The following is a 144179-nucleotide window of genomic DNA, read 5'->3' as shown; positions in this document are numbered from 1 at the left end:
GGAGGAGCTTTGGTATTGCAATCCGACTTCATCCGCAAAAAAAAACCACACACATATAACCTACCAATAATACTGTAAAGGCCCCTAATGTCGGCCCAGTGTCTTTTAAGAAGCAAACACTTGCAGTTATGGAAAGTTCACTAACTCTGTTTGTGTTTATGTTTTCTATTTACGTCCCTGATCTATTGTAAATAGCGCCACATTTATCAACAGAACTGTCAATCCTGTTATGCCCCTGATTTATAGCATCAAGTAACATTTAAACAATTAGCATTATTAAAACGAGCTTAGCAGGAATTTTCGATAACGCTGTAAGGAGTAACCATAGCTGCTCCGTTGACCTCCAGTCATTGCCACAGTACGCTTTTAACCATCTCGGACTTAAAACAGCAGAATCAGTTTAAACACACCTTCAGCAGAAAGAGCTGCTGTAATGGAGATACTAATCCATGCTGTGGTCAGCTAAAGAGACACAGAGCCAAACTGTTTCAGCAGATAGCCCATCATCGTAAACACTGACACTCGTGAACAAACACAGGACCAGAAATCAATTAATGTTGTTTTCTGTCACAAATCACTCTGTTAGCCTACGTTACTTTTGTTTACCTGCCACTGTATATTTTGTCCCCGAATACTTCATTACTTCAGAAATCCTTCTTCAGACATATTTAAATAACGTTTACAGTTTCTAATCATTTTACATTCAGAGGAAGATAGTGTAGTGTTCTTCAGAATAAAACAGATTTTTACAGTATCATACAGTTTCTATTAGATGGATGGTCACTCTGGCCCTCATTGTTGTTCAGACATACTCGCCTTGCAATGAGAAATCTTACCATAATAAGAACCTATTAACCTCTTCTTAAATTGGCCAATCTGAGCTTCGTCAAGCCTGAAATTGTCGTGATTAAAAGCAAAAACTCAATCATGGCAATGCATAATTAATTTTCCTTGCATGCTAATTCTATTATGGACAGACAAGAATGATTTTAATCAATTCTTTTGAGAAGATCTAGCTTGAAGAAGAATTAATCAGGGCATCTCAGATGATAGACTTTGACCATGGTAATTTTCATGACATCATAAACTTTATTGTACATAAGCTATCTGAGCCTGATGGATTTCTATCATGGAAGTCAAGGTGGGCTGAGAGTGCTTTTTTTTTGTCATTTACAACATGAAGAGTTCAGTTGATACCATTTTTAGACACTGTATGCAGCTTAATACTTATCCTATCCCTTTTATATTTTCTGTCTGCTTCTCCTTTTCTCCTCCTGGCTTCGATTAAATATGTTATGTCTGACTCTAAACTTAACGGTTCAACTTTTTCCATCTATTCATTTTTTTCTGTAAATTTACAGATACATCAAGGCTGCATTTCTATTGAATCCAGAGAAAAAAAACATGACTTTTGAAAGCTAAAGCATACAGAATTCTTCCACATTAAAATAGTATAGTGCCAAAAACAATCTCAAAACAATATTTTCAGTTGGATGAAGAAAAATGTTAACTGTCATTAATATACATATTAATCATAATATATAATATAAAGGGTTTTATCATGTTTGACACAGAGGTTCACATACTGACACATTTCAAGATTAGGTTGTTCCTGACCTTTATATGTAAATGGTAAATGGACTTGTAAACCATTCTTTAGACTTCTGACTACTCAAAGCGCTTTTACACACACAGGTCACACCTTCCCATTCACACACTGATGTGCAGAGATTTTATGTAAAGTAGCCATCAGAAGTAACTAATTCCATTCATACACATTCATACACCACCGACGAAGCAGCTGGAGCAATTCAGGGTTATGTGTCTTGTCCAAGATCACATCAGACACGTTGCTGCAGGAACTGGGAATCGAACCCTCAACCTTCCGACTGAGCCACAGCCCCCTCCGCCCTTTATGTGTTGATACCGTGTACTCCAAAAACTGCAAGAATCTCATGTGCAGTGTATTCACAGCAGGCTGAAAAGTTGAGAATGTTTTCCTCTCCTGGGGAGGGTCATCATTTCTTCCCCTTCCCACTTCCCCTAGTTTAACTTTTCTGTTTCTCTCATATTCATGAGCAAATTTTTCCCTTAACTGATTATAGACGCATTACAGAAATCTTCCGCCTCTGTTCTTCTCTGCAGTGCCTCGCATCAGTAACACACTGAGCTAAAAGTGGAAGAAAGACACTGGTTAAGACTAAAGAGGCAGCTGCTGTGAAATAACACCAGCAGGGATTTAAACTATGAAATGACAAGCAGGCTCGCTGTAGTAAAGCAGGGATAAAAGGATCGATTTAATAATGTGAGGAGCAGATATTACACAGGAGACATTTACTGACCTATAGCATGTTGATCTGTGCACTTCTTGTGTTTGTCACTGCAGGCTTTGCTTTAAATTGCTCTCTTGAAATTTGGACACACACTTACAACAACACACAAACATGTACTGATAAAAAAAAAAAAAAAAAAATACACATACTCAGGGAGCTCTGGACATGTTTGATGCAAAATATCATTGTCTTTCTCTGTGCACTGTAAAAACTTGGATTGGGCTTAAGTAATGTTTGTGAAATAAGAAAAAGTAAGGAATCACAATAAGTTGAATTTAATAACATTTTGTTATCTGTTAATTATATTTTACTTACATTTTGTAGAAGTACAATCAGCTTTGAACTAATGAGGGGAATTGAATTGTATTTTATGAGAAAAGTGAAAGATGCAAAAAAACGGATTAATTCTACTTCTTGAGAGCTCTTTGGCTTTACTCAAATTTCAAACGGCATTTGGTGCCACACAGTCTTCGTCTGTTGGTCTACATCTGCCACATATTTCACAGACTGCTGTTTTCCCAAAGGTAAGACCTGTTTAAATATCAACTACTTTTGACCAAGTTGCTTTAGTTGCTCAACATTATTTTGCATCACTGCATGTTACCAAATATGCCAAATCAATCAATCAATCAATCAATCAATCAATCAATCAATCAATCAATCAATATTTGTATAGCACCATATAACAAATGTTATATCGAGACGCTTTACAGGCTAAATTTAAAGTAAAACTTAAGTACTGATAGAAGTCTGTCTGAGTTGTATTTTAAGGACTGAAAAGGTGTATCGATTTGACAATATCACTTAACTTTATCAAGTTTTACATATTGTACATTCAGTGCAACTTTAGGAAAAGAGGCAATCCACTATTACCAGTTTTAGCCTGATCTCTGACCTCCACCAAAACCCAAACAAGCTAGCTAGCAAGAAGTCGACCATTGTTGTGTTAAGGTCTGTAAAGCCGTTTTCACATATGCACTCCGGATAATATCTAGATAATTGCAGGAGGACCGCTTCGGAGATTCTCCCGACCTAGCCGTTCACATATGCTCCTCACAGCGGGGGACTTTCCCTGTCAGAGGGGAGGGGGCGCGAGGGATTTCCTGAGGTAAGACGTGACGTAAAAAAACAATGCAGAAGTCCGCTACACAACGTTATAATGAGAATATTTGCCTTTATATCAATGCTATTTGTAATCCAATGGAATGACAACATCAACAAAAGAGTGGAGAACAACATACTGACGAACAGAAAACTTAATGCAGCCGTTTAATTACGTGCACGGAGATCGTAGTGGTCGCGTGCAGACACTTTGGGCAGTCACTGTATATAAACGTCATTCTCTTTCTATTGGCTCGAGTTGAAATCTCCGGAGTATATGCTGCCGCGTTCAGACATCAGCTCACCCGGACTTTCTGCGGAAAAAATACTGGGGGTCTGGAGGAGAAACTCCGGGTAAAGTCCACGCGAAAAATGCGGCTGTTTGCGTTCACATATAGCATAAAGACCCTCCGGGTAGCCAAATCTCCGGAGTTTTTCAGGAGATTTCCGTATGTGTGAAAAGGGCTTAACACATTTATTCTCAAATGTGTTAAATGTGCATATGGATGTTAAAAAGCAGACTTGTCATACTTTCCCCCTGTGATGTTCAGAACTAGCAGTTAACCCAACTAAAATCTAACTGAGCAAAAAAAAATATATATACTGGTTATTTCTCATATACCTATTAAACTATCATGACTCTTGGTTTGTAGTATTGTTTGTTGTACTTTTAACTTAAAATTCTTGTACTTAAAATATACTCAATAATATTATGTGTCATTTTGTTGCCATCTTTTTGATCAGATAATGGTCCGACTTTTTACAGTGGTTTATCCCAGTCAACAGCAGATATTTTCTATGACTGCATACAAATAAACAGACTCCATTATCAGCTATTGGTTGAAGATGATACAGCCTCAGGGAGCATTGGCCCACTTTTTGGGATGTTGGTTGTATCCAGTTGTAAGTCAATTAATGACTTCCAGCCAAGACTTTCATTTCCATGTGTTGCCCTTGATAACAGTCCAACTAGGAACTTGAGGAGTGAGAACAGAGTTGGTGTTGAGAAAAGACTAGACTTGCATGAAAATGTCTGCTTGAAGACATTCAAGTTAAATTATTGTTGGGGGACTGCTGCATGAATACGTGATTGCATTACGCCTGGTTTTTGTTCTGCCTTTTTTGTGCTCCAGATAGACTGTTTTCAGGTATAAAGCCAGGGCCGCTAAGTGGAACAATACTTGGACTACAAACAGAATCAGAACACTCTTGATACCAAAATATGATTGAATGCCTCATGAAAAATCTGTAAATAGAGATACATTGTCATGAGCTAAGAGTAACTTGACTACATCTACAAAACACTTAAAATAATGGTCAAAGGTGATGACAGCAACCTGGTTATATTTGGAGCTTTTCACTTAGTGTGGCAGAAGACTTCAGCTTTGCTGGCATATTTTTTTCCTCATATTTCAGTCATGGGTGAAAAACCGTAGATGAAACAAAGGACTATCATCAGGGAGTCTTGAGATAGTTTCTAGTCTAGTTTTCCCTGAATAGAGTTCAGACCAATCACACCCCACTGTGCTGTGATTGGCTTTTACTTTTCGCCTCAGTTTGCGGGAGTTTACCTTTAAGTTTTTGATGGACACTCCTACATGACCTGTCTTATGAAATGCATGTTCAAAGGTTTTTCCTATTTATCTCAACGTTTGCCCCAAGGCAAAGATGCTCATGAATGTTTTTGAACCTTGATTAGAGTTTATCCTTCAGCGACAGAGACTGTTGCTTGTGCTCCAGGTTAAAGTCCAAGTTGACTTGTTGTTTTTGCCCAAACAATATTTCTATCCAAGCCTGACCAGATTGGTTTGTTGAAGAAGTTTTCTGACACAGTTGCTCAGGCAAAATAAAACAGAAACAAACTTCCCAGGGAAGAAGCTGGTAGAGAACCACTAAGCACAAAGTGCTGACTACTTTTCAAAGCAATATAGCATATTTCTTTTGTAATTAAAGTTAAATCCTTTCACTTTTTCTCTGCAGCCTCAGAGTCTTGCCTTGGCAGACTCTTCTTGTTTTCAACTGAATTATGAATAAGAAGGCATCTTTTTGCATTTTACACTGGCTGCTATTTATGATTAAGTTTAAGTGTCAAAACTTCTAACTTTTGTATCAGATAAATAATTGAACACATTATATTAACACTGTATTTTTTCATACAGTATAATGATTTCTGTCATGTGTCTTAAGCCCTCTGGAAACAATGATAAGGATATTTAAAGTGTCCAGTTCTGTTATTTTTCATTCAATGCATTTCATACTTTTGTAATAATAAAACACAGTGGAAGAGTGCTAATGAAATTAAATACTTTAACATGATATTGTTAATAATATAAATACTTATAAGTAACATGATAATCGTATGCAATTATATTTCATATTTGGATCATATGAAAGTCTGTGATTTGCTAGCTAAAATAAGCATTTAAATATGGATATCAGTGAACCTGAAATAAATGTGAAACCTGCTTACCAAGCTGGTGCTAGCTTAAGCTGATGACTTAGCATTTGCTCTCCTCTAGCTCCATATAAATGAAAGTTGATTCTGGCTCTTAAGATAAAAAGATGGTGAGTGCCAACATGCACAAATGTAGACTTCAAAAACAGTAGTACACCAGCCATTGGATGATGTCAAAGTGACTACGTCCTCCTCCGTTTTTTTCACAGTTAATGAGGGATACTAATCCAAAGTTGCTAGAACGAGTCCCTGGTGTTTCTCTCTGTATCTCTTTCTATCTCTCTCTTACTACCACACATACAAGTGCAAACACACAGACAGACAAACATTAAAGGATTCATGTGTTGACACACACCTCCGTGTCCATTCCCAGTGGCCTCATTAACAATGCTGGGGGATAGGGAGGCTCACAGTGGGCTAAGACACTGAAAGCCTGTTCACTGTACAAACAAAAAACTTGAAAGTGGGCTTTACAAAGGCACACTTGCACACAGAAACATGGGTAGAAAAACACTCATACGCACACATTTACAGATCAAAATACAATGTTCAAATATATAGCCCTGTTGATTACACATAGATGTCAAAGCTCTTCTCTGTGTGTATATAAAGTTGTTTAGGGAAGTGGATGCTGCGCAGCCCTGATTCTGAGTCAGCGGTTCTTAAGGTCTCATTTTAATCCCTCTGTGCCTTTGGTGTCCATGGCTCACATTAAAATGGCAGCAGTTGTGTCCCTGTGAATGACTGATTTTGGTACTAATATGCTGCCGAGAAAATCACATAATTACAGTTCAAGATATCATGTCTATGTACGGCAGCACAGCCTAAAGGGGTTTAGACCAATTTCCTCTGGTGATTGCGGCACCCACAGCACCCGCTCTAATGATGAAAGTGGAGTAACAACATACTGAGACAATCTGCAAGGCCATTTAAACCACAGCATGAAAATTGTCTAATGAAAAAGATAATTATTACTTAGCCTTTGAATATACAATAGAGATTTGAGGGTATAAGGAGACTAAGAGGGGTGATTGCAAAAGAGAGCATTACATTAAGAGGGAGAGAAGGCAAAAGAAGAATAAAAAAATCCAATAATTGTACGATGAGCATATCCGCTGCACATCACCATTTCCATGGCGAGCGTTAGATATGAATCTGAATGCTGCTTTCTGCTTCTCTCAAGGCCAGCCAGCTTAAATAATGATGATTTTGCCTGGGGGACTGCCTGCTAAAGGAATGTATTTTCTAATTAGATAAAGCCACTTTCCCAATTTGCAGGCTTCTTAACCATAAAGCATGGCAGTGAGAGAAGCCTCAGAGCCATCTTGAGATGCTGCCAATCCTCATCCCAGCACAGTCTATCACCCAGCGCTCAAAATCACATCACCAGGGAGACAATAGATTTTCTGTTTGTGCATATCCTCTGCTTGTGCTGATATCATTTCTGTGTGCACATTCCAGAAACAATAGATGGTGGAACAATTTTCATCTGTAGCCAAGGCAAAATCTGATTGGCATTACTCAGCCATTACCTTACAGTACATGTGTTTCTGTTAATCACAGATAAACATGCAGATTAACGACAAAGGATGCTCTCCAGTCTTTGTTATCCATTTTTTTTAAAGTATTTTCAGTAAAGCAGCTATATTTAAACATGCAGACTGACAATCACTTTTAATGGGATCTTGCTTTTGCTGCAGTAATTTATTCAGAATGTGAAGCATTTGGTTTTTGCAAACACTTTGACCCTTTAGGTCAAGAGTCCAACTCTGGTAGAAGAGCCAGGTCATGGATCTTTGACCTTAAATAAATTCTGTCGGAACAAAAGAAACAGAGAAGAGACATAACAGACAGTTACAGTCGTTAGTATGGTAACTGCAACAAAAGTGGTGTCAGATTGTGTAGATACTATCAAATGGAAAGTTCAAGTGTAAAAATACATCAAACCACCCACAGATCTACAAAAACTATGGGAAGTGAAGAAGAACACGCATTCGCACAAGGACACCAGCGTTTCCAGAATGTCTCTTTGTTGTTGCCTTTTCTTTTTGTTGAGGGGTTTGGGGTTGAGAAACAAGAAACAATATCACACATGGACACACACTCTTAATTAGGAGTGAGATGGAGTTCACCTGCTGTGGATTTAATTCTGCAGCACGCAGGGAGAGAAAATCTAAGCTTTGGGTGGAAAATCAAGATGGTAGAATACTTGAGGCCTGCAGCCACCTGCACGTAATCTAGACACCCGCTTCCTCTTTTGTCTGCTAAGATTAAAAGGCACTTAAGTGGATAGCGACCTTCAATTTCTCTTACTTTAAGGAGACATGATCAAAATTGGTAATATGTCACTCAGGAGTGGAGAGGCTGTTAATCTCTTTGCAGAAGAGTGGTTTTAAGAGATTTGTCCATAAAAAGCTTGTCAAGGGCCTTTTTATTTAAAGAGCCTGATCGTTTCGAACTTTCCCTTCCAAAACAAAGTGATTGTTTTGATAATTTAAAATAAAGAAGATTGAAGACGTCACATTAATATTGAGTCATTTTTAGAAATATGTCAAAGCCGCACCATGGGAAAAACTTGCTGCAGTCCAAACCGGAAGTCAATAGACAGTGTTTGGGTCGACTATTTCTTTGTCACAGTGGTGTTGGGTTAAGTTTAAACCTAATGCTAGATTGAGTGCAGGGACATGTTGGTTGAATTACTTCTCTCCTTTGCATTAACTTAAAACTTCATTTTTTGGCCAATGAAAAGTTTTACTGAGATAATTTGCTGTTGCATAGCATAGCTTCTACTTCTACTAATCATCGACTGTATAAAACATGGACATATTCTCAGTGAGGCCACCAATTTGTTTCTGTAGCAAACTTTTTTTGTAGCAAACAAACCTTTTTTGTAGCAAACAAGCCCATCGGTGGTGGTTGCCACATTGGAAATGCTGTCCCAGACTAACTTTCTGTCAACCTAGAAACAGGCAAAGAGCTAGAGCTGACGCAGGATTTAAGCCTCCTGACTAACTGTCACCACGACCTCGCTCACCAGTCAGATAAGCCCTTAATTTTAAGTGGCTTCTATCCATCATAAAATCAAAACGGATGAGTAATAAAAAAGATCATCCCTCTTGCAGTTTGATGATAAAGACATGAATCATTCAGACCAGAATAGTTGTTGTAGTAGGCTGTAGGGATGTTTATTTCTGCTGTAAAAAAATACATTTAAGTAGAGGGTGTGAATGAGCCCAAAATGGACACTCTCTAGGAACTGCAGTTTTTTTTTGCACTTCCTGGTTGTCTTCATTTTTCAGCACCCGGTGTATGTTTGAATAGTCCCTTTTGGTTCAGAGGGTTCCTAACTGAGGAAAACGACCCGGATATATCGAAGTTTCAGCCATGATAAGAGCTGTTAGAATTTCCTAAGTTATAAGGGAAGGAGCTCATGCGATCGACATGATCATTGCCGTTTTAAATGCCTTCTTCACTGAATTAAACAATAATATTCATTCAATCATACTTATGATTCATGCAGATAAATACGAGAGGAGAGGAGGGTGAGCATGGAAACACTTACCTATGGCAATTTATATTCCCTTTTACCTCGTCCAAACCTCCAATAATCAATCAATCAATAATTCAAACTGTGTTTGTGCTACTTTTAGAGACTACACATCAGTGAGGTTAAAGTTTAACCACTGCCAAGATGAAGTGTGATTTCTGCTCTCTTGATGATGTTAAAAATAGCCTAAAAGCTGACTCAGAGGGGGACTTTTCAGTTCATAACTTGTGAAAACCTTATTCACAATTATCACAGAGGTTTTAACATTCTCGTTGCTGAACAGTAAGAAGGCACGGGGTGATGGATGCACTCTTAGTCTTTACACAGCAGACCCACTTGACATCTGCAACATCTGTCTAGTCTAATGACAGTTGGATTCCCTGATAACCGTGGTTGTCGTTTCCTATCCTCTTATTAAGACCTTTCCTTGACCCGTGATGTGTTTTATCGAGGTCAAGGAAAAGTGAATAGGAAGGACTTCGGGGGTCATTTTGGATTTTTCAAACGTATCCCAGAGGTTGCCACTTGATAAAAATTGCATATCAGCAGGCCGAGCTGCTTCATCACGTGCATCTATAGTTCCATTATTCTTATAACACCATCAATTATAGAGATCCTTTGTTTGTTTGACAATATTAAAACAAGGCTTATATTTGTGTTCTAGTTTCAGGAGCATGTGCGGAGGTCCTTTCTTCAAAACTACAAAACGCGCGACCCTTGGAAATGTTGCATGACCCCGTCTGTAACCCCTCGACAGGCCTTTCTGCAAAGATGGGAAAGAAAAAACCTCTGCTCTTCTACGTTTTCAGCCAAACGTTGAGCCAAGTGTATTGTTACATTCCCTGTCAGCACTCTGATGTTTGGGCCAAATTAACAGATGACCATGTTGACGAGGCTGGAGCTGTCACCATTCCCACTCACCTCTGTGGCTGTTGGCATGGAGAGGCACACTTCTCAATCTGCCGCTCCTTCACCAGCTCAAATGAACAGTTTGCCTCACACATAATTATAAGTTATTACAGTAATATTTCCATTCTGCACTATAGTAAATAGTGGCTGCTAATAAAGAAAAAAAAAAAAGCTGATCCCATAAAGCGTCATCAGGGAGTCTAATGAGTTGGATTGCAGCCAAGGATATTTCCCCCCCATTTGACGCTGTTTCAGCATAGGAGCTTTTAATGAGTGTCATAATTATGCACCCCAAACATAATCTTGAAATGAAATACCAAAAAAAAAAAAATGGGAGCAGGAGGGGGTTGGTTTGTGGCAGGGTATCGTCTTCCTCTGCAGCTGCTTCAAGGCTTATTGTGCAAAACCCGATCATGATGTTATGAAAATGTATTTTCTTTGGGAAAACATTAATTTCACTCTAACAATGATTATAAATGCAGGACTAATAGCGCTCATTCATTAATATCGTATTATGACACAGTGAGAGACGATAACCAAATCAAACTTGGATCTCTCATTAATATATATGAAGAGATTGACTTGTTATGCATAAACCATGAATTAGCTAATTAGGAAAATTTCATTAGAGTTTGAAAAGTGAAACTGGCACCTGTGCACACACTCGACTGCACAAACTGCAGATTCACCCTGATGTACTAAGCCAGCTCGAAACACCTAAAACATGGAGACTAAAGCTTGTTCCTCCGCTTGTTCTTCTTTTCTGGTAGCCCACAGAACCGTGTAACGATGCCAAACAGCTTGAGCTGTGTGAAGAATGAATGTCATGGGCTTGTCCTTGTATAGCACTGACTTAACCAAACATATTCATTGAGGAAACAACCCTTAAACAGATTGACTCTCCTCCTTTGAAACAAAGTAATAAGCTTTGTGTGACTGTTAGTTAACTTTAATTAGTTTAGCAATAGACTGCAGTGAATAAAGTTCAGTGTGTGTGAAGCACAGCCGTGACTCAACATCTAATCAAAGACTACCTGATTACTTTAACTCTAAAAGACTTTGGGAGAAATAAAAGGCCCTGAAAAAGAAGTTCTTTATACCTACTTTTAATGAGCAATGCGCTAATTAGCAGACACATGGTCTTCAACCAAACATAGAAGAGTTTTGTATTCGAGAGATCCTGTTTGTTTGAAGAGGGCAGGGCTTAGCTGGTGATGTGACCATATTCTATGCAACAATAATGATCTCTATCAAAATCAAGTGAGAGGGAGTAATATGTTCCTACTATCAGTTTTCAAGTCATGACAAAAGTCATCACAAGATATTTGACCTATAAGGCAGGTCCAGAATGTACTCTTTGTTATGTTGTTTAGAGATATCCAACATGAATCCATCATGAGCAAGCACTTTCAGAAATGGCAAGGAAAAGCTTACATTAGCAGGCAGATACCTCAAACAGAATCAGACTTACTGGTGAACAGCAATCCGCTGTGACTGGATTGGTCGCGAAAGTTGGGTAGAGGGAGGGGCGAGAGAGAGGCGATGAGAGTCAACCGAACCAATCAAATACATCTGAAAGGGGCTTAATAAAAGAAGATTGTTTGATGTTAGCTTCATATAACCACAGTAATCAGAGCTGGGCACACGTTAGTTAATCCATAAATCATTAATTGCCTGCAGGTTTTTTTTTTTATGTGGACATTCATTTGAAAATGGACTGCACTATGGGTTTACCTACAGTCTGTTTGTTTAGCTGAGAAAAAAGAAGGACGTGGTGAGATGGATCATGGACAAGCTGAGCAAGAGCAAACTGCCTCCTGTACTTATTGAATAACAAGCCAAAAAGCCCGTCTCTGCCCCGGGCGCTTTTATTATGAAATGCTGCTTGACCTACATGAAGGTACTTCCAGAGTTCCACTGGAGTGAAGACAGTGTCGATTTAATACAGATATTCAAATTTGGGATTTTGAGTTTTCTAAGTCATTATTGCCTCTGTAGCACGCAGACCCCCACCCCACCACTACCCCCTCCCCACCGGATCGTGGGTTGGCGGCCTGCCAGAACAACCCCCCACACCCCCTCCCCTCCCCACCGGATTGCTGATGGACGGTCTACCTCCCCCCACCCCCTTGCTCTCTATCCCTCTTCCTGCATCTTATCCCATCTCTCCCCCTATCCCTTTCCAAGCCCGGCGCAGTCTAGGCCTGTGAAGACTGTTTCGTCATGAGCCGGGGATCCGGCCGAAGATTTCTGCCTTTTAATAAGGCAGTTTTTTCTTACCACTGTAACTTTTGCTGCTTTGCTAAAGTGCTCATGATGGATAGGCCGGATCTTTGTAACATAGCAATAAGTAAGGTCTTTTACCTGCTTTTTGTAACATAACAATGAGTAAGGTATTTTACCTGCTTCTTGTAAAGTGTCTCGAGATAACACTTGTTATGAGTTGACGCTATACAAATAAAAGTTGATTGATTGATTGATTGATTGAGATGTTATTGACACTGCGAAAAGCTGTTTTTAAATATTCACAGTTAACGTTAACTTCAGTGAATTATTAACTGAATTAACCGCTTAACTGCTGTCACAGATAACGTCTTTTTTGATGTATTAACAGTAAACAAAGTTACATTTCTTAATAACTTTGCCCAACTCTGATGGTAACTAACTTGTCTGCCATCAGCTGATCCTCATATTTAACAACCCCCACCGCCTCTCTTGATCAGCTCACAGAGTTTCTGGGCAAAGACATCTGATTGGCAAGTGAGTGGACAGGAGGATCTCTTATCCCAAACATAACCTGCTCCAGAGCAGATAATATGTTAATGTCCCCCGGTAAGAAGTAAACATTCGTAGTACTGAAAACAGAGACACTGACATTACCTGGATAACAACAAAACGTGCTTCGTAGTATATCTTCCAAGTCGAATATGTTCAATGATGTTCCAAGTGATAAAAACTCAGAAACTGTCTTCTGATTGGTGATCCCCTGTAACTATACAGAGCCTTTTAGCATCTTTCAGCACTTTGTTTTGGTTTTCAAACCAGCAACTTCAAATCAGTCAAATGTCTAATGGGGCCCATTCACCCAACCACAAGAATAGGAATCTCTCATAATATCTGACTTCAAATAACCCAAGGGTCTAACTTTGACAGAGAAATGTGTATTCATGATGAGCTCAGTGACTTGATTTTAGAGATATGTTTTTTTTTTTTTTTTTACCTTTAAAGTCAAACAAAATAAATCGAGCGTTGCAAAATAACTTTTAAACAATTCTAAACTTTTCTGATTTTGAATCTGAAAAACTTGGGTAAATGTGATTCAGAGAGAGGAACTTGGATGAAAGCTCATTGGTAATTCTGTAAGATTGGTAAAACCAATCCATCCTGTTCAGGCTGAGTCTCTGCTTAAAATGTGTTTTTCATCTTTGCCAGAGGGAGGCTGGTTCCACTTAGTAATGATGTAAAAAATAGACTTGCAGTTGTTACTCCTACCCTCACTTTGTATTCTACAAGTGATTTCAAGTAATTCATGTGCGAGAAGAGGCTGTATCTATTTATATAGCCAGTTAATTAATCATTCTTCTGATATCTAGTACTGTTATTAAATGAAAAACAAACTCAACGAGATATAGTCTTTGTATTTATATTCTTTAGTGTGATCTATCGATCTGTTTGCTAAAATATTCTACCTCAGTGGGGGGTACAGAGGCAGGTGATATCTCAGTCTCTTTCAACACCTGAAACTCCAAATTACATTTCTCACTTCTTCTTGTGAAGAGGAGAAGACTGGAGTGTCAGTTCTAGTAAAGATGTGTGCAACATTAATGGGAATACAAGTTGTTGATCAAACTTCATCATCTTTGGTTGATAATGGAATGAATGTGTGCAAGACAGAACTCTTCAATTGTGATGATATCAATAGCCTCTTTTAAAACCACCTGTTTGAGTGCAGGAATATTACACCATTGTCCCTGCACACTGTTGTGTTACATGTTTTGCAGTTATTACTCTCAGAACACAACAGCACACAGGGACAACCATATGCCTCCATTGTTTGGTAAAAGCCAGAAAAAGTCCAGAAAAAGACTCTAGATTTACAGAATACACACTTCAAAATGTTCAAGCCACTCCCCCAAACACATAAGTGTGCACTGTCTTTCTCAAGATGCATGATGGCTCCATTGTGCAGTTGGTTTCCTATATTCCTATCAAGAATACATGCATGTTCATTATCCAATCATTTAATTTGATGCAAATTAAATGATTGGATTAACTCATCACAGGCTTGAGACAGTCACAGATTGTGTTTTTTTTCCTTCAATTTTTGGCAGAACACACGTTTGATGATTGCCTGCAGAGTGTCGAAAAGGGGAGAACTTCTACAAATCAATCCACAGAACGTTTCTAAAACACATTTACTACCTTTGCTTTTGGTATAAAAAAAAGCTAAGTGGACTTAAAATCTGTCTCTTTATAGTTTTCTTGCAGGATCTTTGTTTAAAAGGGTAATGATTACTTTCTTATTATAAGGTTCACTATGTTTGCTGTCTTATTATAGTCTGTCGGCATGCTTGCATTTGCTTGCAATAGATAAAAAGTACAGCTGAGGCTGATTGCAATCTCCTTGTTGCCTACCTGTTTTTAGTAGGTATTTGGTAATAAACCCATTGGTCTTATAGAAATATAAAATAAATGGATGGTTGTCATTTTTCTCAGAGCACAATGAGCCAAATTTCACAGCAAACAACCTCACAGTTTTGGAATTTTTGGACTCTGATATATCTGGACTCCCCAAATTCATCAGGATCCATTCACTGGGGAAATGTATTGATTGTTGACACATTTTCATCAGGACCGACTGATTGAGTGCTGGACTCAGGAAAAGATAGACATATTATCATGGCAGATATCCCACCAGCGTGAATAGAAATCAAATGATGCAGTTGAAAATAGATCATTAGTTGACAGATTGGCCTTTGGCTATTTGCTTCACACCGCTGCAGTGCACTGTGCCTGTGCAGATCAGGTGTAATCATAACTCCTACAGGAAGAGATTTTTGGTCTGAAAAATGTGAAACCGCTTAGCTACTGGATTACAAGGTTGGAGGGTCAGTTCTCTATTTTGTAGTTATTTAAAAACCTAATTAAACATAGCTCCTCATGAGAACAATTGAGTATAACACCTCACAATCTGAAAGTGAAGAGCAGGACAAGGTGCTTAAAAAGTGAAGAAGGGTTGATTAGTGATGGGGAAAAGTTGAAAGGCGAACAGACTTCATTAACTGGGGTCTCAGTCTGACCTTGCTGTAGGAAACTCATGTTTTTTTAAGTAACACCACATTTGTTTTTGTTAGTTATTAATTCAGGAAGTAGTTTGTAAAGATGCACATTATTTGTATTGGGTCGAACGTACAAGGACATTGCTGAATAAATAATCCCAGAATTTGGATATATTTGTGCATGTTTGGAGACTTTTGGGTCAAAGGTTAATTCCAGGTTATATGAATCTTGCACAGCCTTGACCTATTTTAACTTTTAGCTGGAACATTTCCCATGAGAGTTAGCTGAAGACCTATTTTCAGAATGCACACATTTAAAAAAAACGACAACAACTATCTGTTCAATTCACATTTCCATATTAACTCTACAGAAGTAAACAAAGTTTGTTTATTTCGGTTTCGCTATTCCTCCAAAGTTGTACTTTTAAATAAAATAAAAACCTGATTTCATATTAATGACAGCAGTTCAACCTTTAAATATAACGGTTGTATAAGTGTATATCAGTCTGCGTACATGTTGAGCAGCAGGTTAAAGGTACAAAGAGTGTCAGCTGCAATAATAATCATTTATCTGCTGAGAAAAAAAAAAACATTTCACCGACTGAATGTTTAATTCATTAGCGAAACTGTTTCTGCTTTATGATAGATGTGTGTATATCTGACAGGGTGACAACATTTTGTAACCTCTCGTATGCGTGATGCTCCTAATAAACTCTGCAAGCTGGAGAGAGTCGAGGAAATGTTGTCATTACTCCTCAAGTTGAGTGGCTGCGACGCTCACTATGAAGGGGCCGTCTGTTACGTTGCTTAAACTTTTTTTTTGTTCGGGTACCAATTATATCTCTACGAATCTGCAAAATCTTCAGAATCAAAGAGGTATCAGCGTTTCCTAATCGCTATCACTCCATTCGCATATCAGATGGAGACGGAGAACAATGCAGGGCGTCAGCATAAATAAAAAGTGTGAGGGTGTTCGTGTGTGTGGAAGGCAGAAAAAAAACAAAACCCTCACCAAACACTTTGGTGGTGTGGGTGTAAGATGTGACTTATCTCTGTGGGAAGCAGCATATATTAGCATTTCCTGTACACGAGGAGCCACTTATGAATGATGATTTCTCGCTGTATTTAGCGTGAGACTAGAAAATCAAATGCTACAACGCTGACATAAAATGAAGTAGTCTCCTCTCTTCTTATGATCGTATTCTTTCAAGTTAAAAGAGAAACTGCTGTTTTTGGTGTTCAAATGGACTTAAACCTGAAGTGTGTCCTCATTGGTCTTCCCAATGTTTATATTACAAAAAATAAAAATACTTTTTAGTCTACTAAGTTTTGCAGCGAGGAAGAATATTTTCCTTCTCCGGATCAAAGACACTGACCCTACAGAAAAAAGTCATGGCACAACCTTACAATGGAATATGATCCTGGACACATGGAGGCTGTGGCTCAGTTGGTAGAGTCGTCGCCTCTCAACCGGAAGGTCGAGGGTTTGATCCCCAACCGAGCGGTCCGATGTGTCCTTGGGCAAGACACCTAACCACGCTCCCGCTGCTTCGGTGGCGGTGTATGAATGGGATTAGTGTTGTACTTACTCTCTGATGTACATCGCTTTGGATAAAAGCGTCTGCTAAGTGAATTGTAGAATCCTAATGCTTCACTCCTCTGTTGTCTAAATTGTCACACTAACGTTGACGTTTCACGACTCTCAAACATTGGAGCAAAGCTGTCTTTTCAGAAGAGCCGCACTGCTATGCTAGCAAGCTAATGGTGACAAATAGCGCACGATCCAACTTTCTCTGCATTAGTTTTGATTACAATCATTATTCATTTCTAATGTCATCTCCCTACATGTCCTTACTTTGCCATTTGATCAATGGTGTTTCTTATTAAATACCAGGAGGATAAAAAGTGTAGAGTTTGTGCTGGTTTCTCCACACTGGCTTTTACATATGACATGCATAAATATAACTCAATATTTCTCAATGAAGAATTTCTAATTCTAATTCAGACTGTTACTTTCTCAGTCAGAGTTAAATTACAGGATTTATACTGTTATTGTGACTGTGTGTAAAATATGATGCTAAAGCTAAGTTGGTCAGCTCGCTCAGCGTAGCGACAGAAAGCAGCGAGAATACGTTAGCCAACTGTTTTAACGGTGCACTAATGTGCCTATAGAGAACTCTTCAGTTCAATCATTGCAAATGAGAATCCTGTGAATATTCGTATCTGTTTTCCTGAGAAAAAAGAAACTGTTCCCCAAATACTGAACGTTGATAGTCTACTTTTATTCCTACAAAACATATACTTTAAATCAGCACTCAAATTGCAAAGCCCTGGGAAATATTTCATTAGAAATGTAGCAGTTTTATGCAATGTCTCGAGATTTGTTTCCATGTCTGACCATGTCTTATATTTAATTCCATTTTCTCTTAAAATGTTTTTTTTTTTTAAATCCAGTGAGATTGTTTATGGGATGTTTTTTCCTCGATGAGTCCAACATAAAAAAAATAAAAAAGGGATTAAATGTGCATATTTGAAAAGCATGTGTTAGGTTGGAACAAATGAGAAAGGGAAAGAAAAAGACCAACTGAATATTCAGCGTTGCCCAGAAAGTTAAAAGCAAAGGTATGACATAGGGGGAAAAAAAGCTAATTTGTAATAGCCATGTTTGTCCTTGCTTCCAATTCAGAGTTTCTGTAAAAGATGCAGGGAATGCCAGCGCAGCGTTTGATACAACATTTTAATCAACACAGCTTGAAAAGGCTTCGTCTCCACAGAATAAAACCTATATCTTATTCAGGCAAACCCCCTCCAGCTTCACTGCCTATCTTTGTCTGCAGCTCAGAACAGCCGGATAAGTCGTGTGTGTGTGACACAAGATGTCTGGGAGGAAAATTTAATTACTTTTACTTATTAGATGAACCATTTTATTCAGCAACATGCCTTAAAGAGTAGCTCTTTTGGGAGAGCTTCCTTTTTTCCCCACAAAGCTCTCTCTCTCTCTCTCTCTCTCTGTCTGTCTTTTTACTTTCTTTCTCTTTCTCTTTCACTTTCTCTCTCATCACACAGATGTCTCTCGCACACATGACTGTGAATCCTGTGAAATCTGCCAGTGTTTTATACGTCTTTCCTCTTCTTCGTCTTCTGTCCCAGCCTCAGGCGTGAGCTCCATCATGAATTAAAAGTCACATTTGTCTCCTGGTGTTTTCATTTGTGAAGTCTCCTGGTTCTTGTTGCTTTTTAAAAAAAAAATGTATCCGTCAATGCTCTGCAGCTCATTTCATAGCAATCTGTGATTCTCAACCCTCAGATCCATAAAGTTGGTAGTCACAATTGTACAATACAAACCTAAAAACCCGTCAGTCACCTCAGACATGAATCCCAAACTTTTTGAATCTACATCCACAGAGAGCCAAAATGAGAGTCTCGAGAAACCTTGCTCTAAACTTTCCCACTTTTCTACTTCTTTTCCTCCTCTACCTCAAACCTTGTGTCTCATCCACAGGTCGCTGTGCCTCACCTGTCCACGCTCTGTGGTAAGTGGCTGAGACCCGCTTCTCCTACCACGCTGGTCCACGGCCGTGACCTTCAGGCTGACAGGAAGGATGACAGGACAGACCCGTGTTGTGGCTGACCCCCTGACCAGCGCTCGGTTCAGCAGCGGCGGGGCTCTCACTGCCACCAGAGCCAATTAAGGTCCGAGCATGCTGCTGCATACCCGGACCAGAACCTTCCACAGGGTGAGTTGCTGCCCCTAATCTCTTAATACCTCAGCTGCACCCGCAAGGTGACCCAACACCACCGCGAGATGACACGCACTTACTGTACACGCACTATAGGAAAGATGAGATCCCGCTCTGCGGTCCAAGTAAGTGTTTGAAAGGCTCTTATGTGCAGAAAAACAGAGCGGACTTCTTTTAATTCCAGAAGGAATTTATACCCTTACATAAATAAACAAATGAAGAAGAAATGGTTCATCGTCAGTGAACAACAGTCAGACCTCCACAGTAACATAGCAAACATGAATCCATAAGTAATGCATTTCACAGAGCCCCTTTAGAAGAAAAATACTTTGCAGTGTAGTAAAATATATATTGCTGTAGTAGGAAAAGGTGAAGCAATATGCACTCATAGAAAATGTATTCCTCTATTAAAATAAAATATTTTACTTATTGAAACAAAATTGCACTGTAGTAGAGAACATATTTTGCACTACAAGAAACATAAACTGCCCTGTAGAAGAATGTATTGCACTGTAGTAGAAACATATATATTACTACTAGCAACATAAATTACAGTGTAGCAGGAAAATATATTGCATTGCAACCCACAATTAGAAACATATACAGCACTTTAAGAATTGTCATTATTGCAAAATGAGAAGTAGACAGCTTGTTTGCTAAAGCATCCTCTCTCTCCTCTCTGCTGTGATGAAATGGCACCTATGAGGTGACATCATCTTAAGTTACACGACAAAGCCCTGGAGAAACTTTTCAGGATGATAAATCTGCTCAACTACTCAACATTGTCAGGGTGTCTTGATGTTGACATTTTGATGAAAGTTCCTCTGTCAGAGAATAAATCTGACTCATAAAAGCCACAACGGCTCATATATTTACAGGCTTTTGTCACAGACTGCTGACCGCCGCACGGCAAACACAATAAAAATGAATCCTTCTGAGTATTTCTCATTTCCCTGTAAATCATCCTCTCTTTTTCATGCATGTGCCTGAATGATAAGTGTAGCAGATGTGTCAGTGTGAGGGAGCTTCTCCGCTCCACTGGTCTGCTGTAGATGGAAATGGATGACAATTATCAAGTGAAACCTCAAAGGTGGCAACTTTTGCAAACACAATGCGTTCACCTCATCTTGATTTGAGCTAAAGGATTCACTTTGAACATTCACCAAGAGGCCTCTTTGTATTTCCTGTGTGCACACACTTTCATTGGAGATACAAGCCGTCCAGAGGAGGAATATATGCTTTGTAAACATATCACTCTCTGACAGCAGATAGCAGGTAGAAGGCTCTTTGCAACCCGAAGAATAAACTCAAAACTGATAAACAAATCAAGTTCAGTCCATAAGCAATTTCTATTTCTGATATCTCGAAAGGGAAAAGCATCCAGTGTCCCTCACTTCCAGCACGTTGTGTTTGTCTTTATGTTGTTTGAGTGTGCTGCTTTCAGGTGGTCCTTGTAAGCTCATAATCTGAAAATATGTCACATCACTTGCTCCACTGTACAGGTAAACAGAATTTAGCTGCATTTTAGAGCCAGACCTATAAAAGTACCTTTTCTGAAAACACAGACCTGTCTTCAATCCTTAACTCTGTCTTAAGGGAGTCAATTATTTTATTTAATGAAACAACACTACTGACCCTAAAGCTTCATTTTGCATTTTTCCTAAACAGTTCTTCTTTTTTTTAAAACGATGATAATTATAACTCAATATTAAATATTCGGCCCGAATCTCCTGGTGGATTATCATACCCACTCTCTGTGATTTATTCTAAGAATCTATTTGTTTACTGACTCTTGGGACGCCAAACAAAAATGAACATTAGAGAGAGATTTTGATATAAATTACAACCTTTCCCAACTGTGCTTCAAAACGGATGATAATTACTTAATGGATTTAAAAAAAAACAGGGAGCAGCACCAAGGTCGTCTCTAATGTTTCAAGAGTAAGAAATAATTATAAAGTTGAATAACATTCATGCTTTTCATGGAGGGCTTATTTGCATTTTTTTTTTACAGAATCCAGCCAACAGTTCTCGTTGTAGCTAAAGTTGTAAGATTTGCTTGTTAGCCAGGATCTGAATGATTCTCGTCCAGCTTGAATGTTTTTAGTTATGCACTTTTTTTTCACTGCTGCCCATAGCCAGGACACACACCCCACAACCATTCATCCAAATCAGAATGAATAATATATTCATCAGCCCATTACAGGCTCCTGACAATGCATTAATAGAAGCTGATAAACCCCATCCTAATTCCATTTTTTTCCCATGGCTGATAAAATCCTGCCACTTGCTCATGGTAATTAATTACTGATATCTGGCAGATTGTAAAGGATGTCTGTGCCAAGGAGTTAAGTATCTCCAGTTTTTGTGATCTCATCTGCCCATTGGCTCCTTCCCACTTTTAGTTGCAGATTTAAAACCCAACTGTGAGGGAAAGCAGTGAGTTGTTTGAATTAAGTGTGCGGTTGTGAATTAGGAGACACCTGAGGATAAAATGCTTTATAGGATATGGATCCCATTACAGTCTAGCACACGTGCCCCCGCTGATTTCCACATTACTGTTTTTTATGGTATTTCATTTAAACCATTATGAAATAACAATAAAACAAAGTGATTCTCCAAAGAAGGCATACATCAACTGGCAGCATCTCATATCAAGCAGTGAAAATCACACCACTTTGCCCCATGGCACAAAGTGAATAATGCACAATGCAGATTGATTTTCATCCAGTTGTAATCTTTTTCATTTGGCTGTCAGCTGGCTAAATTGTAAGACAAGCAGGCATTGCGGCATGAAACGAGTCAGTGTGTTAAGGTAAGATGATAGTTTAAAGGATATAACTGCTCCCAAAGTTTCTTCATCTGGTACAGATAAGCCACGCTCCAACTGATGTTTGACCAATATTTATTCTTTTCCTTTTGTCAGCAAACACCGTGAAAAACTAAAATGAAGTAAATAAAGACACAAGCATTTATGAGCACGGATGACTATACAAAAGCTAAACAAAATGTCCTTTACAAATAAAAATACAATTACATACCGTGTGCGCCTTCTAACCAGAAATGTTTAGGCTTTGCAGTCTTTTAAAGTTCTTCACAGATGCGTCTCCTTCATTTGTGTCCTACCGTTGGTACTAGCTTCTGGCAGCACGTTTTAGAGGCATTTCCAGATGGCCTTCCTTATTCTGATGAATGTTTCCATTCAAGAGCTGTAAAAACTGGATGTCCTCTTGAGATATGTTTATTTCTCAATTGTTCGTGTCTTGAAAATCTGTTTCCAGTGCTTTGATCACAGAGGCAGGTGTGATAGATGGAAGTTCTTTCACAGAGACGCGATGGCAGATCCCTGCCACGTCCAATGAACTAATCCAAGGTTTAATGGATCCCACGATACTCCCGCCTAAGTCAGTTTTGACTGCATATGGATCGTAATCATCTCCTGTTATGACTTTCCTTGGTTTCAGAGCCCTTGCACAGTCAAAACCAATCAGGAGTCCTGCAGGACAGTTCAACAGATCTGGCATCTCTTCTGCAATGCTGAGAAGATGGGTCCACCTTTCTGCTGTCTCACAAGTTGGAATACTGTTTTTCTCCATTGGAATGTATTCTCGAGTGTCTCTTACTATGAGTCCTTCCACCTTTTGACAATGCATGATTGAACCCCTACCAGTCATTGTTGTTAACTTTAACTTAACAGGTTCTGTGTTTACCTGAATTTTTTCACAAATGTCTTGGTCAATAAATGTATTACTGCTTTGTGTGTCCAGTAATGCGTACACCAAGGTTTCTGGGCTGTTTCCTGCTGCACAAGAAAGCCACACAGGAACAATCATCGAAGTGCGGTCACTGTTTCCCACTCTCACACTGCATGAAACAGAGGAAGCACTGTCCTCTTGCGGTGGCGTTTCAGACCTTTCTCCTTGACGGCGTTCTTCATGAAGCGGAGAGGGGTGGCTTCGCCTGCAAATGTTACAAGTGACTCTCTGACGACAATTTTTGGAAATATGGCCAACTCTGAGGCAACCGAAGCACATATTGTTTTCAATGATGAATTTTTTTCCTTTCTTCAAGAGGTATCACCACGAATTTTCCACATTTATAGATAAAGTGCTGTTGTTGACAGTAGATACACTGAATTTGCCTTTTATTTTGAGTTGCAGGATAGCTGGGTTTGGAACTTTTGTCACCCTGAGACATACCTGTGGCCCTTGAAGTGGGTTTTGGATTTTTAGAGACCTTTGTTGATGCTACTAGGACACTGGCTTTCAGACGTTTCTGTTCCTTCTCAGGCTTGTCGCAAGTGTGCTTTAATGCATACAGGGAGGAAACTGGATTGCATGCTATGCGCGCCTCTTCGGCTACAAAGTCTGCAAATTCCTTGAAACCCGGATATGCCTTCCCTTCATCCAGTGTTCTAGTAACATACCGGTTCCAGCGGGTTGTTGCCCAGTCAGGAAGTTTCAGTAGTAATTTCTGATTTTCCTCACAATCATCTAAAACCCTGAGACCTTGCACATGGGGAATGGCATTCTTACACGAGATGAGGAAATCACTGAACTCTCTTAATTTAAGAGATTCTTTTGGTCCAATCTTTGGCCAGCTGCTCAGTTTTCCCCGGAAAGCTCTTTGAACTACAAAGTGCTTCTCCACTTATGTATTTTTTTCAAATAGAACAACTTATGTGCTGGATCTGTACAACTTGTCTCAATTAGAGCCTTAAAGCAGGTGCTCCACTCCGTGAATTTGAGAGGGTCTCCTGTAAACATAAACGGCTCTGGTGCTGGAAGTCTAGTCATTGCCAGGGATTCTTTCAATGCTTGGACTAGCGAGGCTTCGCTTTCCTTTTGCTCTAGTTTCCTGTCAGAGTAGTGAGGAACTGGAACACTCTGGAGAATCTGGTTTGATTCAGAATTCAATTTTGATTCCTCTTCTGCATACACATTGTATTCAGCCTCTATGACTTCAAGATCCCTTTGTTCTTCCAACAATTTTAACTTCTCTTGCTGAGCTAGAACCTCTTTTTTCTGAGCAGAGATTTCCATCTCCCTGTTTATTTCAGCCCGTTTTGATACCAAACGTGCAGCTGCATCAGCCTTCTTCGCAGTTACATGGCTTCCTTCCTGGCTATGACTTTGCTGACTACTCAGTCCAGCTCTAGAAACAGTTGATCCATAAATTGACTTTGCATCTTCTCTTTGGAGTAACTGAAGGAGTGATTCTTTAACAGCCGACGCGTCAAACTCCTTGATATCAACATCTGCATACCGGCTTTTCAGGAGGAGAGTAATTTCAGTAGTAACTGAAGTGCAGCTATCCATCTTCCTTCTTATGTCTTGAGATGGCATGGTAAGTCCACGTAAACTCTCATACTCTTGTTTTAGTTCTGACTCACATTTTTCTACAGATTTAAACATTTCACTTAACTCAGTTTTAGAGCATTCTTCCTTAAGTTTAGATCTTGTGAGTTGAACCTCTGCTTTAAAGTTTACATACCTTGACATAAACTTTCTTTCCTTTTTTGTTATTTCAGTCCTTTTAAACTCAAGCATTTTTTCTGTTGGATGTTTTTCCCTTTCTGATCGTCTAACCTCTGTTTCAACTTGAGAAGGTGGTTGGAACAATCCTGTCTTCTGTATTTCAAGATCTGCACAAATTTCTCCGACACGTGTCTCAATTTCTTGTCTTTCTGAGTCCTCAAGTTCAGTTTCTAATTGCTCTTGCAACTGTGCTTTCTCATATCCTAGAGCTGCAAGTACTTGCTTTAATGTGTTTTCTGATGTACTCTGCTCCATTTTCAACTGTAGTTTGAACTAACACCTCTTAAATATTATACAGTGAAAGATTACTTACAAAACATTCAAAGAATATACTGTCTAAATTATTGAACAATATCAAACAAGTAACACAGTTCTGATCAATTTACAAGACCTCAGTTTTCGCTTTACATTAACTAGGAATTAACCGTTTCTAAACTTGAAAGATACTCTGACCTGGTATTCCAAAGGTGTTGTGATTTATTTGCAGAACTGCACTGTCCATGACTGTTGCTTTTTGGTCCCTTTTCAATCGAGCTGGATTAGGCACATGTAGCTCGAATGTCCAGCTGATTCACGAATATGTAGGCAGATCTTCCATGTGGGCTGCGGTAATGAAGTCCTTGAAGCATGGCCGTCCAGGAATCGTGCTGCTCTCTCCTGGAATGGCTACGTTTTTCCACTATAACTGCTCCCAAAGTTTCTTCATCTGGTACAGATAAGCCACGCTCCAACTGATGTTTGACCAATATTTATTATTTTCCTTTTGTCAGCAAACACCGTGAAAAACTAAAATGAAGTAAATAAAGACACAAGCATTTATGAGCACGGATGAGTATACAAAAGCTAAACAAAATGTCCTTTACAAATAAAAATACAACTACATACCGTGTGCGCCTTCTAACCAGAAATGTTTAGGCTTTGCAGTCTTTTAAAGTTCTTCACAGACGCGTCTCCTTCATCTGTGTCCTACCGTTGGTACTAGCTTCTGGCAGCACGTTTTATTGCTTCAATTAAACATGTGAACACTGCATGCTGAACACTCAGCGCAATGCACAATTAGACCAGTAGGTGTCAGTAACAGAGCATAGAATCTGAACACATTTCAAAATAAAACATTTTCTCTGTAATTACAACAAATCCTGTTCAAAGAAATATAATTTTCTGCGACAGCTACAAAGGACATACACTTATTTTCCTTCTGTATAAGGGCAAGGAAAGGGGATCAAGGGAGGTTGATATATGAACTGTGTTGTGTTTCTGTGTTCATGCTGGTCGCTCCTCTCGTTCGTCTAAGAGCAGTCGAGTCAAGCCCCACTCTCTGCTCTGAGTGGACTATATATATTTTTATTTTTTTATGCCTTGCTATTTTATTTAATAATTTCTCCCAACCTTGTGCAAGTCTCAAGTATGGTTAATGTTTGGCTTTTTGTTCAGACACTGCTACTTCTGAACAAAGTAAGCTGTCTGTTGCTTATTTTAATGCAAAGCTAATGCTGGCTTCAGCTTCATTTCTACACAGCCAGTTTGAATATATGTGATAGCTGGTCTCATGAATTTGGCAAATACAAATAAGAGCAAATTTCAAATGTATTGCTTTATTCCTTTGATGAGCTTTCCAGGTTGCCTGAATTCTCTTCAGTGTTTCCTAATTCTTATGTCTGTGACTAATTCTTTCAGCACCGCCAGATGGATCCTGCAACTTACACTAACAAAGCATGTATACTCTGTAACAAATGTTCACTTTAGATATGCCAAGGGAGCCGTTTTGTGGAAACTAAATTACGAGCCAAAATTAATATTGACTTGATTTGCACACAGATCTTACAACCCAGTATCCTTGTTCCATTTGGTGGAATGATATTGGAGGTTATCATGCTTCCTCCAAAAAAATAAAAAAAGTGAAAATTGCTGCTTTCTGATTTAAAAAAAAAAAAGGAAAACGTTTAGTTTTGTTCATGCTAGAGGCAGGGGAATTGGGGAAAAAGTGACATTATGCTTGTAAAAAGGTAGCTTCAAATGGGATTTGTGTAAGGACTAGTGCAATCTTGTTTTCTAGATGAAGGTTTTCATAGAGCCCAGGGTTGACATGCTGACATCTTGGAACAATATTTGCAGGCTAAAAACCCTGATTGCCTGCAAGTGATGAGTTTGGGGCTTTGGGGTTGATGTTATGATACTTTGGGGCTGAGGTTGATGTTTCTGATACCTGAGACAGTGAACTGGAGGTCTCAGGAAACCGTAGTTTTGTTAGCAGATGCTTGCTCCTCGTGCTGAGAGATGTGACGGCGCTATTGTCATGCTAACAGATTGGGGAATCAGGAGTGCATTGCAGGTTTTGAGGCTAGATATGTGAGTGCATTTGGCAAGGCGGAGAGATGAGTTTGATTTCCAGCCTTACCCTCTGTAAGCCAGAGAGCACAAGGATCAGTCTGAGTTAATGGCAAAATACAGAGCAACAGATGGTAAGGGAGGCTAGACACATAACGAAAAGAAAACCCAAACTCAAGTGAGGAGTAGCTTTCCAACAGCTTCTGGAGAAAAGTTATAGTCTACGATCTTTACATCTGCTGCATGGGCTGATGCCATGTCTTGGTGATTGATTTAAAGTTTGAGAAGTCTGAGAGTTTGAGTTGACCAAAGTCTAAAAAGAATCTGCAGAGTAATGAGTTATGTTTTTCTTGTTTGCAAAATTAAAAAAGCATTTTGCCTACTTTTCTCTAACAGTTTATAATGCACACTAACTCGACCGTTAATATGCTGTAGGCAACATCCTTAACTATTTAGGATGCAATATGTTTTTGTTTTCCAAGCTACATTGAAGCTAGCACAAAGCTAGCTTGACCTTTGGTCTTTAAAAATAAATCAACAACAACAACATGAAGAAGGAAATGCCTTCAACTGATGTGTCAAAGCACAACTTTTCTGCGTCTTTAAGAGCCGGGTTGTCATTTCAAAAAGCAATATGTTGTTTTGTTAATTAAGGTCAGTGCAGGACAAACACAGCTTGTTATGAAGAATTAAAACTTGAACCTGAAGGAAAAAGCAAAGACATATAGTCTCATGATTTGTCTTTTATCCTAAATAAGCACAGATTTACTTCTGGATAAATACCTAGACGAGCCTTCACACACACTGTTTCAAATGATGGCTGAACTGTAATAATATGAGCTCTAATCTCCAGGGAGTCATTACATCTGATCATTACACCGGTTCAATAACATCCAAGGATTATGATGCCGTTTTACACAACCAACTGTTAATGATAATGTCATCGTACATTCTGCCAAACAATTTAAAGTGCTTTTTCTTCAACACCAATACAACACTGAATAGCTTTCACAACCATTTCAACTGCCTGTTAGTTAGTTAGTGTCAATTGATATTTAGAGGAATACACAGTGTGAAGTGCATTTCTGCCTCTTCCATCTTTCCAACTTGTTTAAGATCTTTTTTTGAATGTGTGTGTTGCACACAAAGTCTAGATTTTAAAAAGCAATGGAAACATGTCAGAGCAAAGCAGCACTCGTTTCTCAGGGACATTTCTCATGGAAAATGTTTCTTACACATTTTATGTTTTTCATGGTTAAATGTTCCCTCTTTAAACAAGAAATCATCCTTAGAGTCTCACTGAAGGGCAAACAGTATGACTTCCTGCACAGGGACAAAGCTCACAGCATGTCTCACATTGGAGGCCTATACAGTCCCCCAGCATGCACCTGTCCATCCGTGTCTTACACACAGCTTGGTGGCTGGATGCCTCCCTCAGAGAAAGGCTGATACAGTGCTTGCTTTTGTTCCTTTTTCTGCCTTGAATGTTTTTTCGTGCAGGTTGGAGCTGGAGAAAATTGACAGAAAAAGAACAATTGATAAAGTGGGTCGTTAAAGGGAAGTAGAGTCTTTAGAGATTTGTGAACACGGCCATGATTTAAAATTATTTAGTCACAGGGAGAATTGATAAAAAAAAGATACCGTGAATATGTGATAGAACAATGTGTTATCTCAAACATAATACTCACCATGAAACACAACTTCCCAGTTTATTTAAGTACCTTTGCTTCCTTTTAAATCACTGCATGTAATTTTCACATGGTGGATTAGTTCTGGCAGACTCTATAAGTAGTGCCTTGAGTGGTATCGGCGGAGAACCATGTGGGTCTGTCCTACTTTAGATTACGTGACGCAATGCAGGATCATCAATGAAAACTGGCATGAGGGATCTGGCTGGTGAAGCAGTGGAATTCACATCCCACCACGCGAACCAAAACCCGCTACGGGTGTCACGGAATAAGTTTACTTAGTCGAATGTGATTGGTCAGATTTTGCCTATGGTACACTGATTGCCGCTGTTTATGATTTCCCCGCTGTATTTTCTGTCATAATTCATAATTCAAAAATGTTTCACTGCAATTCATCGAAATGGCAGTTGCACTCTGACCATGACCAACTACAAACGTCCATGCACTGTAATAGCCAATGAGAGCCTGGGTTAAAAGGAGGTGCCTGGCCAATTGCACTTAACTGTGCCGATGACTGGAAGAACATTTCTAACGCTAAACAGGTTGTGATCTGGGAAAACAGATCAATTTCAACAGCAGTACACCTTTAAATGATTTTTTTGGAAGCATTTTTTCATATTCTGAAACTGCAGTTTGTCAGCTTTTCAAAGACAACTTGAGTGTTCTTCTAACAGTTCAAGAACAGCATTCGGTTTTCTTAGGTATGCCTTGATATACGTTTATGGCAAGTTTTACAGGATCCGTAAGGACTTAAATTACCTGGGTGATTTATTAATGCACACACTAAGGAGATTGATTCAACAAATAGATAACTTTGGCCCATATGGTATGACAGAGATAGCAATAGCATATGACAAAGGAGAAACCAGACAAAGAGTGTTGGAGCGTCAGAGGAACTTTTAGCAGGTCAATAATGGGTGACTGTTGAAACACTTTCCTGTTATGCATACAATTAAAGTACCTGGTAAGGAGATTGATTAAAAGTACTTGAGTTATTTTCAGAATTGCATTAAAAATATCAAGTTGATGTTGATACCAAGATAGGCTATGACTCATTATTTATTTGGAGAAAACAGGCAAGTTAAATTTGACATTGAGCCCCCCCCATATAGCTGGAATAGAATGATCCTTGTTTGTTAAGCAGGTGTTTGACTGTAAGGTTGGCCGTCGAATTAAACTCTTTTGGATGAATTGTTGAACATTTGATTATTTAGGGTCACCCATAAAACACCCATCCCAATTAAATCGCAGCGATCCCTCAGGCTGGTATGCAGTCCGCAGATTGATGTGATTTGAATTAGACACTCAAGGTTATAGAAAATAAAATTTAAATGATTATTGTGTCAGTGTTTATTTAATGTACAGTATCTGTTCCTCCTCTACTCTTATTCAGTAAACAACAGTGCAGGAGCCGCAATTGTCAACAGAGCTGTCAATCATGACATAACATCCGCTCTTTTTAGCAAGATATACTTTATTCATACCAGCAGGGAAATGTAGGTGTTCCCGCAGCCAGCATACATACACACACACACAACACAACACATATATACATACATAGCCCACCCATACAAAAAAATACAATACAGTTTGATATTTGATATATGCAACTCAGGCTAAAGTTTAAAAATTTAAATGTCTTCTGTCCTTACTTAAAGGGGAGTCGTTATAAAGTGCAGTCCACAGCACAGAGCCAGCCCTCCTAATCAGCTTGTTAAGCTTTTTAGAGTCACGAGCCCTGATGCTGCTGCCCCAACAGACGGCTGCAAAGAAAATGGCACTTTGGCCACAACAGTCTGATAAAACGTGGATAACATTTTGCGACACACATTAAAAGCTTCCTCAAGAAGTAGAGTCTGCTCTGACCCTTCTTGTAGACGGCCTCTGTGTGGTGCTTCCAGTCCAGTTTATTGTTCATGTGCACCCCCAAGTATTTATAGCACTCCACCACCTGCACCTCGTCCCCAAGGATAGAGATGGTGCTTAGCTCAGGCCTGTCCCTCCTAAAGTCCACCACCATTTCCTTGGTCTTTGTTACATTTATCATTTAATCAACTAATTAAATGTACATTTCTACAACAAACACGTTGATGATAAGATCTAGCTATGATGACAGAAACCCTGTTTGTACTGTCATTTTAAAGTTTGACCTGTATGTCCCTGCTGTCTCCATGAAGGTCGCGGAGCTTTTACTGTAGCCAGTCAGTACGGGTAGCTCCAAATATTTTGGCTTCACTTTGGTGGCGCGGTTGTGCAGTCCATCTTTTTCTACAGTCAACAGCCATACACATGTAATTGCTAACATGTTAATGGAGCATTAGAATGGTATCAGCAAAGTTGTAGTGAATTAATAAACTTTGCAGAACATACGCCGCTTGAGAAGAAGGAAGTTGTTGGTTGGAGGTTCTCTATCTATTCTACTCTCACTTAGTAATGCAGGAAACTGACAACGCTGCTTTTTCATTTATTCAATTTAAGGATATTAAATTCTCTAACATGTCATTTTTTTATACACTAAGGAATGCAAATTAGTTAATCATATACTCCTGCTGTGGTAGAGAGAATGATGCATTTATGATTTCATATATTTGTGTCAGCATCGCACCCGGAGCTGACACGCACTGCCATTTTGAGAGCAGTGATTACAGAAAAACGTTGAAAGGTTGACAGCCCATTCAGACAATTATATAAACTGGCCCCTGGCCCTCTGTCAGTTTCTAACATTGGACCCTTAGGCTAAACTGTTTGAGAATCTCAGGTGTAATAAAGCAAGAAGAGGTGTCCTGATTTAAGTTTCAAGCGTCTGTGAGTATGAGTTTGTATACTCTGTATGTGTGTCTCTGTTATCTATGGCACAGCGCAGATGAGCTGTCACGTTTTTCATGCGAGTTCAAGTGAACACCGTAGCACAGTTCAGCGCTCATAATAAATGATCTGTCAATTATGAAGAACCAGAAGAATCTTTGTTTGCCCCTATATCTCATTTAAAGTCCTTAAATGCTAAATGTCTCTCAATTCCCTCCCACAGCAAGTAATTGGAAGGCTAGTTAGCAGCTCAGAGGCGCAGACAGGAAGCTGTGTACGGTTTGTAGCAATAGCGATGAGGCACAGACCCACAGACTCGCACTAGCATTCAATTAATTATGAGAGCCAGCAGAGGGAGGCCAGCGTAAGAATGAGTCAATCTTCTCCTTTCCTTGTTCAAGTGATGTATCTAAAAATCTCTCTGTGAACAGTAAGCAAACTATACTGTCATGTTTGAATATAATAGAATAAACGGTCTAGACCTACTCTTTATGTAAAGTGTTCTGAGATAACATTTGTTAAATATACAAATTAAGATTGATTGGATGAATGAGATGGAGGAGTTGAAAAATAGATTTAAAATGGATTTAAATACTAAACTAATTTCTTTGTTTTTCACTATTATTTGCTAAACTGTTGTTCACAGATCCATTCATTTTGATGATTTTGTGGATAAAACATTTCAAATCTGTCTACCATCTCAGGGTTAGTCTTCTTTTAGGTCTGTTTCGATGTAACAGTATGCGTAAGACTCTCATTGAAGCAGATCTGTATTTGGATTGGAGCCAAGTGTATGCTGTGAGCTGTGAAGGAAACAATGTTTGCGAGGACTGCAATGTTTATGTCTGACATTTGCAAGTCAAGGTAATGTCACCTTTTCAGCCTTTTAGAAGTGTAACCAAAAGGAAAGAAATTTGTAGGCTGTACCTTCTAACCGAATAAAAGCAAGACTGTTAACATGAAAACTCTGTCAGCCATTTGTGTTGCTGTTGCTGTTGTCTGACCTCGGCCGAATAGATCTAAGATAATCCAAAATCAATTTTGCGATTTTATCATGGGTTATTTACAGCAGAAACACCCCCACATAACAATTGTCCTATATCCAACCTATATTTGATTTTTGTTTTTTTACTGCATTAAAAACATTTTTCTGGGATCTCGTTCAAAAGAAGACAAGACATAAAAGATCACACAAAAGACAGTCTTAAACATAAGAAATGAATACATTTGCGCTAAATAAAACATGAGAAAAACAAAAACATCTCTTTCCCTTTCACATTGTCACCACAACATTAAAGTGTAAGAAAGCTGCAATTCCCAGAATGAGTCATTTTAGCTTAAAGCTGTGAGGTAATTCAATTTTAGCGACTCCCTGTTGACAAAACTGTTCCTCTTACCTCTCTGCTGATTTTGTCCTACACATGTGTGAGTAGGTTTTTTTTTTTGGTTGTCAAAATTCACAGCCTTCTTTCTCCTAACAGTCTAATTTATCATTAGATGGATTTTTTTTAAACCTGGAAATATAAACAAAGCCTTTTAATCACCTCGTCTGACACCTACCCCGCAGCAACAGTTCCTGACATTAAAACTAACAATATTGTAATAATCCATCTTGTCACTGATGGTCTTGTTTGCTTTTGTAGGTCATAAAGAGACATCAGTGTTAATTTCATTCTGTTCCATAACCAGATGAAAACTCCTCACAGGAGCTTTAATGTTATCCTAAGTTAGTCCTGTAAATACGACACACATTCACATAGAAATGTCTTTGGATGCCCAACCTGATTTCTGTTTAAATGATTGACTTTCTGCATTTATTACTTCGTGATTTGGGTTTTAATATTGTGGAAGTTAACTATTGTGGAATTTTGACATATAGTCTTTTTCATGACAGCGCTCTTTAAAGAATTATATTAAGGTAACAGGAACCAGCCATGACAAGTATGTAGGTTTTCTTGAGGCAAGGCAAGGGAAGTTTATTTATAAAGCACATTTCAACAACAAGGCAATTCTCAAGGCAAGCATGATGACAGAGGGAAAAAAATATATATTATTACTATTTTTACTACGGGTCAGTGTATCGTTTGGTCATTGGATTTTCCTTTCAGAAATGGGTATTAAAAAACAAAAAAACGAGTGGTTATTTGATTTTCATTTTATAATACAAAAATTGAAATTGGAATACAAAGCGTTTTTGTTTTTCATGGTCAAATAGGGATGAGCTAAATTTTAAAAATGATTAGATTTTAATTTTCTATTTCATACAACAAAATATGAAATCACGAGAAAACAGAAATGAAATAAAGGCCTGTTTTTTTCATATTCTGAGACCAGATCTTGTTATTTACAAGGCAATGAGGACGGTGCTGTGTAGAAGAAGCAGTAGGTTAGGCTACAGCGGTGTAATCTACCGTGACACATGGACATGGAGCAGTGCATCGTTTTCCGAAACAATAAATGAGTGTGTCTCACTTCGATAAAGTTAGAAAGATATTCACAGATTCGGCTTTCCCGAAGCAGAACATTGCTTTTACTAAACCTCTCTGATATCACAGCAAGGTAGCCTGCCAGCTACAATCGTATTTTCCTCAAAACGAGCCGTCCTCGGCGCTGGAGAACTTGCATTGGCAAATTGCAACACCGAAAAAAAGATGCTACAAAGATATTCAATAACTTCACTCAGGAGAAGTGTAGTGTCATCAAAATCATTTTACACATATGTCATCTCAAGTTTTTCATACTACATTTCTTAGATTGGAATTTAATACTTATACATAATTTTGAGGAATTTTTAATAGCCTATAAATAGCTTAATTTTCAATAAAATCCCCTCCTGATATTCCAGATTTTATTAAGGGAGTCGGTTTGGTTTACTGTAACCAGAACACACATTATTCTTATATTCTGTACCAGGCTCCACGACAGCTCAAGAGATGTCTTATTATGATTATCAGTTACTCATCATAAGATGTTAAAGGATGAGCTTCTCACAAATATATCTTAAAATGCATGCTTCTCAAAGCAACATTTGCCATTACCGTGATTTAAAAATTACATTTTCTTTACAGTGTTGGATTTAAAATGTGAGTTTTCTCATACTTTTCATTCCATAATACTTTTTTCTGTGGATGATAATAGCAGTATTCCTCTTCCCACGTTGGCAAGTCTGCTTAAGCTCAGCATGTTTTTGCAAAGGGCAGCATAAATGTGTTGAGTTGAAATATGAATCAGGTGATGCCTTCATAGAACTAACACTATGCTTAATTACAAATCTCTCTTTGATAAAAAGATCCAAAACACTCACACAAGATGCACGATCAAAGAGGAAGTAGAGTGGGACAGTTTCTCTGCTGCAACACTTTGAATAATTAAGGATTTCTTGTTTTCTGCTCTGTATGAATTATTGATACATATACATCATGGTGTACATTTAAATGTAGAGTATTGATTTTTGGATCTATTTTAAATGTCAGGATGAGATTGGCCAAAGGTTTGGCTCTGGCTTCAGGTAGATAGGAGAGAAAGGGAGGAGTCAAATTTTTATCAAGAGATCAATGGTATCCATAAATCTAGTTTATGGAAAATAATCCTGAGATCTTAAGGTCACACAGAAGCTTACTTTGTTATAATCCTGTATCCCATGTATGTGTATCAAAATCAGTTTGTTTGTTTTTTAACACGTCTTCAAGGATTACTTAACATGCATAATAGTGATGCTTTGGTGGCATGTTTTTGCACTGTGGATGGATCCATGCCATCTGATTTCCCATGTTTTTAGCGTTTATGCTAAAATAGCTTTTCATACTTCATTTAAGATTATAGAATTCATATCATCTCAATGGGAACCGTAGATAAATTGCCTCAGAGACAAGCAGCGTCTCCCTGTAGGCACAGTGATGAAATAACAGCAATGTTTGAATGGCTCATTTTACCTACAAAAAAAAAAGAGTCCCAGATGACTAAGTGGATAAGTCAAAAGTAATACACTTGTGACATCAAACATTTCACCTTTTCACCAATCGCTCTAGGTATATCTATTTACTTTTCAATCTGTAGTAAGTTTCTCTTTCCAATGAAGTCGAAACTTTCAATCTACTGGAAGTTCTGCATTTTCTTCCAGTACAAAATATTTTTATTCCAAAGAAGAAGTAAAGTACCCTTAGCCTAAGGCAATATAAAAAACTAATTAAAAGCATAACAAATAACACATGTTTAAAAAAAAAAAATAGAATAATCTCTTAGCGTAATCATTTACTTTAACAGGGTTACTTAAGGCCCTGACACACCAACGAGATCGTCAGGCCCTCGGTCCTAGTTGGACCGTCGGTGAGCGATCGTCACTTTAGTTTTTGGGTTGTGTCCGGCTCAGTTGCTACCCGTCGGCCCCCGTCTGCCTTCTTTTGACCGATTCCACATGTTGTGTTGGTGAGAGGAATCTCTCTGATCTGTTGTTCGGAGGTTTCATTTATCTCCAGCTGTCGACACATTGTGAATATGGACTTCAAAATAAAAGCCTCACAAAAGTTGTTTTGAAATGCCAAATGATGGCATTTTAAACATGCGATTAAAAATGTGGTTTAACTATTGAAATTCAGCAATTAATCAGGCTACAGTTTTGATTTAAACTAAGAATATAGATTTTCGAATTACCTCAACATTTAATGCTCTTTTATTTGAATAGGCATTTTTAGCTTTTACTTACTTTTTGTCTTCATTTGAACATTTGCTTTTGTTTGAATTTTTAATTAATCCCTAACAATACCACATGGAATATACCCCTTTTCTGCTCCTATAATACTGCAGTGCCATAACAAGCCTTCAGTGGGTTATTAGGCTAAGCCTCGCTGAATGTTCGTCTCTCTCAGTTTGGGGATTCTTCATTGCACCCTCCTGGCATATCCTCAGCAGTTTCATTATTAAACAAACACATTTTTGCTACAATATGTGGGGTTATTAAATGAAACCATTGTGGCCATAATGGCAGGGGATTAGGACTAATCCACACAGGAACTTTGCTGATAAGTGCACACATAAAAGCAGCCCCCGGTCACAGCACTTTGTTCATCCTCTCTGTACAATTTTTGCACGAATAGTTCATCACCCTAAAGCTATAAGCACAAGTTATTTCAGGCTTATCGGTGTTGTAGGGGATAGGGTGAAACTGTTATGTAATGCAAATCAATGCATAGTTTATAGTATAACATCTTTATATACTTTGTTTATGTAGGTTTGTGTGTGTTTGTGTAATCATGATAGGCCTCATTTTTCAGAATAGAGGCCGTTTGAACATGCGCACACATTTTTCCTCCACTGTCTTTTGTCTGTCAGACTCCTGGTGTGAGCAGACCTGACCTGCCTGAGAAGATAGAGGGAGGTGACCCAATATTTCCTGTGATTCCCTGCCAAAATCTGATGCAGTTTCCTGGGTAAAATTTCCGAGGGGAGCCCAACAGTTTCTGTACTTTCTTCGTGTACCAAAGACGCCTTCTCCAAACCTCATTAACGGTACACGCACACCGCGGTTGCAGAGATTCTGCTGTTGTTGCAGGAAAACCTCACAAACTCTTTGCCTGCAGGAATTTATTCCAATTACATTTCATGCTAAAGAAAACGGAAGGGTCAGAGTTCAACTGTGTGGCAAAATAATTGTTCAATTAAATGAATCAACCTCAATGAAGCCAAATCTGTAAGTGTAAATTATGCAGAAGGTTCAACAAGTGGCTATATTAGATATGCAGACCTCTACCCTGATTCAGAACAGCACGTGTTTGCACATCATTACACAGCTTCTAATGGTTACCTCTAGGAATAAGATCTCTGAAAAAACAGAAATATTCTGTATGGTTGGAATAGTCATTTTTTATTCATCTCAAAGTTAGCCTTTTTAAAGTAATTGGAACACATTAGTGAATGGAACAGTCAAGCACCAGAATTTTTCAATTAACTTTCATTCATCTTTCTGACATGTAAGCCCCTGAACCCCCACAAACAAACAAAAAGCAGTAGCCCTCTTATTTTGTATGAACAGTTTGTACACACAATGAACTATCTCAAAAGTATTCAATTATAGTTTTATTCCAAAAGAGAAATTGTCAGTATCAAGCTTCTGTGAGCTCTTGTGGTATTGGTTTTGAATTTGGCAGAGTTGCTCTTGGGTATTTTATTTCAAAAAGATGTAATCCAGGGTGCATACCAATCACAGACAGAAAAGTCATGTGGCAGCTATTTAAACCCTGTGTAAGCCGTGTTTCTCGTGATGGCAGTTGGTGTTGATTGTTGGCTTTGGGTGTCTATATTGGGCTGCTGCAGTTTAGTTCTGGATATTGATGATCAACTATCTTTTTTAAAACAGAAATGGGGCGGGGCAATTTTTGCCTATTGGATAGGACAGCTGAAGAGAGACAAGAAAATGTTTGGAGGAGACGGTGGAGGATGACATGCAGCACAGGGCCGAGATCGGATTTGAACCCCTATAGGCCCCGTTGATCAATTTTCACTGGCAATAGTTGATTGTCAGCAGGAAGAACTTTGTTTATGGTGAGAAATCCCACAATTCCAAGCAAATCAATTCAAATGTTTATGTCTAATATTGTTTATATTGGGTTCGCTTTAAGGTGTAAGGTTCAGTCTGTTTTTCCTGTACACTGTGGTCCTTGTTACTGCTACAACCAGCCTGAATAAAAGTCTGTGTCACTGCATTCTGTTCACTCTCAGCCACCTGCACACCTGTAGTCTGCCAGTTAAATTGCACATAATTACTGAAATGGGTTCATCGTGTTACAGATTGTGCCTGTTGTGCTAAAAGCAATGCATTTTGGCTTTTACTGTCGCAGTGACTGAACGTTTATTCCTGACCTTTGAAACAGCAGCTGACTGGTAAAATCTCAAGTTCCACTTTTCTTGAGCATTAGACCATAACATAATACCTTCCTCAGGAGATTGTTCCGTTCTCATGCAAGTGGTAAACGTGTTTTAGCCAAAATAGATTAAAAAGTCCTTTTAAGTCCTATTGTTTGCAAAAATAATGAAAAGATTAATAGCATTTACATGTCTCAGCTGCAGATGCATATACTTACATTAAAAACTCCAGAAAAGCTACAAAACAAACTTAGGAATGGGTCTCTCTTTGTTGGTTCATGCTTCTTTTACATTTAATTCAAATGTTTGTCGATACCAACACTATTTTTTTTTCTAATCCAGATTCTTGTTTAGGTCTAGCATCATTAGCATGTAGCTTTTTGAACCCCTTTCACCCATTTGTCTTTGTGAAAGGGCAACAAAGACCAGAGGGACAGCACACAGGGGATGAATGAAAAAGCCAGTGTTGTTAGTCTCCGTTGTCTTCATCTGTGTATTCAGAATGATGTGTTGACATCAGAACACACATGTGCGTACATTATGTGGAGATGTGATAATAGTAACTGTATCATCCAGCATGTTTAGTTGGGAGCAGATGATGGAGATAAAACAGACAGGCCTCAAAGGCAAAGTGAAACAACACATGTTTTGTTTCCTGCTTGTTATGTTCATGCTGTAATGTAAGACCTGCAAAACAAAAGGAAGAAATGTACAAAAGTGAAATACGTTGAGCTTCTGTTCTGCTCCTTTAAATGTCATTAGTGAGGCTGAACGTGTCACAACTTGTTTCAGATTGAGCATTTATTCACATTTATTGTCTTGAACAAACGCAAATCAAAGCTTGACAGAAAATGATTGAGTCAGGAACAACTCAATAAAAAAAAAGACTGTTACATTGATTGATCAGTACCATGAACATTTTCTGTGGAGTCAAGGACAACAGATTACATACAGAGTGTTGATGCATAGACTGTATAACATGCTGTTGCCACAGTGATGCAATACCAATTGGTTTGTGGATCCACGGTCTCCAAGACTCAACATCACGATCTTGTAGCCTTTCCAAGCATACATGTAAGAAAAACTAGGGTTAAGCTGCATGTGTAAACCCAAACAGTCAAATTTGAATCCTGAGAAGTCGGGGTGAGCCAATGTGTGAACGGAACAGGTAATATTCTGGTAAATTGGCCATGAACATGTTGGCAGGGATTGATGTGTGGTCTTTTTAATATATTTTTTTTAAATACTACGGATACATCCAACTACACAAAAACTGTCATCATAGCGTTGGACTGCTTTGTCCACCATATTGGATACGCTGCAAATATAACACTGTGACGTCCACAGCACCTCAGGGCATTTCTTTCCTCCAGAGACCGCCTTCCCCTCCCATTCGACAGCAAAAGTCTACCGCTGTTAGGGACACGTGTCGAAGGTGAGTGTGAGTGCAAAGGAGCTTTGGTGTGTTGTTGGCAGAAAGCAAGAGGGATGATACATCTCTTGGTTTCCCAGGTTGCAAGAGTTGTAACTAGTCACAAACAGGTAGCCCTGAACCGGAAGGCAATGACCACCTAATTAAACTCGTTGTGTTGATGACAGGACTCAAGGAAATAAAGCCTTTGAGGTTTATCCCAAAATGTCGTACCGCTCTGTTAAAATCGGTTGTGAAATATGTTCCATATGTAATACAGTAACACAGTAAGAATCTTTTTCTGATGACACCTGTGTTGAAAACATTCAAAATGCTTGGGTTATAATATCTAACTAAACCTTCATATAACAGAAACACAGTCTTTGTTAGTCATTCTTCGTCTGTGTAGAGAGAGATAGAGAGAGAGACTGCATTGTGTAAGTACTCAGGAGAGAGACTTGATGCTGCCCATTGAAGAACGCAAACACTGACTGCAGCGCTGACTAATGAGAAACAAATGAATTCATTGAGATAAATTGTTCATTAGCGTTTGACTTGGTAGTTTGTAGGGGATTTGAAAAGTTCAGTGCAATTTGTGTTTACTGAATTAATGGTTTCATCAGTGTAATTCTACCAGGAGGCATCATTATTCCTCTGCTGTGAGGTAACTCAGACAGATACAGTCTATCACTTGAACTCTGCTGTAAAATCCTCGTCTGTTACCGCACCGAGAGATTAAGAAGGCCAAAAGGGAGAGACTTCTTGAAGAACATCAGGGTTTTTTTTTTTTCCCCTAGACTTTTAAAATAGTTTTTCTTCTAAGTTTCCAAATTACAGTTGTTTATCGAAGAGGAGGAGCGATTGCACATCAAGTCCCACGTCTCTCAGAGGAAGCAGGTCACATTGTCTTTACAAACAGCAGGATGGATGACACAGGGAACTAGAACAGTGCAATTGTAACATCACACGATCCGCCCCTCCCTATGGCACCTACCCAGCATCCAAGTGTGTGTCAAACTGAGAAAGCGACAGTTTTGACAACGTGGCTTTTATCTCACACCCAAATCTCTCCACAATCAACTACCAGGAAAGGAAAAAAAGAAGAAGAAGAAGAAGAAGAAGAAAAAAGAAGACTTGAGAGGCTGTGTTGAAAATGTGAGGCTAACCTCTTAGATAAGTCTGTCTCTGTAGGTGCCCTGCTAGTTAAACATAGCCCAGCAGCCTCTCACATCCCCATTTAGACGCAAGTTTGTCACTTGGGATGGGGTCGCGGCGGTGACAGTGATGAGAAGGCCCAGACGCCAGACATGCTGTCAGCGCTCGTTAGGGTCAGCTCATTAAAGAATGAAATAAATAAAGTGTTAATGGAAAGTGTGAGAGAGGAGACAGTGCAGCGTCTCTTCCTTGCTCTGGGGAAGAAGAAATCCAGAGAAGAGGGGAGATGGATTGTAGCGATTGAGCGGTGAACCTGCACAACACAGCTGCGTTTTCAGCAGCTAATGATTCTTTACAGAAAGCGGATCAGAGCTAAAGCACTTGTCATGTGTCACAGATCCATGCAGCTGCTCCCCCCCCCCCCCCCCCCCCCCCAGCAGACGTACAGCAGCCAGATCAGACGATGCTGCAGTAGAAGAGAGCGATGTAGAGATTGCTGTATGGGGACACTGATGCTGATTGATCATAGTCAGAAACATGGCCGATTTGAGATGTGAGGACAGACACGCACACACAGGAACGCTCGGGAGACAGACAGCTCTTGAGAAAAGTTTGACATACAGGCTTCAGCTGTCACTCACTCTGGGTTTTTTTTCTTTTCTCCCCCTCAGAGGGTGCACACATACAGGGAGCATGAACGCCCAACTGCGCCACAACTTTATATTCCTCCCAACACTTGAGGGAGAAAAGTTTTCTCATGGTGCCACTTTTCTTTTAAACAGAGGGCATGAAAAGTCCCGATTGCTGCCAAAAAATTCAGAAAACAATCAAATGAGTGTTTGCTTGTTTCACTCCAACGGCCTTAGAAACATCTGCTGGTTTTTTAGTGCCTGTGTGGTCGCTGGCAAGATATCAAACCGGGAGCGAAGGTAAAATAACACAAAATCTAAAAGCTCTGTTCTGGAAACAAACACTAAAGGCGGTGCAGAATAATGTCAACATTACACTTAAACATAGCTCTTAATAGGTTGAAAACTGTAAAGGAAGGAGTAGCACTAAAAGGGTTGTCTCATGTCTAACAGGACAGTAAACATGAAGTGACAGCACTCTCATGGGTATAAAAGGTTAGTTTATGGGAGCAAAAGAATTACAGTGTGTTTGTCTCTAGCAAAACCAATAGTTTTATGTGCTTGACGTATGCTGAACATAGTGGACGGACTTTTCAGTGATTTATTTCTCACTTGATGGCAGCACTTCCCCTGAAAAATAATCAATATTTCAGCTCAGCAAATGTCCCAAACAGAGTTATTAATGTCTGGCCGCACTGGGCATTGTGAAAATACAACTTTTCCATTTGTCATTTGGCTTTCTTAATACTATTAGTCCACAATTTTCCAGTTGAAGAGTTAGCTGAGTGGAGGTAAAAGCATATTCAATTCAGTTCACTTGTTCATTCCCGGCTCACATCCATCCGTCAGCGATCCAAAAGTCACGACGGAGAGACCGAGCACTCAATACAGAACTTCATCTGCATCACTCTGGCATCTGTGCTGCTGTGCTTTTGCAAACAAGCAGCAAGTGTTTACTCCTTAAAAGGGTGAAGGGATTGAAAGCTGTGTGCATGCTCCTGCTGCTCTCAGTAAACACGCATAAAAATCGGAAATTGTGTTGTTTTTCCCAAATTCACTCGCTGGTCCAATAAAGCAATCACAGTAAAAGCAGGCGGCTGGAGCGCTCATGGTTTTCTGATGGACATTTTGGACATAATGAATGCCAAATTCTGCATATGTCAGCTGCACTGAAAGCATGGATATCTGGGCAACAGTCAGACTAACATCTGTTTCAATATTTCCCTCGACCAAAGGGTGCACTCTGTTTGTACAACTCCTCTGTTTTGGCTACAGTGCTCAGAACTAAACCTGCAGTGTGCTGTTGCATTAGAATCTTAATGAGGCATTTTGTTTTTGTCCAGCACAAAACAAAGCATGAATACTGTTATAATGTAAAACCACCAGTTTTCAAAAGCAATTCAATTTCAGATATTAACCCTGATTGTATGATATGAGAATCTCAGCTTTGGCTTGGATACCTTTTTCAGAAAAAAAGATATCCACAGATTTCCCAAGAATGCTGACATTTAAGGTTGTAATTGAGGTAGGGTTACGGACATACGCTACTGGGTGCATGTTGGGAACTGTAGGATCCATACATTTAGGAGCTTAACCCCTTTTAGGTACCAAATAAATTGATATCTTCTACATCGGTTTCCTTTCTCTTTTTGTCTGCCTTTTTCAGCTGGTTGATGTAAAACTACTATTCCAGGAGTAAAGATTTTATCTGTTCACCATTTAAGCTTCATGTCAGAGAATAGTAGCATCTGGTATGCAATTTCTCACAGTGAGACTATCCAAAAGCCAAAGATATATAATCACTGCACAAACTACAGAATTAAGATAGATGGATAGATGGATGGATGGATGGATAGATAGATTTTTATGAAAGGCATTGAGACAGTCCTCTCTCAGTGGTGTTCTAACTCTATCCTGCCTCCATTAATTCCTCCGAGCAGCCTCTCATTTTCTTTCCAGAAGGATCTCTGTCTGTCGATACTCCTCCCTCCAGAAGCCCTATGACTAGCGATAGGCAGTGGGAACAGTGATCAATTTCAGATATGGCTGGAAGCGCAGGGTTTACTAACAAAAGAGATTTCATGCGCTGTTAAAGCTATTGAGTGGCCAGTGGATTAGCGCACTCTTCACATTAACCCTGAAAGTGGACGACAAAAGGCCCACTTAACAAACGCCCCCCCAACCTGCGTGCTGTGGGGCCCACTTAGGCGCTGATAGCATCGGTCGGTAATTGAGACACTTCAGAGGCGACGTACAGTGGAATTTAGGACACGCAGATGCTTAATGCAGGGTAATCCAAACACATGCTCACTAGAGGCTGACATTTTTCCGGGAGTCCGGTGTGATTACCGTGGGACAGTAATGGATTTCAACACTTATCACGGGATCGGGACGGGACAGGGGAAAAAAAAAGACAATGGGACCGGATGCTAGCAGGAACAATGATAAACATAGACCATTTTATATGCACACACAAGTGAATGAAGGCCATTATTTGTATCAGGTCTGTTCAACTGACAGAGCTCTGGGGCAAGTCGACCATAGTGAAAAAGTTCAGTCCAGAGTGACGGTAGTGCGTGTATGCTGTTTGTAAAAGATGCAACTTCATTGTCAAATGATTGTGTTTTGATACATCTTTTTTGCCCGTCAGTGAAGGCGTTTTTGAATCAAGGCAATAGATCCTTATGGCACATTAACACAGGTAAACCGTCTTTTGTTCTGGCCTGGGACTGTGGTGGGACAGGATCATTTTTGTGGAAGTGGGATGGGACGGGAGTGACAAACCACTCCACTGTCAGCCTCTAATGCTCACAGGAGCTCTCTGACTGCAGGTGTGTATCAGAGGCTGAGGTTACTGTGGGGCGTTCATGTATGAAAGCGGAATTGTTTTCGATTCCTACTGAAAATATACCGCATTGCTGATTGGATTACAATGCTGTGTGAATACACATGCCACACAGTCCTTTAAATCAATAAATGAAACGTTCATTGACCAGTTGGTTTTTGATCCATTTCACTGGATTTTACTGACTGAAGTAAGAGCTGATAATCTGCAAACTTGCAGCAATACATCCATCAGAACATGCCCGCCCCCTGTAGATTTTAGGACAAAGACTGTTTGCATTATTAATTTGACTGCACTGTGACAAGTCATTGCTTTCCAGGTAATAAAGCACACATAATGTGTAATGTAATCAGTGAAATGTGATGAATCGTCTGCATCTTGTTTTGACTGTCAGGAACTTTAAAAAAAAAAAAAAAACATGCAAAGACAAGAAATTGAAAAATTAGATTTTTTTTTTAACAGTGTTTTCAGGGCACGTCATCATCATCCATCACCTCTATATTACAACAAGGACTGACTGTGTAATTTGTTTGCTTTGTTTGCTTACAGCAGTAAGCAAACGAATCTCGTGTACCTCCAGAAAAACAAAAAGAAAGAGCATGGAGGAAAAAAAAAAAAAAAGAAAACGCAACATTTTCAGAAACTCGACATCCCTTTGATCTCATTTCCTCGGCCGTGTTTTGTCTTTCCTTTACAATTCACTGTACACCCACATAATTCAGTGTGATTGCAGCAATGAATAAATGCAGCCTTATTTCTTCCTCTGGATTGTTATGTTGATGGTATTCACTCACACAATCGTTTCTCAAAATGTGTTACATTAACACTGTTGCGATTGAGAAGCTTAATCCGCCGACACTTTCACGCAGGTACTTTAAACCCTCCGACTCGCTCAGTCTTTGCAATCTTGAGTCATCGAATTAATTCAGATATTAATTTCCATCAAACCTTCAGTTCAAATGGTTCCCTCTGCATTCCTCTATTTATTTGTTTTAGCATCCTTTGAACAGTAACAAATCTCTGGTTAATATATGTGCTGTTAGCACTAATAACCCATCTACATATTCATTTCTTCTTGATTTTTATGCTTCACTGAGCTAATGTTGATTCATGAGGATATCATTCTGCAGGGAACATTATACCTGACTTGTAAATCCATCTAAACACAGTCAGTCTGAGGGTTCCACACATCTTCTGCACACATACACACACAAGTAATTACTGTCCTAATTAAGCCTACAGACATATACTTTGGAGTATAAATATTTAAGCGAAACAATGACTAAGTGCTAATTTTAAGCTTAAATATGATAGTGTTTTAATCCACCTGAAAGAAAAGCATCCGTCCGTTTCTTCATATATAGTCTCCCACTATGAAAGGACACATAATACAAACATAAACTGTAACTTACACCTAAAGGCCCCCCGTGGAGTTTTCATTCCATTCAGTCTCTTTCACCAAAGCGCCCTGTGTGTATCCTGGAAGACCAGCTCGTAAAAAAAACATTTCCCCGAAGCACTATGACTCCTCGTAAAAGCTCCACAGGGAACCTTTTGGTGAACTCATTGTCGTTGATATTTGGGTTGGGATTTGCAAATCCTCTTCAGCCAATGAGTGTTTGAACTCCACTGATATGAGAGGCTTTATTTCCCAGTCCAGGCCTGTACTGCAGACACTTGCATTTCTTTTAAATATTGAGGTTATTGTTGTTTTTGGCTGGCCCTCAGCAGGTGAAACATGAAACACTAAACGATTTGTTTCACTGTTTGGCCATGAGAAACTTGTCTAGTGTTCAGAACCATGTATAAGTACTTGTCCCTCTTGGCTATTTTCCGTATAGATTGTAGAGTGTTACGACTTTCAATTCGAGGTGAAGCAATAAAGCTGATATTTGTTGGACCTAAAGTAGTCACATTATTCTGGATGTTGGGTTACACAGCAGACATCACTCCGTACATTTTGACATTTTGTAAACTGTATAATATTTCTGAATCAATTTATGTATTTTAAGAATCATTGTCCTGCATCTAGACATACAAATATGGATTTGATTGCAAAAATATATATCAAAAAACAGCATCAAACCACAAAGTGAAAACAACAAACGTTTACGCTAAGCTGCTAAAGCCATCTATAGAGTGTATACATAGTGATGGAAAAGAGGTCAAGTGACGTTATTGCAACTAAGTCTTCTCTTGGAGAAGCTCTTTGTGGAATGATTAGTAATTAAAAAAATAAAAAAATTGAACACATGATGACTGGTCCCCCCCTCAAACTCTCCAAGCTGACGGTTGGAACTTAACCTCACAGTTGTTTTTCATTCTAAATCCTGCACGTAGGAGTGAAAAGCTGTTTTGCTGACACACTTAGCTGCACATAATGAGACCTGTTCCATGAAGGATTTAGATGCCTTTTTAACAGCTGGTAACAATGAATGTGTCCCAAATTCAAAACTCAGGTAATTTAGGTAGAAATTGTTTTTTTTGTTGTTGTTGTTTTCAACCAAAAGTTGCTCAACTCAAATGACCTGAAGCATCTTATTCTTCTCTCACTGTCGCTCGCTCGCTCGCTCGCTTACGGCGTTCCATTGTCTGAGGAGCTACAATAATTAACTTGGAAAATGAGTGCATCTCGCGTGAAAAAAAAAAAAAAGGCACACCAGTTTTTCCCGAGATTCTCATCCTAAGCCAGAGATTACAGACGCTTTTGATCTGTTCTTTAACACAGATTTGTGTGAGTGTGTATGTCCCGCTGTCGACAATGGGATGAAAAAAATGAAGCGATTAAAGGGACCAGAAATCTCATTACCCTGCCAGTGCTGCAGTCAAATATATTGTTCATTGTCCACATTTCAACACAGGATGCATATACACACCCATTCATGCATAAAACACACATACAGAGCTAAATTTAAGATTGAATAAATCATTTGTCTTTGTTGTGAAAGAACAGAAACCTATTGAACAGGTGCGGTGTTGTGTGAGTGATTATCGGTTGCTGACTGGAATAATATCACAGGCTATTCTGTCTTTATTTACCCATATTGATCTGCTTGTTACAATAGTCCAGATGAATGTTTGCGAGGGAAAATTGAAAGCAATCGAGTCTGACGCAACATGTAGTGTGGTATTTGTCGCAGGTTAAACAGATGCTCGGCTCCTTCTACCCATAAACCACCTGTGCAGCAACTGTAAAACATCCCTCCTAACCAACCCACTAAATAATGAGGACATGAATGGGGATTCTATTACCCGCTAATGTACGTTCAAGGACTTCTGCGATGCTGTGTTTAAGCTCCCCTCATGTCTGTGCTGGGATGCAGTTTATTTCTGGAGCAATGCTACAGACAGAAGCAGGTTGTCACGACTTCTATTATAATTATCAATCAATTTGTAAGCTGTACCTCTGAAACTTTCTTTGTTTTTTTCAAGGGTGGAGGTTCAAGATTGTCTTTATTATTCCTGTGGGAGGGTAATTTGTTTTTTAGTCTGCAGTAAAAACATACCAGCATTCATTCAGCCAATAATCAGCATACAACATATGAAAGACAGAAGTAAAAGTCAAATGGACAATAAATTCAATAGATAAAAACAGATGAATAAGCATCACAATTAGTCAATTAAATAAGTCAAAATATGCCTTGAATTTCTGTTACAAAAAAATCCTGAAAAAGTGAATAATGAAGGTTTTTTCCTATCTGCAACCAAGGAGTTTATTCCATCCAAAATTAGTATAAACATCAATGAAGAAAGTATTTCCAGAAGATTTGCAATGCACCATCAGACAGCCGAATCTCTGTGGCCTTAAACTCTTACAACAAGATAGATAGATACTTTATTGATCCCGAGGGAAATTCAAATGTTCAAAAAGAGCACCATTTCATTATTTAAAATCTTTTGTCAAAACATATATTCTATGTGTTCTTGAAGAAGATGCACTTTCACATCACATTGTCAAATAACGTCTTGATAATGACCAAGTACATTAAAAATATGATGGTTAAAAAGCTGAGATTCTCGGGATGTGATCGCTGATTTTCAACTTTGTCTGTTAGCACAGCTGGCTAACCTGTAAACTCTGTTAATCGTGCAGCAAATCAAGTCAACAACATGTAAAGAGACGAAGTTCTCCACCAGGAAGAACTACAAACGATCTCGGCTTGGAATTCTAGTTTTTGACTTTTCCTGCATAGCGAACTAGCAACAGCAACGAGCAAGGGCAGAGGATGTTGTGGATGAGCGAATATATTGTATTGCTTTGAATACTGAGCAATTTTCATGACAAAAAGAGGGCTGAAGGAATGCGTTGAAGCAAGGCAGAGACTGCTACTGCATCCTGGTTCATGTAGGCACTGCCAGCAAAGCGCTGATAGCAGGAGAACAATACTTGGAGAATGCATTTAGAAATATATTGCCTCATTGACCACGTTTACCATGTAGGCCTACACTAGCATGATAAAAAAAAGGTGAACATTCCCTTTGAAATAGTAAAAAGCTTAACTTGAAAAAAATAAACAAGGAACAATATACAAGTGACTAAAGGACCTTATATCAATACAGTCAGTAAGAAATGAGATACATCTTAAAATCACAGAAGTATAACATTCATTCTTCCTTTGAATTAAGTAGCTCAGTAACTGCACATAATGCACAAAGTTACTTTCCAGCACTGCTCATGTTTGGGAACTTTCTTCACTGATCTTTGCTCCGGGATGAAGGAGTGTGTGGCTCCTCACATCCCGCCTCCTATTCTGCATCTAATATGTCTCTTTGCTATCGAATATGTATCTCCCTCCATAAATCCTCCTGATACACTATCATGTGCTTCCTATCTCCTCTCTCTCTCTCTCTCTCTCACACACACACACACACACACTCTGTATCTCGCCATCTCTCTCTCCTCCTTTTCCTCCCCCTCCTCCCCCTCCCCTGCCTCTCTTGTGTGTGTGTGTGTGTGTGTTTGTGCAGTGCTGCTCAATGTGCCATGGCAAAGTAAATGCTGACACCAACACCTGTTCCCTGAAGGTCACACACCCACACATACACATACGCACAAACACACACATTACACAGAAACACATGCAAAATCTTCTACTTGATCTTCTATTAAGTATCCCTCTATAAGACATGCTATGCTGTGATAAAAAAAAAAAAAAAAGCACAAAGCTCAATCTCTCCTACACAGTAACCACTTATTGTGTTAGATTTTCAATGCCTTGATTGTTGGCTGTCATGCATTATTCATATATGCAACCTTGAGTCCTCATGAAAAGTTGTCCTCTGCTTGAGTGTTTATTTGCGTGTATCATTAACACATCGCTCCGCTGGGAGAGAAAACAGCCCCACAGGTCTGTTAGCATTAGCGACCCCGCTGCCCACACGGACGTCACACCGCTGTAATTAGCAGAGAGAGGAGCAGCCTCAGGCAGCACTCACTGCTAAAGTCACTGGAGGAGTCAGAACAATATGTCTGTTTGCTTTTTTTTTTTTGTTGTTGTTGTATCTCATTATTCCTTGTCCACAAACAAATATGACCTTCGTGACAATTTGTGATCATCAGCATTACTGTGTACCCCACACCCACTGAGTAGCAGCGACAGGACGATTGATGGAAAGAACAATGGAGGAGATGTAGACGAGTGTGATAAATACATGGAAATATGTGCATAAAAAGTGTTGATTTTAGGAGCACTTGTAGATAGAAAAATTGTCCTCTTGTGTCAGGAGTTTCCAATCTTTCCAAACACACATTATCTATAATACAGCTACATGAAGAGAACGTATGCAGAGATGTGAGAAACCTTTCCTCTTAAAGTGAAAGTGAACCTACAGTATAGTATAAGTGAAGGATGGGATGATTTGTTGTGCATAGAGTTTGGCTCAGGTATGGGGGGGGGGGCTGAGAGCGGAGGATGAGGAAGGGGAGGTATAGAGGAGGGAGGGTAAACCTGCTGATTCTCATGAATTTAAAGAGGCTACTTTACAGGGTTAATATACATAAACGCCTCCTTAGCAAGCGCACAGTCATAGGACTGTCATGCAGATTTTTCCAACATTGTTGAATTCATTGCGGTCGGACATCCAGCCTGTTTTCCATTATCCCCCGATCCACTTCTTAATACAGAATCACAGCAAGATAAATGATAACCCTTTAGAGAGGTGACTTTGTGCATCGTATGTGTTGTGCAGTGCAAAAAAACATACCTATACATTTAGTTTCAAATGTAAGACACTTGGGTTGACTTTAGATATCAACTTTTCTTATTACATTTTCACCCAAGTATAAAAAAGGTGGAACACTTTTGACTATTTCACTTGAGACATTTGTGTATTTTTCGTGTTCTTTATGTTCCTTTCTCTTCTACTATGGTCCTCTTACTGTTAGATTGTTACTGCAGTCTCATGACTTTAGCTCATCCCACATACTTCCCTGCTCTCTTCAGCAGACTTCCTCCCATGCTTTGTTCTTGTTTTGCCTTTATTGGATAGGACAGCTGAAGATAGACAGGAAACATTTGGAGAAGAGAGCAGGATGGAGAACATGTGGCAAAGAGCTGAGGTCGGATCAAACCCATGGTCGCTGAGACGAGGACTGTGGCCTCTATACATGGGGCGCGCTTCATAACTGCTAGGCTATATGGCGCTTCCTCCAGTAAAGAAATAATGACATGATAATCCTGACCATAAAGAAAGATAAGTAAAAATATGAAATGTTTGTAATGAAACTATATATATATTTTTTTTTTAAAGGGGAAAAGAAGAAAAGCAGGGAGACTAGTTTGTGACAGTTGTCCTTCAAACTGTAACCAGTAAGTCCTACATCCAAATCACAGTGCTGTGACATGCACTCTTCTCTCCACTGAGACTTTTATTTCTTCTATTTTCCCTGATTCCCATTCACATTGACCTCCAGTCAGGGCTCAGCTTTTAGCAGTGTCACAGGATCTTGTGAGGGGAGCGGCCTTGTGTGTCTGAGACCTTGGAGAGCACGGAGGAGTGTCAGGTTAGAGAAGGTCTGTCTGCTTTCCAAGGACTGTCCCCTGGAGGTGCAGGCTGTGGCTGCTACAAGGCTGAAGGTCCCTGTAGGCTAAGTGCTCTGTTCTGCTCTGTTCTGTCCTGTTCCCCTGTTTTTCTGAGGGAAGAGGAGGGGAAGGAATGGTTGACTTTTGACAGCATCAGTCCCCTTACATCGGTCTGAAGTCACAGAGAAAGATCACAGTTATAGACAAATGACCACAGACCTTTTCTGGTACCTTGAAACGGACTAGGACACGATAAAAAGACACGTATTGCTTTCTAACACATGTACTGTAATCTTGGAAATGACATCAGACTAATTACTAAAATGTGCAGAGAAAAGATGTCCGCAAACATCCAACAGGTTGGGTTTGTTGCAGTGCATTCGAGCCTGTGGCCATTAAAACAACATATTTTTTCATTTTCTGTTATTTATATTGAATTTTACGCTCATTTTTTATTAAAAGTATCCTTTTTTATTAAAAGTTGGTTGTTTCCATTGCTTTTTCACTTGCAGTGGCCTATGCCAGTGTGTATTGAGGCATCCAATGCAAAATGAATTAAAGGACAGTGATTTGTGTTGTTGCTGTACAATAGTCTGAGACTAGAAATAAAAAAGAAACATTATTTCATTTCTTTCTATAAACTTATTGAACTCTCAAGTTCCTTTTGTGCTGTGCTATTTCAGAAAAAGTTTGAGCAGTTTCAAGCTCCTTTGGCACTGATTTCAGTGTTTTTTTGTGTACTGTAAAAAAGTGACATAACTGTTGTTTTGCAAATCATTCCTTTGCAATGATAACAACTTGTTACCCACTAACATCTTTTTTTTTGTACCTCTCATCAGTCATACAAAGATCTAAAAACAGTTCAGAAGCCCTTCTTTTTCACACTGATTTCGTATTTATATATCTGAGAGTGATTATGCTAAATACTGCCTTGAGGTAAGGTGGGATTCGCATTCATCTCGTCCCTGTTGTATTTTGGAGTGTTTGCAAGGTCTATGTTAAACAGCGGAGCCATGAGTTTTACTGACAAAAGGAGAACAAAGGAAATCAGACATGTAAAGCAGAGAAGTCAAAATTATGTGGCGTATTGTTGTTGCAGATGGAGGATAATGTGTGTTAAGCGATTAAACTTGTTTTTGAAATAATTGCATTCACAATTATGGCAAAAAACAGAACAGGAAAATGATTGTCAAGTGCTTTGTGTTTGGCTCGATCTCACCTGCTCTCCACCAGCACAGAGTCACATTCACAGGGACGGCTGAAATCCTGCTGCAGGTTTTTAATCAGACAGTCTTTCTCTGAATGACTATGCTGCGTGCAGAAGAAAAAGGAGACAAGTAATACACACGAGCAAGACATTGACACACGCTGCCGTGCAAATCTTTCTCTGGGTGCAGCTTTTTTGTTAACATGTTTTTACTCCCGCCTGTACTGACAAAAAATACTCCCACAGTGGAAATACAAAATGTCAACTTAAACGTCTATGAAAGTTAGAAGCATCAGAGTAGAACAGCTTCGTTTCTCACGACATGAAAACATCATTACAAATGTTTCTCCCGACTGCTGGATGACAAGGTAATGAGATGCAAACAAGTCAAACCAAACTGCACTCGACTATAACCCTCACAGACCTGCACATGTGACTGTGGCAGACACACACACAAGGGTGGCTGCTGGGTAACTGAGGCACCATTTGGAGCAGCTTCACTCAAATTCAGATTTAAAGCGATGTAATTCACCAGCTGAGCTTCTCTTGGTACCTCGGCAGCTTTTAAACTGCTATAGTCTGAGTGAAGATGGGTGGATGATATCAAATGACACAACATATCATGCCCATCAATCAATTCCTTTATGTAACTTATCTAATAGTTTAATGTTAATGCATTTCTCGATACCACAATCAATGCCTTTATGTAACTTATCTAATAGTTTAATGTTAATGCATTTCTCGATACCACAATCAATGCCTTTATGTAACTTATCTAATAGTTTAATGTTAATGCATTTCTTGATACCACAAAATAAATGGGCATTACATTTTTAGAATCTACAGATCACAAAATATGTTTGTGCATTGAAGCAATACTAATGACTACAGCAACACTACATGTGTATTGTTGATGGTTAGTTATAAAGTAAGCCTGTTGTCTTTAATATCACACATTTTCACAATAGTACAAGGTTTTACAATAATTTGTGAATATAAAGGTGGTAGCTGTACAATTAGGAATTGCATGTATCCCTTCTAAGGGTATTAACTTACTCTACACTCCTGAATAGAAACCATGCTGTTTTTTGATGTCTCACCGTTACTTGGGCTATGCTAACCTTTTGTTCTTGGCACATGCAACTTTAGCTGTACCCAATTCACATTGTCCTAACTTTACAGCTGAGTTTATTGAAGACACAGAGTTCCTGTTTCCAAATGAGTTAGCTTGAAGTGTCAACAAGTCAGCAGAGGGCGTCATTTTCAACAAACTCATGGAGCTAATTTTAGCTGCTATAGCTTGCTAGCTGCAGATGGAAACAGTCATTCGCGTTAATTGAGTGGCCTGCTTTTTGTACCTTTACAATCTAAGCCAGGACATTGTTTAACATTTTAAGATAGTTTGAGTAGTATTTGGTTTCAAAATAAATAGCTTCATAAATAGTGCAGCACTTTTAAGGTCATTTTACATGTTATGCCAAAAAATGTCAATTTTTCAAAGAAAAGAACAAAGTCACATTAGTTGGGTGACCCTCTATAACAGGATAATGATTATTAAGAATGTGAAATTACCAGAATTTCGTTGGGTTGCGGCACGAACACAACTGGTGAATCGGGTTAGATTTGTAATGTAATCCAGAAAAAGCTAAGTGGCATGAAAAGAAATGTTAAATGCAACAAAACAAATTCAGTGGTAGCCTAACACAAAATTGCTAAAGACATTAGCTTGTTAGCCATTCAGTCTTTGTTAGGACAAAGCTGGAGAACGGAAAGCTTGAAATGCTAATCGCTAAGAGGGCAGAGTTCAGCGAATAGTCCATGGGGATCTTCTCATTTGCTAAAAGAAAGCTAATACTCTTGAAATATGGGGAGTGTTTGCAAAAAGATGATCCATAGGGCAATATCTCTCCATCAGCTTTAGTACCTTTTTATTGTTATTTTTGGGCCTTTTTGCCTTTTATAGAAACAGTAGGACAGCTTAGGGGACACAGGAAATGTTAGGAGGAGAGAGTAGGAGATGGCATGCAGCTAAGGGCCAAGTTAGGATCTGAACCCACAGCCGCTGCCACAGTCTATAGTACATAGGGCACGCAACATTACTGCTAGGCTATTGGCGCTACTGTTACTGTGCTGTGTTGAAGGGGAGCTGTGCAGCTGTAGGATTCACGTGCCTTAGTGCACCATGTTTTCTAGAAACAAGAGCTAGTTTTGTAGAATATGGATGAGACACACTCGCTCATAATTGTAACAGAATCTTGTTTACAAAAATGTGAATTAATCCTGTCATGATTTCAATTACACAGCGTGCTCAAGTTTTTCGTACTTGGCCTGTTCCCACAAATAAGGTTTCTTCATGAGCAAGTCAATACTGAGCGGTTAAAATGTGTGAAATTGAATAGTTTCATCTCATTTGTGAGAGCAGAGCGTTTAGAGATCAAAGTGTATTTTTGAAAAATGAAAACTGTACTGATGGGGTAGTTTTTTCTTTACCCTGTACTTACATTACCTTAAGGTAATGGGGATGATAAGAAAACATTGGCTCTTTGAAATCTTTCTTATTATTGGATTTTCATTTCTTTTGACTGAATTCATTTCCTGCTGTGTTGCAGCACACGCAGATTTTAAGACATCCTGCTCTGTCCTTTCATTCCCCTTACCTCATTTCCACTTTTCTACTTTTGCACTTGTTATCTTGTTGGAAAGCTCTTATACCTAAAAATATGTATCTCCTGGTATGATTGATTGCTTAGTGCTGCTACTCCTTACGCTAATCTGTTCCATTACCTATATAAATGCTCCTTTAGAGGTTATCAGCTGTTGGTGGTAGTGTTGATACAACATTAATACTTATATTACAATTTGTAGGACTAAATATGATATTTAAGAGGAAAGCCATGTGAAATTTATATGAAGAACAAGACTGTGATAAATCTGACTTTAAAAAAAAACCCAACCATATTTACACTTCAGTCTACTTCCATCTGCTCTGTCATAAGTGACCTACATTGGTATGACATGCTCCAAGGCTCCTGACACTCACACTTTGCGCGCACACACACACACACACACACACACACACACACACACACACACACACACACACACATTCCCCACATTCCCCACATCTTCCCCTGACCCAACCTGTCAGATCTGAGCCATCCCAGGGCATTTAGCAGTGTTTGCCCCATCTGAACCCTGGTCCACCACACAACTCCTCGGGGGGCATTTCTCATGGCTCAGGCTGATCTGCGGCTCTCCAGCTGGGGCCGACACCCTCAGGGGACGAGAGGGGAAGTGGAGGACGGTGAGAGGGGAAGCAAATCTGCTGCCGGAAAACAACAGAGTGTGAAAAGCTCCAGACTTTGTTCAGGGGACCTGTGGACCTCGGTGATATGTACACACATGCACGCATGCCTCAAGACTCACATACACTTGCAGGCATTCATTACCATGAAAGTGAAAATGCAGAAATGTGCAGGGCACTTAAACTGATACACAAACACTTCTTTTCTATATAATCAAGGACATGTAGTCTCAAATGAATGTCTACCTTTTTATCTAAAGCTATGGCAGTAATTAAATGGATTCAAATGTTCTAAATCAACAAAGTGCTCAAGTTAGTGAGGCCATTTAACAGTGTCTGTGTGTGGGTGTATTGTGCCCATGCTGATGCTTGTTTTCAGCCTCCTGCAGGTAGCTAATGACTGCATTGTATCCATCTTTTAAGGTTTTTGAAAGAGATGTGCAGGTGTGTTCTTGCTCCCACTGACTGCATTGTTAACATGGAGATAGCTGAGAAAAATGTACAGTATGTCGTTTTTTTAGAAACCACAAAATAAAGATACAGTGGCATCCACTATGCTGGCTATGCTCAAAACATAAAATTAAAGCAAGACTTACTTGGCTCTTTGGAGTTTAATCTTTCCTATTGATCATAAAATGAAGCTTTGTGCTTTCTGCCTGAGGGATCTTTTCTTAAAAAGGATAATCTCTGGTAATCATAATCAGCCCTGAATTTTCTTTTTATCATCACAAGGAAGGCTATTCAGTCCCTGTCCTGAGGCTTGTGTTGTTATCATATTGTGTGTGGGAGTATGTGTATATTTTCCTCTTAAGAAGTTGCAAACACAGGCAGTAGGATCTTGGAGAGAGAATCAGGGCCATGGACAGAGTCAGATGAAGAGCAAGCTGGGTGCTACGGGGAAGTACTTCCATGGGCAATACAATCCTGGAGGTGACACACGGGTGACTAATCGACTAATCACCGCCACAGTATCAGGAACCAGGGAGTACCTGTGGGAAGCTGAGAGTTAAGAGTTAAGCTGGAGGTCATCAAAATCTTCCAAATATCCCCTTTCTCCTATTCACAGCTAGAAAACTAATTTAAAAAAAATCATCCTGCAGTAAATACAAATTTAGGGAAGTTGATTACAATGTAGGTAATGGCCAGGTGTGGTAACCATACAGGTCAAGGTTTGAGGTATTGACAAAACAACATTCACTTCTGTCATAAGTGAGGCAGCATTTAGCTGAAAGGTTTTTTATTTTTCAAAGCTGCAGAAAATATGTTTTTCTCCCACTTGGGGATGAACACAACAGTTTCTGATATATTATCACACAATAAATGTTACGTGGCTAACATGTTTACTATTATATGACGTCTGGGAGCAACACTTTCAAGTGCAGCCAGCTGTTTGCAACTAAAGACTTCTGGCCATGACTTTTCTTTCCACGCGTTTCCATTGCTAACAATCTGACCAACAACTATAAATGAATGAATAGAAAAGTTTGTGTTGAGACAGAACGTCTTAGAGTGGATTGTTAGCTTCACTTGGATGCAGCTATTTGGTAAGAGACATTTAATAGATTACAGGGTTTGCATGGTTTTTGGCTTTGCCACTTTTGAAGTCCAGGCTGACTGTTTCCCTGCTGTGACAGCCCTTTGGCCTGTAGGGTGGTGCCTTATTTTCTCTTGTGTTTCTGGTACATGTACTTGATTGGCAAGTTTTTTTTTTCAGTATGACAGGAAGCATCTGAGCCCAATGCTCCAAGTCTCTATGAAAGCTGCCACCTTGGACTTTTCAGTGGGACTCTCTTAATTTGCCTTGTTTGGTTTTTCTTATCTCTCTTTCAGAACATTTTCTGCATTCTACAGTTTCCTCACACCCACCCACTTACACTTCTGACTCTACTGATGCTCACATCTTATCTATATTGGAATTTCATTTATGCTTCTGTAAATAGACCAGCTAATTTAAAAGTAATTTTAATTTCTCTCTGTATTTTCTGCATACAGCCAATGCCCACAGAATGTTAGTAGATTATACTGCTATTACAACCCAAAACCAGAACACCAAAATCTATATTCTGCATTTTTATACAGAATATATAAATAAAGGTTAAGTGTTTTGAAATGAAATAACATTAGAAATAGTTTTCATAATTTTTCTTGGAGTGTGTCCGATATATTTATTTTCATTTTTGCTCCATTTTTGTCTCCACCAACACCTCAGATAATTCTGACCCAGAAATATGCTTGATAAACTTCACCTGCTATTTGCCAACATTTTCTGCCTGCCCTCAGGTGATAGGCAGGTGGATCATAGAAGAGGTCTGTTTTTTTTGTAGTTGTTTTTGCCAAGGACACACCTGCTTTCTGCTGCTAAGAATAGGATTTGTGATTTAAACAGGAAACTCAAATGCTCTTCAGAGCTGTAAGTGCAGAGTTGGATGATAACTCTCTGGGTTCCTCACTATAAGTGCCAACTCTCATGTTTTACTCAATGGTCAGTGTCAAATATATGCTGCTGAAAAAATGTGTACTATATATCTGATCTTGTTTATGTTTTTCCCATCTCTCAGACATTACTTTGCAATCAAATTTTCTCTGAGAGTCCGAGGTTATTTTCTTGACCTCATCACGAAAAAAAAAAAAAACTGGAGCGTGCTTCCCTCGTAATGGCTCGAGTGGTTGCACCTTCAATTTCTCTTCAGTGCTTTTACCCAGATGCAGCAGAGGACAGCGTGGCGCTTACACATGCAGCTGCTAAAAGCTGCCCCCCATTGACTCTCACCTTTGGGTAACACAGATAAACACCCAGCTTTCATCTCAGTAGACATTAACTAAGTGTTTGTGTGTGTCTGCGGATACCTAGAACACTGACCATGCAAGATGATCTCCTTTTTGAGGGTAGAAGACTTTCCCTGGCTACATTCTCTTATTTAAACAAGGACAAACATTAGCATTTCAAAAGCTAATGGCGACACGCTTTCACCACCTGTGACCATAATGATTAATCACTGAAGATTTGCACTGAAAATAACTTCCAGTAGTGTGCTTCTCATTATCATTCAAAGCCTCAAGCAATTTGAGTCAAATCAGTGTTTTTTCAAAGATAATATTTTTTTTGCTTTCCACCTGAGAAGTTTGTGGCCGTGGGTTTTTGAATCAGATCAAAAAATAAGTTTAGCAATGATAATTTCCTCACGCTCTGAACTAAATGCCAGACCGCTGAGATCTGCCTTGGTCTCCACTCACCAGTGACTATTTGCTCTGTTTATTATCACAGATAAGTTGATAAGTGAATGAATGGAGAATCACTGTTTATTTTTAACAAGATGTGTGTGTGTGTGTGTGTGTGTGTGTGTGTGTGTGTGTGTGTGTGTGTGTGTGTGTGTGTGTGTGTGTGTGTGTGTGTGTGTGTGTGTGTGTGTGTGTGTGTGTGTGTGTGTGTGTGTGTTTGGGGACTCGGCATGAAGACTGTAGCTGTGTATTTCTGTGAGGATTATTTTTGGTTAGGTTTTTGTCCACTGTACACACAATCATTATGTTCGCCGCTCAACCAGCCAAATGATTATTTGTTTATTCCTCTTTTGTTGACTGCACAAGATCCCCCTCCTCCAGAGTCACACTGGCCCCATGTTAATTATTTTGTCAACCCTCATATCTCTTTTAATTGTCGTGGGTTTGTTTATCCTGTGGATCAAATTGAGCTCGCAGAGATTGTGGTTTGGCTGCCAACACAGATCAGGCAGGAAGATGGATGAATGCATATCAAATAGTCTGACAATGGGAGCCGTTGTGAGACAAGCTGACAGTAATGCTGTCTTAAATAGATGTATGCTCTGTGTAATCAGGTTCATGTACCTAATATAGTCCTACTCAAAAGAACTTTGAAGCTTCTGACATGCAGGAATGAAAACACAGCTGCTCATTAAGAAAGGCCACTGTTTGTCCTACATTACATGTTGTAGCCTAAAGTGCTGTTTGCTTGGGAACTGTTATATCTGCAAGGGTGAGTAAAATATCTGGTTCTCCGCTGTCTGACGGCCTGGAGGAATCACGTTTTTAAACAAAGCACTGTGTCTAAAATAAGGATTGCTGAGGGGTGTATTTTGGGTGTCTGGTCTCATTTTATTGCATCGAATGATCTGAGTGTTTCCAAGAATTTGAGCTATGGGCTTGCTTAGGTTCCCCCTTTTCCCCCGTTATCCCCTTTATTTTCTATTGTTTCATTTGCAGATTGAAAACTTAGAAATAACGACCGTGAACAACATGAGGAATATATGTGACATAACATTGTTCAATATTGCGATCGCGATAAATAAACAGGTGTGTGTGAAGTGTGCTTATTAGCTGTATGAATCGTGTCTTTCTGCTTTATTTAGTACTTTAGTACTTTTGTTTTTATTTAACAACTTGCAAACTATGCAACCAGTTAAACAGAAAACTGATTTAAAGATAACAAGACTCTTTCCAAAGAAAACAATTTCCCCTTCCCTCAACAATATCCTGCATTACTCAACTAAGACTTTTAACATTAATCTTGAATAATGAAGTCAATAAAAAGGTGACATGGCATTTTTGGATGACTGAAAACTCTCCAATCATAGTCATCAAGGCGCCTCTACTCCATCCAGCAATGTAGCAAGGTTCAGAGTTTTAATACATGGGGGTGGGGGCTGTGGGGGTAAAACAGAGGTCCATTGCATCGAAAGACCTTAAAGGGAAGTTCTTGGAATTAAAATACTCCATTTCAGGCTCATTCCACTGAAGTAAGCCAGAGTAAAACCTCTGCATCGTTTACTTTTTACGGTAAAAAAGAAACTCACCCGCAACAGATGAGCGGTCACTCCTTTGGGGGTTGAAATCACAGAATTATTTTGCAGACACATGTGGAGTGGCCAATTACACTTTGCATTTGATCTGGGTGTAAAGAAGTTGCTGTGTTCTATGTTTTTTTTTTTTTAGAAATTTGAAATATATTTTGTGCAATATTTATAAAGCATGAAGTTGCACCCTGCTGACTGATGCTCAGTCACTGAAAGAATTATATAAATATATCTTGTAAAAAAAGAAAGAAATGCTTTGCATGCATATTTCATCACAGTAGGCTTGCAACTGAAGGCGGTAAAGAAAAAAAAATCCTTTTCTCACTGTGACATCGAATCGTTGATGCAGGTACTTTCATTGACACATTTGATTAGTAACGCTCAAGGTAAATGAAGTTACACTTAGAAGATTTGGTGCCGTTTCATTTTTTACTGTTGGGACCATTGACTCAGCAGCTCTGGTTGTGCTATCTTTTCAGGCTATGATTGGAATATTTCTTTAAGCTTCCAGAGAAGGTCAGAAAAGTAATTAACCTTGTACTGTGTGCATCAACAGAGGGACTCTTTCTCTCTTTCTTTCTCTCTCTCCTCTACTACTACTACAACTACTACACACACACACACACACACACACACACACACACACACAGAAAATAGCACAAGTTGATCCTCAGCACTGTAAGGTTGTACTTGAATGGACAGATTAATTCAAAAGCAATTAAACACTTGATCTCCTGTGTTTTTTTTTTACTCTGATTTAACTTAATGAAATGAAGCTGACATTAACACGCTGTAAAATCTTCACATGAATTCACCGCTTTAAAGACTGACACACAGGTACACCGGCAGTGACATTTAAATAATAGCTCCGTAATCACAGGAAGCAGGAGTGGGCATTCCTCACCACTGCACTCACTACCTGTTGGCCGCCCTGTCCGTCTCTCTCGACCGTCATCCCACCTTGGACTCAGTCTTTGTCTTTCACTCTGCAGCGCTGGACAGTTTCAATCTATGAAATCCGCACAGGTGTTGGGAGAGTTTTAATGGCCGTGCTTTTTCTCCCCCCAGTCAGCTGAGTTGGCTGCCTGGAGACTTTTTTCCATGAGGGCTGAGTGATTTCTCGCTGTGCACTTAAATGCTGAAACCCCCCTCCTCCGACTCGCCCCCTCTTGCTCTGGCACTTGTGTTTTCACAAATAGGCTTGTTACATCACATAATGCTCCCCTACCCTTACGCAGCAGGCAATTTATTCTCGGCTCAAACTGCTAATGTGAACAAATGTTCCAAAGATTTTTTCCCCCTCCATTTCCCCGCCTCGCTTTAATTGTATGTGTGGGCCTTTAAAGTGAAACAGTTGCAACACACATTTCTTCGGGTTTCTTTGTGAGGGAAAGGCTCCAGTGTTGGTGAGGTTGACGTGATTGATCGGTCAAAGGAATGTTGAGCTCACAGCGGTTTCAAAATGTGTTGTCCAAATTGTACTCATAAAAGAAAGCCTGAAAGAGTGCGTGCCACTCTCTGAGCCCAGTGTGACATTTTCCCTTCCACAAGCAGCAAGGTTGTTTATGATGCATGTATCGTACTGCCATCACATAACGCTTTTGATCACAGAAGATGGATATTCACTTTCACGCATCATTTAACCAGAAGATGACAACTGTGCCTAGCAACGTCAGATGCAACAAACACCAAAACCAACCTCCTCCAGATGCAGGGACGCTCGCTCACCCGGTGAAATGCACGAATAAAAACAGTGTACTCAAAACCTTCCAAACATTTACACTATCCTCATTCATTTAACTCATTTGTATAACTCGTGTGTTTAATGGATATGTAATGGGTTGTCAGAGCATGCCTGTACAATGTAAGTACACTCACTTAATGGTCTCCGTCTGTAAAGAGGTTATTATCGTTGTGTTTTCTGGAAGTATGTTTGACAGGAGGATTGAATAAAGTCCCTACAGTATATCCTGAATAAAGAGTCACACATTTAATCACTCAACTCTGTATTTTATTAACTTGTTGCTGAACACCTGATAATAAGAAAATGTGTTTTTAATGAACTGAAAGCTGCCTTTTTCCCCCTTTCCTTTATTTGTGCTATTGTAAGGGCAACTGTTCTGTTTGCGTTGCTAAAGTGCTTGGATACATCTTTCCGCTTTCTCACTATTCACGAAGCTGATGGCTGTAATGAGTAGAAAATGTGACAATGTTACAACAAAGCGTAGGAATGGGAAGATAGCAGGCTCTGAAATACGGATGTGATTACTTTGAACGATCTACAAATGTAGAATCTGAGGAAGAGTTCAGCGTGTGAATGTTTTGAGATGTTTTTTCGAGTTGGTAAAGAAATCCATCAGTAGGCACGTCTGCAGAATTATTTGTATTGATAATAAAAAAAAGAGTGATAGGAAGTAATTAAACACGGTCATGTTCCTTTAATTCTTCAAATTAGTTGCGTTTATTGTTTACGGATGGTCACGGACAAGTACGATGGAAACCTCTTTGCCTTGGTAAGCCGTTTTCCCCCCTTATACTGATGAATCCTGTTTGGTACCTGAATTAGAAAAGGTAATCACCTTAGGTAACCCACTTGTTCGAGCAAAGCTTTGTTCTTTGGCCTCAATTAATTATTAGTCTCCAGCATGTAGCCTGAAAAATGCTGACACTAGCTTTCTTAATGAACTGCGTCTTCAGCTGTCAGAGGATAATATTCTTATTTGACCTCTCCACAACTACATCCCCACTTAAATCCTCATTCAACTCTGAGCTGAAGAAAATGCTTTTCCTTGTACTTCTAACAGAATCAGGATCCAGGATGTTACAGAACATACTGAATCATTTGAGATGCACAACTTTACCTAGCCCAAAAAAAAAAAAAAAAAACTGTGGGAAAGGCAACTGCAGCAATCAGCTTTTACCTCAACTCGCCTCATCTATAGATCTCTTTAAGTGTGAGGGGCTTCATCAGGAAGATTAAAACAAAGTGCCATCAAAGGTAGTGGACCAGCTGTGAATGAGAGGAGATCTTTCATCAGACACTAACAACAGATACGCAGCCCAATTATACGACATCAGTCAAGATGAGAATCGTGACTTCAATCGCCACCTTTGAAACATGATCAGAAATGCAGAGCATGTTAGGACCAACAAACACCAAAGAGTTAGTCGGCTCACAGAGACTCTGGCCGAGGAGCATGAGATACAAAAAAAAGTTGTTGAAAATTTGATGAAGTTTTCAGGTGTTTGCTCTGATTAAAACACTTTCATGATCCAAAAAGAAAACTATCTGCTTATGCAGTACATCACGCACACATATTTTACTTCAATTTGCCGTTCAGGAAATTATTTCCTGATGATTTTAGTACTTTATTTATAAACAGCAACTGCTGTGGGATGAGGCAAATCGCAGATTGTCTTGCCGTAGGAATCTTTTAATGTGAAATAAACAGTGAAGACTTTGCTCTTTTCTGCAGCTCTTGAACTGGCCACTCTTAAAATATATACGCTGACATCCAGTTAAATTAGCTGCTAAAACACTCATTCTTGCAATCCAGTAGTAGTCAAAAAAAAAAAAGCCCTCAAACATAAACAGGACATGAAAGGGCTTTCTAAAAGCTTTCAGCATTATTTCTCTCGCACAGTAACCAACAGCAGCGCCCTAGTTTCACTCGCATTTTTGAATAATGAATACCGTGTGACACAGTACTTGGGCAACCATCCAAAAAAACAAATCTCCCCGCCAAAGCAAATGAAGAATTACTAATGACGGGAAAAATAATGATTGCTGATGTAACACATTCATTTTCATTTTTAGAAAGAGACATCCGTCAATTGCGGGTCTTTCCATTATGTCTTATGAGCAAACAAATAGAACTTGTTTAACAACATTGTGGGCTCAGCCTGGGGAAAAAAGATCCTTTAAAGCTCTCTCACACACACAAGCACACACACACACACACACACACACACACACACACACACACACACACACACACACACACACACACACACACACACACATAATACACCTTGATCCCTTGGAAAGACATGGATCAATTTTTTACTTTGTTGAAAAAGTAATCTAGACAAGTTCTGTGCTTTGCTGAGCCACAGGCAGTTGAATATCATCTCAATCGTGCTCTATAAATAGTTTAAATTTAGACTGAGTCTTGTACACAATATAATAGACATGTGTGTGAGAATAAGAAACAAGGCAGAAGTGAGATTTAAGAGGAGACAGTCAGAAACATGGCGAATGAGACAGAGAGGCATTGCAGAACTACCTGGAGTGAGATGGTGCACAGATGGTGGGGAGGGTAGGCAAAGGGTGGGGGGGAAGCCATCTTGTGTTTCCCCAGACACATAACTCAAAAGCACTATTATTACACTGACACAATGACTGCTTTACAGACATTTCCATATCTAACCTGCATTCTTATTCGGCTTTATGAAGACACAACACATGACCAAGAACCAAGCAGTGAAATAAACCCCATCCACTGTGAGAGGGATTCTTTATATTGACAGTTTTATTAACTCTAAAGCGTTGACCGGCAGAAGCTGGAAAATAATAAAACACCTCATTAATTTTTCAGTGCCATCTCTGGATGTTCAAACGAGTAGATTTAAAAGATAGGTACAAGGTTCCATCATCTTCCTCATTTGTTAATTCCAAGGTAACGCCTGGATGCTGACATCTTTAATTTGAAAATTGCGTCTTTTTTTTTGTCCTACAGTGGTCCTCTGTGATAAATCAGCCATGTCTGTTGCCATGCCAAGGTCCTCTGCAGAGCCTGGATGGGTGTTGCTGAGACAGTACGGCTGCTTTCCTGTTCAAAATGCTCGTCTGCTGAGACCGAGCGCAGGGTCAGGACTCCTCAGGCCGCCTGCAGGAGCAGTGGAGCTCCAACTGCCTGGCCCAGACACAACGTGAAATTCAGCAGGTCAAACAGACAGGGCATCTGGCTCTGCTTTCTATGTAGCACTGGCAATAACCACCATGCATCAGTTTAAGTACTTGTCATGGTCTTTAGATAACACTGTTTTCAAACAAACGGCAACAGTTACAATGAAAGAACCAGTTCATATTATTCTGTTTACAATGAAGCTGCTCATCACTTGAACATGCATGAGTTGGTTTAAATTTAATGATCTGTATGTGTTGTAGGTGCATTTAAAAGGACGCTTGCCCAAATGTAATTCATGGCATCACTTAAAATGACAACAACAACCTTTGACAAAAGCAGTAAAGAACATGGCAACAAGCAATGTAATTAAATCATGTGACCTGCAGAAAGGAGTGACGGCCAACTTGAGAGAGCAGAGGACAAGCAGAAATAGAGAGAGAGAGTAAGTGAATGAGTGAGAGAGTATGAGTATGTAAGGTGTCTTCAGTGGCTGTAATTTGTAGTGCAGTGTACAGGGAGTCGTTTTAAATCATGCACAGCGGCTTCTCTCAGGGTCACTTAGGCATCCTGGATTAATTGAGCTGAGATGGGCGGACAAGGGGGGGGGGGGGGGGAACAAGAAGAGGAGGCATAAGACAAAACAGGCTTTTGGCTTTGGTGCATCTTTCTACCCTGTGAGCAGAGAGGTAAACAGCCCATGTCCTGACCCCCTCGACCCTGCTGCATGACAAAACACAGCGCCACACTGTGCTGTGCTGCAATGAGGTATGAGAGAAAACACATCGGGCACATGGCCTTTTCCTTATCCACAGCTGGAGCCAGTAATCTGACAGCCATGTCTGTAAATCACATCTTCATGCCTATTCTTCACACTGCAAGTAGACAAACAACCTGATTTTATCCTTAATTTCATCACAGGGAAGCAGAACAAAAAAAAAACAGCCTAACAGACTTTAAGCACTATATTTAGAGTAGCCTTAATGTTAAATGGTTTAACCATGCAGATGGAAAATAGATCATCATTGATATAATCCTCTTAAGGCTCTCAATATCTCTTGTGAAGCACTGATCTGAACAGGAAAATTCTCAGTCTAAATCTCTGTCTTTTGGGAGGAATCGGGAAGTGAGGGTTTTTAAATTGCAGTCAAGGGTCAGGCAGGCTAAAGAATATCATCTCTTCATTTTAAATGATTTTTTATACTAGGTATTTATAACAGCAGATATGGGCAAAGCAATAGAAAATGGCAATACAACAGATAACGAGAACACATCAAAAGCGATATTGCATTTAAGGGAAAACAATCATGTTACTTCAATTCCAGTCTTTTTCATGTTTTGTTCTCATAGGCCAAAACTGGCTGCAGAGAGACAATGAATATCAGGGGGGAAACAGTAGGCACAGAAGAGAGATGGGCTGCGAAAAAGAACCGTTCCAGGGATGCAGAGGGGTGTCTTTTCTACAAAGAGCACTCTGTCTGAACAGAGGGTTGTTTAGAGGCAGAGGGAGTGCACATGTTGCCAGCGCCGGCTCAACACAAAGGTGTTAGCAGGTGAGGCGCTGTGCACAGTGACTGCACCAGATAAACACACAGGAATGGGAGAGGTTGAAAGTATCTGTTACAAAGACGGCCGAGCCTGAGAACAAAGAGCGGGTGACGGCAGTTCTGTTGGACCTCGATACAAGCGTTTGCACATAACGTATGTTCACTACACACACGTCCAGACAAGTGGTCAGAGTACCCACATTGGTGTATTTTCTGGTCTATAATCTTGCGCTACCAAGTACCAACAAAGAAAGTGAAGGCAAATCAATTCTTCCCTGTAGTGTCAGCGTCTTCCAAGTATCTGCAGCCTTGGGGATAAAGGATTCGACTCGTGACATACAACAGTCTGCTCTCACTTTCTTTCTCATTCAGATTGGATGTAGCACTTCCAATGCTTGCTCAGCTTCTAAAACCGAGGACTGCGCAGGCTCGTTTTGTAAACTTATTGTTCATATTTACATTTCAACCAACCAAGATAGTTAAATAAGTGTGTGTTTTTAAAGTCCCCATATTTGTAGGAAAGCCAGAAAGTGTTTATCTGTAAAAGTCCATCCATCCATCCATCCATCCATTTTTATTTTATTATCCAATGTCTGGTAGCAATGCAGCAAGTTACTGGTTGCCCTTGTCACGTAAGCTTGCAAAAAGGTAAACTGGGCCTTTCCCCAGTCGCTAGGTCTGTGACTGAAGCATGCCGACTTGGAAGTCTGGTGGCAGGGGATTGACCCATGGGGCTTGGCAAGGCCCAAAAATGACAGTGTAGCTAACACTCTGTGTACCCACCACCCGCAGGGTTGGCCGTGGGGGTTAAGTTCAGTACAAATCAGATGGTAAGCAAAGACAGACACCTTGGCAATCTGGTTCCTAAAGGACCAAACTGACTCTTTGATAAGTACCCATAACAACATAAAAAAACAGAAAGTGTGGGTTAGTAAAAATTCCCAAAGCAATGTCAAAATACAGTGCTTAATCACACATCCAGCATAAACAAGTAGCATTTTGAACAAGGCAATATACAAATAAAATTATATAAATGAGGAGCCCCATTTAGTATTTATTCAGTTTACATTATTATTCACTAACATGAATAAAAATACAGAATTAATCAATTTCAGGTTTTTGCTATAATTGGGCATTATCAGTGATACCGGTTGTGATTGTCTGTAAGGGAGGAAGACAAACACTGAGGACATGTAGGCATGGAGGAAAACAATAACAGCAAGTGAAAAAGCCATTACACACTATTCTCTTTCTGTCTGCAGCAAAACAAAATTAACATAAGTGCTTTGAACGTTCCTCTGCATATGTGTCAGTCATGAGCCGCTAAGCTAGCAGGGAAAACAAAGCTTACTATGGGGTAAAGTTAGCCCGTGTTAGTTTTATTGAAAGTAAACTCTACGGATGTTTTTGAGCTTGAAGGCTTAAGGTCAGACAGACCCCATGGCGACTGGAACAACTGTGTGTGTCCGCTGGCAAATGCTCCTGTTTAACTTTTCAGATGTTAACAGGTCACACAAGAAAAAGTTGAGCCTTTAGGTGCTGTTGTTGACAATTTCAGTTACTTCTTCTGTCTGCCTGCTGCTACTCTTCTCTTCCTTCTCTAACGGCCATAGTGCCTCTCTGAGTTCTAAGTTGTACTTTCTATTTGCCTTAACTTTGTTAGAAGGAAGTGCATTCTCATGATTAACTTGCCATAACTTTACTGTGTGCTGTTTGTGTGTTTAGGCGTTGGGGCAGGGGATCGACATGCTTTTTTTTTTTTTTACTCTTATCTTAGGGTATATTTAATATTGTTTGTATTAATATCAAATATGTTTTTCTCTCTAAATTAATTTAGTTTCTGCAACAAACAACTTTAATCTGCTTTAATCTGAGTGGAGATGTTCACAGACTACAGCAGGCTGTGAGATGACGCTGCTATTGTTAAATTAGCTGCAGACACGGTGAGAGTGACCGGTGTGAAGTCCAGACCCAGTTGGAGGTGTGTCGCTGAAGGAGAGCGGAGGCTTCAGTGTGGCGGAGGTGTCGCCAAACGACATTTTGTTTTGGTTTCCTCGAGGTGCTCGAGGGCTACATCTACTGGATAAAAATGTTGTAAACACAATCTTCCTTTAAAGTTCAATTAATGCAGCAATTAAGAAGCTGTCTAAGTAGATAAGTTGTTAGTGTTTTTTCATTTTTCTTTTAAGAATGTTATCTTGTCTGCATTATAAGATCTTGGTGTTTTTTTTAAACTGTCAAATGCATATTTACCATACCACATGTACTTTTTTTCTTCCAACCCTTTTTGCTATTGTGTCTTCTGTGTAGTTTTTGTGAGATGGTTGTGGAAAAATGACGGGACATCAAAGAGGAGGAAGAAAAAAAAAAGAAGTTTAAAAATATCAACCCTATTTAACATCTAGTGGCCGTGCCTTTTGTCTGTCCACCCTTCCTGTCTCTGCTAATTAACGGTGGTTGACATCAATCTCTGTCTGTAATAGTTAATGTCAGCTTCAATCAGCATCACAAAGTCTGATAGAGCATATCATCGTAACAATGAGGGAGAGTGATCTCTGGATACAGGATACACTCAGCACACTTCACTTCGCCGCAGGTCAAGAGGAAGCTTGAGTGATTGTCTGAAGTTACATTTGAGATGTCTCTTCTTGAATAGTCATACTTTAGGAAACTTCCAAAAACGTGAACCCAAAGGCATCTGTGTTCCTCACATTTTTAAAATCTGCTCTCCTGGTATGTAATCTGCCTTGGAGCTAACAAAAATAATTGTGGAAGACCGTTGACGTTTTTTTGTTGTTGTGGTTTCTCTCACTTCCCTCCTCTTATCCCCCCCCCCCCCCCCCCCCCCCCCCCCCCCCCCCCCTCTGGTAAACAGACCCTGACTCAAGCTACACTGAGCCTCATGGCTGCCAACTAGCCTAGGGGGGGGGGACAAGGAACATATTGCTCTCCCTGCCGAACACTTCCAGGATTAAACATTAATTCAGAGGGCTCTGCAACTTTAATATCTGGCATGTGTGAGTGAGTTGTGAATTCAGCTCACGCATGTCATCTAGGTCGGAGAATAAAGCAATTGATTTTTCAGACATTTGCTTAATTAAATAGCACCGAAACATTTGTGTTACTCTTTTTTTTTTAAAAAACACTTTCTGATATATATGTTCTTTCTTCATTTGTTTGACTTCAATGAATCTATTAAAGATATTTGGACAAATCTATATTACAGACATCCAGGGTAAGATGTACTCAAGAGAAAAATATACTTTCCACATTTGGTAACATTATATTTAGGGTGAACAATAAGGAATGGAAATAAATTAACAAATTTGGTAACACTTTAAATGAAGGTTACAATATTCACTGTTTATTAGCCGCTTATTGGCATGCTAATCAATAGCCCTGTCTGCTTATTAGAAATTATTAAGTGCTTATTAGTACTGTATTCTACATGACCTTAACTAAGAGTTTGCCCTCGACAGCCTCTTAATTACTGCTTACTGATAGTGAGTTAGGAAGTTGTTGAGCATGAATTATGATCGTAATATGCTTTGCTTACTTTTTCTTTATAAAGGGCCTTACACAAAGGGGGTGCCAAAATTCAAACGGAATGATCCTCACAGTTACTTTAAATTGAAAATGTAATGTTTTTTATTGATGCTGTTTGGTCAAATATTTTAAGGGGACATGTGTTTCCTCTAATAACCAGTTTTATGCGTACCTCATCTACTTTGTCACTGAAGCACTGCAGCACTAAAGTGCAAAATATGTTAGAAAATATGTCTTACAATTTCAGCTAGCCTGTTAAAATTGTTTTTATTTCCTCTGCCAGGATCAGGATGCTCCTGATTTTTTTTTGGATCAAAGTAATTCTAATCCTGCTCAAAAGTTTTGAACAACACAAATTGGAGGTTTCATCCAGAGAAAAACCAGGATTGGATTACCTGACCTTACTGGAAAACATAATCCATTTTGTCTTTTAACAACACGATTTCTAGATTTGATCCTCTCTGATAGCTGTTATCGTATTGGAGTACTTTTGGACAGCTGGGCCCAGGCAACAGAGCCAAAAATATTTGTTTTTCATATTGAAAAATATTGATATTATAGAGAAAATATAATTTGCTGAGTTTTTACTGTTTGTATAAACTCTCAGCATCCCCTCCCCCACCATGATTTGACAACTGAATACCCTGTGAGGTCAAACTTAAAGGGAGCTACCCTATCACAGCATACCTTAGGTCTTGCTCTTTTCATTTTTTCCGCTTTCATTTAACAAATAACAAATGCTGCATGTTCTTATATCTCTGACATTTAGCTGTCTGCGGTCGTCCTTTACTCTTTTTTTACAACCCCAGTGAAGAGTTACATGATCACTGTCAAGGCAGAAGCAGGGTAGATGAGGACCAAAGGGGAGTCAACAGCAGTGGAAGTAGTCTAGCAGCAGGGCTGTCACAGGACACAGGAGATATTTCTGCTGTGATTTAGGCTGGAGAATTATTGCTTTATGCAGTAAAGGTCATTTTTTTCAGATCACTTAAGTTATCCTCACTTTATTGCTGTATAAATTAGTGCTATATAAATAAGCTAATGGAACAATCTTGTCAACCAGATATTGCTTGATAGGCTTTTAGACATTGTTACTTACAGTTGTACTTAGCCACCCTTTGGCCTGGCACAGGTCTGAGCTGTCACTGTCGAGGCTGTTTGGTGACTCGGTGCTGGGAGAGCAGTTGGGCTTTAACAAGTGGATGATATTGCATTTTGTGCACTTTTCTTTATCTTCATTTTATTGCTTTCCCTTTTCACTCGGTTGAAATGTTCCCAAACTTGTGGAGTTGCATTTAGTTTTGCAACCACAGCAGCTGCTATTGTTCCCTGCTAAAAAAAACAAAAAAAAACAAAGACTGAAACTCTGCAGCACAAGAAGAGCAAATAGTGTGCAGGGTAAATAACACTCATGATGTTTGTTACATTTGCAGTTCATTTAACATAAAGTACACACACACAGATTGAAGTATAAAACAAGAAAGCCTTGTGAAAAACAGAGAAAAAGTTGGGCATATGGGTTGTGGTGGTTGCTTGCCATCCCCTGTGGCGTGTCCAGACTTTTTTTTAACTGGGTTGGCCCACCTGGGGCACTGACTTATGCAGGGATGGCATGACGTTTGTGGGCACAGACATTCAAATTAATTTAAGTTTGTTTACCCTTTCTACCCCTACTAATGATATGTAAGTAACACAATCTGGCAACATCTTAATCTTCTTAGCTTGATTCTTTGGGGACTTGTATGCGTAAATTCACAATTAAAAAGTTGCATGGGAACTAGTGCACACTGTCTCACTTACAAAATACATTAATTGGCATGTAAGTCCATTGCAAGTAAGACAGTGTGCTGAAAATGTTTTTGCTTGGACATTTTAATGGAAAGGGTCGTTTATCCTGTTGAAAACAGCCAGAATTGTTGATTTGTACTGAAGTCTTGCCTCTGAATAGGCAAATAGCCAATCAAACATTTGGATTTTGGGATGGCACCCAGAGTGGCCAATCAGGTTTCAAGGGGGGGCCCATGCCACCTCTGGCCCCCCTGTGCCTGCGAGTTCACTCAATGAGATCTGCTGCAAATACAAACAACATTACCACACTTATATAACCCCCAAAATAAGGAATCTGACCAGATGTATACTACTGTAAGACTACGTTATAGTGCTGATCTGATGAGACCTTGTTTTTTTTAATGGAATAGGCACATATTTCTCTGACCCAGAGATATAGGAAGGTATGTGTAAATAAGTAGAATTAGCACGTTTACAAAGGTAAAGGTTTGAATGTTGTCAATCATGCGTTCTTCTTTAGATAGGTTTCTTTAATTTGTCTCTCAACCTATTCATGGTCGAGATACAAAACCAGCCTGGATGCTTAATTCTTGAACTCCATATGTTAAAACACTTGAACATATTTTCCCTGAAATGTTGGGCTCTTAAAGGACTGATACTTGTTATCATATGAGTAACTTGGTATTTTGGGATGTAACAGATATTAACCAATAGATGTCTGTTTTTAAAAGTATTAGAATGGTGTGACTGTGTGTGTAATGGGTTTCCCATGAATACTGCTGCAACAGTTGACTTTTTATTAGGTTGAGCCTTGATCCACTTTGATCACCCACTGGGTGACTGCATGTGATCTGTGGATCGATTGCAAATGTAACAACATTGTATAAAATAAGTGCCGCTAAACCGCTGTGCAGAGTCTCAGTGAAAAGAAAGTTCTGTTTTAGAAGTGCGTGTGTGTGCCATGGAGATCCACTGTACGAATAAAAAGACAGTTTAGTCTTTAAAAAGATACCTTTTGTAAGTTTTTCACAGACTTTCCCAGAGCACTGGGGTCATAAGGTGTTGATATTCCAATGTGTTTGGTTCATTCTCCTCTCACTCTCAATGTGTCCTTCTGGGTCATGTGTTTGGCATCAGTAACTTACAATAGAATACAATAGTAATGTTTTCCTGCAGCCCGCTGTAGTCTGTAGCTGTAAACCTAGCCAAATAAACTCCGTTAGACAGCGCTGTTTGGCCAGAAGACTTCCTAAATACACGGAGAAGAAACTGTTTATAGTGAAATGTCCCTTCAATAGGTGACAGTTTAAAGCCATGCAATTATACTGGTGCAAATTGCAGGCCTTGCAATTTCACTCTAGAAAAAATAAGGCATAGCAGCAATGATGGACATGGTTTACGTATATATTCATGATCTTGACATCCTGCCCACACATTTTTTTAATCTTTTATTTAACCTTTATTTAACCAGGAAAAAGTCTCATTGAGATTAAGAATCTGAGTGTCCTGGCCAAGACAGGCAGCAGCACAATTCACAGGGTTTCAGACATAAAACACTTAACAACAATACACATAAATAAAGGAATCACAAAATGAACCATTCAACAAAATCTGCCATAAATCATCAGCAACAAGGCGATCAAAATTGGCAATACAAGATAGTTAAAACATCTACAGTCAGATATACGTGCCTCCAGATCATTAAGAAGACCTTCAAAAACATCCAAGGAAACCAGTTTGCTCTTCCTGCCTATTGGTCAATCAGGAAAGGCCATACAGTTAATGAATACACGTTGATGTTTCTTCATTGTCAGTGTCAAACACCTGTTGCGATCTCTGTTTGTCACTATCTGAATGAAATGATCAAGAATACAAAAGGAGGAGAGAAAGAAGTTGGACCTTGGTTCTAAATGCTCTTTTGTTGTTATTTATCATTGTCCAAGAGGCAGAAATGATTTTAGCAAAATAATGATGGAACCACACGGTGAAGAGAAAAACAACCAGCATATAAAAAAAAATGAACTAGATTTGAGTTGGATCTTATATCTCAAACAATAACTATTAAGTTTTGTATCTGACCTTTTTGTGGTTTATTTCAAAAAGAAAGTAGAGTTTAATAGAAATGAATAGTATGTAAAGAATACACTATTCATGAGTGTGTATAATGTTATGTACTTATGTGATATAAAGTCACAGAATATTTGCAAACACAATGAAATAGCACAACTGAGCTCCACTAACCTTCTATAAACATCTCTAAATTAAGCCTATGTCAGGCTACAGCACAAGTATTTGCTGCATAGTGTTGCAAACAAGATTCTTCTATACAAACACAACCACTTACTTATTCTCCATCTCATTCTGTCTTTCTGAAAAGATGACACTGTCGCACATCCACCTCCAAGTAATGAAAATGTGCTCTGAGGGTCAACGCCTCTTTAGCCCAGTTTGTGTACTGCCAAACAGTCAATACAGCGTTGGAGTGTAGAGGGAGAGTCGCGGCATAATGAAAAAAAAAAACTTTTCATATCTGCGGTTTTTTAACTCAGTCATCCCTGCAGTGGAGTGGCTGACGCAGGACAACTGCAGATCTGTCAGGTCTCTCTTTGCCATAGCCTTGGAGCTTTATAATTCATCTTGCCTCCATAATCTTTATTGCATGCTTTGGCTTTCACCTGCAACAGTCTCTCCTCCCCCTCACCAACTTTTCCTTTGGCTGCCTAATCCTCTCACAAGTGTTCTTTTTTTTCTCTCTGCCTTAACTGCATAAATGTTTCCACAGAAGAATGACAACTTATAGGGAGGGTGACTTTTACTGTAACATTCCCCAAATGTTTTTTGTCCTTCTGAATTATGTGACTTGTTAGCAAATGCATTACTTGCAGTGTGTGTGTGTGTGTGTGTGTGTGTGTGTGTGTGTGTGTGTGTCTATAATGTCTATTCCTGTGGGGAATAAGGATGCTCAGTCTCTAGAGAGTCTTCACTTATTCACATACAAAGCTCCCTGTAGAAGGTCGTTTGAGTGTTTCTTATGCAGACAGTTAAGACATCTCATCAAGTTGAAAAATGCTGAATTACCTTTTTGAGTTTTGATATTGATCCCTAGTTCATTATAAAGTTGTTCTTCTTATTTCCCTATTCCCAACGGAACTGTCGAGAACAAGCATTGGATTCCACAATAAAAATTGAATAAATGTGAGTCTCACAGGAGATTATATATAGGCTATAAAAAAGTACAAATCAAATGTTTAGGTGGATTTAGGCAGAACTTAATCTCTACTTACAGATTCTGCATACAAATTTGGAAACTACATACGAATGTACGATCTATACCGTTACCAGACTTTGTTATGAGAGGTGTTCTGGTTTCCATTAGTTACACATTTGTAGTCTGAGTAGTACTGACACTAGAAACATTTCAACTCAAACAACAGATCTGCCTGACACTGCTGTTAAAGCCAATCAGCGCTTTGACTTCCTAGAATGATTGTTCAGACCTCCATTCAACAAACAATATTTTTAAAAGTTGTTTTCATCTTCTCTTGAGGGCTGAACTACCAAAGCTTGCATTTTTTTACTTTTACAAATCCTCATCATGATGTTGCTATTTTGCCAGTTTTAAGACCAAGAAACTGCAGTAAATCACAAGATTTACGATAGGTTTCTTTAAGAAATTGGATTCCTTTTTTGGGTTTTTACAGCTGAAGTATGTCAGAGTGAAGTGTCTTGGTAACGTACTAGTTAAAGGGTTAAACCCAGACTTTTCAGAAACAGATTAAAGGTTGCTTGTCTGGCGCTGTAATAAGCCAAGAAATTACAGCGTTTTATGTTGCAGACACGTCTGGTGGGCCAAATGTTGCTTTTGTGTGGAACCAAAAGGTCTCTTGTTGACAATTAGACAGTACACAATGCAGTGCATGGAAAAGGATGCGTTGGCTTGAAATGGTTAACACTAGGCGAGTAGGTGGCCATCGTTCCCAGAAGTGTACATCGCTGTCAGCGCCAAGATTGAGTAGAAGTTTGTGAGAAAAAAAAACCCAATATGATCTTTATCTCCTGAAAGACACATTTTGTGTCATTGGATTGCACTTACTGAGACTTAACATAAAAAAGTACAGTGGCCTCCCAAATGTGTTAAGAAAAGAAATAAAAGAGTCAGTTTTGCCTTTAGAAGGAGCCAACCACATTACTCTTAGGCAGAGTTCAGAATTCAGCCCCATCCAATCTTATTGCATTAACAGTCAACACACAAGGCCACGCTTAGCTCCACAGAGTTCAGATTATCATGCAGAAACACCCAGGAGCCTGCCTCCCACACTCTATTAAAACATCAACCCTGAGGTGTTGGGGTGCAGTGGCAAAAACAGGAAATGAGACGTACTCTCCCCACAGGCCGTGGTTCACCACATGGGTGCTGGATCACAAAACATGGAGGCAGGGGTCTTTGTACCTGGTTTCCCTGGAAACTATTTGTTTTAACAGTCCCACTTGGATGTACCACATTCTTCTTTGTAGGCAATATCAATTAATTGGTAGACCAGTGAGCAGCTCTCAGTGATTTGTAAGTGTTTCATGCCTCTATTTTGTGTTTTCTACTGCTGGACACATTAATCATTTCTTTTACAAAAAAATGTTGTTGTATGCTTCTATCTAGTTGCAAAGAACATGATGCCAAACCTGCAGACATAAAATTTTATATAAAAACACACACACACACACACACACACACACACACAAGTGTATTTCCAATGCACATAAATAATGTGACAAGTAGGTACATGACAGCACTCTGATGTCCTGAGGTAAAAAGTACTGTGATTTAATTTCAAACAGCATTGAAATATATTACAAAAATAATTATTTCATGCAGAATGTTTCCTGGCAGCACTTCAGAATGACTAAATGAGAACATTTGGTCTTTTTTCAGTCTTTTGACTGATCTTTTTTTTTTTCATTACACCTTTTGGTTTTTCCCCTTTTTTCCTTTTTAGAAGGATTGCATTGCATGGATCTGCATTCAGCTAATATGACAGTAGCCTCATGATTTGATTGTTTTTGCCTGTAAAAATAAAACAGTTTATTTTTGGAGATGACCTTATCCTAAACAATGTACAAATCTTGGTTAGGAATGCAACATCTTTTTTTGTGTGTATTGAATTATTTGTTGGTGCACTGTTGGAGGGTTTCACCATACATCTCCTTCGCCTGTCCCTTGGCTACATTGGGAGAATGTGGGTGCATAATACAAGCAAAATGTCACTATGATGAATCTAACCTTTCCAGGGAGCCCCTAGTGGCTGCCTACCTGTGTACTTGCATTAATAACCAAATCTATCAAAAAGGGAGTTTTGGGTTGCATTAGTGTTTGGGGAGTAATTGCTGTCAGCGGGTTCCGGCCATAAATCCTGACACCTCAATCACAGCAGCTCCATGAATCAGCCTTAAAAAGTTAGCATCTGATCTACACTTTACTCCTGCCCCGGACGCTTACTGAAAACTGCTGCCTGAGAGAACTTAGTGGAAACTGTGTCTCTCATTTTTCATACTCTCCCAGGCTTACTTAGTTACCATTCCTCTGTGATTGAGAACAAAGTTAGAGGGCACAAAGTAAACAGGATGTACTTTTCTGGATATCTTCTAAAGGAATCTGCCACATAATGAAATTCCACCTTGGATATCATCTTTTGATGAGCTCTTGTCATGAGAATGCTATAAACATAAATGATCATGAAGATACCATCAAGATGATGTTGACTTATAAAATTTATGAATGTAATTTGCCTTTATTTCTGCTGACTCTGAAGAAATTCATTAACAGGTATAATTGTGCTTATATAATATCAATTTGTATAAGTTGCTAAATACTGTACAGGGAACATTTTGGATGCACACATAATTGTTTTAGGTCCCCTGTAGAGTAAGTGTTTAAAGGTTTTGGTCTATATGATGATGGGGTAGGATGACACAAACATAATAGGAGACTGAAGACAGGCCTTTTTTTTAAAGATTCATTTTAGGGCTTTTTTTAGGCTTTTATTGTAGAGATAGGATAGTTGATAGAGTTAGACATCAGGGAGAGAGAGAGAGAGTGAGTGGGGAATGACATGCAAGAAAGGAGCCGCAGGTCCGATTCAAACCTGGGCCTCTCGCTTGGAGGACTATAGCCTCAATACATGGGGCGCACATACTAACCATTACGCTACTGGTGCCCCAAGACTGGCCTTTTCAAGTCATCTTTGATACAGTCAGTAAGCCTCTAGTCTTATGTGGAAGCTTAGCCCAGCTGTCATAGTTGTATCTGAACTTTTTCAGCCTCAGCTGCCTCTGCTTCTATCCAAAAAGTGGTATTGCATTAATTTGCATGTGAAGATATATGAGTCAGCAACAATGGATACCATTATTTATTATGTTACATTTAGCATCATGAATCACATGCTAACAGTGTTCTTCTTTAATATTCATGTAAGCATGCTGTCTGTGTTATTAGTGATGTCGGATTAGGCTGGAGCGTCTCTGTCAGTAGTTGAAAAGAGATATTGAACCCTTTGGGGGCATTAAATGAAAAAGAAACATGATTTTTATCCTCTGTGGATCATGACTGTCCAATTTGCTTAACAGTTTCACTGCAAAGTGACTGATCAACACTATCCCCACTGCGTAAAGACCAAATAAAGAAAGCCCCAGACAATTTGTGCGTGTTTTATTCTTGATCAATAAGCAACACCAGTTTTTCTGTGTACGATGATTACAGACATGCATTACCTGCTTGTCTCCTGCATTAAATTCACTGTGGATACAAATGGAGCTCCTGTCACTGGTTAGGGTGAAATGTGGACCAGGCAAGTGTCTCTGTTCCTGCAGATGTGTTATTCTTTCTCCATTGTTAGACCTCCAAAAGAGAAAGATGGATAGAGCCTGTCTGCCTGCAGGTAAATCTGATTATGGGACCATTAATAAAACATCATTCATTAAGAGCCTGTATCAATCTGCTGTCACCATCAAGTGGTTCACTCATCAAAAATGACAGAGAGAGGTGGGGGTAGAGCTGGAGAAAGGAGAGGGTCGGTATGGCAGAATGGTTCTGTCTCCTTGTTACGTTTTTAAAAAGTACCTCTATGCATGATGTTTGTCTTTATGTGCCTGAGCACTCTGGGGAGACTGTTAAAAAATGTAAATCTGTAAATCCAGCTCCCTTCAAACAATATGTTAATTAAGCCATCTCGGTTTCACTATTCTATTTCATGTTTTGTAGCTACAGATTGGTTTTTTTTTCTGCACTCTTACATTCAACCTCTCCATCTCGCCTTCGTCCTTCCATCTTTTTCCTCACCTTCTTACGATTGCTCGTCCTGCAGCAGAGTGACAATAGCCGTCCGGCCTTTGGATCCCACAGGGCCTTCATTATGACTGACTGTATTATGTAAAGCACTTAAAATGCCTAATTATGCTCACTGCCTGGCTCTATTTTAGTTCCTAAGTGTTTCAGTCTTCTGACTGACTGTCCTCAGGGACTTTCACTCAGCGTTTGAAATATTTTCCTCATATCCTCTCTTCACTTAACAGTGTATCTTCAGACACAACACCTTCTATCAGAATTGGCGACAGTATGGTGACAGTAAAAGCACAGGGCTTGGACTCCTGAGGTGCAAAAAAAATGTGCCTCCAGTAATCAAGTTGATGATCATTTTATTGGGAGTTTTCATATGTAAATTGCAGGAAACTTTAAAGTCATAAAAAACATGATTGTAAGACTCATTTGGTATTCCTGAAAATGCATTTGAAATTTCATTTCACTATCTTAAAATAAAATGATTCATTCCTCGGTGGGCAGATGATTCAAAGCAAGTGCTTACATAATTAAAACATAGCCAGGGGTTAGGAAATTAATTTATACCCATCATTTCAGAGAAATTGAAGCCGTTGTGAGACCGTTTTCATTGTGATTCATGGATGGTGACAACAGAAGGGTCTAAACAGAGAGATTTTGTGTATGTGGTATTTCTCTGCAGAGAAATTTAATTGATTCTCCCCTTGAATTCTCTGACTGCAACGTGGCCCATTTGCAACCTGAACTATTTCCTTTCTACTCAACTTGCACACTGCACTGAGCTTTGTGTGTGTGTGTGTGTATGTGTGTGTGTGTGCGCTCATTTGCACGTGTGAGGGGGTGGATCAATGTGGGTGTGTACAAATGATTGCGAGCATCTAGTAAAGAGTGAATGTGGTTTGTGTGTTGGCATTGTAGGTGGAATTTGTGTCTGATTGTCTCCCAAAATTTCCATTAACCGAACAGAGCAAATCCCTAATTGTTTTGGCTCTTTATTCAGCAGAAAGGCTTGTGAGCGTTTTACAGGCTCTCCTGAAACTCCGCAGAGTGCTTCTAAAGCTTCCCCTCTCCAGAGAGCAGGGTGATATCCAGGTCATCCCCGGGTCAAAGCTGAAGAGACGCCAATACATCATTTTCGATATAGAGCGAAGGGATTTTCTCACAGGTGACTGGGCGCAAAGATGATTTGACCACGCTGAACTTTTAACCATCTTGTCTGTGTTGCCTTCATCCAAATAAGGCCTCCCGTGGTGGAAACTCTCTGCTGGGCGCACTACAGCAGCCAGAACAGATGGCTGACTATTGACATGCAAGGAAGCCTGTGTAATGCAGGCGCTGTACTGCAGCAGTACAGGCGACATGGGAAAACAGTTGATGGAGATTGAAATGAATTAGCTTTATGTTTCATTAAAGTTAATTTCAGTCCCACGAGGAAACCCTCTCGCGATAAAAAGGGCATGTTTCACAACTCTTTGTCGGTCGAAGTTATCAGAAACATATTCATTTGATCAAAACCCCCATATTAAACCATTTATGGTCTTTCTTTCCAGCAGATGACATTCAAATGTGCGGACATTTTGTCATCACATATCTCCAAAGAGTAGTTTTAATGAGAAATGATGGAGTTTTGGAGATTTATCCTGCACTCAAAGGTACTTCAGTGACGTTTTTTTTAACTGCAAGAGGCATAAAGTTTTATATAACAATATCACCTGGTGACAAACCACTGGAACCATTTCCATTAATTCCATTATTCAGATCCCACCCCCCTGTTCCCCCCTTTTTTAGGTTAGTGCCATACTAAACTCATATCAACCTATAAAGTCTCCTGCTTTACCTTAGGTGTCCCATTTTCTTACTGCAACAAGTCCTTCTCAGCCTTCTGTTCATTGATGAAACTCTTAAATATGTGTAATTTAATAGCACTAGCATAGTGATCATAGTTCCCAGTTTGTAGGAACCCTTAACCAGACCAACACACTGAATGCCTGTGCTTAATATACATACTTTATACTTTTATATGGATGATAATGCTCGTGTTGCAGGCATTAAGAAGATTTCTAGACCTGAAAATAATCCCACAGCCAAAAAGATGTAATAAAAAAAAGTCTGTTCACAATCATAAACAATGAAAACCAAAGTTCAGGCTCTGTGAATTCTGATACACCGGCTTAATGTACAGCTCTTGGCTTTTTTTTTTTTCAAATAAGGGAAGATCATATACATGCGACGAGGATGGAGAATATTTCATATCTGTGCTCACTGTTGGAGAAAATCAACTGGTTCATTCAGTCTTTCTCTGTTGAAAGCCTCTCTGTCCATTTTACCTCAGCACGCCTTATCAGGTAATTAACGTCATGAATGGAGGTTTAATGACCCTGACATCAACCTTGTTTAAGGAAGTAGAATTAAAGATGATATCTGGACATGTAATAATGCAGCAGGAGCCGAGGTAGGTGGGATGGCAAGCCTGAGCATCAATGTCATCGTTGTGCTGATCAGGCACTGAGAGTCCTGCTCACGCAGTATGAGAGCTCCTCAAGGCGAGCAAAGCTTTCTGACACCTACTGCCTCTTCTATCTGCTCCCTACAGGAGGCTCTGAGGCGTTCTTGCTCAATAATTGGGCTGTGACCCAGCACAAGCTTAACTTATAATTTGTAAAGAGACTGGGGGGTGGTAGAGCAGAATAACATATTAGGAAACAAGAAATAAATGAAGCAACATTTGAACAAATGAACAATTTTGGAAAGAAAACCAAACAATGGAAACACTTCATCACTGAATTCAGAGTTTTTGTTCGACAACGCACAGACACTTTTTTGAATCGCCCCCAATCACAGAACAATTAACTGATAGATGTTTGTTTTTCATTGGTTGGTTTCATTTATGTGGCTGGTTGAGTGGCATGTATTTTGGTTGGAGTCCTGGTGAAATTAGAGAAGTAGCTATAGAGGGTGCTTGCATTAGTCGTGACCCATTCAAATCCCTTGTTTCAATTCTCTTTAAGAGCTGTGCACTTTCTACAACGGTGCTAAAGCGATTTCACATCTGGAGTGGATTCACTGAAAAAGCTTCACTCCAGATGAAACTTAATATTCTTGTGCTGAAGAGGAGCTAGGTCACAATAGGTCATAATACCGATTCTTACATTAAAGGTATGGAGGGGATCACACACACCAACCTGTGGTCCTTGAAGAACAGATTCAAGAACAGATACTGGAGAAGCAACAAAACATGGGGTACCCTGACAGGGTTTTCTTATCGACTAACTTGCTACATTGAGAACTTGATATATTATTGAATAGAGATATTTGTTTTCTTTTCTATGTTTAATTTTTTCACCTGAAGAACTTGCAGTGATTTTGCAAGAATTTGCAGGATTATTAGAGTATATACGAATATTCAATTGAGATTCAACACTTAAAATTGAGTGTTTGGAGTCCCTTCGACACTATGGTTCCTGCCACTTTAATTGCACTCTTTCCTTTGATTGTCATACAAATCATTTTTACAAGTGGGTGCAAGTGATGTTGAAATGTATGCTAAATTATTTTTATCTTAAAGGAGAGCTTCATAGTCAGGTTGCACATCTGTCATCCACAGAGAGTGGGATGCGCTTTTGAAAAGGAAGTTTCTGCATAGATGAAGCTTTGGACGTCATTTATGCAGTGATGGCCTTGAACAGCAGAACCGCAACTCGGGTGGCAGACGCTTGAATAAGTAACATAAAAGAAAAGTAACATTACATAGGAAGTCACAGTAGGAGTGTGAAAGGATCGAAGTGACATGGAGAAATTGTCATAGGCATATTCAGACCCTCTCAGTTACTTCTATTGCCATAAAGAGATAAGCTGGGGTGTAAAGATCACCATTAACACCCCTCCCACTGAGTGTAGGTCTTTAAGCCTTAATTATATGTCACTTCTGTATGAACTGCAGTGCTGTGATAAAATCAAACTGTTCTGCTCATCCATACACAAAAAGGAAACGTTTCCTAATGGCGCTATTATGTGTGACGCGCAATATGTGTTAGTTTTTTTTTTTTTTCATGTAATTGAAGCAAAAGCCACAGGGAGTTAAAGATCAGGAGAGATGAACATTAAAATTGCAATTAGAAGTAGTGCTATTAAATCTTAAATGGCGGGACCCAAACATGGTGTTCACTCTTTCAGATTTATGGGTGAAGATGTAACGGAAACACCTCCTAGAGACGGAGAAAATCTATGATTACAGTAAAAGAGAGAGAGGCAGCAACACTTAGGTTTGTCAGTTTGGATGAGCATTGATGATGTAGACATGCTCTGTCTACTCGGTTTAACAAAACATTAATCGCTCAAGAATAGATACTTACTTGCAGTGGTCAGTTGTCACTGTTTCTGATTTCAAACAGCTGTCATGTTGTGTTTGTGAAACCTTTTTCTGAATGACACTGCAGAGCTAGTGATGTGTAGTTCGTGAACGATTCGTTCAAAACGAACGAATCATCTGGGTGAACGAACTGAACTGAATCACTTACTGACAAGAGTCGTTCATTTCTCAACTTCAGTTGCGCTCTCCTCTCTCCCGTCTCATGTCTCTCTCTCTAGACCGTAAGAGTCGCTCAAAGCCCGCCCTCCCTCTTCCTTTCATGTCAGTGATACGTACTGACTGAACCAACAGGACAGAGTCGGTCGGGAGCTCCGTCGCTAAAGTCCGCCCCTACTTCTCCCTCTCATGTCTCCAAAATTGAGGAAGTAGCAAATATATTATTTAACATTTAGGTGTCGCGAAAATGTATGTGCTTTTTATAGCTGCTGTCAGTTTGCAAACGGCTTTTATATCCAACTTAATTTTACTCAGCTGACTGTTTTAACATCCACTAACGATCGTGTTTCAGTCAGTACAGTGTGTGTGTGACTGAGGCTGGTGAGCTCCCGTTCAGTTCGGTGTTCAGTGAACGAACTGAACGAGAGCTCCGCCTCCGAGTCACTCTCTTCCTCTTCTTGTACTGAACGTACTGAACCGAACGGTCGGCGAAAATAAATGTGATTGTTTTAGCAGCTTTCAGTTTGCAAACTGTAGCTTCATCCAACTAAATTCTCAGCTCATTGGCTTATTATTCACCACCGGCTGTTCTCAGTACGATCGCGAGCAGAACTAAACGTTCGGCCGTGTTTCAGCTTATTAAATTCTGATTCGCAGGTAGAGCTGCGGAGAAGTACTGAACGATTCGGTGAACGAATCACTTTACTGAACTGATTCTACTGATTCAGTACACTGAAAAGAACTGCTTTTCCCATCACTATGCAGAGCTTAATACATTTTCTTATAACTTGAGCGATGAGGAAAAAAATGTATTGTATGAATTGAGTTTGAGTGCATCGCCTTAGCCTCAAGAATAATACAAATTATAGCATTATCATGATAAGAGCTCAGCAGCAGCTCTAACACTGTAACACTGTCTATTATTACAGATGTATTATAGAGCCTCTGTCCAGCCGGCTGGTTAGTTCAGGGTTCCCCTTCAAAATGCATCAGTCAAATCTAGTTGACTCTTGGCAGCAAAATTACACTTTAGCAATATGACGACTGAATTGTTATTGTTACTGAAGCATCCCCCACAGCGCCTGTCCACCCAGTTCATGAGGGGTCGTCACATATCCAAGCTTGCACAGTTGGTAAAATACCACTGAAAAGTACAATAGATCGCTGAGAGCTCCTGCAGCCACATGTCCGGTGTGTCCTTGGGCAAGACACTTAGACACTTCAGTGGATTTGATTATATGACCATAATGATAGTGACTATGTGATTAATGAAACATTGCAAGACAACTGTATAATGACAGATCACTTCTTGCCATGCTTCAACTTTAAAAAAAATTTTTTTTATTGCTGACCAACAGTAGTCCGCTGTCTTCTTCTACTTCTTCTCATTTTATGCCCCTGTCAACTTCTTCTTTTGCCAACTTCTGTTCACGTTAGCCTCATTTTTGTCATGTCAAGTGATTACGAGGTGAGTGAAATCTACCGGGAATTAAGTTTGGGGCGCCTTTTTTTGGTTGGAACATTTAGCATCAGCGATTATATCATTTTATCACACGAGTCAGGACAAAGTTTTATTGCTGTATTGATATTTTGGCCCACCCCTAGTGTAGAGTTTAGCCTCTTCCTCTGCCCATTCGTCATAATTACCTGTGAGTGACAAAACAGGCTTGCACTGGGCCTACTCTGGACGATACATATGTTTCACAGTTGGAAATCACAGCTGCCCACTTACCAAAAGATTAAAGCTGATTTTGTAAGCTGCTGTTTTGCTCATTGGTCCCAATGGGAATTCTGGGATGTTGACTATGAATTTCTGGAAATAAATGTGCTGACAGTTGCAGTCATGCCTCACACCTACATTTTTTTAATTTTTTTTATCACCAACCTGTTAATCAGCTTTTCTGTATGCTTGACTGCCGCGTAGGCACACACACACACACACACACACACACACACACACACACACACACACACACACACACACACACACACACACACACACACACACACACAAACATGCACATCCAGACCCATACACACATCCAGCTTCGTCAGGCTTGAGGTCAGGTCATGAGTTGGTTTGTGATATTGGACGTGTCTTGTTTTATTTGACAGCTATTGCCTGGCTGTGTGTTGTTATCCACACTGACCAGCAGACTGAATGCACCTATAGCTGTTCTGGCTGTCTGCTTTATCTCCTTTGCATTACTCAGAGGTAATTTACAATGCCTGCAGCATGATGGTTTCTTAGTATCGGTCCCCACTGATCATCAAACAAGCCTCCAGCCTTGGCCTCTGACTGCTGCCTAGACTGCCTCCATATCCTTCTCCTTGCACCAAGCACAAAACAGAGTAAGGGAGACTGTATATATAGAAAGAGAGGGAAGGAGCGATCAAAAGGAACAGATGGAGAGAGTTATCGTTCGATTGAACGACGTTTCTTTTCTCCAGTAACACAGGGGAGATTTCATTGAAAGGCTGTTGCAGTCTATTGATCGGCCCTCGGGGATGGATACTGTGAAGCCAGGGATGGAAAGAGAGTGTTCTTGTGTTTGTGTGTGTGTGTCTGTGTGTGTGTGTGAGAGAGAGAGAGAGAGAGCTGGAGGGATTCATGCAGTGAGAGAAACGCAGAATAGAATTGAGTTGTGTTACAGGAGAATGAGAGGGAGGGAAGTAAGAGTGAGAAACAAAGGAGAGAAACCTAACAATCACAGGATGTAAGCCTGCTGATGTTTTCTGCTGGTCAACCATTCAGGAGCCGTGAGCTGTGCTCGCAGATTCTCAGTCTGTAAGGGAGAATAGAAACACAGAGCACACAGCAGTGAGGTCGGCCTAAGCTGTGTGCTACCTGAACCGTGTTTCTCATGGAAAAATTACACAAAAAAACATTCTTATTAGTTATCCTTATTAGAGGACTCTGTTGGCTTTTTTTTGTAGTTCTTGTCCAGAGTATTTCTTCTCTTGTCCTATTTCCACTTTTTCTCTGGTTTCCTTCCATTTTGATTGCCCTGATTGTCTTCACCTGCGTTGTTAGTCTCACCTGTGTCGGATAACCCCAGTGACTATTTAGTCTCAGTGTACCTTCCCTCTTGTTGTCAGTGAAGGTGGCAGTGCCGTTTTGGTTGCAGTGGCGACTAAAAGGCTATAGGGAAGATTATGAAACTTATTATTAGGGCTTAGGGACATAATTGGAATGAGGGGTCCCTTCACTGAGCACTTATCCTTTCATAAGCGTTCAGTGAAGGGTTTTCTCAACTTGAACACTGAGAAAAACTCAAAACAATGTGTAATGTATGAATTACGTTTGAGTGCATGGCTTCAGGCTCAAGAAAGATACAAAATATAACAACACTCCTGTCTCTGTAACACTGTCTATTATTACAGGTGTGTTACAGAGCCTCTGTCCAGCCTGCTGGGGAGTTCAGGGACCCCCTTCCGCACGCATCACTCAAATCTAGTTGACGCTTGGCAGCAAAATTGCACTTTAGTGATATGACGACTGAATTGTTATACATACTGAAGCATCCCCCACAGCGCCTGTCCACCCAATTCTTTGACGAAACAAAGAGCCAAAAGTGTAACAAAAAAAAAAAAAATAGTAGGTTTTAAGTTATGTTTCACCACATAGCTGACTGTAAGATTCACAATTAGCTTAATAGTCACATTGCTACTTCTTGCATGTAGTGGCTTAACAACCAAACATGATTTGTTGATGACTTGGTGATGAAGTTAGCTTTGCCTCTTTCAGGTGTGACCAGCTGTTTACTGTTCATATTTGTATTCATGAAAACGAGCCTTTCCCCTTTTGTTGTTCTCATACTTTATGACTTTATTCAACTGTTCTGGTTACACTGATAAAAGAAGCCTGTGGGCTAAATCACATTTTCCAACCAAGGTTCAGATTCTATCACAGTCATTATTTAGAATTTTTTTTTTGCTCTCATGGTCAAATTTTAATAATCTTTTGTCATGGTTTTGTTATCATCTTAAAGTGAATGAATTGCTAATAATTTAGAAGCCAACAGTGACCGGCTAGTTTACATCAATTAGTTTTAAGTCAACTCTACAAATGACTCTAGCCATATCAGTCTCTGATAACCTGTCAAATAAATATTTGATGAACTTTAATGGAGTTTATAATGGTGCACAGTTGTTTTTTTTTTTTTTGTTTTTTTTTACCTCTGTGTTTGTACAGTGGCTTTTTTCATCCTTTCTTTAAAAAAAGGAGCAAATCCATCGTGCTTTGCTCCTTTTTTCTTTCCGTCATATGTCATGAAACATGTAACTCGTATACACTCTCTAACTACATCGTGACATATATCTCAATCAAGGTAAAATCAGGAGAAATAGGGGTTAAGGCTGTGTGTGTATAAGATAATAAGTGTGCTGCCCTTTTCCTGAACTTGAATTAACTTGACATACTTGAAGGTAGGCTTGTGTGAGATTATGTATGAGACACTTCTCTACAGTGTCTTGCCATATGGGTGTGAATATACATGCATACATCAGTGTAAGAGGTTTCCTCATTCCAATCTGGTCTTTGGAAAAACAGTCTGCAGTCTTTGTCAGTTGTAGTTTTTTACTCTAGAATCTCATACGTTACAGAACAAGTTCTTCAAGTGTTGGAAATATATCAGTAGGCAAAAAAAAAAACAATGTCACAAAAGCATCAGTAAAGTTTCACAAACAGTCGGACACATAAAGGTAGTCAGTAAGACTGATGTCTGTTAAAGACCAACGGACAGGACCACAGGGTCCCCTGTGTCCAGTACCTGTCAGACTTACAGTGTTCCTAATGAGCCCAACCACTCCTTCTCCCTGTGCACAGGAATAAAGCCTTGGATCCATCCAAGGGTGAGTGCCTGCACCACAGGACCACATCCATCCCCCAGGGTCAGATCCAGTTCTGATGGATGACTCCACCGGGACAAGAGATGGCTGAGCTGCTACTCGTCTTCCTTTTTGTCTTTGCGGCGCATAAATGGCAAGGTAAAAACACACACACACACACACACACACACACACACACACACATGCGTACAGTCAAGCTTTGACCTTGCCCATGACCACACACTTAAATGGCAGTGTTTCTGATGAGCGGTTTCCCAAGGGGGGAGGGAGGCAGGGAAAAAAAGAGGGTCGATGTGATGATGAAATACAGCGATTGTCCCCTGATAGATCGGGGACAAGGCCCCTAATCGCTCTTGATGTCATGTGGATGACCTCCTAGGATACGGAGCACAGATTCATCACCTGCAGCTCTCATATCATTCACCAGCAAGTGAATCACTGGTCATGATGTACTGTACAGGTGTGCCATAAATAGCACCTTTCACCTGATGAAATCCTCCATCAAGCAGTATTCTTAGCCCTGTGTAACTTGAATCTTTGCTGATGTGGCCACCCCATTATTTTGAGTATAGAACTGCGGCAGCTTACTTTAATAAATGTGATTTATGTCAGCAGTGGCTTGCTAACAGTGCATTCCATTTGAGAAGAACATGGACAGAGAAGTCTGGTTTGGTAAGGGATAAAGAAGTAAACAAAAAGATTAGATTAGATTAGGTTTGTGTTTGTACAAAGATAGAAGAGGCAAGGAGTCATTCAGAGCTATCTCATCCCCATGGAGCAATTTATCAGAGCTGAATCTTCCCCCCTGGAGGATTGATGTGATTCCATGGTGCAACCACAAATACGCAATGGATCCAACGTCACAACCATCCTTATATTTTATCCTTCAAGCTACCGGCCCAGACTGCACTCCTTCATTTAGAGCTCCATCCACCGCAAAAGTACTCTCTTTTCAATGAGGGCACAGCTCCAGTGTCACATGAGAAACTTCAAAAAGTGTTCTCACACAATTTTCTGTTGTTTTGTATCCGGATGCCACTCTCTGTCTTTTATAAAAATGACATTATTTTTTACTTTTTCTTTGAAGGAAAAAGTATTTAACTTCCATTTCCAGCTCTCGAGCCGTGCTGCAATCTTACTTTCCCACAATGGCTGCCAGGGTCACACTGCCCTTTTTTGTGTTCATAGAGAGACCAAGATGTCCTCCAAAAAGTAAACACAGACACTCACTTCTAAGTGTGAAACACTCTGAAACACACAAATCAGAGGCTGCATATCCGAATTTGGTAGTGGGTGTGTGTTTCATGTGTGGAAAGTTTAGCGTTTAACTAAACAGTCAAACGCTTCCAGTAGTGTGTTGTCAGAACTGTGCAACTCCCATCAGCTGGATTCTTCATTGCGTTCAATAAATTCCTTCTGTCAACATTTCTATCCCTCTGGAACATGTCGGGAAACTTATATTCCACAGATTACAAAGTGGATTAGCAGAGTTCTTGTGGTAAACCCTCCATTGCATCCTTTGTTGTTGTGTTTATGCCCCAGTGATCCGATTCCTTCAGATCTCATCTGTATGCAGCCCGCTGGTGTTGTGCATGGCCAGCTCTGTACTCGGTGTATCTATTGCAGTGCTCTGTGTAGCGTGACTGTTTCCTGTGTATCATCTATCAGGGGATAGCATAACCTCGCTTTAAAATCACATTCCACTGAATCAGAATTCAATTCCAGATTCCTCCAAGAAAATACCATAATAATACATCTCCCCTGGATTCCACTTGGGCCACTGTCACAGTGCTTCCTGACTCATTGTCTGCACTGTAATTTCTCAATAACATCTTTGGTAGAGGTATGATGAAACATTCAGCGGATGAATTTCATTGGCTATGTTGGTGGGAAAACCTTGGGATGGTGCAATTTTAGATGCATGAAATCCGAAGGTGCTTACATACATTGTTCAAGTTGTTATGAATATGAAACACCTCCATCATGTCTCTTATTACTGTATTATTCATACATCAGAGACATGCCACTGTGTGATGGAAGAAGCTGGCTTTAAAACTGAAAGCAATGCCGTGTTACTTTTTTTTGTTCCTGAATGTGCTACTGGTTTGAAATTCTTTTCGATTGTACCGCAGTGTCAGTCTTCATCTTCGCCGTACTTAAATGTTGAATAGAGGTAATGAGATTGGAGCTGAATAACAATGATGAAATTCTGTAATGGATTACTGCACAGTACACAATGCCATGGTTTCACAGTCTCCCTGATTAGTGGTACAAATTTAACACTTGTTAGGCGTTCAGTAAACAGAATTGAGGGAGATTATTTGTCAGACGTGTGGGATTCTATCAAGAGAGTCAGCATGCGACTCTCACAATGCTTCTCTGCATAAACAGCTGTTTATCCACTGATCAGAGCCTTTGTTCTACTATCACACATTGAATCACGCAGCATTCAAATTATGATTACATAACAAATATAAACTAGGGCTGCCAGACTATTTATTTTTACAATTAATCACTGAATTTCAATGTTTGATGTCATAATGTGGATTTTACTTTTGACTTGTCAACTGAGCAGTCCGGGAGTTTTTTTTACGAGCCATTCAAAGGAGAAGCGGGGTCGTACTTTTTCATCACTATGACAACAGGCAGATGCTGCTGTGACTCACCTGCGGTGCGACCTTAATCATCGCAATTAACATGTAAGGGTGACAGACCTAACATAAACATTAAGAGTTCTATATTTTTTCCAAATTGATTTGGAATAACATACTGAATGGATTATATATACATTTATATATATACACACACTGTCAATGTTTTCCATGAGGCAGTCTTTGTACCACACATCACTGAAGGTGAAGATACAGAGCCCTGACTCCATATCCCATCTCTAAGGTCCATGTTCCTTTTGGGGTCAGGTTTAGGCTACTGAAGATTGTTTAAAGAAAGATTGTACTTTTGGTAAAATAATAATGCATTCTATGTTGTGTTACTCTTTAATATTTTATGATTTGACTTAGGCCAATGCCCTTCCCTTACCTTCAAGTGGCAGTTTGAAAATCTGTTTCACTTCCTAAGGTAGAGTTACATGAAAAGATCAACAACATTCAGACAATTGTATTGTCAATTCACTGCTACTGCCTGTTGCCAATTAGTTCAGAGTAGCAAAACGATTTCTTGGGACCTTATGACCTCCTTTAATCCACATCTTTGCTACACTTTGGTTGTTGTATGGATAAAAACAGAAACATGTATTCATATTATTCAGCACTGAGAGGCTGATAGGGGTATCTTAAACTTCTGGATGAAGTCAGTATGATCCAGGGTGTCTGCTACAATGAAATAGGCTGAAGCTTGTTCCTGCTTTATATTTACCATTCTGATTACCCTACAAGAAAGCCATTAAACGGCATTCCCAGTATGTCAAACTATTACTTTAATCAACTGCTTTCAGTGTCCTTAATTTAGCCCTAAAAAAACCATTAACCATGCTTAGGATAACTATCAGTAAAGGCTTTAAAATTAATTTTGGCATCAATGTTTTCTGTTTTGGAGTTCTTTAAATGAATAGACTGCCATGAAGCAGTCTATACATTTGCTGAACAGTTTTGCACTTGATCACTCAAAAAAAGAAATTTGATTAGCTCTCATTGTTGATTTGACAACAATATCCAAATCCCGTCGTAAGACTGCAGCAGCTCATGTGAAGTGTAACCTGCTTGTGAATTAGCCGGACCAATAAGGCAAAAAATACTGATATGATGGCTGCACACCATCAATCAAAACTGCCTGCTGTTTGATTGGAACTATCAGAGCGTTCTGCGTGCACTGCCCTAACCCCTACACAGCAGCTCCGCCAATATCATCGCACTGACTTATTCATGTGTGATACGTGAAGCCGGGTGCCTCGTCTCCAGGATCCATGTCCCACTGGTCACAAGAGGAGTCAGTGGTACATGTGTCTGGGGATCTGTTTGTCTTCATCAATGGTAACACATGTCTTTTGACTTATTGGAAAACTGTGTTCTTTGTCTGCACTACCGCTCTTTAATCAATATAGTGCCATGCATTGACTTGTTAAGAACTGTTGCGTGTTGCAGATTCACAGCGCTGCTTTGCCCTGTGTATTGATTGAGTTGGTGATCTACTGCTCGCCGGTGCTACGAGATGCTGCTTTTCAATTTAGATAAAGCGTTTCAATCATGTGGCAGTGAATTTGTGTTGAATAAAATTAATGATTATGACTCTTCTGAAGTTTATTTAGGGGGCTAATATTTGCTGCACATATGGTTTGTTGGTGAGTTTTCATGGCAGAGGAGTGGTGAACGTGCAATCGACTTTTAAGTGCAACAGTATGGCGGGTTTTACATTTTCTTGTGTAAATATTGAGCTCTATGTCACAGAGCCATACAAGCATTTGCCTAGAGAGACATTGTTTGTTAGTAAGATCAAATCAAAAATATTGAAGGTATTTTTATAGATTGTTTGACATGTGAAGGAGTATCCCCACATTTATCATAGAAATTGGCCTACAATAATGAAATTCAGTCTCTCTTTCCCCTTAAATTGCAGGGTTGTCAGCATGCTGGTCCCGTGTTTCATCTTGTCGTCTTGTAATATTATATCCCTAATCAACAGCAAGGACCTTGTTTGTTTGTTCTGTCTCCACAAGAATCATGAATATTTTTCACAAGTATCCAAGTAACTACCTGCTGTTTTGCTTGTTTTTGTCAAAAATGGGGCCAGATATAACAAATCCACAGTGGGTCTTGGATGAGGATTTATGTTTTTTCTCACAGTACAATCCCAACACAACTGACTGGGTGTAATAGATGTCCATGTGTTGTCATAGTATGTTGTCTCAAGTGATACAGAGCCAACTTACTCTCCAACCTCTGTAATGGTTGCAGTAGCTCTTGTCTCATAGTGTTGCGAGATTGGATCTGATTGGTCATATTTTGACCCTTCTCGTTTTGACTACTTTTGTGTAATTCTTCCACTGAACATTTGGACTACCTGCCTTGATATTTTACACAGCAAAGCCATTTTCCAGTCCACTTAGATGTGGTCACAGCAGAGGTAAATCAAGGTCTGGTCTTGCGAAACTAATTGTTGGGTGAAACTCGCTTGGTCTCACTTCCCTGGCACTTGCCTTGCATGATAATTAAGACTTCAAAGGTGTAAGGTTTGTTGTTTCAATGGCACACTTCTAGGCCTACATGGTGGACCATCTAGATTATGACTGCCCAAAACAACTTTTAAACATGACCCTCACGTTGAGTTTTGATGCCCTCAGGTGGGAGGGGCAGAAGTCCAAGTGTAATGTTAACATCATATTCAGCATGGTGAATGAAGCAACACGGTCCGCTGCTATGATGAGAGTTTTAGCCTCTACAACAATGCTATAGGTGTAATTGGATGCATTTATACTATAAACAAACGAGTGGAAAAAAACGTGTCGGTTAACAGAAAAGAGCATGGAGCAGCTTCATTACCGCAGTTTCTCAATGAGCACCCCGCCCACCTGCTCACTGTGAATGTTCCTGAATAATCCTGAATATTCCTACTACTGTATGTTGACACATCAGATCATCGCCTGTAGGGGGTTTACAGGAAACATTCAAACATGCTGGATATAGTCAGGCTAAAAAAGTCGCAAACGCGATCATTTCATTCCAGTGTTGCTTGTCTGAGGTCATCTCTTTCACAGCTGGTTGTACAATATAGGACAAAAGAAGATAAGACAACTCAATGAGATAGCTGGAAATATTGTAGATAGTAACTTGCTAAATGACTAAGATACAAAAAGAGAAGTTACCTTCTGAGACTTTAAGGAAACATTGCAGTACAGGTTCACGTTCAGGTTACTTTATTTGAACCAGTAGGTAGATTTATTTTGCAGACAGCAAGATAATGGCATCCATCATGACAAATTACAGAATAGATGTAATAAACTTGCATTTTCTGTTTTCCACTCCTGTGCTCCATAATTTAACTTTTCAGTTTGTTTTTGTCAAAAGTAACCTTTCCAAACCTGCCCTCAATTTTGACGCAGTGATGCAGTCTGGAGGGACTCTCTGGTTTCCTACCCATGCAGAGTCGGTGTTACACGACACGACTAACACTAGACTTTGAGGATCTCTGAGACAAACCAAGGAATTGAAACTGACCCTGGTGCCCACAAAGTATGACCTCCTCTAATGAATCCAACAGAATCTGCTCTTTGTGGCTGCAAAGGCAAATTAAAGTGACGTTTCGAGTCCAAAAGATAGACCGTGAAGACTGGTGTGATTTGTTGTTGCTGGAGCAACACTGTCCATTGACTGTGTTCATTTCATTTGGTGAATACAAAATCAGTACCAGAGAAAATACACTGTCATTCAGGGATTCTAATTGGTTTTCCATTAGTGTGATTATTTTTTTTCTTTTTAAAGGAGCTGTCTGTTTTTTAGTTAAGGAGATATGTCATGCTCAAATAAATCAAACCAACTCCAAATATTCCTTTTAATGAGGCATCTCGTTTCTTTAAAAAAATCTATCAATTTGAAAAAAAAGTCATAGTTATCCTCAAAGCTAACTTGGTTTTCATGTGAAAGACAAATAGAGAGTAAGAGTTCTTCCACAGAGGTTCCTTTGCAGGAGCCCTAAATGCTCAAAGGATGCGGTCCCTTAGGGATATGTATGTACAACGTGGAAGAAAATAAATAATAAAGAGATGAATGGAGAGCTAAGAAGACAGCTGATGAGGCTGATCGTAGGAAGGGGTGAGACTGGAACTCTTTGACGCTGTCAGCAGGGTGTTAAGGTTACTGGTGATTAAAACTGCCTTCCTCCTACCCGTCAGCAAACCCATACACACACACACACACACACACACACACACACACACACACACTCAGATAAACACTGCTATCTCTGAAAACTGACTTACAAATAAACAGCTTAGGCTCCTGTGATGTGCAAAACAGATAATGTTTTTTTTTTTTAACCAAACAGAAATGGAGCCGTTTGACTAGCTCTGCATTTCATCATGTGTATATGCTGAAGTTGACGGCTTCGCTTCAGGATATCTTACAGTGGTACAAAAATATTCTCCATTGGGTCTCATATAAAATTCCGAATACAAATAATGGCAAGAATATCAAATAGTAGCAGGGGGTGTCGTCTGCATTAACAAAGAGAGTTGCAAATAAAATAGCCAAGAACATTCAGGGGAGTTGAATGTCCTGTCGCTCATGTGGCAAATTCCTAAAAAATTATATTTCCACAACTGCACGATAAACACCACAGTGCAGGTATTACTCACTATATTTACTCAGTGCTCTGTTTGCATCAAATCTTTTCTTTAACATTTCATTTCCAGATGGATCCAAGATTGCTCAAAAGGGTCTGAAAGATTAACATTCTGAGGATGTGCATTCAGGGGCAGAAAGACGACCTCAGTCAAATAACAGCCTACATGAAACTCTCTCATTAGCCCCTTTTACACAGTCACTGCTCTCATGAACATTTCTGGAACATTTTGGGGCCTGCTGAATGTGTGAATGGAAACAGATTGTTTTCTTTTTAAATCCTGACTTGAGCTATACTGTAATTTGGCCTTCACCCAACTTAAATGTCTGCATGAAGTCGGGGCGAGTAATAAGAGAAGTTCTCCGCAAGCCAATTGGCTGAACCAACAAATCCTTGTCTCCAACACTCCAAGATGTATGCCATTGAGAAATCACTGTATAGTTTGTGAACCTTCTGTATAATAAGTAAGTTAGTCATGTAATGAGTTAAGCCGTTTCCACATGTGCACGCCGGATAATATCTAGATATTTACAGGAGGACTTCTCCGGAGATTCTCCCGAACTAGCCGTTCACTTTATAATCCAATGGAATGACAACATCCACAAAAGAGAGAAGAACAACAAACTGAGGAACAGAAAACATAATGCAGCCGTTTAATTACGTGCAGGGAGATTGTAGTGGTCGCGTGCAGACACCTTAGCTGGTCACTATATAAACGTCATACTCTTCCTATTGGCTCAAATTGAAAATCTCCAGAGTATATTTGGCTGCGTTCAGACATCAGCTCCTCCGGATTATCTGTGGAAAAAATACTAGGGGTCTGGCCGGATGAACTCCGGGTAATATCGGAGTAAGAAATTCAGCTGTTGCGTTCACACATACAGCTCCTCCTGGAAATCTCCGGAGTTTTTCAGGAGATTTCCGTATGTGTGAAAAGGGTTTTAGTAAGGTATTTAGATGTGTGAGAAGACAGGGCCCTGAACATGTAGTCTGCCACAGGAGAGCACACTGTCTGATCTCTGTGTAACATCACTGCCGTGCAATGTTGTCCAAGAATCAGCCACGAAATGCACAAACTGCACAATTCAGATGGTACATCTTTATCTTGCTCCCTTTGATGTTCTATAAAATGCTAACTTAACTAGTGAGCGCATTAGAAAATACTTGCCTTTCAAAAAATGTTTTTATTATAGCAGTATAATGCTATACTATTGAGCAGTATTGCGAGAAAATAATGGCAACTTATTATTCAGTTTCTTGAAGGCCATAGTGCATGTATGTGTAATGTATAATTCATTATAAGTGGGCATGAATGTCAAATAGACTCTCCTCCTCCTTGTGCAGGAGAATTCAGAGGAGAGGTCGACTCACAATACAGTACGTGCTTAAAAAGTATAGTTAAAGGCCTAACTAGCTTAATTTTCAGTACATCCCTCATTCTATCTGCTCAGTAGCTGTAACGCCTGCAAATGTGTCATTGTCCCCCTCTTGACGTACTGACAGGAGAAGTTAAAGGTGTACATGGATGATCCGTAGTCAAATCAGAGGTGCCTTTAAACTGGCTTACAGAAGATGACCATTCAGAATAATAAGAACACAATGTGATGCTTGAAAAACTTGGTATAATTTATGAATGAATGCTAATAGAAGCTCCCAGATTACAGCATGAGAACTGTTTGCAGTAAACAACAAAGTCACTGTATACAGACAAATACAGGTAATACAGCTGAAACTACCAGAATTTTTTATTGCCCAGTCTTTACACTTTTTTCTTTTCACGTCATCCAATTACAGAGCCTCTTAACTGGAAGGATGAAGTAGTTCTCTTAGAGTAAGAGGGAGAGTGTAGTACAAAGAGAGAAAAAAAGTCTTGGAGGACAGGACTGTTGCAACAGTTTGTAGAGACTGGAAGGTTGAAACAACGTAGAAACACAGAAACGACTGGCAGGTAAAGACAGAAGAAGACCAGGAAAGATATTGCAGAGCTGAGAGACAGATGTGTAGATAAAGGTTCAGAAAGAAAGACACCAGAGGACAGATAGGAGAGACAGGTAGAAAGATGAGAAGGGGGAGAACAAAGATAAAGAGCTTTGATTAGGATTTATTGCCCTCTAACTCCCCTCCTCCTCTCCTTGTTCTCTTATTCCATTTCTTTGAGCTGTCGTTACAGCAGGAAGATGAGAAGTGGAAAGTATTCATTCTTTCTTGTCACGTGAGCTAAATGTGCCATGACAAAACTGCAATAAACCGTTCCTACCATGACATCAGCGTCATCAACAAGGCAACACCTGCCAATTCTTCCTGCACACCCTCAACACATCTACGATGCAGACTGCAGACGTTATAGTGCCGCTAATTAATTTTTCATTTTTCCAGGTACTCAATAAAATGAGATTCAAGACCTTTACTGATCAGACCAGGATTTCAAAAGGCAAAAAAAAACTGTACTGAAAGTTAATCATTTTCTTTGAGTTCAACCTTGACAGGCAGATTTGTACAACCTACCAACATCAAGCTACTGTCAGATGAAGAAGCTACTTCTTGACAATACAAATACGTCACTTAACACCGAGTACAAGCTGCTGCCATCTGGTCGCAGATATACTGTGCCCAGATGCAGGACTAACAGACTTAAAAACTCATTTGTCCCTGGTACCATTGTTCTCCTCGACAATATAATGTAACCCCCCCCCCCCCTTTGGTATGTGTAATTTATTGTTGTGTGTATTTCAGACTCACTGCTGGCTGTAAAGCAAATTGCCCCTCGGGGATAATAAAGTTTACCTTGACCTTGACCTTGACCTTGATTTATAAAGTGATTTACAAAAATAGATGCTTTGTCAATACATATGAGAACTTAGTCAGTTGAACAAGACGTTTCTTTTTAATAGATTGTGACTTTAGTGAGCTTTAACTACCAAGTTCAGGCGATGAGTAGCTTTCGGTTTGTAACAATCTTGGCGCCTCCTGTGGACAAAATGCTACCTCTTATATTTTTGATTATATTGTCAATGCGTAGGTAGTGTTTACTGACCAAATAAAATGTCTTATCCTCCTTCCTTTAAGAGTCACATGTATTACTCGTGAATATTTAACGTAAAGAATAATAACACAGGGTGTATTCAACTTGAGTAAATTGTCTCATCTGACACCTACCATCTGGCAGCAGTTACAGGATTTAAAAATAGATGTATTGAAATAATTAGTCTTGTTGCTAATGGTCTTGTTTGCTTTTCTAGGTCATAAAGAAGCATCAGTATACATTTCAGTGTGTTTTATTACCACGCAGTTAAAAACTCCTTACAGGAGCTTTAAGCGACAAATTAAACTTCTAATTTTCATTTTAATAAATATTTTCATATAAAATCATATGTTTGCCAATCCTGCAAAAACATGTCAGTGCATTGTTTACTACATTCCTGTTACAGAGAAAATATAAAGAAAGAGGTTTGTAACCGATTAGCTTTAGCATGTTAGCAGTTGGTTTGCCAGAGGAAGCAGATCACCTGCATTGTCACCAATCCTTGTGAAAAATGCATGAATGACTTACTCTGTATATCATCGTCTGGTTTGATAATAAACAGCCATGACAGAAAGGTAGTAGTGCATGTGCAACAAATAACTTAAATAGCCTCACGGAAGTGTAAAATGTACTTGTGCTTGCCACAATTAACCCACCGTAATAACAGCAGGTAATGGGATCAGAAAAAAAGTGATTACCTATATCCATCACCTTAAATCCAAAATGCACGGCTGCTGCATTAATAAACATGCACATATGGTAGAGTCCACCTTCAGGGAGAAATGTATGTTTTCAGTTGGAGAGGATTTAGCTCCAGCTCTAATGAAATATTCACCAATAGATCCCCCTGCGGCTGCACCAAGCTCGACATATGGTCATTGTTCTACTCTCCCCTCTCGTACTGTAGTGCTTCGCTCAAGCTTTAAATCCTCTCATATTGTGGAGGAGACACAAGGGGCACCTGAGAATTGGCCATCTTTGATTGTGTTTATTTATCTGCGCTCAGTTAGCCATTTGTCATCAGTTAAAGTTCAAGTGAGCCGTCAAAAGTCCCCCAGAGACCTCCAGGAGATCCTCGTTGCAGGACAAGAGACTGTGCGGCTCTCTGTTGGTTCTTGGTCTGGGATGAGATAGCCTTCATATTTCTGTCCACTCAGAAGGTTTTTAATGGGAGAAGGATCCGACTGAATTGATTCTTATCTTTGATCTTTCTTCCTTTTGTTTTGCCCTTTGGATTTCAATTTGTTCTCTTGAATAAAATAAAAAAAGACATCTAATGTCCATAGAGCAGTTTGAAATGCAGTAATAGAGGACCCCATCGTCTCCAGATGACTGACCTGACAATAAATCTCGTGTGATGACTCAGTTTAAACACTCATTTCCTCCTCCTGTTTATAGTCTAATAATCCATTAAAGCAACATGAAATATTAATCATAGTGTTTACAGTGCTTAGCCAACTAAAGTATAATGATTTACGGTACAACACGTTATTGTCCCCATGGGTGCTCTTCAAACCCTCCACTTCTTTTCCCCCCGACTCCAACACTACAGTGTTTATAGCACAACCTGCTCAATACTATTCCGGCTCTCACATATCAAATGATCTCCTCCAACATTACACCTATAAAAACGTTTTAATATGCCATTACATACTCGTGTATTGTGTGTGCTCGCGGACGTTTGGACAGACTTCATGGAGACAAATCTTTATGCTGGGGAGGAGAGGTTTCAGAAAAGAGGGGGATTGAAAAATAATGTTCTAGTCGGAAATTCCCGGAGCCGTGCCAATGTATAACTCAGCAGCATGGTGATTAGCTGGCCATGTTCCTCTTTATCTAGAGTGACATGACACAGCTGTGGAGGGAACCGGGTGACTCAAAGCAAGAGGAGACCAGGTGTGAATATTTCAGCAGGTACATGAAACATCTGGACAGTTGGATCGAGGAATGGAGAGGTGAATAAATAGAGGCCTGGGTTGACACTGGTGTGTATATGCTAGTCAAATCAATGAGGCAACATTTTTTGCTGCATGTCTCAATGAATCACTTCAACACTACATAGCTCCAACTTTTCTCCCCATCCAAAGGAGAACTGATGAGCAATAAAGCCCCACCAGAAGAACCTTTTTAACATTTAAATTCTGATTCTTAAAGTTTATGGTAAGTTTAAGGGCTGCACAAAAAAGTAAAAGGTCTGCACACTGTTTTACCTCCAATGGGTAATTTTATTTAAGCAGGGCAATGTTCTTATCTACAAGAACCCCCCTCAGGCCTGAGTTACCATGGTAAGAGATGGCTTGTTCACACAGATTACACATGAGCAGATCTTGAAAATATCTCTGAAAGTCATTATTTCATTTGGCTGTCAATTGTTTAAACAAACAAACATCATGCAATGCATGATCAGCTGTTCCTTATGTCTCCATTTAACACTTAAAACACTTCACTACGGTAAATCAGCAGCTTACAAGCTAACATCCCCCACTGAAGACACCGACAAATCGTTTTAACAAATAGCTAACCAGCGGTCTGTTGTCTTGAGACATCACGTAGAAACTCAGCGTTTAAAATCATATTTAAAACTTACCCTAGTCAGAATGCTCAGAGCAAGCACACCGAGCTTCGGGTAAGTGAGAAGGCGATTGCCTGAAGATCCATGTCGTTCTACAAGATGTGATTTTATGTCCATAGCCTTGATTTTCCTGCATAGTTTTCAACACTTTTTAAATTCCCCCATTATACATTTTGTTAGTTTTCCTCCACGCTTATCACGTGAATATTCACCGCCTGAATTGGCCGTGTGCTGCGTGACATAAACAGACCTCAGCAACAGGAAGTAATGTAGCCACAGAAAGAAAGTAGGTCCATCATATGAATGTATTTTTGCAATCATAATGTCTGTCAAAATAACTGTAGACAAGCCCATACTCATAATTCAAAGTGAAATCTTGGCTGCCTATTGTTCAGCCCATTTGACCAAACCCAACCAGAACCTCAACATCATCATATATTCTACAATTCACTTAGCAGACGCTTTTATCCAAAGTGACGTACATCAGAGAGTAAGTACAACACAAACAAGGACCTAGAAACAATGTCAGGAAGAGCAAACGATCAGCTTTGAGTCCGATTGGACACACAGGTGCTGACAGGCATTGCAGAGAGAGGCAAAGCACAACATTGACGGCTTTTCTTGAGAGCTCTAATCAGTATAGAAACCATCTTATAAGTCATCGTTATCAACAAAACCATCGTCATTACCATCATCATCATCAATAATATTGAGACCATCGTCACCATCATCATTAAGTTAGTAGGTATTCATGAAAGAGCTGGGTCTTTAGCTTTTTCTTAAAGGTGCAAAGGGTCTCTGCAGATCGAATGGAGTTTGGTAGTTCGTTCCACCACCAGGGGGCGACAGAGGAGAAGAGTCTAGTTAGCGTCTTTGTGAAGGTCGGATCAGACGCCTTTCATTGGCAGAGCGTAAGGAGGGAGTGTAGACCCATATATAAACATTATTTATAAATTACCTGGCCCTACCTGTTGGGCTGCCCCGACGGGCTTGGATCTGGTATCCTTATTGTTTGTTGATAGCTGATCTACTAAATCTCATAAAATATGAAAATCAATTTCAAAGTCTCTGGAGGCCTTTCTCTCATCTTTATTTGTATTTACACTTGGATTTTCAAGTTGATTGAAGCATGCTTGACAATGCAAATACAATATGTTGATAAGTTTTGATGATGATTAACTTCACTTGCTGTACATTGCACCAGGTGTTCGTTTACAGTTGTGTTGGAATTCCCATGGTTGTGTGATGAGTGGGTGCTTATGCATTCACTCACTGCTTGAAAATTGTTATTGTGTTCCCCGTCATTGCCTCCAGCTGCTCCAGAACAACACAAACAAAACGCTGCGTGGCCCTTCACACCCGCCTGCCTCCCTCCCTGCCTTCCGCTTTTCAGACACAAACATCGGTCCCCGCTGGGCAATAGACACTGTGCTCATTCATTAACAGAGATATCAAGGCGAAAACAAGCATGACCCAAAGGAATCAGTGAAGGAGAGAATAAAAGAGGATGAAGTGTTTAGCTGTAGTGTCCTCCTCCACCTCTTTTCTCGAGTGGTCCTAATTACCTAGTGTCTGATGTCTCTCTCATCCGGCTGTCTGTTCCTGGCTTCAGTAGGCCCTCGGTGAGAAGATGAAGTTCCCTTATTGCTGTGTTGACCATGCTGCTGTGCTTGAGCTTGACCTTTCCCTCTGATGCCATAGTAATGCTCATTAAAGAGGACACCCATGGGACTGGCTCTCAATTCTCATCTTCTACCACTACATTTCCCTTCTCAATTTCACACGACCCGGTGAGGAACGGCCCGGGCAAAAACTCCACAAATTCCCGCTGGCACCACCTGTCCACCCTCCACAACCTTGAACCCCAAGCTCTTAGAAGGAGCGTGAGACTCTTACTTCCTGCCAAGATGTTAACATTTCGAGCAGGGATGCCTGTTGTCTCACCATGTAAGTTTAAGTGCTTTTTGTTCTTACAAAGACTGTACAAAAACTTTATCCTCCCTCAATTTGGGGATTTTATATTCTCCACTCTGCATGAAAAGCTGCATGTGTTCACAAATTATGAGACAGTAAGTTCTTTTGTAAAAGTTTAAGACTCTGTTCGTACTTTTGATTATTGATGTTGGCAGTTTGATGAGCTGCAGACAAGCTCTAGGAGGCAGACGCAGACAAGCTGTAAAGCGTGATTTGATAATGATCCATGGACAGAGCTTTTAGCAGAACTCATCAAAGACAGACAACCGCTCACAAGGCCAGCCACAATTGTAGCAGAAATATTTTTTCTTTCCAATATGGATTTTCTCTCAAATCGCTGCCTGATTTGGTCCTTCCAGCAGTGTTCCTCAATATAATTTCCTATCGTCCTCTCCGTTTACTCGTCTTCATTCAATAACTTATGTGCCCTGACCTGTCCCATCCAATTAGCCTAATTGGAGGAATAATTCCCCGTCTGTCAAACACAGCACTCTTTCACCTGTGGGGTCACATTGATGTTAACCCCAAGCTCGGCATTATGACACAAGAAACCACCATGGAGAATATAAATGCAAAAAGTTTGATGCAGTACACTTCTGTCTTTTATGTGTAATAGCACTACAGAGAAGTTTGTGTCACATGGTTTTGGTCTCTAGGGAGAGAAAACATCCCCTCTTGCCTTGTGAACTGTTTGGATGACACTACATTGAATTCTTTCCCCTATGTTGTGTTTTCTAATACATGTGCAGCCAATAACGTGGGTGTGCCTGGCCATGAATTATAGATCTGTTGTTGGCAAAGGGTGTGTGGATATGAACTGTGCATGCCGGGGCCAGATAAGGCCAGATTTATACCTTTAGCTGCCAGGCGCAGACTCAGGGAGCCAGCTCACAAATTAAATGGAAATTGCATTTGAGAGGACTAATAAAACAGGCGTACCATGTCCTCTTAGCATACAATGCATGCATGATGGCGAAACATACGAAAGGATTGCTGCTCTCCTGGTCTTTGGCCTCTCTTAGAACATTCATCTATGTACACTAGAGGTTGGGCGCAGACAGGCGCAGTGGAGAAAGCATTTAGTTTCATGATTATGAAGACAAATTCTCTGTCAGGATTCTACTGTGCATTTGGCTCACAATATTTAAAAGTGATCCATTTGAGGCTAGTTAGACTAAGGACACCATGTTTTAAAGGTTTTGTTCAAATTGGAGAAGGGACATGGGGTTGCTGTGACTTTCTCCTGCTGCTCTGACTAATGTTGCTGCCATAGTTTCAATAATTATCAATACTAAATCTCTCAACTGAACCTTAATCTTACTAATGTTTGGGTAGAGCCTAGGAGACAGAAAGTAGCTGACTGTTTCACAGTGTGCAGGCTGAGACTGATGGGGTTTGTTATTTTCAGAGATGGTCTGCAGGCATCAAAGGATGACACTCTTTCTCCTTTTGTGTCAAATAGTCCTCATCAAGCTTTCTCTTTACTTCTTACTCTCCTATCTATATGTGCAATGCATATTTTATAAGCCACACTAACGTCAGTCACTCGCACTTCATGACTCTCCAGATCCTCCTGAGTGTTCAGTAGTGTTTCTATTTCTCACATTGCAATGGATCAGTAGTTAAATAACTAACAGAATATACATGTCATTACAATAAAAAGTAAGAGCCAGTATTCCCAGTCATTGTCGTCTGTAATCTCATTACAGCAGTATGCAGATACAGGCTTGAACAATTATTGATTTACTTTGTATAGATATGTAAATGCCATGTAAAAGATTACCCCCATTAATGTTATGTTTGTATATTTTATGCTCAGAATGTGAAATCCATCTATTGTGAATACTATTTCTAAAATGTTACATTAATGTCAAAGACTTGGAAGAATGATTTTCCAAATACAAAACAATAAAATCATTGAAAAACATGCAAACCCCTATAACAAGTTTTTTTTTTTTAATTTTAATTTAACTTTAATTTAAACAGGTTGGTCCCATTGAGAAAGCATCAACATCCTATAGAATCTGTTTCAAGGTCTTTAATTTTCTATTTAAAAAACATTTAAGGACACTAGCTCCATGAGTTTTTTTTTTTTTTTTTAAGATTATTTTTTGGAGATTTTGTGCCTTTATTGGAGAGATAGGACAGTGGATAGAGTCGGAAATCAGGGAGAGAGAGAGAGAGAGGGGAATGACATGCAGGAAAGGAGCCACAGGCTGGATTCAAACCTGGGCCGCTCGCTTGGAAGACTATTGCCTCCATACATGGGGCGCGCACACTAACCACTGCACCACCAGCGCCCCAGCTCCATGAGTTTTAAGTCATTATTCAACAGATTCCAGGCTGAGGGTGCAGAATACCCAAAAGCCCTTTTCCCAATTTCTGTTCGAGCGTTTTGGACAGAGAGCATAAAAAGGTCCTCAAAACACAGAGCATACTGTCCAGTACTTTTCTGCAAGAGGGAATTCCTCTCCAGTTAAAAGAAACCAAAACTGTTTGAAAGATGGGGGTGATGTCATGATACATTATAAAGCTACATATCTAGATGAGAGAGACTGTCAGTGACACATGCGTCTGTAAAGAATGATTTATACAAAACTCCCAACCTGTTATTTTTGGTGAGATAATTTTCGGATGTTATGTAAGACAGTGACAGAAATTGTTAAACCTGGAAGCATTTTTGATATCTCCAGGATTATTCATTCTGGATGGATCTGCGCTCCAAATAAACCCAGCCCAGCCCTCTATTTCCTGGATGGAGATCTGAGGAAGTATAGGGTGCCCCTGGAGGTCTCAGCTTGGACATTTTTGTTGTTGTTGTTAATTAATTACCTCCCTGAAGTCTGACTGGGCATCCCGTGTTGAAATACCACCCATGCTGTGTGTGTTCTCGTTTTTTTTTTTTTTTTTTTTTTTGCTTCACTCTGCTCTCTCTTTGCCCTCCTTTCCATGCCTGTGGAACCTAGGAGCAATTCTAGCCTGGAGTGGAGCTTTAGGGGAGCGTGCAGCATCCTTTTGAAGTATCATAGATAATGTATGGCACTGTATCCCATACACATATACATGTTTGCTTTTGAATCATGCTATGTTCTTTAATACTTGGACAAACATTCATCACAGTCCTACAGAGTATTTTAGGTAGACCGATCAAAAACTAAAGAAGGTAAACGGTCTCCTAGGAAAGGCTACAGAAGGAAGACTCCACTGACTATTTATGAACGTGAAGTGTAGCATAACTTGGCTCTAAATTCTACCTGATGAGTTAGAAAATTACAAGAGTTCCAGCTTTTCTTGGACTCCAAATTAGCTGAAAATAATGAGAGATTTTGAAACTATATGAAAGGCCAATTTAGATTGGATCAGTTCCAGACGACGGGCAATTAATTTTCTTTACAGCAGCTCTAGTGTCCGTGCAATATGTGCTTGACATCCTCTAGAAATAAAAGCATGCAAGTTCCAAAGTTTCGCTATGTTTTGAGAAAGTGTTGGTCAATCTGACAATTATGATGATGTTTACTTTTGCTAAATTACTGTATCAAAGTCCCACAAGCTTGGGTGTTTATGTGGTTTCATTCCAGTTCCTTGTTTCTTCAACTGCAGCCCGATGCTGTTTATGTCTCTGGTAAACTCTGAGTGGACACGAGGCAGAGTAGATTTGACACTAATGAGCACATTTAAATGCCTTGATGTTCACTTGGGCAGTAACTTCAGCAAACACCCGTGTTATGTTCCGTATAGTGTAGGTGAAATAGCAACTTGTGAATTTCGCATGCTGTTTTTTCCCCCCACTTAATTTTTCCTTATATGGAACTGATTATTCTGGTCGTTACAGCTTAGATTAACTGAATCATGCAATACATAGAAATCATAACAAGTCAAATGGATGCATTTAAAACCTTGAAGTAGTCAAGTTGCATGAGCATGGTTCAGCAAGTTGATGCACTTATCTATTCATTAATTGACCGTGTCTGAAAAATATCCCAAAAATGAATAAAGTCAGACGTTTACTTTGCTGACTTTTCCCTTTTTCAGTGAATAACTGTGCTTCTATTGGTGAGTTTTAACTTGACATTACCCTTTTATATGACCAAGATGTAAATCCATAAAATCAGTGTGTCTTGAATGGCTGATGTCGGAAAAAGAGCCTTAACAATCGGTTGAAATGATGGTTTACTGTCTGCCATCATACTGTGCATTTCTGTTATTCATCACAATCTCTGGTACAGGTAGAAGATCCGCTGCATGACCGGCCATATCGGGATGAAGAAACACTTACAGACAGTAATGTGCATCAGGCCAATGAGCCATTCATGGGCCTGGTGCCATCTCATTAGTCTTCCATTGACACCGGCAGAAGCATGCCTAACGTCCCATTGTCTGCAGGAGACAGTTAGGGACAGAGCCTGCAGGTTCAAGTTATTGAGAAAATCACCACCAAATTCATCTGGTTTTTCCTTTAACACTTTCTCTCTTCTTGCTTCTCTCTCTCTCTCTCTCTCTCTTTCACTAGGTATATTCCTGCGGGATGCAATTTTTTTAAAAGCTGCCTTTAAGCTCTCATTTTCTGGTGACTTTTGAAAGCAGCACTCTGTTTTTTTTTTTTTTTTTGCCCATTATAGTGATAATAGCTTAAAGTTCAGATTCTCAAAATGAACCTTTAGTCAGCCTTAAATGAGGTCCCAAATGGTCATGATTCTAAGTGGGGAATGAGTCCACTGAATAGCAATACATATACTCACCAGTCACCTATTCCAATTTTTTTTTCCCTAGTCCACTTCAAAACAGTGTCCCTCAAGGGCAGCAGTATAATCATATTCACAGAAAGGAAACTTTAGTCTGTAGTCGCGCTTTAGAAATACGAGCAGTGTTCATGCACAGGGATCTAATGAGATTGTTAGTGAGAATCCAAAGAGTTTGGATAGTTGTGACTCTTCTACTCTCTTCCTATTTACAAAAATCAAAATGTATGGCATTTATTGAATAGTGTTGAATTTCAGGTTATTAATGTACAGCAGGTATTTAGCATTTTCCCAAGTGTTTAGAACAGACTAATTATTACTCATTAATCTAAAATTGGTTTATACAGTTAAAGATTTGTAAAGTGACACATATCACTCACCATGAACTGCTTTGGTGCAATATTTGCATTGAACATTTGACATCCATAGCAACAGTATCTAAGGGGGGTGGGGTTTGGCTGAAGAACCTGTTTAAAAGCAGGGTTGGTAATTTTCGAATACTAGCATGATTTTGAAAGTAGCATTCCCTCAGTGCTGCGTCTGCACCCACCCCCTCCCCTCTGTGCTCCCTCAAAAGTCACGCCCCTCACCAGCGCCATTGGTCCAGAAGCGGAGCTCTGCTCATGCTTTAAGTGTGGGCTCGTGCATGCATGGAGTAGAGAACGAGCAGGGGGGCAGGGAGGCGTGATTGGTTCATAAAAATGGCACCTCGCGCAGACATTGGTCAAAGTTTTTACAGGCTAACAACTGCTACAGATGACTGATTTTCTTCGTTCCTTTTTCGGAGAACAGTTATTAATTCCTATCAGTACCTAAAGACAATTTCAACCAAAATCTTAAAAAGTTTATCTGGATAAAATTACCAACCCTACCTTTAAGTTTTTTGTTAGAAATACAACTTTCATATTCACCTTCATTGACAGACACGCACATAACATTGTTTTAACACAATTGTTTAACTGAAGCAGCGTTTCTGACCTGTGTGCATCAGATTATTTACTGTCGTGCAACTGTGCTTCACATAATGCATGACACAAGACAGAAGAGTAACCTGTAATCAGCGACCTTGTGTTTGCAACATCCTCATTTTCTGTTCTTGAGCATCACTATAATAAACGACCTGTGGCCTCTTTAGACGACCTGCTCTTACGTTTTCTGAAAACCAGTAATGAGGGTGACCTGTGGTTACAATCTACAGACGACTACTCCTGCCTTTTCACTCTGTAGTATATTGCTGATGCATGTATTCCATTACTTCCTAAACTGATTTAAAAAATGTATTGAGATGAATTTATAATTCACTCTCATCTTGAAGCATCCCATTAAGCACACTCTGAACTCATTTATTTTAAAGATTCAGATCTGCTCGACGTCCAACACTTCACCGATTGTACTGTGAGAGATACGGGCATTGAAATAATCCATAATTCAAAAAAAATATTTCATATTAGATGACCTTATTGCTTGGTTCAAAGGCAGGGCAGTGTGAGAGTGATTTAGAGGCAGGGCTGGGATTGGCTGCAGTTGGTAATAACGTACCTGGTCAGTGATTGACACGGGGTCACCCATGGATACAAGGTGAGTGGGAGGGTCAGCTTAATGACGAATGAACCTTGACTTTGCTATTAGGTACAAATCTGCTCCTTCCTGTCTCTGCAGCCGCGCTTCTGTTGGGTAATGTGCTGCTGCATTATGTTGAGCTGAAGTGTCGGTGAGGAAGGCGAGGGTGTGGGAGGGAAATGGATGTGGGTCATTTAAGCTTTCATGAGACAGAATATGAGTGAGTTGTTGCTAGCTGCACAAGCTTTAACCAGAATTTTTCCACCATTAGATAATGATTTTGACAAAATCCATTCTGTGGGAGGATGATAACAGCACAAAGGCAATTAATCTGAACCTAGTATTCAATTTTTGTCTGTGCTCAAAGGCTATGTGAAATATGTAGTGAAATCATTTCACTGATTATGATGTGAACACTCTCACCTTTCTTTGACACGTTTCTGTCCCACTTTCTTTTCTAGCCTTCACTCAGAAGAGTTGACAAACTGAACAAAACTTTTTTATTTCATATTTAACTTGATGTTTCAAAGCCTGCAGCCATTTTACATATGAACATTTGCACGAATATGAAACACAAGTGAAGCCATCTGGTTGTGCAGTCTTAACTGGCATCCACAGAATCCCCTGTTTGATTTGTGTTGGACCCAAAGGACTCTGAGGCACCAGTTAATTTTTGATTTCACTCCTTTGTTGTTTGTTGCATTGTTTTCTGCAGTCACTGATGATGTGCATAGTGTTAGTTTGTGTTTGAGGTGAAGAAATATATTCACTTTACAGAGTATGTCTGTGTAATGGCCTGCTGCAAAATATTCACTAAAACTAAAGTTATATGCTACATCACTCCTCAAATTAATTACACATTCTCCTTGCAAACAAGACTTCTGAACACTTTTCAATTACCAAGCTGAAACTAAAAGCATTTTCCACAACTCCAAGCGGCATGAAATTGACAATCAACCCTGAACCAAGGTTGTTTTTTCCACCCATATTGTGCAACAAACTTAAATATGTCAGGATTTATGGAACATCTACCAAATGTATGTGTGGGTGTTGAAGCAGATCTGATCAACAATAAGGATGATAATTCAAAAAAAACTAAAACCGTCTCTACGGCAGCCCACAAGCCACTGACTCATCCCATGTGTGTAGGACAGACAACAAACAGCGGGGTACATCACAAGAGGTAACAACTGCTCCTTACGGCATTAAATATTGAACACTATTTTATTCATGTTAGCTTCAGCCTTCAGTGTTATCATACTGGACCATATGTGTATATCACACACACACACTTGGACACACAAAGTGCGGTGGACAGGCGAACACAAAGGGGTTTTTAATTGGAAAGCCTGGACTATGTGTATAGAGTAGATAGCAGTGCATCAGTCTTTTACTGATCATCTTTATGTGCCCAGAGCTGCGGAGTTGTCGAATGTGGATACATAATGATAAAGCCCACTGTTGTGTGCGTGCGTGTGCCAGAAGGCAATTGTATCTTTATTTAATAAAGTGTGATTGGTAGAGATTGATAACAGGGGGACATCGCTGGGCAATTAATATCCTGATTGAGTGGCCATGGAGAAGGGTATCAGAGAACCGTTATTGCTGCCGCCTCCAGCTGGCTCCAGAGTTTAAGGGAAATAAATGACTTCAGTGATTAACATCACATTGATGTTCCTTTCCCAGCGAACAGAATGAATTGTCAGTCTTTGCACTTAGTGGCATGCGAAAAACCCAAATTGCGACAGTGCCACAGATCACTGCAGGTTAAAATGTTCAGTACAAACATGATCACTCCGGCTGATGATTAAAAAGAAGGAAAAAAGCATAATAAAGTGAGCCAGTGCTGGTCAATGTATGGTTAACTTATCATTCACTAATATTCATTATTACACATTCTGCTGTACAATAAAACATGGACGTGAATCAGATACAAAATTGGCCTCAGTTAATAAACAAGGATAGTTTAAAAAAAAAGTACTTGTCACATCATAGGAAGATTTTTATTTTTATTCAGATGTCTCTGATTTCAGCCGATGTTTTAAGATAAATTCAACCAGATAATTAATTCAGCCCCTTTTGCACTCGAGTATGATGTGTAGATTTTGACAGACTAGTCGAGAGGAATCGTTATCACTGCCAAGAAATCGTAGTGTTTTTAAAAACTCACCAGGTAACAAGTCAATTGGTCATCAGTTGTATATTTAAAGGACTCTATACTCTGTAAAGCTTTTATCACGTATTCCCAGGGACTCATCATTCCCTTTATTCGTCTTCGTGTTGGATTCAAAGGCAGTGATTTAATTTCAAAATGTATTGGGGAGCTCTTTTCTGAGATTTTCCCCAAAGTCTAAAGTTTATGTTTGCAAAAACAACTGATACTTTTGAAAGTATCTTAATTATTGTGAATTGTTCCACTACAGACATGAATGTCCATACCATCCTGTGTCCTAGAAAAGCAACTCTTTTAAACATTGTTTCAGTGGTTTCATGACCATTAGAATTCTGAGGATAATATTTGACTTCATACCTGTTTGATTTCCTCTGCCGGTCCATTCATTAGTGACTGTTATTTTATTTTTGCAGTTAAGTCATTAAATCTTTTTATTTCCTCTTTAATCCATGTGTTATAGTCTATCATTCTTCTTGCAAAGTGGATATGAAACAACAACTGGTGGATTTGATAATGACTCCTGATTTTAACTCATCAGTCAAACAGATGACAGTTGTCTCATATGCAATCTTTTGCAGGTTGAATGTGCATCAGTAGCGTAATCTATGCACATGGTTGGATCACTATTTTCTAATGATGAAGACATACTCACAGAAATAGGATAACCAAATTTTAAAACCACCTCCGAAAGGACCCGGTGGTTTGACGGCTTTGGTAATTCTTCACTGCACCAACATTACTTCGACCATTCAGAAGCACTCATCTATTTGTTTCTCTGTCGTTGCAACATAAAAAGGAGGATAAGTCATTCAGGCTGACATGTTCCTGCCACCAAACCTCAAATGGAGGTTGCCTTGACAACATTTAGTTGTGCTTTTAGCCGTTATTTACCACAAGGACAAAAAATGTCAGTTTCTCAAATGGCAAATGTCAGGTTCCAGTTCACTTGCAGCAGACATTGGCACAAAATATTGCTTCTCTGTGATGTATACCTGAACATTTCATAAATAGTGACTCAAGCGCCTATTGCCACTTTTAAATCAATTTCCCACAAAGGTTTTAATATCTGCTTATTGTTTTCTATTTGTCAGCAGTGTTGTACATTACTGTGTTTCAGTGGAGACTTCTAACAGCAACCTCTGAGGATTGAAATGCAAAGTCATAGCTGGCATCACAGTGCACAGATTGCTTTTGAAATACCAGGTGTGATTCAGATGCATTTCAAAATCCTTTTTATCCATTTAAAATCATGACGCTTAAGTCAGTTGCAGCCAATTGCCTCTCTCTTGTGCACCACCAAATTCTACAACAGGAAAAAGACACCAGGTTCAGTTTTACCTCTATTATACTCATTCTGCTGTCTTATGAGAATGTTAAATAAAAGCACATGCACATGGAAGAAAAATAAAACAGAAAATAAATTGGTGGCTAGATTATAGTAGCATTTGTGTTCTGTATTTTTATGTTGAATGATATCTCGGTGTATGTCATGAAAAATGTGTAACTGACTACATAGTGTATGAAACTACCTTTGTGTGCTAGGTTCAGATATTATATTATTGGATTCATAACTTCAGAGAACCGTAAATACACACAAAGCACCGTGTGAAACAGGTCAGACACCTTCTGCATACAGTTTCAGTAATCATGCACACAAACACTCCCACCCACCAGCATGCTTCCATTAACCTGTCTACCCTCTGCTTTTGACAAGACAAACGATGGGCAGTGGGTTACACCGAGAAAGAAAGAGAGAGACGGGGCGGGGCGGGGGGGGGGGGGGGGGGGGGCGCAAGAAGAACAAGACAGGTATCCAACTCAAATACCTTGCAGCACAGAGCTCTATAAGCAGAGAAATTAAGGTCAGCCAATATTTGTGTGGTGCAATAGATTGAAGTCATGGCATCTCATAACTCACCGCTGTCAGGCTCACATACGGTGGCTCTTTGAGTAAGGAGACATGACTCAACAATGAGAGGCACTCTGTTCAGACTCTGACTTTGGATATATGATTTTTTTGATGTTGCTGTAAATATTTTTTTTCTCTGTTCATTAAATAACAAAGATCTCTTATGCATAAATGTGATTAAAATGTGCAGGTTGATAGTAGATGAATCTTTGCATGCATTCTCCGTGAAGCTGCCAGGGACTATAGGTCTCCTAAGTGAAACAGGTTCTCAGGGTAACATGATATAGTGGCATGCATCTTGGCGTGACTAGCTTTGTCCATGGTGTTTGATGGATGATCCCCTCTCAGGAACATGTACTGATGACACCAGTTATTTAAATGTCCTCCTCTATGGACGCCATTAATTATAGAACTGTGCACACACCATGACTTGTAGTTTTTTTCTGCACCTAAAATGAATTCTTGTGGCTACATTTTCCAACTGATGCAGGCGCAAGTATGCGATATGAAAGCATCAACAATATCATCATGCTAGAATAAGGAAATGTTTCTATCTCATAATTAGCTAATTAAATTCGTTTGAGCATAAATGTGCAAGAGTACTGATGTACTTACAGATGTTCCACTTCATTGCTGCTGGGTAAGGTAACCTTTTAACCTCAGCTGCCGACAGAAAAAGGGCTACTGATGGAAAGAGAGAGAAGCCAGCATGAGAGGATGAAAACTCTTAGCCGAATATCCTGAAGTTAATGGTGCTGACGGCGAGGTAGAAGGTGAAAACAGACAAGAACAAACGGATCGAGGACATGTCATTTGTCGAAAACTATTGCATAGTTTTGTTTTTTTAAGAATGTACAGTTTGTTAGCTGAAAGTAGGAAGTGGACAGGAAGACATTAACAGAAATTTACAGACAGAAGAATAAAGGCAATATAATTTGTATATATAATGTTTATATGATTTATTACCTTTCAAATGGGCTGGAGGTCTAAAGCATGTTGCCCCCTACAGAAATGCTACTGTTTGCTTCATAAAATAAAACATGGCTACCTTCACACTGCACGCAAAAATTAACCAAATACAAATGTGTTTTTTTTTTTTCACATACTGTATGTGACTCAGATCTGAATTTTTACAACAGTTCGAACTGCACAAGTTGCATGGATTCTGATCTTATCAAACCAGACTCAGGCCACGTTCACATGTGAATCAGATTCACGTTGGATCTTTTTGCAGTGCCACCTCAGTCTAACAGCCTGGATTGGAATGTGTGCAACTCTGATGTCTCTCTTTAGTGACACTCATCACTGTTCTGTGCTGGTTGGATGGGTGGGAGAGGGAGCGGGAGCCACTGACACAAAGAAATCAAACATGGAAGACAGCTGTGATGAAGGTAGTTTAGTGGAGGGAGAGTCTCCCTATATCCATGGCAACGATCATGTGAAGTAACGGAGAATTACATGACTAGTATTTATCTGGTGTGACTTGTGAAATACATATTTTTACTTACTTCTCATGCCATTGTAATATGGCAAGATCTACAGTATTTTATGCATCAGGGCTGTGTGCGCAAAAATACAGATGTATAGTGTTCAGATTCATTTAGTGTAAAAGACTACATTTCATCTTTTAAGGGGGGGCTAAAGGACAATCCTGAATTGGGGAGGGAAGAGTAGGAGAAGATGAAAGTAAAAGCTGTGATCAACTAAGAATATACATTTTTCATGGTAATGAGAAAAGATGAATAGATATAACAAATGAACAAGGAAAACTGACCAATGGGTGGTTATCAGTTTATTAATGCAGCACAGTTAGGAGACATAATGTTGATCAGTGTGTTAATGGTGCCGGTCAGCATATTGTGGTGCATATGACGTCTTTGATGTTGTTCTTCTGTGCATGCGAGTCAGTTCAGAATTGTGTCCAGTTCAATCAGGAATCTGATATAGACCAGATTTAAGAACTAATTCGAACAGCCAAACAATCGATCTGAGCAATAAATCAAAATTGAGCAGTACGATTTGCAGTGTGAATGTTGCCCCTGACGTTCAGTTGTTTTTCATGTGAAGCAGCTGCAGCACTTTCTGTTTGAATTATCTTGATACTTAATAAAACTTACAACTGTAAATATTAAGGCTGATATCGATGAGGTAAAACAGTTTGCTGGGTGAATGCCTGATGCAGGAGGGAAGTCTGATTCAAGCTCAGCCAACTCAAACACTACAAATACAAACTACCTAGAGGGGGAAATACACTGAAGGGTAATTGTAGTTGTCAACTATTATGTGCTGATGCTGTGCTAGACTCCTATAAATAATGGAATGTCGAGTCGAACTTTCCAAAAGCATTTTATAAAAATACAAACCTAATAACAAAATATACCCTAAGACAAGAGTAAGAAAGTGATTAAAAGTATGTCCCCTCCCCCACCCTTGAAGTAAGATAATGTTTGAAACAGAAATGTAAATTGGACTGTTTGAGATCAACGAAACAGGACCTCTATAATTATGGCTATTATATTAGATTAAAATAAATGTACTGTAGAGGTGTTTGTCTTTTTGCAAAGTTGGCATTTTTCATTGTTTTCTTGTTTTTTTCTTTTCTCTATGCTTTTGTGAAAAAGCAAGCGTGTCTTAAGGAGTGATGCAAAATCTTCTGTTTAATAGCCTCTGCTTGTGCTTTTCAATTCTTCTAATCTTGGGAGTAAATATTGACTTGAAATCAAAGCTGGCAGGAAGCTGTTGCATCTCTGATTCATTTGGCTGTTAAAACAGTTTTATCCTCCGGGCCAGAGGAGGAGGTATTCACGTACATGGCAGCCGGCCAGCTTTGTTGAGATAGATCTGGTCGTAGAGTACATTCCGCCTACTGGAGCTTAAAATTAATGGCATGTAACTATTATTGTCTTAGCCAAGCCTGTATGTGCAATTGCTAATCAATAATGATTTGGAAACATTTAGAGTCCAATAGCTCTGGTATGAATGTAGTGTAACTGAAGCTTTATGAGCCTGCTGTAAAGATGTTGCATCGAAAGCAATAGGAGGCTGTTTATTTTACTGCACTTGAAGGTCACAATGTATTTTGAGGTGACCAACATCTGTGAGATTGAAGGTTATGAGGACAGATTTCCTTATACTTTAGGGAGAAAGTTAGATGTTAGGTGAACTGTGGCATCTCTTTGATGGGACATGTCAAGCCAGGACTGTTTGAGTTATGAGCTATTAAAAATATGTAGATGTGACAGGAGTCCTCTTGAGGACGGCTGATGTGAATTCTCTGTTGGTTGCTTAGCCAGATCCATAAATAAATGAACACATCAGTGAATGAGTGAAGGGAATATCAGAGGAGACATGCTCCATGATCTTTTGATGAAAAACAGCCTCACACAGTATTCTTTCTGTAGGCTTCAACAGGCGTTCCTCCTCTGATTGTTCTGCAACAGATGTCCCTGATTGCACAATGTCAACATGGACAAAATCAACTTGACAGCGGTCATGTCCACTGGAATATCTGGTGGTATATGTAATAAGCAGCCAGTCAGACAGCTTCTCCTCTGCGAGTTGGAGTGACCTCACTTTCAATGAACTTGTCGGCAAATGGTCAGTGAACAAAATCAGTATTAGGCCATTGGATTGGTGAACTTCAAGGTTTCCCAAGGTTAGCTTCTCAAAGGAAGCAAAGGCCCATTTATACTAACAAATGTATTAAAAATTCTAGAATTTGGAAAAACTGTGCTTTCTTGCTTATATTTCAGCAAGAAGACTAAAAGAAGCTACAGTTTTGAGATAGTTAGATAATCCTATTACACTTTTACTTCCTGCAGTCTCTGTCACTGTTCATGGCCAATAATTATCTCATAACATTGGGTGAATAAAACAATCAATTGTTATATTAAATATCAAAAAACATGTTTTTGGGGGCGCTTTAGAACTGTTGGTAAGTCAACTTGAATTTTTTTTTATAGAACAAGGCCTAATGCTCTCTGTTTTTGGTCTTTGAAAAGGCCAAGAAAAGTGATATCTACCCTTCCAACTCTGCTGTTGGAGCCATTATTTGGTTTTAGTTGGACATACGGTGGCACTGTGTCTTTAATCGTGATGCTGATAAGAAGCAGGTGTTGTGCACAATGAAGGAGGTCATTGTTTTTTGACTGGGGAAACACTATGGTTTACTGTATGAGCAGAGCATGTATAAGTGTGTGATTGAGTGAATAGATACTTTTTCTGTTGTTTCTTAAATACATGGATTGACATATCCAACCTTAACCTTTTTTTTGGATGACCACCAATTTTACCAAGTATATTTCTGGACTCCACAATGGGAGCCATGCTTACAAATCGGACCAAACAAACATAACTTACATTATAACAAAAGGCCAAGAAACCCACATTTATCTCCCATAAATATAACTATTCCAGGGAGTCCAATCTCTATTGGAGGTAATATTCAAACAAGCAAAGACAAGGTGGTTGGTTTGATCCTTCCCCAAGAAAGTAGAATTCATTTTATGTTCCATTTTGGAGGGGTTTGTCATGCGCCAATTTTTGTTCAAGACATTTTGCATGAAAAATTCTTGACCTTTAAATAGAAAAACTGGTACCAATACTACATGTATAAATTCAAAATCCTGGAATATTGAAATAGCCATCATTCATGGGGTTATTATAGCACTGAGTAGCCCACGCTCTTTTAGAATAAGAGAGAAAAGAGAGAGGGGGGGTGTGCAGAATTTCTTCAGTCATTGCATCGGTACTCTCCTTTCCTCCTGTGGTGACCTGATGGAAGGAATAATGACCCATTGAATAAATACAGTCAGGTGACATTTATCTCTGCCTGTGGTCAGGCTCAATTGAATAAATGCATTCCATCGTGACTCACAGACCTTTGTTAATAGAAGGTACAGGTCAGGGATAATATGAACATCTACCTTTTTCCCTTTCTCTTCACATCTTTCTTAGTGGGTGGTATTTGTGTCAGCAAATATGCATTATGTTTCTATCTGTTGATCATCAATATGCATCGGTCTATACCTCCTGCACAGTTATGCGTCTTAAAGGAAGAATATGCGATTTTTTGATCCAGCAGATGTCGCCCTTGAGCACCAGCATGAAACCAAAACAACTCACGCTGCATTTTTGTGTTAGCATGCTAATGCTTGCGACCTTTATTATGCTCGTATCTTCACACTGCATTGTTGTGTTAACATGTTAACGCTAGCGATCTTTATTATGCTCGTATCGTCATACTGCAAGTAAATTTACATGAAATGACCGTGATCTAGAAACGCTTACGTGACATTCAAATAAGCAGTGAGTACAGTATGTCATTCTTCTTTCCTCTAGTCCCTCAATTAAACAACTTTTATATGCAAGGAAATGAGCCTGCGTGCCGTCGCGATGTAAACACGCTATAGATACGGCTCGGAAATCTTGGAAAACGTCACGGACAGCGGGACTCGGGTGTCACACTCATTGTAGACAGTCATGACTCACAGAGTTATTTATATAATTGATTTCTGCTACATTTAAGTGTGAAAAATCGCATATAAAGCCTTTAAGGCAGTGGTTCACAAACTATGGTATGCCACCGGTGGTACGCAGGCTCCCTGTGGTGGTACGCAAAAGAATCTCCACAATATGAAAAAAAAAACCTGTTCAGCATAAAACGACAATTTTTTTTGTTGTTGTCGTACTCTTATCTTATCTGTCTTGGATCTATTGGGTTATATTTATATCAAATGTATTTTCCCCTCTAATTATATCTGCAGTTGGCTCCAAATAAGGTAACCTGAAGATACTGTGACATAGATTTACTAAATATTTTAGTGCCACAGATGATCTCCATTCATTTGTCAGTGATCAGTAATTTGCCAGTGGATGCCTGCGTCTGTCACCGCCTCACCTGAGTTTGATGATTGCTCTTTGATGTGCTGTGGTAAAAGATTACAAACTGCACAGTCAATGTGACTCTCTGCGGGTACTTAGACTTCTTTTTGTTAAAATTGGCATTCATCACCTCGACAGAATGCCTTCATCCATATTTTTCAGAGTTTCTTATTCTATTGTGGTTTACATATAATTTCCAAAAACAACTCATGTAAACTCAACGATCTCTGTTTTGTATGTCTGTGATCTGTTGCAAATGAGTTTTCACAATGTGGTAAATTCACTCATGTCAGATGGGACTAGCAAATGATCCCAGTCTAGCATGTGTCAGTAGTCAAATCAAAACTATTTAATCTTCTTCTCACTCTTTTTCATACGCAAAGCTTGGCTTCTTTATTAACATTTCAACCAAATCCATCAACCTACAAGTGGAAACAGGCAACTGCATCCACAGCGAGCACTTCACGACAATGTGTCTGATTTTCAAAGAGATGCCAATATAATTACTTTCACTCCCACATTAATAGTTTTTGACAAGCAGTTACCTTACCTTTCATCTTGAAAGCTCCAACAAATATGTGAGTGGAAGTCAAATAGATTCCTTGCTAAAGAGATGGGAGTTTGGGCTTCAAAGTGATTTTTACTTATGCAGTTATGTGAGAAGTTTAAATCGTCTTTTCATTCCGTTCGAATGAAAGCTGAACCTGCACTTAAAAGGAACAATAAGCTTAAGCTATTAACAGTAGAAGTTGACGGAACAAAAAGGGGCATAATTTGAGCTCAACTATGTTGCCTTATACTTAAGTATGCTCAATTAAGCTACTGTAAGATCTTCATATGACTTTCAGAGTCAATCTGTGAGCAGTCAGAGGAATCGGGTTGGTCTAGTAGAAGAAGAAGAAGAAGAAGAAGAAGAAGAAGCTATATTTCTTTTCATCAAATAACTGGTCTATGGCTCTCAGCTCACTCAGGAAAATCAGTTGACAGGGCCAACACATTTGTAAGGCAGGCATCTCATAGTATATAACGATGTAGGAAAATTGCCAAAAATCATGCCAGGACTTAAAAGATCTTTAACAGGCTCATTTGATGTCAGCCAGTTTTATTATTTACCCTATAATCATGCCTCACTTCTTCATTAGGAGCGCCATTCCTTGATACCACTGGAGTAATTTGAAGATATTTCTCTGGCCCATGCTGTTAGCCCTCTCCTTTGAAGCGGAGAGATATTGATAAGCCTCTCAGTAGGCTACGATAAGATCCTCTCTTTAGCCCTGATTAAAATGAATCATTCATATTAACATACTATACACATTCACAGCGTCTTCCAAAAAACGCACTGGATAAAAAAATATTTTTGGAATGGCTTCTGCACTCACTCTTTTTTGGTTTTGATGCCTCCAATATCATAAATCTATTAGTATCCAATAGCGATTTGTTTGCTTCAGGCTTTACAGTGGTTACACACCAATAGCATTTCACACAATTTTTCTCTCATACACTGTCTTTTCCCATTTGTTTTGATTTGGCTGACACAGACTTTTGACAACACAAAAAAAGTGTCTCTGTATCCCAATCTCTCCAGAGCACTGTGCAGTACAAATCAGTTTGAACAAGCCTATAGGACAAGAGTTGTCCCAGTCACACAGCACTTTGTAATCTCATCCCCTTTTCCCAGACACCGCCGATGGCTTCTGCTCTGTTCAAATAATATCCCGTTTCTCTGAGACTGCAGATTGTACTCCATCTCCCCACTCCTGCCCTACTGAGACAAGAGCAAGCAGTGAAACTACCGCTAAACAATGGAGTCAATAAACAGTAGGTGGATAGGGCTTTTTGGAGTTTGTGGATAAGGTGTTAAAACCTGGCCCTCTCGTGTCTGCGTTGAGCCCTGTCATTGCCGATTTTTCGGGAAGTTTACAGTTCACTCTTTTCTTGTACTCCTCTGTGACATTAGTTGTGGAGTGGCTGTCAAGTTGAGTGGAACTGGTAAGTAGAAGTGTGCACTGGTGGAAATTCATGTCCAAATTGAGAGTTTGAGTGGTGTGCAGTCAGAGTCATGTCAAATCATGTCAGAGGAAAATATAGTCTTCCTTCTCACTCTGTCCCATTTCAAACAGGATTTCTGAGGTTTCTATTTTCAATCTTTAAGTTTGTTTAAAAAAAAAAAAGAGAGAGAATGGGAGTGTGATTAATGGGGCAATCAAAAACAATCAGGTTGATGTTAGAGCTCAATCCAAAATTTGAGGAGGAGGATATTTAGATTACTGAGATGGATTTCTTGATGACTTTGTTTTACGTCATTATTTTGCACAAACAGTGCAGCAGTATGGCTTTTCAACATTGTCAGGGATTAATTAATAAATATGTGAAAGAATAAAAAGACCAAATAAAATACACTGGAATTGGTTTTCAAGTTTAGGTCAAGTCAAATGTATTAGTCAAGCACTACGTGTACGATCAAGAAAAATATATTGTCAGAAATTTTGTGTTTTATAGTTTTGTGACCATTAGCATATACCAATCACCAACCACACTGACTACAGCTACTGCATGGAAAATATGACAGAGAGCTCTATGTGAGCAATATGGCAATTAAAAGCTATTATTGGTCAACATAATTTGAGTGGCAGATTGCACCCTATCCTTTGTATTCTTACAATGCGTGCTGTTTGATGTAGCTACATTTATACTGGACATTAGCACAAGATAACTAATGTCTGCTCACCACTAATGTCTGAACAATTACCCTGCCATCAGACCAACGAAGCCTGGACAATAATAATTACATTCCTCATTAGCTTATTAAAGACCATAAAAGTCACTTTGAATTCTATTTTATTTTCTAACCACCAAATATATTTTGGCATAACCATAATAAAGAAATCTACTTACATACTTACATACCTAATTAAATTTCTTAACCAATCGCTGAAGTAGAACTGACATTAAAGCTGCTTTTCAGAATAAATCTTTCTGCTTCTATAAAATTCATCCTCATTTTGAATGTTTTTAATGTTCATTAGGGTTTATACATATAATGATTTATGTTCCCTTATACATTCCCCAAATAATTGTTTTCAAAAGTGAATGCACCACATAAATAGGAAAGGCATCAAATGCAGATAGAGTCGCTTTTACTCTCAATCTTGAGGGGACTCATCCAGCCAAGTGTATTTGATCCAGAAGTGCTCCATGACAGAAATCTCCAAAGTGGTGGAATGAGCCTCAGGGTGATCAGCTAAATCCAAATAATGCTGACTCTCAATATGTCTTAAGGAAAAGTGCCACTTAGATGCCAGTGTGGCATTAACAGGGAAGGTGCAGGTTGGCACTTTGTCTATAAAAGGATACCAGGCTATCAATGAAAGGAGAATGACACATGGAGGAAAAAAAAGGTGGAAGCTTTAGAGGGAAAGAGCTTCAACGCGGTATCTTTTGATTAGCTCCAGACTCTTTAATTGGGAGAGTGCCCGTTAATGAGGCAGAGGCGGACACATACCCAATGATTCTTACCTGCAGTACTCACAGGAGACATGAGAAATACCTCTACTTCTCTTCTTCGCTCGTCCTATCTTCTTTCTGACCACAGATAAAATGGATAAAACGGATTTAACAGGTGCACTAAAATGGATGCCTCATTATGAGAACCATCCTCTAACACTCATCTGAGTTTCAGGACTGTAATACTCCACAGCGGTATTAATCTAGCCAGCCGACTAATGAATGCAGGCTTTGAGTTAGCGTGCTGGGATCAGAGATAAGACATACCTGCTATCTACATTGGTGTAAAGATCAAGGATTAGGAGCGCTGATTTACAGCTTTACATTCCAAGTTGGGATGAGAATTTGAAGAGGCTGAACGAAGAGTCTCATCAAATTGTTTAAGCTGAAACTAAAGCTTATGATATATATGTAGCAGCAGTGGTGAAAAGAAAAGTCTAAGCATACGGGACATGTGAGCGTATTTAAAATCATAGTCACAAAAAAAAAATCATATTTAAAAAAAAAGACGTTTTTAAAGAAGCAAATAAATGGTGAATGGACTTGAGCTTGTATAACGCTTTTCTAGTCTTCTGACTACTCAAAGCGCTTTTACAGCGCATGTCCCACCAACCCATTCTCACCCATTCACACACTGATGGCAGTGGTTGCTTTGTGTGAGACCATCAGAAATAACTAATCCCATTCATACGCAGGAGCAATTTAGGGTTAAGTGTCTTGCCCAAGGACACATCGGACATGTCGCTGCAGGAGCTGTGGAAACCCTTGACCTTCCGGTTCAGAGACGACGACTCTCCCAACTGAGCCACAGCCGCCCTAAGTGTTTTATGAATATAAGGTTATCATACGAAATAACAATAACCTAAAGCTGTGACATCATAATGAGGTCATTTTTATTTGATTTAACTGTAGTAGGACAACACTGAAGGCCCAGGTGTAAAATGAACAGCCCGCCACTAGTGTTAAGTCAATGAGATTTGACACAATTCATACTAGCTGAGAAAGGAGCCAGGACTTGATTCACCCCCCCCCCCCCCCAAAATCTCTCTTGAAATTTTTTCATGTAACCCAACAATACTGAACATGTGCAGCTGGCAGCTTATCTTAGAAATACTAGTATGTGTGGGCTGAAAATACCAGCAAAATATAACAGTGCCTTGGATTTTTATTTTTTATCTACAATATGGATTTTATTTGTTGTCTTTCAACTGCCAATACTGAATGATTGATAAAGTGATGGGTTCATATTTGGCACCCTCTCACTCCCTGAGTCTCGCTTTCAATAATTTGAATTTCAAAACCATTGGTAAAAAAATGTTGGTACTCTTCTGATCCCTTTTTAATTTCATTCGTCCTCATCCCCTCCCTCAGCTATAGATGACCAAGAATAAAGCAGGCAAAGTGTTTGGATAATCTCAAGCGGCCTCATCCAGTGCTCCTCGCATCAGAGGTAGGCATTAGGAGATTGTACCTGAAGTCTTAGGAGGGGACGACCACTCACTTAAGGAGGGTGTCAACAATAGCACAGCCTTGGTCAGCTGAGACAAGAACACACACTCTGTTGCGTTCACGACCTTTAGGAAAATGGAGCTCTTGATAACAGATTTTTATTTGCAGATGAGGTCAATCATTGTGACGTTCTCTTGCAGCAAATTCAGGAAAAAAGATCAGATCCAATGTTCCTCCCCGTTCAGGTGTGTCAAGCAGATAGACACTGATTTAAGTGAGATGTCAGTTCATCTGCTTGGTATTCATGCAGTCCCTCCTTCAGACACTGTGTTATCCAATTGCCAGACATCACTCAAAGGTGAAAGCCACTGGCATACGTTACATGTTTCTTTGCTTGTCTACATGATCACTTGCAGGGAATACATCCCGGCTAACATTACTTACTTTGACAGATTATTCCTTCCTGGTATAAAAATACTTCCATTCTCAGTTTGCAGAAATCTTTGGACCACAGTTTCTTTAGAAGCCGTGGTGACTGTTGCATAGTGCTCCCATTGCTCCTCCCAGGCTAAAGACAGCAATCTGCAATCTTTTGTTCAATCGCCTGGAAGAGTTTGGGGAGAGGAATAAGGGGAATAAACAAAACAAAAACATTAACAAAGCCAGGCAGTGCATGAGCTGGGTGTATGGGAGTACCTGTGAGCGTGTTTTTTTTTTTTTTAGGGTGTGTGGGGAGGCAGAAGGAGCTGATGAGCGTCACAGTATGCTGAGAATAGCTCTTAGAGAAACACTGCAAAGCCTGACAGGGCTTATCACCCCCTCCACTAAAGGACCTGCCTGAGCATTAAACACTAGTGTTATTTCACATAATTCATCCACCAATGGCAGCCTATGTGTTTAACTGTGAAGTATTGTTTTTTTTTTATTATTCATTCAATTCCACAAAGTACACTTTGTTCCTTTTAAGCCTCTTGGACACAGTGGGAGATCATCATGGCAATGGACAAATGCACATGAGAATTATCTTGATGAAGTGGCTGTTTTGAAGTCTGTATATTTTTCTACTTCTCAGAGAGCAGTGATTGTAAACATAATTATGCCAACTCTGCAATAAAGCATCCACAGGTGTACAGTCACATACATTCTCTTAGATGCAGCATATGTTGATTTAATTCGGGTTAGAAATCACGATAAGATTAAAAAACAGCGAGCCGCAATAGTTTAGATGCTGCAAGATAATCATATTATGATACATCATGATATCTGATTCACAGAGTTATACAAAGGGCCTCCTCCAAAAGGTAAATAGCAGGTATCATGTATTTATTCACTGCCATTCGGCCTCATTTTCACCTATTATCACGCTTCATTTCTTATCAACTTTTCCTTACTATTTGACATTATCCTGCTGTCTTCATCTTCTTTTTTTATCCTGTTTTCAATGTCTTCTTTGGACAATGGACTTACCTTCACGTTACTGTTATTCCTATCATATACACTACCGTGAGGATCCATACACAGAGATGCGGAGTGGCAAGGAAATCTGTTTAGAGCACTGTATTTATTTAAATATCAATATCTGACAGAAGTGGGACAACTGTGTCACTTGAGTCAGGACGATGATATATTACCTTCTTTAGTCACACCCTTAGCTATAATAGCAGCAACATTGAATCTGTACAAATAATAATAATAATCGTAAAACGGACTGCAATTACACACCAGAGGGTCTAAAATCCAGACGAGGCAGGTCTTCACTGAGACGTCAAACATTATGGTGTGCTTAAAAAGAATCATTGGCCTAATGGACAGTTTGCACTATAACCACACTGCTTCTGTATGAGGTTTAATGCTAACTGTCAACAGATCTGTTTGTTGCCTTCATGTTGTGGGCCCTATCATCAACAAGACATCTGCTGTCAGAGAGTCAGCAGCAGAAGCTCTAATCAGTGAGCTTCCCTTTTTCCACCTCTCTCTGGGCAACCTCGATAAGGAGAAGAAAAAATGTGGTGCCATATTTATTCATGACCAGCTTTTCATTTCTACATTCTTCCGTCCTCCGCTGAGGCCCAGCAAGTACAGCCCACTCTACAACCCACCAAAAAGAGATAGATTAATACTGAATGGCTTTTTCTTATTCTATCTCTTCAACAAAAAAAAAACAACACAATCACCATCATCATCATTGTTATTTTTGCTTTGGTCTGCGGGAGCCAAGAGAGAACAGTGATGGAATAACCTGCCTTTTTTTTTCCCTCCACCTGTGTAATAAAGTAGATGAGTATCCCCTGTGTAGATAGGAAATCATTTTGTCATCATAGCAGGAGAGGATGGAAGCAGAAAAGAGAAATGGGAAATTGAAAAATGCACAAAAACTGGGGAGATTATTAACGGAAAACGGAATGGGGGGATAATAAAGGAGACTGGGAATTTAAAAAAAAAAATCAAATGAACAAAAGGAGAACGCATAAAGGAACGAATAGAAGGAGATGGGAATAAAGGACAATGTGGTGTAAATGGAAGTTATAGCTACTGTAATGAAATGTAATTGTGGAACATAATGTTTCAGGAGGTTATTTGGTGGGTTCATATTTTCATTAAGCAATATGAAAATCCTCTGCCTATCTTATTTGAAAGTGAAATGCTTTGAGACCCTTATACAGCCAACAAGTCACCATTATTCTACCCTGGATGCCATGGTTTTATTTTTCAGTTTAGCCTTGAATATACAGCCTGCTGACACTTTAACTGAGGTTAGGCTAGCAATAGGGCACACTGCATATCCACTCTTCTACACACATGGAAATTCTAGCCAATCTGCCCTCTGAAATGCTCACTTAATCATTCGCCCTTCACTGCTTACTTACTTACATTCCAGTTTGGTCTATTTATTACATCCTGGACATTTGCAAAGAGGTTGAAGTGTGTGAAAGAGGGTCTTGAATAATGTAATACAAAACTGCTGTGCTGTGTTGCCTGCTAAAGCGCTGCACTCAGAATGATTAGTACAACACACTAAAACACAACTACTTATTTCCCTGTGTGATTATGCGGAATAAACAAGGTAATCTGCATCTGGAGGACAAATTTGCTTATTTAAGGTGCAAAATGTGAATAATTTATGAACATAACAGGCAAGTTACGTTGAAAGGCATGGGTAATGGACCTAAAAGTTAAAGCACTCAACTGCCTCTGAGTGTGTGTGTGTGTGTGTGTGTGTGTGTGTGTGTGTGTGTGTGTGTGTGTATTGGTTGGTGTGAACGCGAGTGTATGCTTAAGGTCACATATGACTGCTTCTCTCTGTCTCACTTAGACGCACAATGTAGGGTCTGTGGCATTTGTAAACTCAATAAAACATGGAGGTAGTGTCCAAATGATGACAGTCACCATAGTGGAAATCCTATCTCCACCTAACTTTTGACCAGTCTAGTAACAGGCAAAGAAGGGGGACTAAGGCAAGCAGTAAAGAAGGGGAGTTAAGGCAAGCCTTTAAGAAAAAAATCTTGACCCTCAGTAGAGTGTGTATGAATGAACAAATGAGTAATATAAACAAAAACTTTGTTGTTTAAACCAGACTGTACATACTTTATTTCTTCTGTAATTAATGGGCATTTTAACATGGACGTTAATGGGGATTCTTTGGCTTTGGCAGACAGCCTCAAGTGGACACTCGAAGAACGGCACTTTTATGCACTTCCACACAGGCTTTATTTTCAACATTGGAGGTTTCCGCTTAATTGTGTGTCACACAGAGGGACGTGGATATCTCTGTTTTCCTGTATTTTGAATAGATAGGTTTATACAATTATGCAAGATTCACTATTCATTAGAAGCAGGGCTGGAAGTCTGGTCCCCTATTCAGGGTCCTAAATTGTTTGACCCATCCATCGCTCCCAATCTCCATGCCAAGAAGGACGTCTCTGTTTTTTTTTACTACATCACTGAGAGAAGATTCTCTGAGTATCTAATATAGCTGCAGACAGGATAACATTACAGTTACTTGGAAGCCAGGTATGTCTAACTACTTAATCACCTTGTGAGTCTGTATGACACATGGAGGATCATGACAAAGCGTAAGAATTTGATTCCTTGACACTGAGAACAGGCTCACTAGTCATTGGCTGATGAAGCAGACTCAAGCTTACAGTGATAGAAGTCTGTCTGCGTCAGCCCTTCACCAAAATAACTTTCGATCTGGACATTATCCAGCTGCTACTTTTGTCTCAGATTGACTCACAGTCTCTCCTGCTTCCTCTCCGTCTCACTGCTTGTTTGTGGTTCTGTTATGTGCATATACTCTCACACTGGTAAAGTTAAGGATAAATGCGTCAACACATTTTCACTGTCCTGTTTGGTAAAAACCCAAAAGCCATGTGTTTCGAGTTATTGTTTCCAAGTATTTCTCCAAAATAAGCCCCTGCTGTTTTAATAATGGTTCACTTCTGAAAAGATTGATGAGCAGGAGGGTGGACAGATGTTGGAGGCAATTTGGGCAAGTCCATTAGTAGATAATGCACATGCAAGGCCTCCTCTGAACGCTTACGGTCTCCCTCTGTTATAACAAAGCACTCACTTGCTACAACTAACCATTAAGAAAAATATAAGCATTTTTATTTACTCTACTATAGTGGCAGTAGCATGGGTGCTGTAAAATTGTGAATGATCATCCTAACATTGAACACTATTAGTTCCCCTTGACATCTAGTTCTCAGAGGAAGAAATGAATGGTGAGCTTCACGGTGAGTCCTAATGTTTAAGTCATTAGCAGAGATCAGACTTGAGCAGGAGAACACTTTTAATGAGGATTAAGATAAGAGAGCAAATTTGACATTCAAAGAAGTAGAAGAGCGCAAAGACAATCGTCAAGACAAAGACTTTTTTCCTCTGAGGCATCTCACTCTCCTTTGGAGGAATTGTAGAGCGACTTTATTGGTGCTTTAAACCGCTTCCTCTCTTCAAGAGTAAAAAACTGAACGCAGCACAGCCTTTCCTGGGCCACTGTTTAATTTCCTGTAACGTAATAAACAGCCAATTTATTACAGCCGGCAGAGCAGTGCTTCCTCTGAGAGAGCTCCTCTCTGAACACTGCTGCAGTGTCTTTGCTTTCTGCTCATTTCCCAGCAGCCAATGGAAGGCAGCTATTATCACTATACTCCAAGGATTCTTCTAATACATGTTTATTTAGTTGCCGACAGTATTAATCTAATTGAAATGAGTAAAAACACATATTTGCTTTGCGGTGGTATCACACAATTTCTTAGGTGTGGTTGGAATTTAAATATACAGAAATAATATTCCACTAGGAGTTAAAAAAACAAACTGTAATTTAAAAGTGTTGTCTTGAGGAAAACTGAGGAGACACCAAGAGGCAAGGTATTCCAGTTAATGAGTGCAACACACACAGCAGATAAGGCGCACGTATACACAGTTCACTTTGAATAACATCCAGCTCTTTAAATTCACCTCAGTCTCTGTTAAGCACACTTGCACTACCTTAACCACAATCCTTAGCAGTACCAGCTCGTTCTCCCTCTAAACTTGTGAGGTATGGCTGCTAGTACAGTGGACCAAGGCATGAAAGTATGATGCTTAAGATACCCCACTATACCATATCTGGACGAAGCTTATATTTCTCTGGTGCTGGTGAAGTCAATTGATGTATGAAAAGCAGATCAATACAGAGCAAAGGTGAAAGGTTCACAAACATGTGGAAGTTAACTTTGTTTTAAGTTATGTAGTGTGTTTCTGTACTCATTTAAACTGGCACCAAAACCTCGTTCTGAAACCTGAGCAAGTGGTTGCTTTGCCTGCAACATGAGTTCAATTCAATTCAACCATTTCATACCGTTTGCCTTGTGCAAACTAGTGTTGCATGTCCATGTTCATAAAGGTCTCTTAGCAAGCTTTATTAATGAAAAACAAATTGGATATTGCTCATTTATTTTAGCTGTATTTAAAACATTACTTTGAAAGTCACACTGGATGTTGTATATTTATTAATGCTAACTTGACTACTGAGCCATGCAGATTCAAAATGAACCACAGAGTCGTGACATGCTGTCAAATTTTGAAGCTTAAGGCTAAGCACCAAGCTGCCATACTAGATGAGTTGGGAGTGAAAATGTGTTGACAGGACATAGGCTATACAAGTATATATATATGTATATATATGGGGAACGGGGACATTTGTTTATGATACTACACTCTACATTAAAGTAATAAGCCCTTTAATCCATAAATGATTGACTCACTCTATGATGTAATAAAATGATTACACTATTAGGAGAAAAATATTTTGCCTGCCCCATAATGTAATAACTGACCCAAAATGTAACAACTTGTTACATTACTACGTTTTGGGCTCAGCAACTTGTTACATTATCGACCAGTTATTACATTTTGGGTTTTATTACATTTTTTTAATTTCCTTTCGGGCTCAGTACTTTTGTTACATTACTGACCAGTTATTACATTTCGGGTTTTATTACATTTTTTTTATAACATATCGGGTCGTTGTTACATTTCGGGCTCTAACAGGCCCATTAACCAGAGCCACAGCCAGTCTAATGCTACAGACTTAAATTACAGGCCTGTGGCAGAAGGCCGCATAGGTTGAGCATAACATTTGACCCGAGTCGAGGGTCAACGTAGGCTATAAAAATATGAATAATTCCTTAAACCAACTAGTAATTCTTGTTCTAAATCAAAAAGATCAGAACCAGAAATGAATTGATCCTGCCATAGTTGTGTCTCTGTAGCTACATCCTGGTATCACTGACTGGGTGCAGGAGCTTGAGGTCTGTGGAGGCAGTTAGCTCTATCACAATACGATCAATGTGACTATTGTTCTATGGTCAGAGGTTGACTTAAATCTTTTGGAATCGTTGTTATTGTCCTGTATTTATACAAGAATGAGAATTTATTAGGGTGAATTAGCCTAATGTGGGACAATTTTAGCATTTCTTCTAAAATTGTCCCACACACAGACTTCTGGGATGTATTGCAACATGAAGCTAAACATTACATCCACACTCAGTACCACTCTAAAATCCCCAGGATGTCCCCTAATCAAACCCAAAGAGAAAATCCAGTTATCACACTCATTAAAGAAATAGTATACATATCAGTAGTCTTAGTGCCAAATTGTCTCGGACAATCTGCATTTCCTAATGTGGGACAATGCTATTCTAAATGTGGGACACTGAAAAATTAAAAGGCCTAAATCACCTTAATTCAAGTATGAAAACCTCTCAAGTCTGTCACACTGAAGTCTAAAATGTGCAATCCAATGTTCTGTAATTTTACCACTTATAATGTTATTGGTGTTACAAAACACTAAAAAAGGACAATAATAGTTTTGATGCATTTAGTAGAAAGACAATAGGCTATTATATCATCATATCTGACATGCAGAAAAAGCAGAATGTAATGAACATTTTATGCATACATTTATTTAAAGAATTGCAATGTTACTATGTTAAAATGTTAAAATATTTTCTATTCCATACGTCTGTCCTGAACAAAAGAAATGCGTAGCCAACTAACACCAATACTATTTTGTTGACTAGTTGAATAATTGATCGACCAATCTTCAAAACTGGGGTTTTCCACATAGAAATATGCAACATAACCAATTTAATCGTATCTTTACCAGAGATGTACTAAGGTTTCTTAAAAATATGTCATTCTGCATGGAAAAAACGACCAATAAGTCAACAAATAGCTCCACTAAACAGGAAACGCATACAATCATAACAGGCATATTTGAATGCAAAAAACTGTACCACATTAGGCAAATCATAAGGACAAAGGACATTTTAATTTAAAATAACAAATATAGCATTTCGGGTCGTTGTTACATTTCAGGTCGTTGTTACATTTCGCGCTCTAACAGGGCCTACCAGCTCTACATTCCAAATGTAAAAAAAAGCACAGTAAATAGATTGCATCTTGGAGGAGCAGCACAGTTTGGCAGTATATTAATCTAGAAACTTGACATAAAAATGTATTTAGGCTGTGTCAAGTAATGTGTCACCAGATTTCAAACAGACTTGTGGCTGTTAACCTGCAGAGAGGACTGAAGGCTGGGGTTGCTGGCACTGCTCATGTTAGTCTCACTTGGCAAACCAAATCACACCATTTACCAGTAGATAGCTAAAAACATTGTGTTAATTTTGACTGTTTTGTGAGTGTTTTCTTACCTTTAGACTGGTCGGTTAGTCTGAATTTTTGTTTAACCAACTAGGAAATTAGTGGCCAGACTAGGAACACCCCTAGTCAAAAAGGTTACTGATCTCTTTCAGCTCTGAACACTCTGACACTGAGGAGCTCAGGAGACAGGCTTAATGTTTTTGTAAACCTGCAATCAGTAAGTGTAAAGCCCGGCGACACTGTACGATTGTATAAAAGTTGTGGTGGAATGTCAAGTCACTCTGTGTGACTGAATCGTTTACGACACTCGACCAAAGCTAAGGGTTAATGTGCTCACACTGTACGACCCTGTTGTCAGAAATGACCTGTATGAATAAAATCAGGAAGGAGCATTCACAAATTTCAATAGAAAACTCCCACAGACAGAGGTTAATTACAGTTTGTCTCATATGCACGGATCAACTTGGCTAGCACACTGGCAAAAACAAGCTCTCTCTCTCTCCCTCTCTCACACACACACACACACACACACACACATTCTACTTCACTAATAAAAACAAGCTAACTAGAAGCTAAATCAAATATTGCCTGTTAACTGGAGGTCTGCAGATATTTCGGCCATATTCCTTTCATGATAGGAGGGGGGGGGGGGGGGGGGGCAGATAAGAAATGGCATGCATGCTGATGCTGTTGCCATAGTGATTTTAGACGCTGTCTGTCAGTTTGTGCAGGTAAAATAAGGGGGAAAAAGGGGAGAAGGGGCATCGGCTCGTGGCTCTGCTCACATTGTGCGATTGTGTGTAGTAGTACGACCAAAATATCAAACGAGTCAGAAATTCATCCGACTGATCAGAAGCAGCTGTTCAAACGGTGATCATCCGCCGTGCCTCATTGTACACGGCATGACAGAATCCAGGCGATAGGGTTTAAATTTTGCCGACTTCAAAATGTCATGAAGTCATTCTTATCTGCATTAAGCTGTTTTGTTTGAGTTGTGTCTTCTTTCATGCCATGTGCTTGTTGTGACCTTTTAAACCTTCTGTAAGTGCTGCTGTAGCTTGTTGTGATTAGCTGCAGGCCGCTGTCACACTACTGCTCTTATTAACTGAGACTGATTGATGCATATGAATAAACTTATTATGTAGTCAAGGTCCTTAAGTAAGCCTATTAAAAACTAGCCTTTTTGCTCTTTGAATTAATTTTGTGTTTTTCAGCTTTCACACTTTAAAGTCCTTGAAGCTTGAGACTTTCTGTCTGTCACATATTTACAGACATTAAGATTTAGTGTTAGAAGATTGGGTTTTTGGAAAAGGAAAAAAGAAAGTTTGAAAAATGTATTCTTTGGTATTAATTTGTCAAGTCTGCATCCAATTTTGAATGTTCTAATGTTTTATTAAGACATGTCAGTGTTCCATTTTCAAAGAGAGTTAAATACGAAACATTTGTGTATCTCAGAGTTTGCAAATCAATGCACCATTGTCGATCTACTATGACTACAGATGACTAACTTTACAATAATAAAAATCTTTCATTTTGTATATCAATGGTCCTTGTAAATATCCCTCACTGAAGTCACATGTGATCTTATAAGTGGAATCGGCTAAAAAAAGTGACGTTTTTTTCAGGTGGATAATGGGCTATATGTTAAAACAAAAGTCACATTTTGTTAGGTAAATTAAAAGTCTGGTGGGATGTTTTACATCATTAAAAAGGGTGACTGTAATTGCCCGTGCTAATTTTTATGGCAGTGTGGCTAGTGGTTGTCGAAATATTTAGCTGCAAACCACAAACAGCTGGGGCAGCCCCCCCCCCCCTCCAAGCAGCTGACAACCCGTTCACAGACCCCACTAATAATGGGCTCCCAGAGCACCCATGAAAAATGGCGAGAGGAGTCAACAACCTCACTTTGCAATGTTACATCAGAATGGTGCTATCATGCTAGAAACTTGATATTAATGAGTGCAAGTTCATTCAGTAGCATCCATGGACTAAGGGGAAGTTACAACACTGCTGCTAACTACATGGGTTCAAAAGGTCTGCTATCTCAGTGAATTTCCCACACAGTGAATGCATCACCACAGTTTTCCTCTCAGACTTACATTTTTTAGGTCAAACTATGAGTAAACATAGTCTTGCATATTTTTATTTTCTGAGCCATTTTTATCGACTGAAGAGGGCTTAGGGATGAAGTCCTGCTTTATGATAAAAAGCTTCATAAATAAACATTTTTACAAGCTTGAATTAACGCTCAATTTGTTCAAGAAAAATGTCGCACCTTTGTCTCAATAACCTCAGAGTAGTTAACAGCTAATGGTAGGCAGTTTGTCTAACATTTATTGTAATGGTTTCGCTGTAAACACTTTACATTGACACATATAGCACATCTTTCAAATCTATATCTATGAATCTATTCCATTCATATCTGCTGTGCAAGCTGGTTCAGTCACCTTGATAGTTCTTAATGAATACAGTAAATGTTAAGTTAAAACACATTCCAGCTCTATATGATCAGAAATATAAAAAAAAAAATTAAATGTTGGAACCTGTATTCTATATTGAAACTGTAATACAATACGATATAAATAGATTTCTGAGCCTTTTGCTCTGTTGTGGGTCAGAATTTGCAATCTTCCAAAATGTGCAAATACCATTTTGACCTTTAACCTCTGCTTGTCCCCTGGCATACAGTGTGGGCGTTTGTTTTGTTTTTTAAAGACCCACCGGCGTAATAAAGCCGAGTGTATTAAATTGACCCATCTCTCATATTAAATGCACCTCCCTCACACGGATTTAACCCAAATGCTACCCGTGTCTTAATAATACTCAGACTTAATCCTGTGGGATAGTGGTGATTTTCAGCTTTCTCTCACATTTTGTTGCTGTCTGATTCACGGAGGAGACACCTTTGCTTTTAGCTCCTCTTTATGTCTCTCTGCAACACCACACGAGCATCTGTTTCTCCTCTCTGCAGACTGTCAATACAACATTAAATATATTTATTTTTTATTTAGGTGTCCTTAAATTGATCATGCTGTTCTATTATGTTATATGGACTTTCATAAAGATTTACAGTTTCTAAATGGGGTTAGAGTCGAGCAACTCTTAAAGTTAGAAGTTTAGGAACAATAATGTGAGAACAGGGATAAACAAAAATACCAAAAAGCTGCATTACAATCTCAGTGTGAAAAGAGCTGCCACTGGAGAAGCAGAGTTGGAGCTGCTCCCAGCTGATGGTGGATGAATATTTAATGATCCCAACCAAGATGCAGTAATTACAAGGGGAAAGGACTGTCGTACTGGAGCACTCTGTGCAGAACACCCTGGCATCTGCCGATTAGTGCTCTTTATGGTCCCAGTGCCTCAGGTGTGATGCTGTATTTGGTTTAGGTCACAGGAAAGGGGAGGTGACAGGAAACCGCAGAGACACGGCAGCCTGTTGTGGTGCTTTTCAGCTGCGAGTGTGTGTCCGAAACAAACCATCTTGTTTTGCTGTTGGTTCCTACTGAATCCTGGGACTAAGACATAGAGATCTGCTAAGACAAGACTGGGAGTGAGAGGAAGATATAGCTTACAGTTTAGGGGCTTATTGACTGCTTCACAGCATCTGTGTGATAATTTCATGTTTTTTTTGTGCACACTCTTGAGGTCCCCGTATTGCTGGACCTTAGGGAATTTGATGTTGACATCGTAGGTCAGGCTTAGGTAACAGGAAGACCATGAGGTAGAAATTCTGCTCAGGTATGAAAACGTTTAAAGCATATTACAAAGCTAACGGCTTCAAAGAAATATTCCTGACATCAAAGCACACTCCACTACCGCCCACCTGTCTCCCACACTCACCCAACATGCTCTCTTTTCCTCTGTCTCCTGAATCAAGATCAGGATAGCATTCCAAGTATGACATTGTAAACTTCTTTAGACAATACACAGATAACAAAGACTAGTAGAGGCAGTACTCAACCTGTCAAGTTTGTTTGTTTAGCCCAGAATCACAACTTACAAATCTGCCTCAAGAGGGTAAAAAATCTTGATGGACCTCCCCCCCGGAAAAAAAAATACAATAAAAAAATAGAGAAACTAACTGAGATTCAAATCCCAAATACTAATAATGAGATAGCCACGAGACGGAGAGAGAGGTCCCAGGAAAGCAGGTCATCCAGGACTGAAAATCTGAGGACTGAAAAGAGAGGGCAGGGTGGATAAAAAAGAGAGAGACAGATGGAGAGGGAGTGAGGCACACAGTTTTCACATTCATGTTCTCTCAGGACATCAAACAACCAGAGATTGTAGTGAGACATTTTCTCATTTTAGTTAAGATTCTAACTGCTGCTTTTGGGGACCTTTTGAAGACTTTGAGTAGAGGCACAGAGCAAGCAGTACAACGAGTGTTACAATAATTAGGTCTGGTTGTAACTAAAACATGTATCAGGATGTCTTTATCAACCTTAGACTTAAATTCAAGGAATTAAGCTATGTTTGTTGCAGAATAAATAAAGATTTATTTGACGTGTTGATCAAAAGAGAGTTCATAATCAAATATGAGAACAATAATAACAACAATATTTAGGGGTGTAAGTCAGTGTAATTGCCAGAGCTCTTGAATAAGTCTAGCTGATATGTAATTAATGAAGCTGATAGCTAGTTAAGAAGTGCACACCAGTTCTGCATAGGCTTTTTTCAAAATGAGGAACTAACTCTCTTATATTTAATCTGATTCTTTTTGAAGGAGAAACAAAACTGTAGCAAATTAATAGTGGCTGCTTTTGTCAATGATTGGCTGTCTCAAAACATGTTTTTTCCCTCTCTGTTGTTATTCAACTGTCATTTGTAATGTGGTGTTCCTCAAGGGCCAATGCTTGGGCTCCTGTTATTTTTATTTTTATGTGCAGGTCACAGTTCAATGAAAATCTCCATCCTCAAAAGAGTCTCTTGCTCATTTATATATAACTTTGATTTAAACTTTCCTACTTTGTTTTGGATGGTGTTGTCTCTATAACTGGCTAAAAAATAAAATGAAATGGCTGCTTGTAAAGTTTTTGCTCCTATGGATCATCATCCTGTTTTCTTGTGGACCCCCCTGCCCCCCAAACACACACACACACACACACACACACACACACACACACAAACTAAAACACAGAATAGGCCTAGGCCTAATATGATATGGCCAAAAACTTAAACCACTAGCTTTAGAAGGGATGCAAGTAAGTGTATATTACTTTTATAGAAAAATTATATCTGTGGTTGATACACCTTGATTGAAGTTAGCCTTGAACACCTTTAAAAATCTTTCGACCTCATATTTCTTTATATAAATCATGTCTTTTGACTAGACAAGCGAAGGCTGTTGCATTCAACATTTACTTGTTGAAAGTTTTCCATTATTCTCTTATGTGAGATCATCCAATAGATAAGTGGAAGTTTTTTCAGTTTGTACTTTTGAACTCAGTGAGAGAAAAGAACTGGTTTACAAAGGCAAACAGCAAACTTTAAAAAGCTAAAATGAAACAATCAAAAATACAATTATTCTCACAGGGATCACAGATTATATCCATTAACGCCAACATCAAGTATCTTTTCTATCATACTTAATCAGGGATGCTACTTTGAATTCCATTAACTCTTAACTTTCGGTATTTATTTCCTTTCAAATGATCTTTTATGCTTCTAATATTTCTACCATCAACCCAAAACCCAGTCTTCTCAATAAAAGACACCCACTCTCCTCAGAAGTATATGATCCCTGCACTGCACATCACTCAGACATCTTATTTGTGCACATGGTCTTGTAATTAAGCACTGCACACTCAGCAAAATGCGCTTAGGCTTATGCAGCCATTTTAGAGGTAATACTGGCACATACAATGCTCCAACATGCATCAACAGGCAGGAATCGTAGTTTGCATGTTATTTGCATGAGTTTTATGATGTTTGATGCACAAATTGGTGTGCTACTTTTTCTTCATCAGTCTCTTCCTTGCTTCTGCTTGGCATCATTTTGTGCTGGACCATTATGTAACCGTAGTATGAATTTATTTGTTTGTTTCAATCGCAGATATGCAAAATAATGAGGGAAAAGCTGGACAGATTTGTTCACATCTAATGCTTTATGAAAATATTAGCAAAGTGATACAACTGAGGTTAGGATGTCAAATTTATGTCAGTGATATATAAGGTAAGTTAGGCAGTGAAGGCCTGCCTTTATTTTCAAACAAAGATATGATGTGTCTTTACTGCCAACGCTGGTAGTATCTCAGAGTTATTCTTTGTATCTCTAACCTTGCAGTGCACCTCTTAAGTTTGTACAATATGCATGAATACATAAAGATATCATTATGGAGCAACATTATTCTATAGATGACTCGTGTTTTATTCATAAGGTTACCACGTACAAAAAGCAAAAAGCAAATATCAGTAGTGTGTTTGATATGCTACTTAACATTCATGGCCTTATTATTAAAACAAGTTAGGGTAAACTCAGGGAGGGGAGCGTGAATTCTTTTACAGAAACATTGAACAAAGAAGACCTTGAATTTAGCTTTGTGGGTAATAAATATAAGCACAAAGACATGCATTTACAATGTTTACTCTAAAGGACACAGTTCACATGTTATTGAATGCATTCTCTTCATTCACTCACTTTACCAATAGTCATCTGCCCCCACATCTCTTCACACTGTGTGTGTGTGTGCATTGCAAAAGAGGCTCAACAGTAGTCTTGCCTGTTTCCTGATCCCTACCAGTGCTTTGTGAATTAAAAACTAAGAAGCAGACCTGACTGTCTACACAGAGAACCATGTATGGGGTCAAAGTAACTGTCAGGGCTACATGACAGGACACAGAGGGAAATGGATCTCAGACTGCTATTAACTGTCCAACTGACCTAAGTTCAACCTCCCAGGTGGGCTGCCATGCACTAATAAGTCTAACCAATCCGAGTTCAGACATTAAGTAGCTGGAGTCACAGGCACCAGCTGGGTTAACAATCCCTGCCAACAGTGTCACTGACCTGAGTTCAGCCAGAGTTACAGGTGCCAGACAGGTTAATCACAGCACAAGTACAACAAAGAGACATTGTGTTGACCTGACGCACACCTGCTCCGTCTCCTCTCGCACAAGTGACAACAAATCTGAGCTAAGCTTGATGTAAGAAAGTGACACATTCTAGAGTTGCCATTAAGATGTTTTATCCCCACCACCACCACCGCAGCCACCACCACACATATCTTTGTTTCCTCTCTGTTTGTGTGTGTGTGTGCGTGTGTGTGTGTGTGCGTGCGTGCGTGCGTGTGTGTGTGTGTAGAGAGAGACATTACTAAAACCACAAAAACTCAAGAACTATTTAAGTGTTTATAGAGCTCTTAATGAAGCATATTAATGAGCTGGTTAAACACCACATTTCATATCAATATCCCCACTAGGAAACCAAGAATGTTTACATTGAAGAGTTTTCTAATTAGTGCATTAATAAGCTGAATAACTGAATATTGATTTGTACAATTGAAAATGTTTAACTTAAGATAGTAATTATGTTCAAGTAAAGAGATAGTAAAGAGTTCAAGTGTGTCTTGTAGCAGTTAGCAAATCCTGAGATTGATAGTTAACCTGTTTACATTTCTTTTTAAATACAAATACAATAGGTAAGGCAAGCCTATAAGTATTCAAATTACTCACTGCACCTTGTAGTAACAAGGCACCTCAATGATTTTAAAACTTAAGTCTCAGGTGCAATAGACAATAAATGGGAAAACCAGCCAGCTCCGGATGCTTAACTTCTCTTAGCTCTCCAATAAAGTGCAGCATCACTAACAGGGCCCTAAAACTGCACTACGCAATGCATAATTCATTGGATGAGATCTGCTATATGTGTAAATGCATTCCTACATACATATACGCCGAAGGATACGACCATGGGGAGCTTACATCAAATCCAACCCAGGGCTGATGCAGAGCTTCTCCTTAATTCCAGACTGGTGTGTTATCAGCCAAAGGTTAGAGAGGAGAAAGCACACTCTTACCTCAAGGTGGCAACACTGCAAAATATGCAATCCGAGGGCGAAAATAAGACCTCCAGAATCTGACAAGAAAAATAAATCAATTTGATCTCATGTATATTTTTGTGTATAACTGTCAAGAAGTACTTCATGGGCTGTCAATGTTTTCAGAGATCTTTGAGATGTGTTAAATGTTTCACATTTTTCATGCAAGGATTGAAGGTTGAAATAAGACAGGGCTACTTTTAGTCAATATAAAAATCAATAAACAAGAGGGAGGATTATCGTTAGTAATATTAAAGTGCAGATACATGTAGGAAAATAAAAGTGCTGGGAACATCATGCTTCGTTGGCGATAATGACCTGTGAAGACTTTATTATCTGGTTTATTATTTCCTCCATTTTTATTCAATTAGGCCAATTTAATGACTATTTTTGCGTCTAAATAGCAGACATATTTTGTAGACATAGTTTTGCTAAAATATAGTGAAAGCCCTTTCCAAAGTTAAAGTTAAAAAGTGATAGAGACATTATTTTACAAGGAGATTACATGTTCTGTTACCCTTTATGTCTAGCTGCTTATATTCACTGGACTGCACAGCCTAAATGGAAATAAACTCCATAAATGTTGAAAATTCTCTTTTACCCAACATGCATTTGTTATGTTATTCGGCTTCCATAAAACACATGAAGGATACTTTCCAGTTCCACAAGTGAAGCATAGATTCTAGTCCCTTTCTAGTTATTTCCAATTACAGAGGGTTTTTTTTAGAATATGCCTCTGTAATACTTGTACTGTACATTTCTTCTTTGTAACAGGGATTGACATAAATGCTTTACCAGTCTCAGCCCCACCAAGACTTTGACAGCTCAGCTGATCAACAAATCCAACAGCCCAAGCAGGAGAAAAGGGGATCAAAGTAGAAAGTTGAAGCAAGATAGTGAATGCTAGAGAGCTGGGCGAATGAAATGAGACAGAAGCTGTGATGATACTGCCCACATTTTAATCAGCAGGTAAAATTCTCTATATGGATGATATAAAAATGAAATAATATAAGCTATTTACTATGATATCAAGACTGAAAATGGTTTGTCAAGTTTTATCTATTATGTATATCTCCAGTGTGGAAGTCCCTGTAATGCCCTTTGAGCACAGCTTGATCACAGGTATTGTGTTGGAATTGTAGCAGAAGTCACAGCAGATCTAAACATCTTTGAACAAAGACTGAGAACTCTTCAAATGTCTTACCCATGAGACAATACCACTCAAAGATAGTAAGAGAGCAGATCCTCTCTATAGTTTTTTTTTTATATATTTGATTCTTCAAATGGCATATTTCTAGACAAACCTGATTTTAACTTGAAACACGCTTTACAACTTTTTTAATGTACAAGCGTTAAGTCAACAAAGAAGTTCATGGTGCCAGTGTGGAAAGAAATGTTTGATTCTAGCCTATTCTGCACGTTCATTCATCTATTTAATTCGGGTGGTTGTAAAATGAGGTTAGTGTGAAAGCGTGCTTTCTGAATTTGTCACATTTTATTGCATTACTTCATTTTATCAAAATTATAATGCTGCCTCTTGATTATTTATACCTGTGAGGTCAAAGCTTCCAATTTATAAAAAGAAGAAAATAAACGACTGGCTTCAAGTTTCCACCAACAGCATCCTCCAGTATTGAACAATTAAACTAATACAGAGGTGCAAAAAAAACTGCAGTTCCTCGAGTGTCCACTTGAGGCTGGCTCCAAAAGGCCCAGAAGTTCCATACACACCCAATATTAAAGGTCCCATATTATGCTTTTTCTGGTTTTATATGCCCTTTAGTGTGTTTTCCAAGTATCCTGTGTTTAGGCACATCTATGTGCAAAAATTCAAAGTCCGCGGAAACACGGCTTCTCCTACGTCCTCCTGTTAGCTGTAGCATTAGCCGCATGTAACGTTCGGTTCTAGCCCCCCTCGATAAAAATTTGTCAGTGTGAGATCACTGATCTAAGCCCATTGGCTCGTTGTGGCAAGCCCAGCAGCTCATGTTGAAATTTCCGAGACACGTGCTGAGCAACTGACCAATAACGACAGAGCGGATCGGCAGACCAATCAGAGCAGACTTGGCCCACGTGGGGTCTAACAGTGGGGGCTCAGCAGAGCGTAGCTGACAGACTCAGAGCGTAGAGGGAGCAAGGAGGGGCAGTACATGAAAACAGACACTTTTTTCGAACTTCAGCTATTGTGAACGTACAAAAGTAGGTACATAGATTAAATATACGAACCCCAAAAATGGCATAATATGATATTAAAATGTCCATTTTGGTACCTGAAATAAACACAGCCTGGTTCAAAAAAACGATTTTAATATGAACACCTAATGTCTTTATGGGCACACACTGTATGAGGGGTGGATTTTTTATTACTCATCCGCTTTGATTTCATGAAGGATAAGAGTCCTTCATGATAAGGGGTGTGGCTGATCTGACTGACAGGCGGGCCATTGTAGCTGTTAGTC

General features: G+C 39.4%; 1 long non-coding RNA gene across 1 annotated transcript; it reads right to left on the bottom strand.

Annotated features, from left to right (window-relative positions):
• Positions 1 to 22252: 22252 nt before the first annotated feature.
• On the bottom strand, positions 22253 to 22514 carry LOC132989624 (uncharacterized). Its single transcript, XR_009675929.1, has 2 exons — positions 22406 to 22514; positions 22253 to 22306 (listed from the first exon to the last, which is right to left on the bottom strand). It is a non-coding gene; the product is annotated as an uncharacterized LOC132989624 (long non-coding RNA).
• Positions 22515 to 144179: the final 121665 nt, after the last annotated feature.

The sequence above is a fragment of the Labrus mixtus genome, chromosome 15 (genome assembly GCF_963584025.1).
Source record: "Labrus mixtus chromosome 15, fLabMix1.1, whole genome shotgun sequence".
Classification (NCBI taxonomy): Eukaryota; Metazoa; Chordata; class Actinopteri; order Labriformes; family Labridae; genus Labrus; species Labrus mixtus.
This window is presented reverse-complemented; position numbering and strand designations above follow the sequence as displayed.